The sequence below is a fragment of the Pseudopipra pipra genome, chromosome 2, assembly GCF_036250125.1.
Source record: "Pseudopipra pipra isolate bDixPip1 chromosome 2, bDixPip1.hap1, whole genome shotgun sequence".
Lineage (NCBI taxonomy): Eukaryota > Metazoa > Chordata > Aves > Passeriformes > Pipridae > Pseudopipra > Pseudopipra pipra.
This window is the reverse complement of record NC_087550.1, coordinates 101,802,908-101,947,086: the sequence shown is the minus strand read 5'-3', so window position 1 is coordinate 101,947,086 and position 144,179 is coordinate 101,802,908. Positions and strand designations below refer to the sequence as shown.

General features: G+C 40.6%; 4 protein-coding genes across 5 annotated transcripts; all 4 read left to right on the top strand.

Annotated features, from left to right (window-relative positions):
* Positions 1–26,769: 26,769 nt before the first annotated feature.
* VEGFD (vascular endothelial growth factor D) lies at positions 26,770–56,566 on the top strand. The gene is made up of 7 exons (XM_064646672.1): positions 26,770–27,419; positions 43,624–43,834; positions 47,836–48,026; positions 50,393–50,541; positions 51,800–51,897; positions 54,252–54,447; positions 55,898–56,566. The coding sequence occupies exons 1-7, from the start codon at positions 27,330–27,332 to the stop codon at positions 56,022–56,024; spliced, it is 1,062 nt and encodes a 353-aa protein (XP_064502742.1). The 5' UTR covers positions 26,770–27,329; the 3' UTR covers positions 56,025–56,566.
* A 10,921-nt stretch (positions 56,567–67,487) lies between these two features.
* Positions 67,488–76,305, top strand: PIGA (phosphatidylinositol glycan anchor biosynthesis class A). The gene is made up of 6 exons (XM_064646668.1): positions 67,488–68,081; positions 68,304–68,962; positions 69,499–69,631; positions 70,680–70,812; positions 72,038–72,244; positions 73,260–76,305. Exons 1-6 carry the CDS (start codon positions 68,041–68,043, stop codon positions 73,500–73,502), a joined length of 1,416 nt encoding a protein of 471 aa, XP_064502738.1. The 5' UTR covers positions 67,488–68,040; the 3' UTR covers positions 73,503–76,305.
* A 2,901-nt stretch (positions 76,306–79,206) lies between these two features.
* Positions 79,207–97,271, top strand: ASB11 (ankyrin repeat and SOCS box containing 11). 2 transcript variants are annotated; one of them, XM_064646669.1, is made up of 7 exons: positions 79,207–79,560; positions 82,239–82,318; positions 85,211–85,318; positions 87,396–87,546; positions 87,745–87,879; positions 88,857–89,048; positions 91,905–97,271. In XM_064646669.1, the coding sequence occupies exons 1-7, from the start codon at positions 79,311–79,313 to the stop codon at positions 92,027–92,029; spliced, it is 1,041 nt and encodes a 346-aa protein (XP_064502739.1). In that variant the 5' UTR covers positions 79,207–79,310; the 3' UTR covers positions 92,030–97,271. The 2 variants fall into 2 exon arrangements, with proteins under 2 accessions (XP_064502739.1, XP_064502741.1); XM_064646671.1 differs by lacking the exon at positions 79,207–79,560 and adding an exon at positions 80,511–80,907.
* A 12,510-nt stretch (positions 97,272–109,781) lies between these two features.
* ASB9 (ankyrin repeat and SOCS box containing 9) lies at positions 109,782–125,276 on the top strand. Its single transcript, XM_064646667.1, has 8 exons — positions 109,782–110,000; positions 115,571–115,650; positions 116,798–116,905; positions 117,800–117,950; positions 118,520–118,654; positions 119,593–119,784; positions 123,108–123,273; positions 124,435–125,276. The coding sequence occupies exons 1-7, from the start codon at positions 109,907–109,909 to the stop codon at positions 123,230–123,232; spliced, it is 885 nt and encodes a 294-aa protein (XP_064502737.1). The 5' UTR covers positions 109,782–109,906; the 3' UTR covers positions 123,233–123,273; positions 124,435–125,276.
* The last annotated feature ends 18,903 nt before the right edge of the window (positions 125,277–144,179 follow it).

Genomic DNA, 144,179 nt, shown 5'->3' with positions numbered 1-144,179 from the left:
CCTTATAAGTTGCAGGGGGAAAGCCTCATAGCACCAGCATCAAGTGAGCAATCAGCAATGTTTGATTTGCAGAAAAACTCATGAGTTCTTCACTAGCTTTCTCTTTTCAAGTTAATATTTAATATGCCCTTTGTGTAAAATGCCTTGCAAAAATACTATCTAAAGTTGACAAAGATACGATGAGACTGATCTTACTGTCTTTTTCAGAAAAGGATTGGCTGATGAATAAGCAGGAATATTTGTATTTGTTGTTAAAACTAGTAAAACTAATACAGCTCTAGGTATATTCACTGTTCTTTTGAAGACAGTTCTCCTTAATCCTACTGTCCTTTAGTCCTTTAGTCAGCTTGCACTAGTGACATTAACAGGTTATTTTTCCACAATTAATTTACTAATAACATCACAAATTGTTCCCTTTTCAGGTTATAGATGTTCATACATTTGTTCACATACATGTAAAAATCAGAAACAATATTTTCAAAGATGGATTAATCTAACTTTAACTTTGGAGATTTTATGATAAGTAAGTCTCAAGTCAATTGTGCATTCACCAGTTAGATTTACTGCACACTTCTGTCAATAGCTTAGAGTAGTTATGTGTATATACAGCACATGATTCTATGAACTATAGTTCTATAGGAAACTGCATATAAACCATAGTAAACTACACATAAACTGACAGAGCATATATAAACTATAGGATACTATAGTATATATAGTAAAGTGTATATAAGCTATAGCAAACTACAGTGTTTGGAGATCACTTGGAAGAAACGTGTGTGTGTGTGTGTGTGTACATCATAAAATGAAATGGTTGCACTTTCTACACTTGGAATTTTTGTCTTGGTCCTCTTAATACTGGTCAAGTAACCTAATCTCAACAGTCACATACTTTTTGGACATCTTAGCAGGGAAACTATTAGTTGATTTGGCATGGAGACTAACCTTTCACCCCTTGGGGTGGTCCCTTCAGGACATAAGAGAAGGCACATAAGTGGATTAGTGTGTGGAGGCTTACGCTGCTGACAGTGATTTCTACGAGCATCACATTCTTACTGTTCTATCAGCAGTACAGCCCTGCATAAGTTAAACTTCCATCTATTTCACTCCTATTTTTGTTCTGTCCTTTTGCCTATTAAAATTAAGGGTTTCTTCTGCCTTTATATCCTTAGTGAATAGTAACATCACGTGAATATAACTAATGAAGAGCAGTACCCTAATGGTGTTTTAAGCACTAATGGCCAATGACTTGACTATTTCCTGGCAGTTAATGGCCATCTGGAGGAGATCTGGTCATTAACTGCCAGGAAATTATTGACTTGGAGGTTGCTATTGCTCTTAAAAATGAAGTCAATTTTTTTCTTTCTCACTCTCCTTACCATCATGCTTGCATTCCTTAAATACTGTCTTCAATGAGGATTTTTTTCTTGATTGCAGAAGTTTTTTAAGCTGTCCAAAGTGTTTTCTGCACTTCAGAGAATCCCACAAATGTAATCCCTGCCTGAAACAGTCTATAATGTAAAGCTACTATTTTGCATTTGTATCTACATAGGAATAATCTTGAGCTGCTGTGAAATTATGTTTAGCTGAAGGGAGTTCTATGTGTTAAAAGAGGTTTTGATCTTCCAGATGCAACTGATAGATACCTGATAGACACCAAGATAGAACTGGGCAGAAAGAATATCTGTTGCAAGACAGAAACCAGAAAGCAACAGGAGAATGATAACAAAAAATACTCTTCTTAAGACAAGGAGCTATCTTAAGAAAAGTAAAAATTAACATCACTACAACTAAGAGTGGCCTTGGCCATTTTTGCCTTCACCCCACATTACTTTCCGTATTTGTTGTATGTTTGGATACAATCCAGTGCACCATTTAAAAATTTATGTTTGTTTATTATGGTAGTCTTTTAGTGAAATCTGCATTTCTGAATCTCTCCATAAGAACTAGCTTTTCCAGGTTGTCTACAGCAAGCCTGAGTTTGTGCTGAGCCCACTGCCTATCATCACCCTTATTGGTTCTCTTACTCCCCCATTTGTCTATGTTGACTTTTGTCCCAAAGATCATACTTAAGTTCTCTGGAACTTGAAGTCTTTTGTTTTGTATTTGTACAGGTCATGGCAGAGCGGCATGAGGATGATGCCCGAGGGACCTAGATGGTAAACCACTGCAAAGTGGTTTGAGTAAAGTTAGGTTTGAGTAAAGTTAGGCCTGAGACTCAAAGGATTTAGGGAGAGAGCAGAGAGGAATTAGAAAGAGAGTATGGTTACAGAATGGCACCTTGGGGTTATGGTTCATTGATGCTGAGGGAGGGAGAAGAGGAGAAAGGGAAAGACTGAATGGATAAGACATACAACAGAAAAACAAAGGTAGGTGAAGGAAGGTGTCAGGTAAAATAAAGTTGGTGCTGCAATATATGAATCAAAACAAAACAGATAATTATCAATGTATAGTTTACTAACAAACAGCAATTATTCTAGGAGGTGCATTGTATAGTTTACTAACAAACAGCAATTATTCTAGGAGGTGCATTGACTAAATCTGAGTGAGTCCTATAGAAGTAGATGTTTACAGAGTGGGTATGTCCAATATATGGCATTTTAAGAAGTAAAATTTGAGCAAATTCTGGCTGATCCCCATGCAAAGCACAGCTTATAGTGTTCCTGGAATTATGAATAACTGATTCTTCCAAACCAAACCATTATATGATTCTATGATTGTAATACAGATTCTGCATGCAAACTATTTGGTTTCTTTATTCTGTTAGAAAACTACTAGTAGAATAATAAAAAAAAAAATATCCAAGGAGGAAGACTAATTCATTTTTTATAATGTCTTAAGACATGGTGTTTCATACCTTTGTTGCAAATTATACTTGGGTCAGGAAATTAAACACAGTACACTGTAGAAAATTTAAAAATGGAGTAAGCTTGAAGAAAAACATTAAATAAAAATACCTTTAAAATATAATTGTAAAATAGTTACAGATACATTTGAAGCCACATGTTGAAAAACTTATGACTGCTCTGTTATGCAGACCCCACTCTGTTTCAGTCTCTCCTTTATTTCACTTTTTTATATTTTAGTTCAGTTTGGCAATAAAATGGACATATTAAAAAAGGTTCATAAATCATTTCTAATTTGCAAAAGGGGAATTTGGTGTGGACATACATACTCTTGCCTTTCATACTTGTGCTAGAAACTCCAGTGTCTCCCTGTTGGAGCAGCTGTGATTTCAATAAGCTGCGTAGCTTATGTGTGGCAATGTTTTTTTTTTCTTATAATTAAAAACACATTTACAAATAAAACCCAGGAAAGGAAGGAAAGAATGTTAGAGGTGATAAAATTAAACTTTTGAATGGAAACTCTTTGAAGGGCACACAATATAGGAAATTCTTCATTTCAGAAAGGGAATTTATAACTTTAGTTCAGTCCTGATTTGCATGTTTTCTGTACTCAGAGTGCATTTGGTTACAATGTGAGACTGCTTGCTAAGGGCCAGTTCTTCAAATGGTTAGGTCCTTAATTAAGGGACTATCTAGTGGTGGTGACAGAGATTGTGTTGGTAAAATTACAGGAAGGAAAAGAACATCAAAGAGCTTCAATTTTTAACATTATTTAACATTTGCTTAGGAGGTGGACAGCTCACCATCTGCCTGGACCCAGTGTGCTCTGTGGCCTCTTCTGTTCTTCAGCAGACTCTCCAGTTTTGAAGGGTACTCCAAGACCAAGACAGACTGGAGAATTTGTCAGCAATGGAAAGTCCATCTATCATCTCCATTCCAAAATAAATATTCTGAGAAGTCTGTATAAATTACAGGAGAAGGAAACAAACCTCTTCGTATGAAAGGGGACCTATAAGACTGCAGCCTAATCTGGTATTTTCACTCTTAAAAATATAAATCTGTCTTTTCTTGGTCTGTGCATAAAATTAAGTCTTAGGGTGTGTAATAAAATGTGGTAACTACAGGCCAGTCAATCTCACCTTAGTTCCTGGCAAGATCATATAGCAGATTCTCGTGGAAGCTGTGATAAGACACATGGAAAAGGAGGTGACTGGTGACAGCCAACATGGCTTCACTAACGGCAAATCATGCCTGACAAAGTTGGTGGCCTTCTATGCCAAGGCTACAGAAGTGGATACAGGGAAGAGCAACTGACATGATCTACCTGGAGCATTTGGATCTGCCCCACATGACATCCTTATCTCAAAACTGGAGACATGGATTTAATGGGTGGATCACTCAGTGGATAAGGAATTGGCTGGATGGCCGCATCCAACGAGAGCTGAGGTCAATGGCTTGATGTCCAAGTGAAAAGCGGTGATGATTGGGACTGGTACTATTCAACATCTGTGCTGGAGACATGGACAGTGGGATTGGCCATTGTATAAACTGGAACAGGTTACCCAGAGATGTGCTGGAGTCTCCATCCTTGGAGATACTCAAAACCTGGCTGGATGTGGCCTTGAGCACTGCTGTAGCTGCCCCTGTTTAGGCAGTCTTCAGAGATCCCTTCCAACCTCAAAGACTCTGTGTTCTATTCTGTCCTGTAAAGCAGATGTTCAATCTCATTCCTCTTCAGTTTTATTCATGGTTTCTTTGATGTTTTCCATTGTGAAACTTCCACTTAAATGTGTGTAGACTATGCTCAGATGTAAAATGCCCAGTAAAACTAAGATGGTATTTATGTGCCCAAATTTTAGAAGTCCATATCAGAGCATCTGTTGCAGAGTTGGTTTCCACAGATGCTCCTCACAATATGTTGAGAGCTTTTTAGGATTATTAGGTGTATTTTTGTTGTTTAAGAAAAGACAAATAAGCTTTGAAGTGTCTCTTTCTCTCCATCAGTTGGAAAGGCAGCCAAAGGTGACTATTTCAGATCATTCAAGCTATTGGAATACTTTGTATTGTTTCATTGAGTTTTTTTATCCAGAGCCTTTTTCCAAAGTTTCAACTATAATTTCTCCTTGTCATCAGCATCTGAACTTCACGGACTGAAAAAGCCAGGTGAGTGTAATATAATGTGCCATTTTGTTATTTCAGTGATGTACTAGCCCTGTATACTTTTTAGTAATATCTTTTGAGGCTTCGACACCCAGAACCTTTCTGAAATCTCTGGGTTTTGTGGGCACCTTTTTTTTTTTCCGTGGAAAAAGTAGACAGGCATTAAAGAGTTGTGTACATATTTTGAAATATAACAAACCCTACCTAAGAGCACTGGAATGCACTGCATACATTTATTGTATGACTGCAGTATTGGATTAAGTTTCACAGAGCATTACCACTGTTAATTTTAAACTCTATTTTCTTCACTTTCATTCAATGTATATTAATAAAGAGTGTGCTGCAGGCAAGGTCTACAAGCAGTTATCTACAATAAGTACGCTGTTATTTTGTTTTTGTGATTTCAGTAAAATTATCGCTCCAGTATTTTGATGAAATATTTGATGAAAAAGACAATTCAAAGCAACTGTGGGATGATCAATCACATAACTTAGCTCTGGAATTTCTCACTGCCTGGTTAAAACATCTAGGCTGTCCTGTCCAGGCAGAACACACATGCTGAAAGACGATTTTTTTAACATGTCCTGTAACTGCTGTGCAGCCTGGCACCCACAGAGCTCCAGTTGGTTTGCTTATGGACATAAGTAGCTGAAGTCAGCCAGCAGAGACCTGGAAAAGTCATGTCTATAACCATGACATATGTATTTGAATAGTCTCTGTGAGCACAGAGGAAGGCTGTACCCCTGCTTTACTGTTGTCCAGGCATTTCTGGTGAGTTCGAAATCTGTTTTTTATTGTTGCTGTGTATGGACAGAATACCATCTTGTGAAGCCTCCTGCAGTCTATGAGGAGTCCTATGAGGAAAATATATCGCAGAATAGCATGGGCATGAAATAACAATGCTTTGGGGGCTCCCTGAAAAGCTGCATGAGCTTTGAACAGTTTTTAGCCTTTTTCTATAACTCTTAAGAAGAAATTTGATTCTCTCTTAAGATAGTTCAACTTGTCTCAAGGATTTGTTCTTGCTTTTCCTTTGCATATTAGATTCACTAGGCCTTCAGAAAAGAACATGAGCTCAGCAGCAACCTTTCCAGGAAAAATCCCTAAATTGTTAACTTGGAAGAGAAGAAAGCTCTACCAGAATTAGAAAGTGATCAAATGCAGCAGCATCAGCATTCCACTGAGGAAAAGGTGATAGAGAAATGTCTGTCAGCACTTAAACCTAGGCAGTCTTCTGCTGACCTCCCAACCCTGTTTATTACAGCCAAGTGGCCAAATAATGGGACGGTCCCTCCCACTAACTACCTGGGCTTCTTTCATTCAGCTGCAGAGATGAAGGCAGCAGAGCCTTGGGGTTGTTATACAATACTGCAGGAAGTTCCAAAGAATTCTCATTGCTTTTCTTTTGGGGAGGGCTGATGTATACTTTGGAAAACATCAATGTCTAACTTAAACATGCTTACACTGTCTTTTTATTTGGTGGAGGGAAGGAAATAAAAGGCTTTTCTTATGTACATCTGGAATTGTCTCTTAACTAGAAGTATTTCCAAATAAGGGTAAGCCAAGTAAACACCCACTGGAAAAATTATTTTACTTTGTTGCTTTTCCTGGTGGATATTTTAATTGGTTTATTTATTCAAGTTCTAGTCATATCACTTGCATGGATGAGATTTCATAATTGGTATTGATTCCTATAAAGAATTTTTTTTTTGTTATAAAATTGTGTCATGCAACACTTTGAGCAGTATTTGCCAGTGAATATCAGTCCAAGGGTGGTGATTCTTCTTGTTTTCCAGTAATCTCTAAAGACAAGCCTACTATTTTCAGTGAAGTGTAATATTGGTTAAAATTTTAATTTTTCTAAGTTTTCCTTAATTTGCTTTGCTGTCTGAATGGTGATAGCAACAAGTCATTTCCTCATACACACTATTACTTTGTCTCTTGTTTCAAATTCTCTGTTTTCTTCTGCAGAGTTCATAGGTACATAAATACTTAGAGAATACAGAGAAAAATTTGTAGTGCGGGAGCTGTCAAACAGAAAGAAGATGCAACTTCTGCCCATGACTTCATTCCTTCACAATGGGCCTTAAATACTTCTTCTCAGTGTACCTGAGGAAGTGTATTGATTATTAACCTCAAACTGCTCTCCTCGGCCAGATTTCCCAGTTGTTTTGCTGTTTTTTCCTCTTTGCTACCTTGCCTTTCACAATTATTTTTTTCCCTGTTTCCAGATTATGTTTATACAGCTGCCATTATTACTTCAGCCAGAATGTTACAAATGTAGAAATGTTCCTCAACTACTACTCTATTTACCTAGGATATTCCCGCTAACTTCCAAAGAACAAAGGAAACTGGTTTAGAATAGTGGTCCTAGACATCTTACAAACTAGACCCTAGCTTCTAACTATGTAAACAACATTTTCCTTCCCTACTTGCTTCATCCTTAGCCACATGCTACCTGGGCTTCAAGCTGGACAAAGAAGTCAAGCACACACCACTTTCTTACAGGTAAAAAGATTACTAGTTTTGTGGGAGGAAGAAAGTGGTAGAAGAGGAATGTACTGAACTGGGTTTGATACATAACATGGTAAAGTATTTCACCTTTATACATTCTCAGTGTTTGGTAACATATTGAAAAAGGCATTTACTTGTTCCCAAATTCTGCATTCAGGACAGAGCAGCACGGTGTTTGATGGGATCTGGGCTTCTGTTTTATGGGATTAGAATATCTCTACTGACCTAAAACACTCAAGAGCAGTCCAAATTCCACTGATTTAAAATCAAAAGGAATTGGGAGACGTAATACCAACCTTGTAAGTGTGACTTTGAGGTGTTGGACTGGAGCATGGGAGGACACTTGTAATAATCTGTAGTGGTTTGAACCTTGTTTTCCCCAGAGGCTAAGAAAAGTGGTAACCCCCAAGGGGTGGTGACACTAGAGATTTGAACCAATCTGCGGTTCTGTGAAATATAAACATACCACAACCAGACCGGAAGAGACTAGTTGTAGTTTTGGTGTAGTAGAAGAAGTAGCCATGTTGTAAGACCACGAGGAAGGAGCTCGGAGCTCCTTGGGGCCTCTGGGGCCCCCCAACCCCAGTTGGGGGCTACAGAGACTTGGAACAGTGTTAAGCTGGACTAAGTGTCTGTAGCTGAACCTGGAGATGTTTCTCCACTGTGAGCAGCAGCAGCAGCAGCAGCGGCAGAACTGCACTGACCGGAGCGGTGGCAGAGAGCCAGAAAAGATAAGATGCGGCAGAGGCATTACAGCCAAGCAGGAGAGACACAGTGTTGTCCAAAGAAAGAGAGCTAGCAGCAGAAAGACAGAATTTGGGGTAAGAACTGAATAAAATCCCCAAACTCCTTCGAGACCCCTCCTAGAAAGGAGGGAGATGGACTCTTATTAAGGAGAGGAGTTTTGGAATGCTGCAGCACCAGAGAGAGAGGAGCTAAGAAGCTCAAAGACATCTCGGAGCTGGACTGGGATGGCCAGATGGAATGCAGAGGGGGGTGACCTTGCTTCCCCCCTTGCTGTTGCTGCCACGTTGGCAGTTGAGACAGAGCACAGGAACTCTGGTGGAACTCTTGAGGCAAAGACTTTCAACTGGAAGCTGCCCAAGATGTTCTGACTCAGGGGTGAATCCCTGCATTTCATGATATACCTGTGGTGAAGCGAGTTTAGTCCCTGCTACGCAGTCCACAGGTGAGGCCTTCGCTTGGGGTCGAAGGAGAGCCGAGGGGCTTGGAGACCCCCTTGTGTGTATTGAAAAGAGATCCAGCTACAACAATCCAGTTGCAACTGCTGCATGGAAGACAGAAGAGGAGTTGCTGCCCTAAATGTGGAAGGGATCTGTCCTTCCTCCCTCCTGGACTTTTATTTGGAGGGGAGAAGAGATCTGATCCATTGTAAATACTTATGTCATGGTAGAGATAGTTTGTGATGGTGTGTATAACGTATTATAATATTTATTTGTACAGTCATTGTAATATATTCCCTTTCCCCCATTTGGAGTCTGGTGTGTTTTGTCTGGAAAAAAAATCTCACATTGGATTGAGATGTGACAGGGGGCTAGGACTAGGGAATTTAGGTGACTTATTTGAAAAGAACTTGTTTCCTTGAAAGGGCAACCATGGATTAACTCTGGAGCTGACTTGAAAGGGCTTCATTGCTTTCTGCATAACAAAAGGTCAAAGCACACCAGCAAGAGGACTGAACTTCTTTCTCTCATTTATTAATGGACTGGATGAGAGAAGAAACTTTGTCTTCTTCATAGAAAATGTGCACTTTTATTTCTAGGAATAACATCTGGGTTCTCTAATGATTCAAAACACCTTCAAGTACGAGTGTGGTCTTTTGATGTCTTTGGTGAATGAAAAGTACTTTATTCATGCTGATTAATCAGTTTAGCAGTTCCATTTAGTGTGAATTAAAAAAAAAAAAAAAGAGTGAAGTTGTCAGTTATATAGACTGGTAAGTGAGGAGGCATTCCAAATGCCTTCATACATACCCATTGTAATAATGTGAGAACAGATGAGTGAATAGATATTTGGGAGAAAGAATTAAACACAGACAGTTCAAACAGTACCATTTTTCATGTGATATTTCAAGTGTGTTGTTTCACTGTTCCTTCATTATTTGGCTTCTGTAGATTTGTTAATTGTCAGACTGCAACTGGAAGATTAACTACAGATGCTAATGGTAATCAGATGTTTTCGTGTATAAAGCTGCTACAGACAGACTTTGAAAGGGAAAGAGAGTAGGACTGCAGTGTGTATTTACTTCATTCTGAATTATCTAATAATATATGCAAACAATATCTTGTCTACATTGCTTTCAGGTAGTAAGGGAATACTTTACTATGTAGAATGTATATTTGGTCTCAGTCAGTTCACAGAAGGACATTGGTCACAAATACGCAAGTGATAATCAAACCTTACTGCAAATGGGAGGGATGGAGGCTCCATCTGGAGCCCTCTACTGAGGAAGACAGCAGTATGGACTCCACTCTTATTGTCCTTGTGAGAGTGGGTGTTACAGGTGCCCTAGATCCAAAAGGAAAATGTCACTCAGAATCTGCACTTCATCAGCATCAGGGAATTACATGGAACTGAATGGAAACAATAAATAAAGGGCAATACGCATCCATTAGAGATGAGATTTCACGGAATTAGTTGTTTTTAAATTGCCTGGATGATTCCTTTAAACTGGCACATCTAAGAGTTAAATAGCTGGTCAGTGATTTTGTCTCATAAAAAACAGATGTTTCAGCACAGTGCTAGAGCAGCGGAAGGCAGTCTGGGTTTTGAAAGCAGTACATTCTGCATGGCTTGGAGAGAACCCAAGGCCACATCCTGCAGCCCGCACCCATCTGATAAGCCCTCCTCTTGGGAGCAGTTCCCCACACAGCCTGTTCTAGTCGCTGCAGTCAAGGGTTGCCCTCAGGATTTGCAGAATCTCAGCGTTTCATAATTCTTTCACATTTGTAATACATTTCTTCCTGCTGGCTGCATAAAAGGGAATTCATTACTATCTATGGCAGTGGGTTTGATTTGCATCAGAAATCAATCTCATTTGCAGTACAAAATATAGTTGTTAGCTGCTTTCACATAAAAAAGGGCAGATGAGGAATAAGATAATGCCAGCCTTTACAAGCATGTAACACCTCTAAAGAACTCATCTTTACCGGCATAGGTTACAAATTACTTACATATTAGAAGAACAATAAAGATGAGAAGCTGGGCCTAGTGAATCACCCCAAATTACAGATTAATGAATCATGCAGGTGTGTATGAATAGGCCTGCAGTTGAGTGGTCAGGACTGTATTCAATTGCTGTAATCAGCATGCTAGATCTTGGTTTTGAATAGCTAGAAGAATGGTCATGGCATGTGAAGTAATAGGAACATAGTGAGCAAATATTTTAAACTGGCAAAGAGTGAGAGTAACACAGTGATCCATGAATGACCTCACAGTCATGAATGAGTTAGAAGATGGTGGCTCTGATGTAGCAGACCACTTTAATCACAAATACACTTACTTATATCTTCTTGCATGATGACAGCTCCATGCACATTTGTAAATAGAGCTTGAGTTTCTAACCCAGCCCTCTGTGAATGCACGAATTCAGTAAGTGGAAGTAGCTGAGTAGTACTCCAGTTACCATAAAACAGGTCATTTTTAACCTGTTGTATTTGAGGTAAGTTCAATATCATGGGGATTTTGAATTTAATAACATTTAGATACACCTCATCTTTTAAAATAGTCACTCTGTGTTGCTTCCATCCCTGCACATTACCATATCTACAAGAGATAAATGCTTTAAAAATGCTGAGTAAAAGTTGGTGGAGAGTCTTATCTTAGCAAAACCTGAAACAGGTTGGATTTGGTTGACAATTTCTTTTGAGACTCTTTTGCATATTCTAGCTAAAACTATTGTCTGAAATGTCTTAAAAAGAATTGGCATCTCAATGTTCTTTAAATTGCAGCTTCACAGCAATGTGATTGCTTTTTGCTACCTTTGGTCTAATTTTTGTTAGTTTGATGGTGGACATGACGTATTGAAGGGAAGGATTTTGCATTCCATTTGCCATAAGCACTCTTTGGTGAACCATGTAATGTAAAATTCAGTTCCAGGACTTGAGTGACTTTAAAGATAATTTCTTTAAATATTTAAAAGCACTGAACATGCTCCCATAAATTTTAAAAATTATGGTGACTGGACTTACCTACCTCTTTGCAGCAAAAATACAATAGTTTGCAGATAACTTACAATGATTTAAAATTGCAGATAACAAAACCACAAATAGAAGCCAAACCAGATAGGGTTGATTTATTGTCATTGTTCAACGGGAGAGAAAAGCAAAATCATTAAGCAATACCATGCAAAACAAATAGGTCAAGTCCTTTCAGCTTTCACTATCAACAGTGCTCTTCATCTGATAGGGAAGCTGGAAGATATTTCTTTAACCTGAAGTACCTTTCTAAGAACAAATTCTCCGGGAGGATGTGGTACTGTTCTGTAGGGTAATACCCTGACTTCAGTCACTCTGGAGAATGGGATCAGCCAACTATATTGAGCCAAAACCAACAGTCTGCAGTTTGGCTTCAGGTGCAGATTGTGTGGCATGTAAAGTCAATTTGTAAGGTAAGCATGAAAGAAGTTAGACCTACCATAAATAGATGTCCACAAATGAGGGATTGGATGAGGGATTTAGAGTCTGTAGTGCCATTTAGGAATCAGGCTTTGATTTAGGAGTTAACTGCAGATGGAGATAAGTTATTTTGAAAGGTTAATTGAAAGGTTTCCCTATGTATTCCTAACCTTAAAAGTATGTGAGATGGGAAAAAGAAATCACTGAGATATATCCTTCATTTTTATTAATGATTAACTGCAGGCATAAAAAATGGATGAAGGGGGAAAAATAGGGATTTGGAAGGTATAGAATAAAAGAGATGACATTTTTGAGAATTTCAGAACTCAAGGACTACACCTCTCTCCCTACTGTCAGAGGTGATCACCAAGAACAAATGATTCCTTACACATAGCAAGAGAAAGGAATGTAGAAAATGTGGTCAAGTGTAATTTAACAGGATTTCCATCAGCTGATTTACTGTAGATATATTCCTGATACCAGCAGCTCCCAAAAGGCAGTAATTGTTGACTTGTTAAGTAGTTAACGAATGTGTGTGCATTATTAATATATGAGTGGTTATTACTATGTTATTCATTGAGAATTTGACACACCAAAAATCATTTTAGTGCAAAGTTATAATTTGATAGCAATATTAACTCACCTGCATTGAAGAGCGAAGAATAGAAAAATGTGCAAAGGGCACTCAACTTAAGAATTCGATTAACATTTGAAAAGAAGCTACTTCTAAAGCCTTCTAACATTAAAAAAAATAAGTTGTGGAGTATTGGAATATTCAGAATAACATCTCCAGTGAGACTACTATACATCTCAGATAGTAAACCATATCCTCTACTGAATGTAATTATTTCTCCCATCAGTAGTGCAGCATCGTTCAATATAGAATAAAAGCTGTTTCCTTACTTTTAAGGAATCCCCACTGCTGCCTGCATGGTTAAGATGTGTGACTGTGAAAAAAATGTGGTATTAATAATGGAAGGAAGCTTCCAAAAATGAAAGCAATATGTTATGCCAAAACAAAGAGATTGAATAAAATAGGGAGTAAACTGATGTAAAAGGAAATCCTTTGTTAGAGGTGAATGATAGAGGATAGCAACTAAGGCATAAAGGGGGTTATTAGAAGTTATTTAAAAAATTGACAGAATATCTAAAAGCATAAGGGACCTGCAGAAAATTTTGGAAGACCTTATTTCATCTTGAGGACAGAAAGACATGAATATTTCAATTTTCATGTAGCAACAACCCCAGATAGGATACTTGTTGAATTCCGCAAGTGGTAAGTTATTGGCTCCTGGCATAATAATTTAAAATGTTTCTAGGAAATTGACATTTTCCAGGCAGTATATGAGAAGCAGAGGAAAAATGCATCTGGAAAATGCTCTGATTCTATTACATGGCTGAATGACAACTGAAGGAGTTGCCTGCAACTGTGAAGACAGAATCCATCCACACCTGAGCTAGTCACCCTGGACTCACTGTAGGGTCAGTGGAGGCAAACAGGCTCACTAGAACACAGTCCTCATTTCAAAGCATGTGCATGCACTTGGTCTGATATACGTGTATACTTGTTTGCAAAAGTCTAAAGTTAGAGGAAATAAATCCAATCACAGGTATCCATCATTCCCTTAAATACTGAGTGATTTGGCTCAGTGCAAGGCATTTCAGTGGTTAAGTCAGGCTTCAGATTTTCAATGCACAAGACTGCTAGGCTCCCACAGCCAAAGCTGGAAAGACTGCACTGACATTTACCCTGATGTGATTGTTCAGAGCACATGTGAACATTTGTGCATGGTTATATATGCACAAAACCAAGAAGCAGCACATGACAGAGCTGCAGTTCTCTGGTAGGGCTGACACACACACACTGCTTTTGAAGGAGATGCTACGTTTTCCTATGGTAGTGAGTCATTGTCCAAAATTACCTCACTCACTCCAAGCCAGATGTAAAGCAACATTAAGAATACTCTGAGTCTGTCACGCTGCCTTGTTTGTGTCTGTGAGGTTGGAAGTGAGGAGAAAAGACACCCTTCTATATCTGTTCTTACTGTCTGTCTCTCAGATGGCAACAGTACCTAAAGCTTACAGACTTTAACCACAGACCCGTCTGTGCCTGAACAGCTCACTGAACGTTTGTGAAACCCCTCAGCCCAGCTCAGTGTGGTCCTTCCTAGTTTCGCAAAACTCTGTACATTAAACTTCAGGTTTGGGTCTCACTGTATTCCAGCTCTGATACCTTTATTCATACCCAGCCTGGCAGTGTGTATCTTGGTAAATCTGTATTCAACTCTCCTTGAAGCTTCTGTTCAGCTCTGCAAAAAAGGCACTCTGGTGCACTCCAAGATGACAAGATTTGCGGCGAACGGCAAGATGACAAGATTTGCAAGTATGTGAGATGCTGCACTTAATAAAAACAACAGAAGTCTGTGGCTGAGCAGAACAACGTGCTGCTGTTTTGACAGCTTACTGCTTTCATTTCCTCTTCAGTGTCTGAGTACTGTTGACACTGCTGTGCTTTAAAAAAAAAAATGCCCACAGAAGAGGTTTATATTACGAGATTATTATTTACATGCTCAATGTCATCTATCAGATCTGTTTTCCCACCTGCTGGAAATGATTTAGGACCCAATGCTCTCCACTCTTTTATCTCTGTGGGGCTGCATGCCAGCACACTGTTAGGGGAGCACAGGGGCCACCCATGGAGAGCAACCTGGGGGGAAAAGCTGTGACCCTGACAGTACATGTTCCAGCAGGGTGACCTAGATGTTGTATTGCAGCATCTGACTGCTTAGCCCTCCTATAATCTCTATATAGTAAATGGGTGAATAGGATGATCAGAACACAGGAACACAGTTTTCCCATATTCATATCTGCAGTCCTAATTCTCTTGCTAAGAAGTTTAGGGCAATCTTTAAGTTTGCTCAATACTTCCAACCAAAAGACAAATCAGTAATCAGAACTTCACTATTTGTGCTACAGTTTAATTGGTGTGGTCTGTATGTCTCAGGATGGTGAGAATTATTGCTTAATCCTTAGTACTAGAAGAAGGGAAGCAGACTCAATGGAGATTAAATGTGGTAGCCAATAAAAGTCATACCCTATGAAAATATTACAATTAGAAATGAAAGACAGTCTTTCCAGATAGCTTTTCTTGAGCTTTTACAAATGTTTAGACAGCCTAATCTAACGACATATTTAGAATAGCTATTTTCAGTGAGACCCTTGTGAACCGTGCTGTTAGTTAGCATTCTTGGCCCAGGTTAGCAATGGAAAACATTTCTTATCTGATTTGGCTGTATAAGTGAAAGACATGTAAAATGTATTTTGTCTTTTGAAACTTTTTTGATTTACAAAAAATAACAGTGTTCATAATGTATCAGAAAAATGGCCTGTGAACATTTACGTAATTGTCTTTGATGCTACTCTGCAACTCTTTTGTAAGCATTTTATGTATAAATAACAATGTATTTTACATATATAATCTAGGTTTATATAGCTATTTTTCTCCATTGTTATAAACAGACTTCAGTGATGTCTGGGACTATAGACAAAGCTCTGCCATTTAACCATGAAGCCAGAAACTGACAGTCCAGTAACAGATGATAGGAGATACATTTGTGTGTAATTTGCAATGATCTTTGATATCACAATATTGCTGTTTTCATCCATCCCTTTGAAAAGCGAGGAAAGGTAAAATGATCTCATATAAAGTCAGAAGTTCAATATTTTGGCAAACTGGTACTAGTGATGTGTAACGTAGAATTCTTAGAAAGGATATGAGAAAACACATTCTCCAGTGAGTATATATATCCTTTATTAAAAGGACACTGTCGATATATCCAAATTGCAGATTACTTCATAAAAAATTCTATATGTTGCTCGAAAAATGGTATTTAAGGCTTAAATGGAGACAGAGTGACAGAGAAGACCTTATGGGACAGTCGTGTGCAGACAATGAAATGTAAGTCAGAAGATTATTTGAATGACACTATCCACTTTCTGAAGAGGACTCCTCTCCTTTGTATCATCTTTTGAATTTAAAATATGTACGAGCCATTTCTTACACATAGTCCATGCAACAACAAAAGATTTTAGGTCATCCTTTATAAAAATCCTCTATATGTTTTGAGAAAAGTCTGGCTGCAGATATCTAGTTTGAAAGAAGAGGGAAAACCGCTTTCTTTTTTGGTAGAAACACTGAGAAAGTGTGACTCTCAATGTATTCAAGAAAAAAAATTCTTGTAGGGATTTTGAACTGATTTTAAGAGAAACATAAATATTTCTGAGCAAAAAAAAATTTTCAGAAGTGTTTAAAAAGAACATACAGCTCAGCTCCCATCATTTATTTTCTTATTTAAATGTCTGTTTTATTCAAAGATCCTGATGATGCCAAACAGAAACTTGAACTTCACCATAGTGTATTGACTGACAGTGACTGCTCAGTTTGAGAACAAGGTACCTCTGCCCTAAATGATTACAGTCTGAAAAACACCTACTGACAATATTTGAGATTTGTTGACATTGTTACCATAAGCCATAACTGTGGGTTCATCACCTTTATGACACCTCCTTGCAGCCTTCAAAGTATAAATTTACAAACATACTCTCAGAATTTTAGATCAGAAAGCTCCTATGTATTTCATAATGCTTGTGTTTTTTATTAATTGGTCAATTTTTTCTTGATTTTCGTGATACATACCAATCCTTCAACCTCTGCGTTAATCGTGAAGTTGGAGCTATAAAGGGGACCTTTCTGTTGACATCAGCAGGATCAGTTTCACCTGGACTGATCATTCCTTTTAAATTTCTTTTGCAATTTTAAAAATTCAACTAGACCAGAAAAAAGTTCTTTTTCCTAAAAATCGAACAAAAGGACAACAATAATAGGCCAGTAGAAACACTTAGCATGCTAACTATTCTCCAGGTGAGATTGCCTCATGTGTTGCCTACTTTTCCAGCCTTGGGGATCATCTGTGAGATTGAATTAAGGAGATAGTCTCTCTTTGGGGAAGCAGACATGCTCAGTCACTATGATTCTTCATGAATCTACATCCTGGTGGGATCTTCTCGTCCTCTGTCTCATCTGAGTTTTTGCTCTGTTCTGCTTCCTCTAACACTGAGTGCTCTTTATTGTAGCAACAATAATGGTGGGTGGGGCGTTATGCATGCCAGAGAAATTTTCTGCCTGTGAAGTCCAGCTTGGCAGAAAGATTCCTAAGTAATTATCTATTGAAATGTGTTTACTGTATTTGCTTTTGTCCCTCAATAGCAAAAGGCAATTAAAAGGCCCTAGAAGATTCAGAACATTCCTAATTCCATACATTTTCTAAGCCTGGGTAGTCCCTTGGACTATTCATATAGTGCTGGATAAGAGAAGAACAGGCCTTCTCCCTGAGGTCAAGATACTTTTGACCAGATTGCTTCTGTGAGCAGGTTGTGAATCTGGGCTATGTGGCATTTGGCCAGACATTTCCTCTAAGCTCCATGTGATGGTCCTGTGGCTTTAAGTTTTAATTATCCCTTTCTTATGAATTTTTAAACATTATTATCCTTAATTACTTAATTATTAGATCGTAATTATGTATGTACCATGCCTTAAGGCACGGCAGGAAGACACTTCTGCATGTTTGAAGATGCAAAGCTTGCTTGAAGACTATCGTAAAGCTCTGTGTGAGGGTAATCAGGGAATCCCCTTGCTACAGACTTCGAAAGAGATCTGTGGAATGATCTATTGCCAGGGCCATATTTGGGTGTTGCTTTGGAGTGAGATAACTAGAGTGGTCCAAAACAGGACCATGGAGCAAGGTAACTGTGAGAGAAGTAACTGCGGAGAAGCAGAGATCCAATACTTACAACTCTGTCACTGTCTCTTTTATATTTAACAATCTAGAGGTGTCCTTAGTTTCTGGTCAATTATGAAAAAAATGATTAAAATCTGCTTATTGGATTAAAATCTGATTTTCAGTGTCTTTTATGGAGCCTGAAAAGAATTTACATCTCCAGCTCTTTAAAATCTTGCACCTGTCAGACAAGGACTGATCTTTTTACTGAAGAATTCTGTCAAAGTGAAACATTAGAACAGCAAGAGTTGAAGATTTAGGCACAAAGCATGTTTCGCAGGTTTTTTTCAGTGTTTTAAAACTTGTTAAAATTTTTATATTAACTACTACTGTTTTCTAACTTGTTACAGCACTGCTCCACTCCCAGAGGGCTTTTAGCAAACTAAGGTTTAATTTCCTTTGGACTCAAGTATACTTGTTTTCTTTGTGGGTTGTTTGTTGTTTGTGGTTTTTTTGTTTGTTTTATCTTTGTTTTTTGTTGGTTTTTTTTTTAAATTTTTATTTCTTGCTTTAATAAGTAACTCCTATTTTGGTATCTAAATAGTATTCACTTCTTATATTGGATTTTTTTTCTATAAAATTTCTCCACTGCATTTAAAGAATAATGTATAATTGATATGAACTTAATAGTATCTCATTATTTTACTTGGTTGTTGTCTTTCTCCTTTTTTTAAACAGCACAGATTGGTTTGCTGCTCTCTCACTGCCCTCCTGAACCTAGAGGATTTTGTTATGAATACCCTGGTCAAAAGGTAGTGCTAGAGGCTTAAGTTCATGGTATATTCATCAAATACCAACAACACAGTAATTCCCAGATGGATAAGGAGGTCTCTCCAAGCTGTTGTGATGCTATAGAATAGTCTGGTTAAAACCTCATGGTTTATAAGGCCAAGCAAACTCTTCTACCCAACACCATCATGAGTGGTGGGTGATCCATCAGGTTTTCTGTGTTATCTGAACACAATTGTAGAATCTTACACTTGGGAGCAGATGTGGGGAACAGCAGGCAGTGGTCTCATCCATAAAAAAGTAAGTTTGCATTGGGTGTGAGACCAGTAGGCTCAGAGATGAATGACTACCAGGGCACTCTTTGAGCTGCTTCAGGATTCCTCCCATCCTTTGAGAAGCCTTGATGGCACCTGGTCTTGTGAACCCTGACATCAGTAATGGATGGGCATCAGAGATAAATAGATCATTTCATGTAGGTGACTGATCAGATGATGACGGATCTGAAGTGTTGCTTTGATCTTGCATGCAGGCAGTCAGAGCTGGAGCAGCAATAACAACTGGGGGATGAAATCTCTGTAGAAGAGTCAGTTAGCCAAGCCATCTTTTATTTTGTCTTCAGGAGGAAATAGATGGTGAGGTTGACAAACTCTGTTTATGCTTATACATTATTGATAGCAACAGGATGTAATAAAAATAGGAAATGGGGCTTTTCTTGTGAAAACACAGAAATGCTTTTGTGATTTGTGTCAAAAAATCATCCTATTAGAGCTAGAGATGAACTTTATGATATACATACTTTACAGTATACATTTACTTCTCTAAACATTTGAGAGAGATCATTAATTCTCCCCTCCCGATGTCAGGGACCTGATTTATCCTTTTATTGGCCTAGTGTTTGTGAACGTTAAAGCAGTGAAACCAAATGTAAATAATAAACATTTCATCTTCAAACTTTAATTTGCACCAGATGGATTTTATTTTTGTATTATTGAGCTGTTGTTACTCTAAAGTGACTCAAATAGGTATAAGTTCTGAAATTAACTTTCAAGGCTTTGCTGTGATTGTAAACTAGCGTGTGCACACTCTTGGGTTGTTCTTTGCAAGGATAATTATACCAAACCCTATATTTGTTCTCTGATCACCTGCTATATATGGATATATTGCTCCAAAGGATGTTGCTTCAGGGTGCTACAGAAGTAAGTAAGGAAATTACCTGTTGAAAATAAATGTATAAATCCTTCTATTATCATCCTCTTGCTGTCCTACCTCCTACAATGTGGTTTCAGCTTTTCTCACACTTGTAGCAAAATTTTCTCCCTCTGAACCTTTTAGCTTCTACTTCTCTGCCTGTTTTCTCTGATCTGTTAGTTGTCTTTATTTGTGAAAATGTCTATATGAGGAGTGGGAGTCTCAGTTTGGGAGAAATGCTGGGTGAAGGCAGTTGTTCCAAAGACTGCTGAAAGTTCCTCCAAAAAGCTGCTTTGTTTTCAGCGAAGACAGCAAGAGGCAGGGAGGGTGAAAACAGGTGTCTTTAAGCTATCTTGTGTTTCTGGCTTGGCCTTGGAGTTCCTTGCTGTCTTTGAGGGGCAAGATGTTTTCACAATATACTCTGGCCATACACACTGAGTCAAGAATCTGAGACTCAGGCACAGAAATTTTTTCCAGGCGGTTGTTTCTTTGTATTTCAAGGCCTCATCTCCCTGACAGGACAACAGAACTAGGAAGCAAGAAAGATCTGAGCCCTGGAACTTGGCCAGGCACTTGATCTTGAGGTATTCTGTATTGCTTTTAAGCAAGAACTTTTTAAAATCAGATTGGATATAGTAAAATGTCCAGAAAAAGGCCAAAAGCTAATTCACAATTTAGGTAAATACATTTGACTGTGAGACTAGGTATTCGTATTTCCTGTTCTGATAGACTAAGTTATGCCTACAGTTCCACTAGTTGCTTATGTTGGCAAATTCTAGCCTGGTGTCCAAAGTGCAAAGATGAAACTAATCTTGCATTTTCTACTTCTGTCATGAAGTCTGCCTACCTCAAAGAAGTGTCATGATGACTTGGGTGAAACTCTCCAGGAGCACTTGAAGGTGATGCTGTGGTAATGACTGCTTCAGAAAATATTTTTGCACAAATTCAGCTTTAACTCACCAGGCCTGTAATGTATATTGGTTTCTTGACCTTTGTGAGTGCAACAGTCACTAGAATAAATGAGTGTTTTCTCACGTAACAGATGCTATTTTCATCATTATAAGGCTGTGTCAGATCTCCCTGATGTCTTGTAGCTGCTCTTGTATCACCTTCCACCCTACAGTCACTTGGATTATGTTGCTGCAAGACTCTATTGGATGAGAAGAAAATAAATATTTGAAGTACAACAATAGTTGTACTATTGCTGTTCCACATGGAACTTGCTTGAGACATTACCAGACACTGCAAGGTTAAGGAGGCTGATGTTACCTGCAGTCACATCTTTCTCTTAAGAAATTCTGGGCTTGATGTGCATAATGCAACAAGTGTCTATTCAGTTACACAAGTTGGTGCAAGTTGCAGATACCCTTAAGTCCCAGGATAATTTAGCAACAGTGCCACGTGTGCTGGAGAAAATGAGAACGTATTATTATTTTCTTCTTTACAAGAATCCATGAGTTCATCTGTTTTGCTCTCAACACATTCAGGATTCAGCAGTCTGGATACTCATTATGCTTTGCAGTTATACTTTCCTTTCTTACTCTTCAGTAGTAAAGGATGAAGCCAGAGAATGAATGTAGCCATTGAATGTTCATGTTGAATTCATCCTCTTGGTAACTGCTTCTTTCCTTGGCTTTGTGAACTGTGTCAGACACCTGACTTGAACAGGTTGTGATCCTCAGACATAACTAAACACCAGCCAGTGTTCCACAGTCAGTCTGGAGGCAAGGGCCTGGCTACTGTCAATGAGATAGGTGTGAAGGATAGCACCTGGTCAGAGCTCCCCCTTGCCCTCCTCCCCTTTCTTCCTTTTCTCCTATCCCCTTCCTCTGTACTTTTTTCTTTCCCTTTCTTCTCCTTAACTGTGAGACCTGTTCAGCTTGCCTCACTTCTCTGTAGAAAGAAGTGAGAACTTATAAAAGTCACAAGTGAAATAAAGGCTTGTAAATGCTATTACATGCCTCTGTAATTAAATTTTGATTATTGTTTCAGTTGTGCCCTCATTAATAGTTTTGTAAACACAGATGGATGTGAAGACAAGCAGACACAGAGCTCCCATTATTGTAGATAAGTATGAATTACAGGAATCCAGAGGGAGGTCTTGCTCTCTGGATCAGAGGCCCTGTAGGTTAGACTTCTAAGAAGTTGGAGTTACACAAACAGACACAATGGAAGCACAGAAACAAAAGAAACACAAATTTCTTCGTACTTGGGCTAGCTAAAGCTGTTGCTCAGCACAGTAGCCATCCCTAGACTGATTTTCCATCTTTCCACGCATTAGACATTACAAATGTGAACTAGAGAAGGGTAACAAGGCAGCTGTGCTTTTCCTGAGGTTGGGGTAGAACCTATTCAAAAATAGAGCAATTCAAAGGTGTTTTCATCTCTCAGAAGTTCAACCAGCAATGTTTGTTTGTGATTTTTATCTGCCTTTTGCTGACAGCGCTCCTCCATTAACAGCAATGTCCCTCCTCCGAGCGTGGCCACAGCATGGGCTGGCACAGAACTGAGCCGCTGGACGGACGCTGTGGTTCGTATTAGCTAAAGCTAAGAGTATGCCGGCCCAAGGGTGTGCTTGCAGCTTGTGTAGACATTCCCTAGTGAACTTTCAGCCAGCTAGATGAAGGTATGGATAGCAGTTTAGCCACGGCAGCCTGGAGCGCAGTAGAGGCACAGCAACCAGCCGCATTTACCCGCTTCTCCGGCAGATTTTGCAGACTGCTCTGAGCTCTAGGTTTGCTGCAGCAAGTAGACAATTAAGTGATCTAATTTAAGGGTAGTTAAAGTGTAACCTGAGGAGATGAAGCAGCGTTCTGGCTGGCGTGAGGGCTGCCTCTGGAGCTGGCTGGGTGGAGCTGCCCACATTGTTCCTCCAGCCCAGCTACGGCAGTTTTCTTGTGCTCTGATCTGAGATTCTGTAGATGGGATTTTGCATATTTTTTTCCTAAATTTCATCAATCCAGTTTAGCTTTAGTGTGATATACAAGCATTTTGCTATTTGACAGAAATTTCTAATGCCAGTAGCCATTATATTAAACATTGCTTTATTTCAAAAAATGTTTAATAATTACTTGATAATTAACTTTAAAATGTGTACTGAGTGACTTCAAATTGCCATATAACTGAAAGGTCATGAGTGTCTTATTAAATCTAAGTTAGATTCTTTTTTGCAATATTGGATAAACTGTCCCAATTTTTTTTTTCTAGGTAGCTTTCAAGAACTACAAAAGTTCCTCTGTGTGTGGATTACTTAGAGGGAATGTACAGATCTGCTTATAGAATCATCTTACAAATACTTAATGGCTTTGTTGGGAATAATATTATTATCCTGAACATTGTGCCATGTTTAAACTTCTAATGGTGTGGAGTTTTCAAGTGTGATGAAAAATACTTATTTGAAGTAAAGCCAACGAACTGCCTTTATTGATCTCTAATTTTAACTTTGCGGTCTGAGACTGATCAATTTAACTGGAGTTTATTTAGGGCATATTGTCACAAACCTTCCGTGATCCGAGTAGTCCTATTGATTCACGGCTTAATCTTGTGTTAAAAGTATGAAACATCCTCCTTTCATGTTTTGTTACAGTTTTCCAGATGAAGATGACTTTTGTTGGAGGTGTTCCCTTTCAGTTTTGTCTGGCAAATGGTGACGCTAGTCTGGCCCTATCTGCAGGTGCAGTTTGTTTTCAGATTATGGAAGGCATTTACCTGAAAGAATTTCAGCTTGAAGAATATGAGTTTCAGCATTGTCAAGAAATTCTGTTCCTTGGGTGTGTACACATCCAAGAAATGCATGAGTTAAATATGGTGCTGTTGTTTGAGTTGTAATCATCTGTACCGGCCTTTTTTCTCTTTTTATGCTGTGAAGTCCAAGTATAGAACTTGAAATGCACCATGGTATGTAGTTCTGGTAAATAAGGTGCACTTGGTCTGCATATAATACTTTAAAAATTAGTGGAAAGTACGAAGAAATTCATACACCTACCAAGTTCTGGGTCACTTCTCTTCCATCACAAAAACAGAGTATGGAAATCAGTGATTCAGGGATTCGGTGCAATGTATGTGAGACTGTTACTTTGGAAGAAAGACTCATGCTTCAAATATTATTGAATGAATTATACATAATGTTTGCAGATAAGTAGACTTAAACATTTGAGAGATCAATGTTGATCAATATTTGAAACAGACTTATCTAAACTAAATTTTTAAGCTCTTTTTGCAAAGAACTGAGTCATTGCCACAGTGTTAATCTATTACCTGCTCACCCGAAGGTAACATAAACGTTTGAAATCTCAGTTCATTACGCAGTATTTAGCCTTGTTGACATCAATGGAAATGATTATTCCACTACAAAAGTAATGTAAATAGTCCTCCAAATTTTATTTAAGTACTCTTTTATACAGTGCTAGATTTTAAAAGAAATACAAACCCAAGCCCTGCACAGAACTGAGCAGGTGGTTCTATGACGGCTAACTGAGATAAAAGAAGAAACTAGAATGTGTGTATTGTTAACTTGTGTTCATATGTTAAATGAAAACAGAGATGTCTGGCCAGACAGTGAGTCTGTTCACTGCTGTTGCAGGCAGTCTGCAATATAATCTCAACATACTTCTGAGTTTCAAGCTCCAGTGCAAAAGTATTTAAATTCTTCTTAAGCAGTAGGCAGGAAAAATCATAAGAAAGCTGTGTGAAAGGCAGGGCTGAGGTGATGTTGAAGGGAGCACTGATTCATATTGTGAGGTGGAGGAGAGAGAAGAGCTATAGGGGATGGGATGGGCACGGTGGTACGGAGGGTGAAAATGCTGTTTCATTATCAGAGTTGCTCTGCTGTCCTAAAGCTTTACCTTTGCTTTCACTAACAACTTTGAGGCAGATTTAGAGTCCTCTGCAGTTAACAAAAGGTTTTTTTCCTTCTCTGCTAGTCTTTATGTCTGAGTCCTAAGGGAAAGACTAGCTATTTTTTGTTTTCTGCCTGCAGCATCTAACTTGCTCTTGTATAAATGAGTTTGATTCAATGCCTGAGGGTCAGTTCAGTCTTCCTGCCCAAAAGCCCACTGAAGCAAGAGGTGGAGTGACCTTTTCTGATGAATGGTTAGCTTTAAGAAAGATGCAGGTTTGGTCTTTCCAAATGTATTTGTAATTCAGAGCTGAATTTGGTAAGTGACAGTGATGAATTAAAACACATACAAAATATTACTGAGATATTTCCCTCCAAAATTTCCAAAACAAACAGCCTTGATTTTCTAGTACTAGGTTTCTCAGAGTCCTGTAGTTGTGGTTCCTTGGCATTTGGCACCAGCCCTGCCAGGGCAACAGAGCAGCTCATCCTTGAACTGTGCTGGAGACTGGCTGTGTAAGTGTCCCACTCACAGGCTTTTAAGGCATGAGGACACGTACTGCTTATTGACTTTTTTGTGAGTCGATTTCTGTGTTTCAAATGATCCCATAAATGAGAGGTAAGTATGGCCAGACACTTCCTCTAGTTAACTGCAGATCGATAGAAAGTTATTTCCATGCAATCCTAAGACCATAGTGGTTATTTTCCGTTTGGTCCCTTATCCTAAATCTGTGCATCTGAGGCTACGGCACATTAATTTCTTTTATCAGGCTTTCAGCTCCTGCAAGGAGATGGATATTAGTATTGCAAGGGAAACAGAGACATTAAATGAGGTCAAGGTGACTGTGCGTAAGTATTAGATAACACATTAATTTAAAATTATGAATTAAATAGTTAAAGTATTTCAATGGTAAACTACCGTACAGATACAGGATGACTCCTACAGCGTGGGGCCTGCAAAACCGTGTGAATATTGCTGGCAGCCTAGGTGCAGGAAAGGTCTGAGGGGGAGCAGCAGGTACACAGACAGAGCAGCTTTTCCACATCCATTTCAAAGAGGTGAAATTCCTGCTGTCTTTGTACAAACCAGTGTGGGATGAGTGGGGGAGAAAGCAAAAAAAAAAAGAGAAATGGCCTGCTTTCACAAAACAAGTGGCAAAAGACAAAGCTAAAAAGTAATACAGTTACACGTGTTTCTAAAACATAATGACAGTTAAATGACAACAGCTGGAAAGACTGGATTAAAACAATTTTTTCTCTAATGTCAATTTGTAATGAATATTTAACCTATCATTAAACTAATGATAGGTACAGAAGCGTGACTTGTATTTAAGAGAACACTTCTTGGACATCAGAAGGAGGAAACTAGGGCTCTGAAGTATTATGTACATGCCTGTTTTATGTTAACAGCTGTAGAGTCTGATTCTGCAAACACTAAGATATGTGAGACTGGAACTATTCTACTGAACACAATATATTATACAAATACAAAAATATAGATTTAACATGCATAATTATCAGAGCCTTTGTCTATGTTATAATTTTAAATATTAGATCTCAGTTTTTAAATCTCCCTTTTTGACTGTGGAAATATACAGAGAAAATGCATGCTCATCTTCAGGCAGAAATTATGATTTTATTTTACTGCAATAAGAATAAATTTTGTCCCTTTATATCTGTAGCATCATGAGCTTCCTTTTAAAAAATGCAAAATCTTGTTTGCTGTCAAAGGTTGTTCTTAAATTTCCTTTTTAAAAATCTATTCAGAAAACTCTCTGACACATAAGATAAAACACGTTAAAAAAAAGTCTTTCTCTTTTCCTTACCTCCCTCTGTTGTTTTTTTTTTTTTTAAGAAGTAACTTAAAATATGTGTGTGGTGTAAGAACGTGTGCTGAAGTTTCATGTTTCAGGTAATCTTCTTTAAAATAATGGGAGTCTAGATTGCATCAGTTAGTTTAAAAGCTGCTATGCTATTGGTAGGAACAAAATGGGATTAGAGCCAAAATTTGCCTGTGTTACTGCCAAAGTCTGTATCAGATTTAAGACACATGCTTCTGCAAGCTTCCCTGAAGGTTGTGAAAAAAGTTTTAATACAGAGTTGGATTACAGCTCTCGGCTCAAAACACTGGCCATTACACACCATCTTAAAAGCCTGCCGTAACACGGAGCACAGGATCAAGCAGATTTCTTACGTTTTCTGGACCACAGATGGATTTCGAATGCCTCTTTGTGTCTTAATGGAAGATATATTAACTTCATTAACTAGAATCCATACCTGATCCCTTGTGAGTGTGTATGTGTATACATACAGATATATATCTATTTAAAACTTCATCATGATTTTATTTCAAGTGTGTCTAAAATCTGCTCTAAGAAATGACATTTTCTAGATGGACTTAAAATTGTTTTGAGCAATAAAGAGACAGATATTTACTCTCGGATGTTGAAATCCTTTGTGAGTTTATAAGAGAAATTCTGGAGCCTTTTCTGTACTGGTGGTAGAGAAATGCATTTCGAAACAGACGCCTCTAGCTGTATGACAACGTCTGCGTAGTAACCTGTGGATTTGAAACATCAGAATGTACAAACCGTGGGCAATTGTGAATATTTTCATAGTTTCTTTTCTACATCTGCTGCAAGGATCTGACTACGAGAACGGATCTGTGAAGGTAGGTGATCTTTATTTACTGTGCTTCTTAGTAATCCAGTTGTCAGAATTACCTGCATTTAATGTGCAAGGTGATAGATTTTTTGCTCTTTTAATACCTGGTTGTTGAGTTTTTTTTGGTGATGGTTTAGTTGCAGAAATGTTTACCAGCCATAGAGGAAAATTAATCTATAAAGAAGTTAAATCCATATTCTCTGTTTAATATTTTGTTACTTTTTTACTAGCTATTAAATACCTGTTGTAAACTTCATTCTTAAGTTAAAATTTTGATGTCAGTCAGTTATGCAAAATAAAAGCAAAATCTGAAAAAAAAATAGTGAGTGAGAGCATTTAGAATACTTGCTAAATACACTTTTTTATTTTGGGTATTTATAATTTCAGGAATTGAATTTTTTTTGTATTGAAATTTTTCCTCTAAAGACACGTGTTCATCTGTTGTTCACTTGTTTCCCAGAAATCAGAGAAACATTTTTCTTTTGCTTAATTAGGAGATGTTATACAGGATTTTAAAATCAACAGCAACTAGAAATAATAGAGCACATTGTCTGGAAATTAACCTTTCTTCTGAATATAATACATGCAACAAAATTTCAGCTGAAGCCTCACCTTGAGAGTAGGATTATTCAGATCTGACTTTCTGAGACAACGTGAGAATATCCAGGACAATAATTTAGAAAAATCAGAACAAAAACTGGAACAAGTTCCTACATGTTCAGTCTGTCCAAAAATGATTAATTCAGTGTGTGGTCCAGAACAAATTATTTGTTTTTCACTAGCAGAGCAAAACAAGATAATATTTTTGTTTTCACTTCAGAAAACCTCCTGCTTGCAAGAGATGACCACACACTAGTCTGTGAAGTGCGCTGCATTCTGACCTGTGCTTTAGAAAAGAAATGCTAAGTTATGTGCCTAATTGCAGACTGCTGTTGCCAGCCCAGTAAGTCAGCAGTGGTGAGCTATGTGTGCCTCAGGATGACTGGTGACTAACCCCTTTGCCTGCTCACTGTTCACAAGCTTTTAATTTACAACCTCAGCAATGAGTTCTGTGAAGACATTAGGAGCAGAGTAATCAGTCTCGTACACATTACCTTTGAGAACTGCATGACAAATCACTGGTTTGTATATGTAGGAATCACTTCATTTAAACCAGAAACTGCTTTCTAATACAGAATACTAACCATTATATAATTGGCAGAGGTGATAATTCTGTCCTCATGTGGGACACAGGTTTATTCAGCATAATAGTAAACCCACTAGAAAGTCCTTTAATTAAATTTTGAAACCATATCCACTTTGCCTAGAGTAAATTCAGGAGCTATTCTTGGTCGTTTAAACTGTTTTATAGATTATTCACTGTGATAGGACTGTCCAACCAACATATGTACATATGTGATGATTTTCACTGAAATTCGGGTACTGCTCTCAAGCAGCCAGCTTAGCCACAGGGTACTGTACGTAATAACAATTCACTGATAGTTTTCAAGACTATCCTAAATACTCTCTTATCCCCCTTCCTCAAATATCCTGTTTAAAGATGTGAACGTTAAAAATCTTATGTACAAGCTGCCATGATTCAGCAAGTATCTCCATGGTGCTTGGCTTTTCCCAACCCTTCAGAAATGCCATCCTCTTCTGGGCACAGGAATTCTTTTTCCCCACCATGTGCATGAGTGTCTTGCCTGTTAGGCCCAGCTCCTCCTTCCTCTCTCCATTCCTGACCTGTTCTACTCCAGCTTTTGACTTGTGTTCCCTCATCTCCAGGACTCAGGGTCTCAGTTTCCCCATTGGTCTTTCGTTTGTGCTCTCCAAGTGCCGCCCCCCTTCCCACTTGCAGCCTCATGGGTGAGGATGTCCTGCTTCTTGGAGAGCATAAGGAGTCCTGTCCAAGTTCCTCATAGACAGGCCTAATGGACCCTTTTGCTTTCCAGTCACATTTGGCCATGGTCCCTGCATCCCTCCTCCATCCCTAGCTTCTCACTTTGTCTCTGTGGTTGTAACTTCCTCTGTTTCCTTTTCCTGACCCATTTCTAGCTTTGGTCTCCAAGGATACTCTCAGCCTCCTTGGCCAGGTCTTGCCCTCTTACATTAGTGTTCATCTCCTTTCCCTTCCATAGGCAAATCCAGCAGCTTCCTTTCCCTAGTTGCTGGATGCCTGTGGCCTGAGGGAGAGGAAGGGCAGTTCTGTGCTCTCAACCCCATGGGCTGGACCTCCAGCAGCCTGCAGCAATGTCCTGTTCTGCTGATGAATGGACTGGCGTCAGCACAGGACCCATATGCAGAAAAGCCCTGGCAGGCCTCTGCTGCTGCTCTTGGAGGCTTTTACATTTGGGTGAATTTTTTTCGGAGATAGCAGGAGACATATCTGGGCCAAGAAAGATGCCTCAAGTGTCAAAATTTCACACCTGTGACCCACAGCAGGGAAACACCAGACGTTTGCAAAGAGGAGACTGACAGAAAATGTTTTTGAGTAGATAAAAGAGGAGCTTCATCCTCAACTGTGGGCAAACTATTTTGACAGAGAAAGCAAAAAAAAATTATTAAAGTAATTTTGAGGCAGGCATCTGGCATGGAAAGTTTCAGCCTGAACATTGAATGATGTGAGGCACAACCGGAGAACAGGCTCATGATGGGGAATAGTGGGCAGCCTCAAGCAGGGGCAGCACATCCATGCAGGTGTCCAGCAGGGCTCAGCTCTGGAGCTGGGCTAAGGTAAAGGCTGGCAGTCATCACCCTCCCTTGCACGCAAGTGGCTTGGTTCAGTGTGCCAACCTGACATAAAAAGTCTTCATGGAACAGTTAGATTTCCACATGGGTTTTCTGAAGACTGAGCATTACTTTTTTAATCTATTTTTTTTTCCACCAGGAAATGCTTTAAAAATTCTTTGTTGAAGTTTTTTCCCGAAAGTCTCTTGCATTTTGGAATCCCTAGGCTAGAGAACCGCAAACTTCACTGTCTCTATTCCTGCTTCTCCACCACACATTTTTCTTCTCCTAGAGCAACGACAGACATAGGTGACTTTTTCCAGAATTTTAAAATTAGATGCAAAGAGCTATGTCCTATATTCATCAGAGCTGAGGCAAATTTTTTGCCAAGAAAAGCCAACGATCCCTCAGAGCTGCTTCTGCCTTCCAACACTAAAACCACCTCTCTAATGAGGCTTCAAGGTCTTGATCTCTGAGAATTTGAGTCTCGTTGCTCCTTGCCCTATTCTGCCCCTTTACATTATTAATGAAGTGTTGTGAGGCAGGCAAGAGCAAGGGACAACTGGCCATGCCCAAGTTAAACAGTCTCACAGTCTTTTCCTCTTTAGAGGTCTTCTCCCCGTGGTGAATCCTCCTTTGGTTTGTTAGAGAGAAACCTACAGTGGATAGGCCTGAGGAGTGTCACTGAACTATAAATCTGCTTTCTGATCAAAAGACCGAGGGTTAGACATGCTTAGCTGGGAGGTAAACATGGCTGCTCTCTGTTATGTGCACTGCTTTTTCACAGCTAAGTCTTTTTTACTTCTTCACTAAACATTGATAGAGCCTTGAGTGGTCGTTTTTGCTCAAACACATCTTCTTAGATTCAACAGTCTCATATTGTCACTGTAAGCTGGACAGAGGGGGAAGCCACTTTCCAAACACAGCTGGTACACAGTCCTTGTCCACTGATGAGAGTGAAGCAGCACTTCCCCATCATCCTGAGGCCCTGGACCACCTAAGTGGAGGATGCTTTGCCCTTGGGAAGGCATGGAAATACTGGAGAGCCATCACACCATGAGCGGAAGGAATCAGGAAGCTCTTTACATCTCCCTTCCTAGAGCCAGCTGCAGTCTGTCTGTCTGTACAATCAAAACAGCTCTGTGAAGAAACCTGAGCAGCAGAGCTTGCTGTAAGCTTTTGTCTCTGTAATTACCACTGACAATGTTTCTCAGATAGATCGACACACCTCTCTAATAACTGCTTACAAATGCTGCTCAGTTTCTAGAAAAGTTAGATTCTAACACATCTTCCATCTCATGGGATGTCTTCCATCAAGGCAGCTCCTGAAAGTACAGCAAACTGCTCAACTGCTAGAAAAAGCAACTGGAAATGTCATTGGAAACAGTTTCTCTGTTTAAACTAGGCTTTTCATCCTCAAACCCAGCTTCCTTTCAAAGTTAGGAAACTCTTTTAAACAAATATTATGAAATTGTGGTTTTCAGACGTGTTTTATTATCCCAGTTTTGTCACTGCTGCTTTTGATTCTCTGTGATTACCATCTCTGATAGGCATGATGAGCCAAAAATGTGTGAAAATGTACTTGCTGCATTCCTGCAGAAATGATTGTTTGTGCTTTTCCTTCAGAAATGGGAAGCTACCAGGGAGGTTGTGAGGGAAGTCACTCTGTTCTGACTTATCTGCTACTGCCTTGACAAGGTACACTGAAGGATAAGAGAACAATCCTGTATTGTTACCATGCCACACAACATCCCTCTTTGCTCTTATCAGTTTGGAAAGGGAACTACTAACACATTACTACTTTATCAAGAGTAGTTCTTGCTCATGAGAAATAGAAAAAAAATCCCTTCCAGCTGCTGATCCAGTCCAGTCGATCTCAGCTAGGACTGTAATGTCTGAGAATTGAGCAGAGCTTGGAAAAGTACATCAGGCTGTGTAGATTAATCAGATGCAGCATTTGAGATATGAATTATAATAGTCAGATGTTTGAAATTAAGACAGCAGTAATTAAAATTAGCCATCAGTTGTGGCTCTCATCTGAAAACCTTGTACAGTACTTTTTACAGTTATTGCTACAGTGGGATCTGTGTTTCTTTCTCTCAGGGCAAGTAAGTCCAGTTATAAAACTGGCCTTTGCTGTTTCTTGGGCTTGGCTTTGAGATGTAGTTCCAAAAAGACTGTATTGATCAGCTTTGCTGGGGGGAAAAAACAGCCCAAGATACTCTGCTGCAGGGAAGTAAATCTGATACAATAACTTTCCTACAGAAACCCTTATTCCTTAGAGATTTCTTATTCCTCTCACTATGTGCCATTCCCTTATCTATTTCTCTGCCTGCTTCTTACCTCCCCAGCATGTTTTGCAGATCATCATTCACATTGTTGGGATTTGAGGAATGGAAACAAAATGCTGAGTGCCCCTACTACGGCTGCTGAGATCTCATTTGCCCATGAGAAGAACAAGCAGAATTACTTTTTTTTTTAATGTCCCTGTGAAAAAGCAATATATGGGCTTCCATATCAATGAATAGCAGACCAATTGTGTAGGCTATTTTAGTTTGCTTACATTAGGAAAAATTCAGCTTCCTGAAGGACAGCTGCGTATTTTTTATATTTTCCTCCTAATGTGAGTTAACATGTGCAACCACTCAGCTGGTGGTAGGACGCCATCTAGGGTCCTTGCTGCTTCTGCAGAGTCCTACTGAGTACAACTGACATGCAGTTGGACACGTGGGATTTGGCAATCCAATGTGGGCACCATATGGATGGGCTTGGAAAGGTGTGACTGCCTTCCTTATTATCAGGATGTCAGGATGGGTTGGTCTGAGCCACGCTTTCAGATGGGAGGCACGCTGTGTTAGTTTTGGTTGCAGCATGATCACTATTTGAGTGCAGTTGGGGAGGGAATTCTATTTGAGTCATGTTGAATTGTGAGAAAGTTGCATCATGTTACTATATCACATGTCACTTTGCACGTAGAGAATGTGCCATACTAACAGGCAAAACTTTTCACTTTAATTAGCAGTGTGACTAAGAAACCATGTTAGGATACTTTCCTCAATTGCTAGGGAAATATTACTTAAGAAAAATTACAATTCCAGGAAAATGTGTGCATGTGATTAGGGTAACATAAGTTCATTCAGTATTGGCAATGGTTTTGCTTTGTGAAGTGACATTTTGAAACCCAGCTGTCCAATTGGCTAGTTACACTTCCAAAACTTTTACTGAAGTGTCTTGGGGCAAATCCAGAAACCAGTGAAAGAACTAACTGAAGGACCCTTCACCACATTAAAAAATATTTTCAAGTATTAAAAGAATACATAGTCATCTGATTTCATCCAGGTCTCTGTTACTGAGCCATTCCAAACTCACTGTCCAAACCACAGTGACTTCCAAAGAATGGACAAATATCAAAAGAAAGTGGCTACAGCCTGGACGTGCTTTTTGTAAACACATACAAGATGCTATTTTTGACATGTGTGCCCTGTCACAGTGTTAGACCAGCACTTAACCTCGTGTATAGTGAAGTGAGTGCTACATAATGTTTCTAGCTGTACTCTGTATTCAGCATCACAGCTGCCTCAACACATTGCTGCAATGCAAGACCATACAAACCAGGAAACAAGCAGAGGCTCAGAAAATGTACTGTAAGACTCCCAAGGCTGTCGGTAGCGTTTAGGATGTATCAGCAAGTTGCCACACTGGATATTTATGAAAAATCACCTGTGTTTTTTCACTTATCAAGCGAATCTGATTGGCGTGGTCACTTTAGGAGGGACCTAAAGGTGAACTCTCAATGCAGATGATTAGGCTTGAAGAGGAAGAAACTCCATACCTTAGCACGCCTACTCTTTTTTTCCATCTACCGGTCCAGCTTTTCCATTAATGCCAACAAAATCATGCACACTGAATGTTGTTACCTTCAAAGTCACATTCAGCTGCTGTGAGGATGTTTCCCATGAGAGCCAAAAGACCTGGCTGTGGGAAGAAGGATTTGTTTAATGAGATTTGTAGTTGATACTCGGAATGTTTTCTGGCTGGAAAAAAACCTCCTCATTTTGGTGTAAAGATACAGCTGGCTAAAAGTATATAGTTGTAAGAAGTATTTTGATAAAATATTACCAGTTTCTGATTGCTTTGGACATGAAAAATTATCTGAATTCCTTTGAGATTTATGCTTTCACAAAATAATGTATGATTTTTCAGTTACTTGTTTTAAATATTTTGATTTATTCAAGACAGAATACAGCAACCAAAATGTCTCATCTCTGAGGATTTTGATAATGTAAGTATGCTACTAAAGTACAAGAACTCTGATTTGTTTGCTGTAGCACCACAAAAGATCTATTCTAGTTCAAAAGGCCATTCAAAATATAAAACAGCTGTTCTCTTGAAGCCATGGAGTAGTTAATGTGATTTATTTATGAACACATATCATCTTCAGCTAAAGTAGAAGCTGTTTTATCACACCTCAACCACGAACTTTAGGAAATGAGTAATTAAGTCTCCAGCCTTCAGTGGAAGTAGAACTGGAGCCCAGCAAGACAGACTCTCAAGAAGGGGAGTCTGGAGGAAACTTTTTACTGCATTGAACATTAGAGATGGAGCAGTGCAGAGCTTGCTTCTCCAGTTTTGGGTCTCAGTCAGATGGTGTACTGACAAGGTTTTAGCAAAAGCGGCTCTCAACCATCACATCTGTATCAGTGAGAAATGTGACAGCCCCAGGTCAATGTCTCCCTGTCAGCCGCCTGTCACCTCATACAACACCTGATCAAACTATTAGTTTTATCATTTTATGTCCTTCCCAAACCCACAAGTAACATATCTCTCAGTCTCCCTGTAAACTGTAGTGATCAAATGAATATTTAGTCTGGACAAGGCAGTGCACTGAGAGAGCTGAAACTTTTTTAGAAGAGATTTGAGTATTCGTTTACAACAGTCAGCATTTGAAGGTGGAATGAAGTGTTTCATGCTCCTGAAATTTCATCCATGCTTCTGATGATGACAAAGACTGTAATAGCCACTTAAAAATCTCATGACAAGCCCATCTGTTTCAGAGAACAATATTAGTAGGAAGTCAAAATATCTAATTGTTTTTTCTCTCTGTGGTCATGTTCACTATAATTAAAAATAGCTTATTTGTGCACTAATATTACACAATGATGCTTCCAGAGGGGATGCAGCCAGGGATGAGACTTCATATATCAGAAATTCGTAGCTGACAGAGAATCAAAATTATGATTTTACTGTAGCTGTTGAAAAGTAAATGCTCTTTCTCTCCTCAGAAGTGAAATACAATGGTGATGATAAAGTTACTGGAAGCTAATATGTGTCAGACATGTGGCAGAGTTAGATGCCTCATGCTAGATGTTTATGGGGTGATGCAGTTGCTTGTTGATAAGGCAGTAAGTGACTCCTCCAAGCCTCATGTTTTCAAGCTGCAGAAGGTTTTCTCACTATTTTATTATCCATTATGCAACACCCCAAGGATATAAGATGCTGTATTAGAGACAAAATTTGTTATGATAAAATTTGGCAATGGTTGAGCCCCTGCTATCTCCAAATTGTGGTCCATCACTCTGACCAATATTTCCTGTGTTTTCTTGGGACTCCCTTTTGGGTGAATACCTTCCTCTGTTTTCTCTTGTCTTTTAGTTTGATTGTAGGCACCAGTTTAGGTATTATCTCTTTATTTTTTGTTTGTACCTGACTCGATACTCATAGGAGACACAATAATGCTAAAATACTACTAATAATGATAAAATACCTCAAAGGAGTTCCTCTTACTGGAGACTCCACGTAAGCTTGCCATTCTCACCAGGAAAATGTAGAATCTTTGTGTTGGCCTCACAATGGCAGGAGCTGCTTTATTTTCCTGCCAAGAGAGAACAAAACTTTTCCATGGGAACTCCCTTTCAGTTTCCTGGCCACATCAGCTCACAGTCTGTGTGCTGTGATCCACAGCATGGCTGGGCAACCACCCCGTAGCTTTGTGACAGGGAATGGAGTGCATTCCCCTGCCCAGCAGCTGCCAGCGCTGGCCTTCAGCCAGTCCCAGCTCCTTCAGACCCTGGTGCAGTTGCACTTCCTGGATGGTTATATTTGTGTACCTCATAAATTGCTTGTGCTTTGGATAAGGAGAGAGGATTTAATCTCATTTGACTGCTCTCAGTTGAGTGGGATTCAGGTCCCCTGGCTACAGCTAAGCTGGCGATCTGCTGGTTCATCTTTCAGCATCAATGGACAGGAAGAGGCAGTTTGGAGGCACAGTTTATTCAACAGGCTTTAGAGGGAGATGAATGTTCCCCCAGTGGATCTATTTTTCTCCATTAACTGTAAGATAACTAGTTCATATTCAGTCAGGTGAATAGAATCATAGAATCAGATTATTTTTTATTTTTGATAATTGTGGGATGTTAGGGAGATATAGGCACTCTATCTCTGGAAGATGAACCTGCAATTATAATCAGCTCATACACTGTTGTAAAAACACCTTGGGGAATGCATCATGGAAGAAAAGAAGGTTATTCTCAGGTGCAGCATACACAGAAGCAAAGTTCCTTGGTATTTTCATGTGGCAATGAATCATCTACCTAGTATTTAAACTGGTTTGAGTCTAGTTCTGAGATTAGCCTTCAGGCAGCTCTGGCACAAGGGGAATTCAGCTTTGGGTTGCATCAAGTCTGTCTTCCACACAATTTCTCTTGAACTGAATGCAGTTGCTACTGCTTCAAAAAGCACACAACACTGGCATGAAGGTTCAAAATGTCCTCGCATGCTGCCAGTACTCTGTGTTCAAGTGTCCTCACTTTGAGGTGAAACTTCCACCCCTCCAGATTAGTTAATTTTGAAAGATTTAGTCTGACCTTAGTTTAAGTCTTTGGCCAAGTTTGTGATACAATGGCACTAATAAAATCATCACTCTGTGTTATGCAGCTACAATCTGCTTTTACTGGCAAGATAAAACTGTTACCTTCTTTTTATTGCTAACCGCTGAGAGGATGGATCATAAAACAGTGCAAGGTTATTGAGAGGTTCCTTAATCATTTGTCCTGGCCCCGGACACAGTGAGAATGTTGAAAATTTCCACCGGTATTTATGCAGCACTTGCCACGATAGTATCTGTGACCTTAACTCAGAAAAACATTCCTTATCAGAAGAGCTCTTACACATGTTTAGCTTTAAGCAGAGGTTTATGTCCTACTGTGGAGAAAGACTGTGAGGCTGGGGCTTCAGGAAAGTAGTTGTCTGTGTAAAGCTTTCAGGATGTATGCTGGGTCTGTGAGTGTGCTTGAGTACAGAGTGAAATGCAAGCAGGACTTTCCTCAGATTGAGCAAAATACAGAGTTCAATCAAGCTTTATTTTTGCCTTCTCATGCCTACAAAATATTATTCACCATGCATCTGTTTTCTTAAATAAAAATACTGATAGCTTCTGATGGCCTTGAAAACAGAATCATAGAATCATAGAATTGTTAAAGTCGGAAAAGACCTCTAGGATCATCAAGTCCAACCATCAACCCAGCCACCACCATGTTCACCACTAAACCATATACCCAGGTGCCATATCCACATGCCTCTTGAACACTTCCAGGGATGCTCATTCCACCACTTACTTGGGCAGCCTCTTCCAATGCCTTATGAACCTTTCAGTGAAGAAATGTGTCCTAATATCCAGTCTAAACCTCTCTGGCATAACTTGAGGCCACTTCCTCTTGTCCTGTTGCTTGTTACTTGGGAGAAGAGACCAACCCTCACCTTGCTACAGCCTCACATGTATTTGTGCTATAGGTCCTGAAATAAATTTAGGACCTTAGCAGGCCATTTTTTTTACTATTATATTCTATATTTTTCACTATTTCTCAAAATACCTCCAGGAGATCCTGAAACATATCGTTAATGCAAAGATCATTTGTGTCAGGCTGAAAAGAACAGCACATGCGAAAAAAAAGGGTTCTGAAAAGGTGGGTTCTGCTGGCTGTCTTGGACATCAGTTTGAGAAGCGTATTTTTTTCCTAGGCAAGAAACCTAGGAGGTTGTCAAGGATGGAGAAAAGGTGCCAACTGCTGAGCTGCAGGCCCTGATAGGAGATGGTCAACACTAATACTCAAGAAGGAGCCCAGTTTGAACAATACAGGCTATGTGTGGGATTGTGAAACTGTATGACGTGATGCATAAGCCAAATATTTGAATAGCATAAATCAACGGGGTAATGAACTCAGTGCCTGATTTAAGTCAGTGTCCAAGGTGGGAAAGGCCACTGAATGTATCACCACTTTTTCTCTTGTTCCTCTCCAATGCTAACGACTTCTAGCATTTTTCTGGCATCCAGGATTGCTAGGAAGAAGAGAGATAGCCCCTTATGGTTTCTTTTGGAAGGACAAAAGTTGTAATTTTCCAAAAATCACAATGCTAACCCACGTTATCATTTCCTGATGATGTTGCTCATAGCACAAATAAAGGAAAACAGATATTCCTCTTTGAGTTGAAAAATAATTTTAGAACATATGAGAGGTCAGTGTTTAGAAAAACATACAACTTCATTTAATTATGAATATGATTTATCTCTGGGTATGGGATCCATTTTTAGGTAAGGTACTTACAAAAATTACATTAACAGTACCAGCACACTGAGGAGATAAGAATGAAGTACTTAAATCTACTACTTTGATATTTGTTATGAAAGAGTTCTACTCAAACATTTCTCACAGGCCATAGCCTTATGACTTTGGTGGACTACAAGGTGTACATTTACAGTACCAGAAGTTTAGGAAATTTGGAGTTTTCCAGTGATATGGCTGCAGAGGTAATTTGTTCATTTTGGGAGCATGAAAATGACATTGTCTTGGCCCTTTCCCAATGACTCCTTCTTTAGTTTCTTTTTCTCTCAAGACTTAATGTATATTTTAAATTTTCTGGGACCAGAGATCATAATTTTGCTACTTATGTGTAGCACACCAAATGCAGTGAAGTTCTGCTCCACATCTAGGTTGCAACCATTACAACCAACAACTCCCAGAATGGTGACAACTCACCCCAGCTGACTGTTAAATCTGTGTCAATGTAAAAGAAAGTTGAATGAGGGCATGGAAGGGAAAAAAAATGAATGTTCCTCTGCACCAGGAGGTTGAGTAGCACAGCCTGAGGTAGTTTTCATTAGACTCTCACCTAGCAGAATATGGGGAAAGAAGTTAAAATAAACAACATGAAAGCACAGTGGGAGCAAAGAAGTACAAGATGATGAGAGCAGAGTGGAGAATGGGAGGGGAACCTGTAAGGAAGGACTGTAGTTAGCAGAGAAAGACTAAAAAAGGGAGGTAGGGGGTATCTGAAAAGTGGGAAATGGCATGTGCAGATGGCTACAGTCAGGAGAAGCAGACAGTTGGCACTGTTCCTCTTGCTTTTTGTGAGGAGCTGGATCTTTCAGAAATGTCAGTGAAATGTCAGTTTGACATCTGTCTTTTTCCCTGCTCTGTAGCTGAGTGGGGAGCTCCCCTGCTGTTCAAATGCTAATTTTAACTGCTGTCCACTTGATATCACTGTGAGAAGGGATAAAGTCCTAGATCATCACATGACAGGTAAGTCTAGGACTCTGTTGAACCTAACACCTTCCTCCAATTTCACATTTTGAAACATTTATTTACATTTCTGTCCAAAGCTGCACTCTTCTAAGTGGGTCTTTTCAGTCACCCAGAGTATGTCTGTATCTAAACAGGGCTTGAGTTTAAACTGCACTATATAAAAGAAGTATCCACCTCTGCATGGTGCCAGCAGCCCTAAGACACTTCACCCATGGTATTATCTGAAACTGTAAGAGGTTCTGTGCTTTCCTTTGGTGCTGTCCTTTTCAGAACAGCATGACCAGAAATGGACACTCTGGAAAGATTTAATGACAACATGCTATTCGGTGCTGCTGTGCTGCAGCAAGAGAGTGCCCAGCTGAAGCAGTTCAGTCTGTAGGGCTGTGTCCTGCTGGTGGAGCAGGACACACCTTACACACTTTTCATTTTTTAAGCTATTAGTTTTGAATGCTTTTAAGTTGTGGACAACCACCTCTATGGTCAAAGTGTATCAGGATGAGGGATAACCTCCTGACTGCTGAACAGTCTACTGGGTTTAGAAGAGTTTAGAAGAACATTTAGGATAAGAGCATTGTAGTAGTCTCAAATGAATCAAAAGAAAAACATAAGGTGCTTTCCACTGTTCCTGTTTTGGCACTTAGCAAGATTGAAACAAAATGAAGTTCTTCTCTTCAGATGTTTCATACCCGAGATAGTTATGTTGAGATATGTTTGACCAAAGATCTACCATGCTGATCCATCTTGTGATCTGGTGAGTCTGGCCTTGCTGGGCAGCCACTAAAAGACTTTCAATGTGATTTTAAATGAATCATGCTCTAAAAGTGTCTATATTTCTCTGTCTTTGCTACAGAGGGAGCTGAGAGCAACTAGCTCACAGAAAAATAGATGTTCCCACTGTAAAAACCTACAACTACTTGAGATTCAGACCTCCCTTAAAAGCCTTCAGCAGTGCCTTCAGCTTGCCGTCTTGTCCAGTGTCAGCAATGCTCAGAGGCACAGACCATACTTTATCTTAGTGCTGTTGTTGTTGTGGGAAAGGGCATCAGGAAATTCTATACTGGATAGGGAATCCTGTGAAGAAGTTATAAAGTCATCTGTAAAATCTGTTCCCCTGAGGAAGACGTCAAATATAAGAAGAAGGAATACAATTATTCTAGTGGTGTCATGGTAGGAAACAGGCTATCCCATCAAACTGCAGAGCTTGAATAGGTGTTAGGAAACATGAAGAGAGTAGGGGCAACAGATTTACCTCAGGGTTGAATAGCCCAGGCAATGTTGAGGAGAGCTGGATCTGACAGAGAAATGATAACTTCCAGTTCTGAGGGCTCTGCGTGAGTTTTGGACAATCATGATTTAGTTTATTAGGATACATTTCTGATGACTGCAGAGGCAATTCTGTAATGAGCATTTCTCTTTTCATTTCCTTTGACCATACTCTCCAACTTCCAGCATATGAAAACCAGTAAGAGGAAGAACAACCTGAGTAGCTTTGTCAGTACCACTATGATGCATCAATATCAGAGATGGGTTTTTTTAATTGTCAGAATTCAAATCCTATTGGAGATGCATTTTTTTGGTATAATAATGACCTCTACTTTAATGACCTTTTTATACAATAGTATTTGTGAAGGCATAAAGTTAGTTAATTTCAGTGCATTCTGTCCATACTAAGGAATTTGTAGAGCTTTAAAAATATAAAACCCCCTAAAACAGTACAAATTCTTGCTTTAGACAAAACCAGATATCTTTGCTTATCATGAGGAGGCATGTCTATTTTTTCTGTACTCTTTCATCTTAGGTTTAAAACTTCTTTTGTTGATATAAGAATCAGGATAAGAATCAGGTTTAGTGGGGAAAATGGTAGTGGTGCTGGCCTGACAGTTGGACTTGATGATCTTAGAGGTCTTTTCCAACCTTAACAATACTATGATTCTATGATTAATAAAACCCCTTGATATGTAAGTAAAAGAAATGGAAAAGCTAATTGTTCCAAACTACTGACTCTTATAAGAAGTGCAGGGATATGTCTTCTAAGTTACAGAATACTTTCATCTCATTTTACAGGTTCTCTGCAAATTCAGTCTAGTAGAACATATTTTTTACCACAGAGAGAAAAAAAAGTCAATGGGTAATAGAGTTCAGTTTTGAAATCTTTGGTCCCATTACCATGCCAGCACTGGTCCTACACTTGCATGTTTTGCAAGATCAAGGAAACAGTTTGTGAATGGGAGTGAATATAAGCTGTGGTTCTTAGAAAAAATAAGTCTTGACACATTGACCTCGAGCTGAATTTCAGCTTTCCTGGATCAGCAAAATTCTGGGCATCTTGTTTGTAAAACTATCTTGAAATTCAGTTACTGTTGCTAAGTATTCACATTCCTTCTGAGCTATTAGTCCATAAGTACTGAGATGGGGTTTCCAGTTTTTACCACATATGAAATGCATGAGAAATCATTCACCTATGAAGCAGCCATCTCTATAATGAAACATGGCAGCTTGCTAGAGCACAGTATAATGTTCTGTATGGGCATAAAAGGAGAGCAAATAACTTATTCTGAGTTAACTACACAGGGAATTTTAGGTCAGTGGAAGGTAATTACCCAAAAACGAACTTGGCCCGTATGTACAGGCTAACATCTGTATCGTTGCAAAATAAATGCCACAGATGTTTTAATAACAAGTAACATGCACTCAGTGCCTGGGTTTCAGATCTCATCTAAAAATCTTCCTCTTATAGGTCACGCTTTCCCCACCCCTTCCCCAGTCCTATACAGAGCACTCGCTTGCTACCAGTTCAGACTTCTGTCTGCTGTACAGAAGTCTATACAGCCTCCTGTACTGCAGCTCTGCTTTTAAGAGCTGGTATTTTATTATGACAGCTGGCACTGCAGCCCTTTATTTTCATGTCAAAAAATACAGCTCACTGTATGACCAGGGAGTACAGCTGAGAGAGCACAAGTCCAGTGCAACACAGACATTTACAAAGATAACCTTTTACTTGGGTTGGAGGCAATGTTTTCAGCAGATCTGGTGAGTCAGTGGAAATAAATTCTCAATGCCTTGATAAAGACACAAACACAGATGTCAGAAAGCAGCAGCCAAAAGAAACCAGTATTGTTATGGGGTGCTGTGCTATATTAAGTGTTAAACAGGTATTTTTAAAGTGAATATCAACTTTAAACTGATGAGGTAGGTCTTTGTAAGAAGTCTTCTCCAGTAAGAGAAGATAGTGGTCATGGACATCATAAGGTGGAAAATGCAATGACCGTGCTAATGCTGCTGCACAGCCACAGCCTTGAGGCTGGACATGAGGCCGTGTTGGCTGACTTGGGCATGACCCAAACAGTAGTCAGAATGGGAGAAGGCAGATGCTTCCTGCACTTTGCAGCATGTTGAATGCTATGTTTGCCTGCCATGTGGATGAGCCCTTGTACTTAGTGCAGCTTCCAGATGTATCACCAGACTTGCAGTGGTGTCTCATGGCTGGAACCAGACTTCTGGCACCTTGAGGTGGCTTTTTGCAAAGGCACATGGATTGGGCTCACCAGCTGAACTCATTCGAGTTGCCTGTAGGGGTGACCTGTGATTCCCGCTGGCATGACTGGCCAGCTCAGGCACAGCAGTGATGTGATCACTGTCTGCCAGGTTACCTGTGGACCGGGACACAGTAAGGTCTGCATTTGTCAAATAGCTCTGAGGGCTGTGATGAAGTGGGTATCTCCCCTTCCCAATTTATACAGGCACAAATCCTACAGATCAGTCTGGTGCTGCACACTGTCAAAGCCCTGGACATCTCTATGTGCTGCTGTTTTCCCAGCTACTCTCAGATGTCCTCAGTAATGTGCTGTCGTTTGGTACAAGTGCTCCATGTACTGGGGACAGGCTGTAAAGTACCAGCTTTCTGACTTCGCCCTTTCCTTCCAGAGGACATCTCTGTCAGCGTTGGAGCGATCAGAACAGCAGATTAGGAGAGCATCCAGCCTGGAAGAGCTGCTTCACATTACTCACTCTGAGGACTGGAAGCTGTGGAAATGCAGGCTAAAACTCAAGAGTCTGGCCAATTTAGACTCACGCTCTGCATCACATCGCTCGACCAGATTTGCTGCTGCTTTCTATGACATCGACACACTGAAAGGTAGGTGCAGGTTTGTGGATGAGTCTGATCTCAGCTTCAAGTCCCCTGATTCTTGTGCAGCAAAGTGTTAAATACAAGGGGCTTCCTAGAATACACCCATACTGGAAACAACAGGGCATTAATGGAAAATGACTGTGTATGAAAAAACGTCAGACAACAGTCTGAGTACACCTCCCTGTACCATGCAGGGATCTGTCAGTCCAAAAAAGGAGAAGTCAGTGTGCAAAGACTGAGTCAGAATGATTGGCAAAGGGGCCAGCCAGCAGCATTGTGCTATATCTCAGAATTTGCTTGCAAGCAGAAATGAATGAACTTTACTGCAGGCATAGAAATCCCTTTTTTATTAGGTGTGCTCTGATACAAGGCACTGCATCAGCAGCAGCATCTGGGTGGGAATTGAGAGAAAGAAGGTACTGTCCTAACCTCAATCTATTTGAGGAAGTTTCCCCAGAGAAAAGCAGATCTTGAAGCAACCAAACAGCAACTGAAAGTTGAGAATCACAATCTACTCCCTCATCTGGAGCAAAAATGAATTTTATTCCTCGTAGCTGAAAGACTCAAAAGACATTACATGTTCATGGATATAAAATAAAGGATCAGTTACTATATTTTGGTCTAGCAATTGGATATTCTACAGCAAAGCTACACCATAGACTAATGAAGGACAGACAAAGCTAATCTTTTTGTTGTCTTTACCCTGAAGTGATATGATCATATTGCTTTCCTCGTGGAAAATCAGATATTGCTGATCTTGTTCCAGTACCACTTTTACAACAACTTCAGCCACATTCACACACCATTATTCAGCTAAATTATGTCTGAGCGAAGGCCTTAAACTGCTTCTCTGAGCCACAGCACAGAAATGCATATACAAGTGCCAGTCTGAAGAGGGCTTTCACATCACAGGCATGTTTTAAAACTTCTCATAGAAATTTTGTACAGAAAACAAGTTAAATAAAATACACACCTTTGGAACAATTAAGATGGCTTTAATTAATGATAAACATTTTGTTTATATACCTTTATAATTCTAGTCAGCAACATTAAAAATCCATAGAGTTATTTGAAGTGGTACCCAGTGTCAAATGCTGTAATTCTCTATTAAATTATAGAATTCTCTGTAACTCTCACTATTGATCATTTAGTGAGCACCAGCATTTCTGCAAAATTAAAATATTCCTTTTGTCAAAACAGCATGACAAAAGAGGATGTTATCAGGTGTTACTGAGGCAGGACATATTGAAATGGGCATTTTTCACTGGCAGAATAATATAATTTAGTATTTATGATGTAAATATGTATGTATTTATTTATAATGTAAATAATGTTGAGGTAATAGAGTCACAATGCCATTTAGTGTGCTGTGACTAATTTGAGATTGTCACAGAGCTGGAGCATCTCTCCTATGAAGACAGACTAAGAGACTTGGGGCTGCTAAGCCTGGAGAAGAGAAGGCTAAGTGGAGACATAATTGTAGCCTTCCATAAAGGGGACTACAAGAAAGATAGAGAGGAACTTTTTCCAAGGACATGTAGTGACAGGACAAGGGGGAATGGCTTTAAGCTGAAAGAGAATAGGTTTAGATTAGATATTAGGAAGAAATTCTTTACTGTGAAGGTGGTGAGGCACTGGAACAGGTTGCCCAGAGAAGTTAGGGTGCCCCATCTCTAGAAGTGCTCAAGGCCAGGCTGGATGGAGTTCGAAGCAATGTGGTCTAGTGGGATGTGTGCCCGCCCATGACAGTAGGGTTGGAGCCAGAGGATCTTTAAGGTCCCTTCCAATCCAAACTGTTCTGTGGTTCTATGACTATAGTCATATAGATACAATTTTCTACTTGAAATAGCTATTAGGTTGCTTCCTATTTTCCCTTTGAAAGTCTAACTCTAGACATAGAGATGTCAGCTTTCTCATTTAAAAGGCGAGTCACTGAAATTCAAGATTTTAAAAAAAGCCTATTGGGTCATCGTCTCCATTCTTCCATCCAAAGTGAAATTATCCCAGGGCAGAAATGACATTTGTTCTAATATCTTAGTACATTCAAGGTACTAAAGCTCCTTTTAAAAAAACCCAAGCCTACAAACATGTATTTCTTTCCCACACCCTTCCCAGTCATTAAATAGTGACCTTTATGCCAAGGCCATCTGTTTTGTTTTAAGAGTTTTGATGAGAAGGCTGGATCGAGACTCATCATTGTTTCACTAGACCATCTTCCACAGCACCCTAAACTCCAGAAGGGCAAATTCAGGACTTTCTTCCTCCTTTCTAGTGCTTTAACAATGAATTCACTGAAAGTTTGCATCACTTTGTCTAACCACAGCCTCCTCTGAGCAGCTCAGCTAACTAAGAACTGCAGCACTTTCAAGCTGGAGTCCTTATCAGAGCCAAATTTTTCAGCAACTGCCCTGTGCTTGCTCACAGGAAAGATCAGGGTGACCACGATGCTTCTGAACAAGACACTCAATTCCTATAACAGCCCTTCTGCTAAAGAAGTGGTTAATAAAGTGAGGATGTGTTCTGTTGGAAAGGTCATCACTGCTTACACTCATTGAAGTGACATCTGAAGTGATTACATGCACATACCATAATGACTTTGGCAAACACTTTATTTTCTATTTTAAGGCTAGGATTAGATTGCTATTTTGATAGACTAACATTACTCTAGAAAATTTTATTCAATTCAATGATTCTTCTCTTAATTTATGTTGTAAAATCAGAATTCGGACCCCAAGCTCTTATTTCCTGTACTCTTTTCATGACTAGGAAAGGGAGTGAATCAATCCCAGGGGAAGGACTGTAGGAATAAAAAAAATGATTTAAATATACACAGTCAGTTGAAGAAAAAGTTAAAAAAAAAAAAAGAAAAGGAAAGTCAGGTAGGAAAGGGAAAAAAATAAATGCTCATCTGAAGGGGAGGTATAATATGTAGGTTAAAATTATTTCAGATTTTTTTCCCAGAACTTCCCTGTAAACTTAGGCACTCTTTTCAAAATATTAGAAAGGTAGACTACAATGGAAGAGAGAGCATTTTTTTTGGTAGTGTAGAAGTTGTCTTTGATCTTTCATAAGCCTGACGGACAAGGGCAGACAGGAAAAATGTTTTTCATAATTTTAAGGAGAACTTAAAGCATAAGCATTGATGACTCTTGGGTAATTTCATAACTTGAATCAGGTAAGCAAAAGCCAAAAAAAGCAGGGCCACTTCTTGACAAGACTCAGGATTGTATTATGTAAATGTCACTGTTTTCTCTGTCTGGTTTAATCAGTTAATGCATTATTTCTTCTTACAGTCAGAATGTGACAGATCAGTCAACTCTAGTCTACTAGTCTACAACAATTCAGTATTTGAAAGATGTCACAGTGTTTTGAATAGACAGATTATGCTTGAATTCATATTCCTGTTATTTAAACTTGAACCCCCTGACGGTATTGAGGTGTGAGATTGTTTGTCTTGGATTTCCTTAGGCAGTTTGGAAACACTGCTCACTGGCTGACATCCAGCAGGAGTGTTAATACCCTCTGACCAGAATCTGCTGATCATTAAGGTGCTTTTGCACTCGGGCCCGTGTTCTACCGAGAGTCTGTGGTGGAGTACATGCAGAGTGAGGATAAAATGACAAAAAGAAAGGTGACCCTGGAGTGAAGGGAAACAGGGGGGGGAGCAGTTTTTTCAGACAATGTGAAGCTGGGGGACTCTCAGCTAGGGGAAATCGATGCAGCTGTACCTAACCCGCCAGAATTAATAGAGATTTTGGTCATCTGCATTGAAATCTAAAGGTGGATAAATGCAACAATCTCTGCCAGTAAGCTGGTGTAAGTTACTGGGATAATTTTGAAATCAGACTCTCTCTGATCCTTAGATCGATCCAAGTTAAGTGCAAATTGATCCAAGTAAGTGCAAAAGGCCTGCCAGCACTTCATTTTTATTTAAATAATGCTTCTGCTTCACTAATCAAGAGGTTTAACTTTGACATAATTACTCATAAAAATGGTGTTTTCTCCAGTAATAGATGAGGAATGGCAAAAGACTCAATGTGTGCCAAGGGAAACCTGTGTGGAAGTTGCCAAAGAGCTGGGTACAACAACCAACAAATTTTTCAAGCCCCCCTGTGTGAATGTGTTCAGATGTGGAGGCTGCTGCAATGAGGAGAGTCTGAGCTGCATGAATACAAGTACAACTTACGTGTCGAAAACGGTAAATGAGACTATTCATGTGTTTTCTTTTTACCCTGGCTCTCCAAAAAGGGAGGGGAAGAAGGATGTTTGGTTTCTGAGATCCTGTTATGAAAGATCTGTCTGCACTATCATAACAAACAGCAGAATTAATTTTTTATCCATGCAGAGTGAATGCAGCATGTGTAATAGCATTTTACATTCATGTTGCATTCTTAGACATGAATTATATACGTGTAGAAATGGAAAATCAGGCCTTGAGAAAGTGACTGCAGGCTCATGTGATGTTAAGAAGTTTAATCCTTCTTTAATGTATTGTTATTTGGACTGGGAAGACGTTGAAAGTATTGGCTCATGGGAATCCTCTGTATCAAAGGTTTAAGAGAGACCCCAAGAAATTTTGTTGTGTGGGGCCACTGCATTTCAACATTACTGTGCCAAGAAGGCTGGCTAATAATTTTGGATGTGCAATTTTGTGATCCAGAAAAGGACACATTTTCATCAAGAGAGACCAGATGCTCTTAATTAGAATGCCTCAGGATCTGAATGTCCCAAATAACAAGTCACTTAGGAAAAGAAAGGCATCAATTACTAATTAGTTACAACATGCAATAACCCAGTTTTAATGGCCAATGACAAAAAAAGTGAGCACAGAGTAGCCAGAAAGCTTCTTTCTGTAGGTTCCCACTAGAGGCTATGTACAGAGATATCTTGCTCCCGTGGGTGGCTGAGCAGAGCTCCAAGTTTAGTGCTCTCAGTCTGCTCTATGGATGAAACCATCTGTGTTGATCAGCAATCCGATCTAGTGGGTGGCATCTCTGCTCATGGAGGCCGGGGCGGGGGCGGGGGGAATTACATGATCTCTAAGGTCTCTTCCAACCCAAGCCTTTCTATGATTCTATGATTTATACCCACAGAAGAAGCACAGGAAACTTCATCTTGTGCATTCCTACTTGACTTGGCATAATAAATGAAGTTCTACTTACGAAAAAGCCTTTTCTTTAAATCAGAACAAAGATCAAGGGCAGTTGTTTTAAAAAGAAAATTGAAGCCTTCATGGGGAACAGATCCAATTCACTTCTGTATTTATTTCGTGTCTGTTGGAATGTAATTCCACTGTGTCTGGTTGTGCTGGAATATAGCTGGAGTAAAATAAATCAGGGCCTGTCCTTCTTGCGTCAATGCTCATTAATTGCTTTCATTCCACACCAGAAGGAGAAAGCTCTTATGAGCTGTTGGCCACACACAAAAAACATCCCATCAGCTCAGAGAGCTAGGTCAGGCTAAAAAGTATTTATTTATTTATGTGTTTTTTGAGCAGCAGTTCATAAGTTTGTTGAAAAACTGCAGTTCTGCAGAGTGTAACATTCCTTTAGCATCCTTCAAAATAAGCATTCCCTCAAAAGCCCCCAACTAAGTTCCACTTTTGGATACACCACCATCAGTCCAGATTTACTCACCTAATGGAATTATTCCCATATTCCCATAGCAGTAAGAGCATTTTTTCTTTCCTTGGTGTATAATATCCACTGAAGGACATTAATGCCACCTGAAGTTAGATATGAAAAATCCGAAGTTTAAATGTCTAAGCACTCCGGCGTAGGAATACTCAGTCCCTGCACGCGGATGCAGCATTAAGCCAAGACATGCTGGCACACCAAGATGTACCCAGTGTTTTAGTTTCCATGAGAAGGAAGCTGGTCTGGGAGGCAGAGGGGGTGTGGATCATTTCAACAGCTCCTACACATAGCTGCCCAAGGAATCAGAGCCTCCACGGGGCTACTCAAACATTGCCCTTAACAGTTTGGAGGCACTGAAGACAGGCTGCTTTGTTTCTTAAGCTCCTGCTATAGTCAACAGAGAGATGTTTCTGGGATGATTCCCTGCAGAAATCCAGTTGAAGCAGAATGAACTTTCCTCTATTTACACCTGTTTTCCCCTCTCTCAGGAGGCTGTGGGGGTTCAGTTAGGCCCCTAAAGATGCATACTGTGATTATACCTAAGGACAGTTAAATAGCTGTCTTCATAAGTGGTCGAGATTCAACTGATGATATAATAAAATTCCCAACACCTACCTCTTCCATTTGTCCCTAGCATCCAGAAGAGGTTTTTGAGTTTGTTTGCAAACAATTTTGAGTGGTCTTGGGTGTTTAATAGCTGTTAATACAGTACTAGGACCACCGTTTTGGCAAGTTCCTACTTTGGTGGGCATTGGTTACTCTTCAAAACTCTCAGTGCACTTCTGCTCATTTATACTTATGGTAACTATCTCTAGAAAAGAGCAAGGGTGGCAAAAATGATGTCAAAGAATAAGACATTTTTATTTAAAACTCAAAATATTAACTGCATAATGGAAACTGAAAAATAAATATTATTTCACCCACCTAGCTCTTTGAGATCTCGGTTCCCTTGACAAGTGTTCCTGAGCCTGTGCCCATCAAAATTGCCAATCACACAGGCTGTAAATGTACATCAAATACCCAGCACCACCAGTATACCATCATACGAAGATCTGTCCAGTACCCAGAAGAAGATGGGTAAGTTCCCTCATTTGCAAACTTCTACGTGTGTTCAAATTATTTTGTTATAATGGTCCATTCTCTTTCTGTTATCCTAACAGTTTTTCCGAATAACTTGATTATCACTCGGGGTTAGAAAGTTTTACTAAATCTGGTGAATTATAAGTGAATGGACACCAGAATCCAAAAAACTGCAGGCTAGTTCAGCAGCATCTGGAGTCACTAAGACATTTAGGTGCTTGAGCAGGGACTCAAGGTGCACATATTAGCACTATGCTCCACTGGAGCTTTTTGGGTATGTGTGCAGACTTTTTCAACTTGACACAGCAACTCTGTTCATGCATTATTTAGCCAGGGCACACTGAATTATATGCTCAAACTAAAGCCCTCTGCCATACCTTATGGCATGCCAGGTCACAATCAATGTGAATCATGGCTTTTCACTTTTTGGTCCAGTCCTGGTTTGCATCTGTCAGGCTCATGGGCTGGAGAAAACTGACCTCACATCTAACTCCAAAATAACTTCATACTTGTGCTCCCGGTGAGAATAGGCTACATCAATTTAACAAAGACTCTAGAAACACAAATAGCCTGAACGACTCATTGGAAGACAGCTTGGATGTCTCTGTCAAGCCCTGTGTATGGGCTTGTCCCATAACTGCCCTTCAGTTGGATATCTGGGCTGGGCAGAGGTGCCATTTCAGCAAAGTCACTCCAGCCCTCCCTCCTGTTGGCCACTCTAAATTCTCTTCCTAGACAAATACAGAAATACCTCAGCTTTCCTTCACTTTGTGAGTTGCTGTCCCAGAGAAAATGGCCTCAAAGTCAAACTGGCCTTCTCTGATGTTGAAATAGTCCATTAAGCATAGTCAAATTCAAAATGGAGCTGCACCTTCTGGCAGAATGGCAAAATTGAATATACAGTTACATGGCACAAATACTACAAGACAAAGACTACCCTGGGTGGGATAATGCTGTTTTATGGAAAAGTGGAGCTGCACAATTGTAGCCATTTCTTAAGGCTGTAATTTGAAATACGTGCTTTACTTGCTTCTTGTAGTTGCTGGGAGCCAGACAGCTCAACCCTACCAGCAGAACCACCCAGTCTCAAGTTTTTCTCTTTGCAGCAGCAACGCACACAGATGCCAAGCCTTCATGTAGTACAAGTGGCAGACCCAGCAAAGTAGCAGGTTCTTTTTGCCAAATGACTACACCAATGCACCTAATCATTTTTGGTTTTGGTTTAATTTTTATTTCAGTTTTGTTTTTCTCCTAGATGCCCCTTTACCAACAAATTTTGCCATAATGGATGGATCTGGGATAGTGACAAATGTGAATGTGTTATAGACACACAGCACTCCAACAGACGTGAAGGTAAAGACAAAATGACAGACACTTTTGCATACTATCTCCAAGCTGCTTGTGTCTCCTTTTGGGTTTTTTCTCACTTTGTTTTCCATAGAGAGACACAGTTTTTATTCCACATCCCCAAATATACTTGGATTACAGTGTGGAAACTCAGCTGAAAATAAACACTCATGTGTTTACCCCCATCTCATGCTTTTTGCTTGGATGTTTTGCTCTCTCTATATTAGCAACCTGACTAAGACATAGGAAAGTATTTAAAGAGTTTGTGAAGTAGGCACCCTGAATACATTTTTATTTTAAAGGGGCCCTAAATTGTAAGATGGGCATTAGTGAAAACTTTTTAACTGTAGAAAAAAAATGCCCTGGAATATATTGCATGGAGCAGGTGCTGAATATTTATTGTGGGAAATTCTTAAGAAGGGAATTAATAAGGAATAAGATAGGTAAAATCAGCTGTGCCTGTTAGCTATAGTCAGTGCCAAAAATTATATGAACTTTCAAAGTATTTGAGTATTTTTATGATAATATTAAGTTATTTAGGAGGCTTTGAAACTGAGGCTTTGAAACGTGTGTATACACCTCCAGGTCTGGGGAAGGAAATAGAACAGGGTAAAATTTGTAGAAGGGAAACTGCTGCCCTTCATCCTCTGCTTCTCCTGTAAATTTTAAATCTGTCAAAGAAATTTGCAGGAAATATTCTGGGTGGTAACTGCATAAATCTAAAGATACTGACTAGCAAAAAATATTAAGAGAAGCTAAATTTTCTCCAAGTCCTGTTTAAGGATTTTAGAAACTGTTTTTCTCAGGAAATTGTACTGGTCAAAATAACACAGTCATAGCACTAGAGCAGACAAACACAGAAGGAAACCCTGCCTTTGTGGTTTAACCTACATGCACCAAGCAAAAGAATCCAAGGCTTTGGATAAGAATAAGGCAAGTTGGCGAGCAATTTCTAGACTTGCAAACTAAAATAAAACTAAATAACCTCATAAACTGGTCTGCTGATTAAGAAATCCTAATGTTAATAAGCAAGAAATCAGTTGCATAGTGGTTTCTCTTGGATTTTTTCTTACTCTGGACCAGATTCTCTGACCATCAGGTTAGGCAGTTAAAATCAAGTCAGACTTTTCACTCAAGAAAGGATTAGTACTCTGTATTTCAGATTAAGTCCAAATGACTGTGAATAGCAAGAGTTCTTTTAACTTAGCCTTTTGTAAGGTCAGCTTGGAGCATTAAAATTTGTGGCTCATTGAATTATAGCTTTTGTTGAACTAGACTCAATACTTCCTGAGAAAAAATATGATTCTCTGAAGTACATTGTGTTTGGCAAGTGTCTGGGACAAAATAATTTAAAGTCTGTCTTTGAGGTTGAAACAAAGTGAGATCGAAATATTCTGCACCACTTCAAACAGGCTGAGCTTTATCACCTCAAGGAAAGAGTTTGTCTTCCAAGAATTTTAGGCAGATTCTTTCCTGCCTTCCAGTAGGCCTTGGGTTTTATTCTGTCTGGATATTGGTTTTCCAGCACTAAGTAAACAATAATGAAGGTTTCTTTCAAGTAGTGTGCCACTGAGATCAGGTGGCAGAGGTCACAGATGCAGGTTACATTCCACAGGTTACATCCAAAAGCTAATTGTAAAACTACAGGAAATTACCTTCCCAGTGACATGTTATATGCCATGACCTTTAACCGGGGATGTGCTGCTTGCATTTTAATAAAGCTTTCACAAAATGTGTTTCCTTTTTGCTAGGATTAGCTTCATATTGTACTCCAGATGTGTATTTTGAGGGAAGATAGATGAGGTATTCGACAGTGTGTTCCCTTGGCTGGGGTTTTGTTTCTCAAACAAAGTATTTTCTTTTATTTTTATCTGTCAAGTGTGCACGTGCTCCTTGCTGAAGGGCTAGGCCAGCTTACATCTTACTAGACATAGCATTACTCCTTAAAAATTTCTGCAGTGTATGTGTAGTGGTGTGTCTGTAGGGGGTCTGGTAGTTTGCATGGATGTGTCTTTTTGCCATGGGTATAGACTAAATCCTTTTAGAGATTTTCTTTTTAAAACTTGCTGTCAGTAAAGATTTATGCATTCCAAAACATAACACTAGGCTCTTGTAATATACATCCTCAAAAATTTTTGTGTTGGGTTCAACTTATGAGAAATAGCAGAGTAAAGTAATCATCTCAATTCTCTCAAGTCCTTTTCTGCACTGTACGTTACAACAGAAATTCTGAAGTCTAGAATCTATCAGAGAGTACATGTGTGAGTCCCAGTGATTAGAGAACAGAGAGAGTTAGTCTTTTCAAACTCAGGATTTAGTCATGTAAAGCTTACTGCTAAAAGATGTATGTGCTATTGCAGGACTCCCTTCTCTTGCTGAGCTGGCTATGTGTGGACAACATATGGAATTTGATGAAGAAAATTGTGAATGCATCTGTAGACATAAGTGTCCCACAGATTTCTTTCAAAGTAAAGAGAACTGCAGCTGCTATTTGTGTAGGGAGAGCCAGGAGAGCTGTGCTCTAAAACACAAGATATTTCATGCTGAAACCTGCAGGTAAGTGATCCTTGTCATTCAGTGTCTACACTGCAAGATCTGAGTTAGCTTGCCTAGATGTTAGAAGTGCAAGTGCTGAATTGGTAAGGAGGTCCAGCTGGGATAAAATACCTTGCTGAAGTTAGGGAGATAATAACAATGGCGATTATATTTATAATACTTACCTCAGGAATCTGAAGTTTATTTAATTGTGTTTTAAAGAAATCTGGACAAGGCTGATATTCAACTATCAATAGTTATTACTTTTCTTTCCCCTAATCTTAAGGGAATGATGATTAAAACTACATACCTGAAATCAGTTTTTGCAGTGAGATACTGAGTCTTGCATTTGTAGGTAGGCAGAGCCCATCCTGTATTCTCTGTGACAGCTGAATGCAATCTCATGGATGTTTAGGGACACAGGCTCCCTAAGTTGGCACACAGAGCACACAGCACATTCCTTATTCCTCAGACCAAGTGATTTGCTAGACCTAAAGCAATTTTGAGCACATACAAATCCACACAATCAGCTCTGACTCCACTGAGAAGCAGTTAAGTTTTTCTGGGGCTACTATACTTCATGCATTTCCCTAATTTTTTTGTATAATTAGTTTTGAGGTTTCCATGCCAAGACTCAGATAAAAAATACACTCTTAAAATATCTGTTTCCATGCATTAGTTTATTTTTAACATTTCTCAGGAAGCCTTGGTCCCATGTAGAGACCCACAAGCCTGCAGTATCTCAGTCTCAAAGTTTATGTAAGGAAAGTCCACATCCAGTGTCCCTGGGTACCTTGGCAGAGCTGCAGCTCCCTGAGTGGTCACCCATAGGGTCAACTCTCAGAGACCTCATAGGTTCATCCATGGAGAAGACTCTGTAGAAGAAGCAACCTTTGCATCTTCAGGTTCAGCTTTGAAAATAAGGACAAACAAAATAGTTGACGAGTACAAAAATAGCCAAAACAATCAGCAGAGCTGAAAGTGAGCATGAAAGACTTGGTCGTTTATGTGCTTCAGACAGGTGGAAGGGGAGCAATGTAATCATTTGTTTACATGAATTTGGCTTCTAGAAATTACTTTAATCTGGACACAGGACTTTAATGCCAGACATCTATGCCCAGTATTCCTGGAGGAGCAAAGCTGAAGCATCAGGTGGAGATAAGGTACTTTGCAGAGTTTGATGGCAGCACTGTCCAGTGCTGACACCTGGGACTTGACTGCTCTCAAGAAATGAAAGCATCACTTAGGTCATAACGTGGACAAATGGACAACTACAAGACGTTGCTGTAGACAATAATTGTCAGCCAGCAAATTCTTGTCTTCCTGCGTTGTAGGATGTCAACACTTTCCCAAATGGTGTCTAGGGAGCATTGCAGTGTTCAATGATGAAAAAGTTGAGGAATGTGACAGTGAAGAATTATCATATTACAATGCTTCTCTCTCTTTGCTTTCTTTCTCCTTTATCAAACAGTTGTGAAGACAGATGTCCATCCCAACCCAGAACATGCCCAACCGCCAAGCCAGTGTGTTCCAAGCATTGTCGTTGTCCGAAGGAGAAGAGAGGTTCTCATGGGTCCCAAAGCAGAGAAACTCCTTGACTGAGCTTCCCCTATTCTTCAAGAATTCACTGCTTTGCAAAGTAGCTGTCACTGACTTTCAAACCATAGTAAACATGAACATCTTCCACATTAATAGCAGAAGAATTAATCTAGTCTGCATTTATTTATTAGAGTAATCACTAACTGCAAGTGAATCCTCTGGGATATTGGCAATTGTTCTCTAAGAGGTAACAGCCAGTGAATTGCTGGCTGCATGGAAGAAAGATTGGAAAGTGCCAGTTCGATGTTACATTATGGAAGATGAAGCTGGTATATTGGAAATAGAGACACAGTCTCCAGCCAGTCTTTCAGAAATTGAGACTTGATAATCTTAGCCTCTGAATCCTTAGCCAATGCAGCTCCTGGGTAAAACTTTCTTCAGAAATTCAGTGTACAGATTTGGCTTCTAATAGGTCCAGCACTGAGTTATTTGATCTACTGTCCAGCTTTGATTATCATTTTGTGTCTATTGTACAACTACTGTCAGATGTGCCATATTTAAGTGTATATAAGAAAATAAATACATCAGTTATTCAAATGGATTTGATTTTTCTCTGTTATTTTAAAACTCTGCCCAACAAAAAGAAAATAAGCAAAACCCCAAAGCCATCTCAAGTATAGCCTTCTTACGTTTGTTCCACCGGGACTGGCTTCTGCCCAAATCCAGGTCGAAACAAGGTCACTTGATCCAATAGTTTCACTAAAAAAAAAAATCCTTTTCCCACGTCTCTCTGACAGCCATGTATGATTTATTTATTTGTTCCTGGTGTAGTGTGTTAATCTCCCTAAGGGGATAAGAGCCACACTAGTGCTAACTCTTCAGTGAATTTTGGAAAAGCACAGTTCACGAAAAGATGGTTTTCCTTCTAGCTTACAGTTCTATGAAAATATCTCCTTTGCACTGAAATTCCTCACACCAGTGTGAGGCCTGAGTAACAATGCTTTAACCAGGGCAGCATTACTTTCTGAGCCACTGAAGTCTGGTGTGAGCCTGTCCAGATAAAATATTATGAGCAATAATCCTGAACTGGAAGCGGTAATTTTGACGACTGAATAATTTTCTCCCTTTGCAGAATTCTCCAACTCTACACTGCACTGTGAACAAAGGGAACAGAGTAAATGAAACAACCTACAGGGATGGAATGCTTGACACAACACAGGGAGTAGGAAATGGCTTTTTGATGTGCAACTGAGATTTTTTTTTTTTTTATTTATATAGGAAAAATAGATTGCTTTAAAATAAAATTAGAGCCAAATCCTGTAAAATTGATTGGATTGTTGGAGAAAGCACCAAACAATTTAACATATTTTTTGTCTCACTAAGGAATTCAGGATTTGATTCTGAATGAGCGTTCTGAGTGCTTCCTAAGCCGTCTGGGATCTAGATCTGCACAAAAACATCTGCAGGCTGTTTTTGTTACCTGTTCTGTGAACTGGGATCCTCTGACCAAGCAACATAGTCTGACCTGTGAGCATCTGGGTGGGGGCCCTGCAGCAGGGTTACCTACTGGCCTGGCCTGGGCTCGCCTGCTTCTGAGTTTTCCTCCAGAGTGAAGGACACGTGCCCCCAGCGTGCACTCTGCATGGACAGGAGGGGCAATGTGACCCCAGTGCAATACCAGGTGAAGCAGCTTGGCAGCAGAAGCACACCCTTACATTTCTCCTGTTCCTCCAAGAGGATCTAAATTCAAACATATGTGCATGGTTGGTGAATTCCCTGAGCTACACAGGGGTCCATAGAAGGAATTAACTGCCCCATCACTTCTCTTCTGGCTCAGGGGGGGGCACCCTGACCAAATGGCTGGACTGCCAGTAGGCTACACCATTAGCACGTTCCTCAGAAAGCCAGGGAGCTGCAGAGGCAAACCTGACACTTAATGTGTAGCACCAGAGATATATAGACTAAAAATACATCCTTGTGCAAAACCATACAAAAGTATTTGTAAAGCAAAATTCTTTGGAAAGAAATTAAGCTTTTACATTTCCTAGCTTAAACTGAAGTTTAGCAGCTGGAACCCTGTATTAATTACTCCTCAGTCTTGTCAGTGTTGATCTGTAGAGGCTTCCTCAGTTTTCTATCCTGACCAGTGAATATATTAACTTCCTTTTTTAAAACTGAACTGCTCCTACCTGAGAGAAAATTAAGTCTGCTTCAACTCCAGAAGGCTGTTACATAAAGCAGTCACTGAGGGGCTGAAAACCAATATTCAAAAGCTTTTCTGACAGAGACAGAGAGGGATCTGGACACGAACCACCTAACCCAGGAGAGTGCAATAGCCATTAGGATACCTAGGCTGGAAAGATACCATCACTGGCCACCACTGTAAGCCCTGCTCTGAGGTTTTCACACATCCCCATTCCACTGAAAAACAGACCTGTGCCTGGAGGTCCAATGCAGGGCTGAAGATCGCAATGGGATGGAGTGAGATGAGATCTTGCCATGTCCACAGGCTTCTTTCAGTCTAAGCCTCTGGGTGAATTTAACCTTAAGCCTCAAAATTTTGCTGTTAAATCCTGTGGATTACTTCATTAAACACCTAGGCAAATATTTTTAGTAGTGTCGTGGTTTAAACCCAGCTGGTAACTAAGTACTATACAACCTCTCAGTCACCCCACCACCACCCTAGTGGGGAGATTTGGAAAGAAATGGTAAACCTCATGGGTTGAGGTAAGAACAGTTTAATAACTGAAACAAAATAAAACATAATAATAATACTGCTGCTGCTACTAATACTAGTAGTAATGGAAAGGAGAGAGAGGAATAAAACTCAAGAAACACAAGTAATGTACAATAACAATACAATATAAAACAAACCCACTGACCAATGCCCAGTCCATCCCCGAGCAGCAATGAGCACTCTGTCCCCGCTCCCAACTCCCCTAGTTTATATACTGGGCACGACATCCTATGGTATGGAATATCCCTTTGACCCATTCAGGTCAGCCACCCTGGCTATGCTTCCTCCCAGCTTCTCATGCTCACTGACAAAGCATGGGAAACTGAAAAGTCCTTGATTTAGAGTAAGCACTACTTAGCAACAGCCTAAACATCAGTGTGTTATCAGCATTATTCTCATATTAAATACAAAACACAGCACTGTACCAGCTACTAAGCAGAATATTAACTCTATCCCACCCAAAACCAGGACAGATAAAAACATGCTCAAACAAGAGAAAACGTGTGATTACCAAAAAAACACCTGAAGGTCAACATAAAATTCAGTGTTATTTTCACATATAACCCCCTACATTTTCTTCTACTTGTGAGGGATTTCCATTTTTCAGGAGTCATGTGCCAGAAAGCTTGTGGATTAAGAATAGGTTTTAGGCTTACTGTGAAGATGAAAAAGGAAACTGTGGTAGCAGTCACTAACAAGAGTGATCTAAGCAGCCAAAACACTTAGATTTTTACCAAGTTTATGACTTTCATGCTTCTTAGGGGTTCTTGGCCCCATGAATGTACTTCTTTATGTTCCAAATATGATTGTCAACTCTGGTATAACCTACAGGCATCTTACAGTGTATTTCCTTTACAATGAATTCCCACCCTAGCAGATCATCTGCTCCTAAGGCCCTGTGCCAGTCTTTGCTTTGTAGGGCACTGCTCTTTTCCACTCCTCTCCCGTATCATTAGAAAATTACCAAAGCTAGAGTATATTTGTAACTGCATATTTGTAACATTTACTGAAATACTACATGGAAAAGCTCAAGAGTTTAAGCACAATGTTGTGAATGCCAGTGTCATGTGATGGTCTTCACTGCCACAGCCCCAAGAAGATCTGGATGTCACTTAACACCATGGCATAGCCATAAATCCTTTATGTGGAAAACCAGGACTAAAAGGAGGCTCTGGGTGGAGATGGAAACACAAACAGACAATTTGATGAGGATTTATAAAAGCTCATAATGGTATTTTATTTATGAAATTCTGGATTCTTTGTTAAAAATACTCAACAAACTTTAAAATAGAAATGCTTTATGTTATCTTTCATATTGATACAACAGAATTTAATGAAGTATTTAATAAAACAATGCAGAAGACTTAGATGAGGTATACAAAATTCATAGCAGATCTGTTTTTTGATTGATGTCATTAGCTCCTATGACTAAATTACTTTCTCAGGGGGAAGGTTATTGAGCAGTGGAACGTTCACTTTGAAGCTGGAAAGGCCTTTTATTTACTGCATTAGCATGACTTGCTTTTTAAGCATAAGGACAGGATTTACAGATTTCACAACCAGAAGAATAATGCTAAAACTTCCTGTTTTGGTACGATTTAATTTCCATTTAGTGAGGGATGTCTTTAATATGATATTTCTATTATTTGTTTAATAGAAATGAGGGTACTTAAATAATAATTGTTAATTCTAAATAAACACACATGAAGTTTATAAAACCATCAGTTTTTATGAGTAGCTAGCTTTCACTTGCAAGAGCTTTTTGCAGGAAGGGGGCAAGGAAAAAACTGGATCAGAATATGCATATTACATTTGGAGGGGTCAGGAAATATTCATCTACTTGCAAAAATTGCACTTGACTTCCAGAAGGACAGCGGTATGTGTGATCTTACCAAATGCTGGTGACACTGATGAAATTCAAGCACATCTTGAAAGTACTGCTATCATTCACTTCAAAAGCCATCACAGGTCATGTACTGTGACATTGCTTATAGCAAGCATTATTCATAGGAAGGTTGACAGCACATATAAATCCTGTCATACCCATACACACTGCAAACACATAAATCTAAATGTATCCTTTAGGCATCAACTCCAGCTGACTTGCAAAGGCCCTTTCTCTATTCCAGCCAAAAAAAAAAGTGAATCTGCTTGGGTTTATTTTTGTTGTCTTGTACCACTGTAAGCCAGGATTTATGCTATTTAAAGCAAGAGTTATTTTGCTTTATAGTAGTGTAAAAAAAAGGAAAGGAAAATCTTGAAAACCCAAAACAAAATTGTGGTTTTGTTCAGCTGCCAGTTTCCTTTGTATTTTTTAAATAACTGGTAAATTCATTTCAACTTTAAAATATCAAATACGTTGTCACCTTCTAATTCTGGACTTGTGGAGTGAATTGGTCTTTCTGGAACTACAAGGTGGTTACCAGGTCTAGTGAATTTACGTTTCATTTATTACAGTCTATGTCAAAAAAACCCCAAAGTTTGTTTGTCAGAGGTTACAAGCGATGTACTGCCATTCATTTTATTTATCAAACTCCTACATCAGCAGTTACTTGAAAACCTCAATAAAAACTTTTAACTCAGGGGTAAAAAGTCTGTTTTAAATTAAGATAAAAGGAAACTGCTCCTTTAGCCAATAAAGCAAAATGAGTACACAAAATGATGTGGCAGGGCTTGATCTGCATTTTTACTTCTATGCCATTAACACCCTTCATTGTTTCCACTTTTATCATACTTTACAATACTACTCAATGTGAAAGGTCCTTCCAGGTTGAGAGCATTGAGGATTCATAACTTAGCGTGAACTGCTTCCTTTCTTAAACATCTAAAGCTACCTTTAAAATGTTTATGGCTGAATAGTCAATTATTTAATTCTAGTCTGCATTAGTATATGCTATTTATTTAAAATTACAACAGTAGTTATACAAAAAATATCCAGTTATTGAGTGTGATTACAAATTAAGCATCAAGAAAATAGGAAGCACTTCACCTAGTCTTTTGCTCCATGTTTTTATGCTAAGTGCTATTTTAATTGGTGAAGAATGTATCTCTAACGTGTGGCTTAGTATCACAGGTCCAGCTGAAACTGTGATGCAAGATACACAGACTAACCCATAAGTTTCTGTGAGGTGACTCACTGGCAAAGCATTTATCCAAAACTTTCCCTTGACCCCAGATCTGACTGTCTACACACAGTCATGTACTTTTGTTTCTTGGGAAAGCACTTCTTATTCCCTATGAACGGACTAACCATTCAGAATATATTTAAACACTCAAATACAGTTGCATAGTGATTACTTATCTTCAGTCCTCAGAATAAAATCATCAATACAGGTGATGAAACACAAGGGAAAAGTTAACACACCCACAAGAACTATGTAACACTTCTTAACGATATTGTCTCCACAATAAATGGCAGTATTGTCCTGTGGCTCAGTTACAAAGGCATTATAATGAAAATCACTTGAAAGTCATCTGGTCTCTCTATCTGCCATTTACCTGTCCATCCCATTTTAAAACTACACAGCTAAGAATACCCATGCCTTTCTACCTGTTCCCTGGAGTCCAATCACCTTATCACCTTGCCCTGCTCCACATTAATTAAATTAACCTCAGAGCAGTACTTTCCAACCTGCAAAAGGCTTGAAATCTGTGGCTTCCCTTTCAAATCTCAAAGGTTTGTGTTCTTGTAAGTCTCTCTGAGTCTTCTCAGTTCTAACAGTCAAATAAAAATTACTGCTTTCTCCACAGACCTCATTTTGTTTTTATCTGTAGATAGTCATGGCTACAATAATCCTATCAACTTAAAGAAATCTTTGTTTCATTTAATGGATTTTAAAGTATAATTAATTATTCTTGCTTTACAGATTGAATTTGGATACAAACTATCAAAATATTGGATAGTTCACGCTTAGTTTTCGTAAGAAACTTGGTTTTCTTTAAATTACAAACTATACAATGCAGGCAGGTACTACACTAATGCTCTGAGAATATTTTGCATTGCCACCAGGACAAACACATTTTAAGTTTCCAACAGCTCCATCTACTGTTGTCACTGCACCTTTTTTCCACCTCCACCAAGAAGTCATTATACTTGTGGAACTTTCAGTTAAACCCATTTTGTTAGCATTTTAGTGCTGAAACCCATCTGACAGTTCTGGAACTTCCATTTGTATTGACTCACAGAATGTAGAACTCTACAAAACAGATTCCCAGGAGTTTTTAAAAGAGTTTGTCAAGTACAGTCTTAGAGGTACAAAGAGATCTCTAGAACAGGCCTTCTCTTCTAATACAGCTGATGCCTGAGTGCTGAAGTACTTTGATGTGGTCTCAAGACTGCACAAACAGAAATTTAGATCTCCAGCTAAACAGACAGTAAAATCTAGTAAAGCTGAGGGGAAAAAAACAAGTAAAACCAAGTCTAGTGTGGTCAATAGGCTGTGGCTTCATAATTGACACCAGGTGTGTCTTACTATACCTGATTTGATACAAATCAGACACAAGCAGAATTTTTTTTCTGTTAAGTTAGTCAGATGGCTTGTTAGAGAGTTGATACTGGTTGTATGCTGGCTGCAGGACAGATATCCCCCAGGTCTGCCAGTACAAAAGCAACCAGTCCTCCCGATGGACTTAAAATGTCGGGGAGAGCACAGCCATCACTTTGCATTGTGTGCCCAGGAATCTTTTTCTGCCCCATTTGAGGAGTATTCAGGCTGGATCACCGCCTCATCTGAGAAGGCAGAAGACAGACACCATCCAGGCTTTGTTTGCAATGACTGCTCCAGCTAGGGACCAGGAAGGACTCTGGAACCAAGTGCTCAGGTACCCAAATGGCTCCTGCATGGAAGTGGTAAATGACTTACGCACAGCTGGTGTAAAAGAGGATTATTCTCAGCAACTGTCAGTGCACTGTGAGCAGCTGTCCTGTCCTGGTAAGGTCAGAGATGTAACCTGTTTGTAAGCCCAGAGGAGCGGAAGCTAATCCTTCTATGTACTCTTTAGCTGCTCCCAAGCCCTCATGCTCTTCCCTACCTTCACTGTCCTGATTTGAGAGGGAAGAGAATGCTCTGGGCTCTGGGAGGAGCATTTTAGTACACAGAGGATGACTGAGTGATTCAGACTTTGGGGCGTGTGTGAGAGGCACAGATTACATACAGATGTGAGATCTAACAGGGACAGCCTTGCCAATCAACTGCTCCCTTCTATTAGCAAATTCATCTGCTACAGATGAACTCCAACCTGCTTGGAAGGGAGATGTGTCTTTAAAATGGAAAAACAACCCTTTTTTCTGGCATTGAAGAGAGAAATTTGGCTTAAAGAAAAGAATCCCTTTTTCCAGTTTGTGTTTAATGGTAATTTCCTTCATGGACTACACTGCAGTTTGTTAAGCTTTCAACTTGAAACCTCTATTTTAGAAGTACATTAACATGTCATTTCAGCCAGCTTCTATGGAATTCCATGAACAGGGGAGAAAGTCTGTAAGAAAATCCAGGTACTCAAATGAGAAAATCATGATTTCTCTTGTCTGCTTTGTGAGTGGTATTGCAGCCAGGTAATAGGAGGGCCTGTACCCAGAGGAAACCAGGCAAAACCAACCTTCTTAAGGTACAAGAGAAACCTGTTAGATTCTGCTATTTCCTAGCACCAGAAAACAACCACTGAGGTAGACACTTGGGCCCTCACTCCTTCTAAGCAGGAATCTTAGGAGAAGTGACAGGCTCTCCAGCCTTACCCTATAAAAGTAAACCAAATGGAAGGACAGTTTGTCCTTTCTCTTCAGCAAAAAGATTTAAAATACTGCTTTCCTCCTTGTTTTAGAGCATATTTATTCCAGCAGGATCAAAACCTGCAAACACTGTGGTTTTTAAAACAAGGTGTTGGGTTGTCTCTGGCTCTCTCCTGTTTGCTATCACTAATCAGTCTATGCTGCATCTATAGGCCACAATTCTCAATTCAGCAGTACTATTTTTCACTGATCTTCATTTGGGGCTTCCAACAGTTTCTGCTTTCCTGAATCATGGAAAGAAAATGTCCAAGGAAAAAACACTGCTATCTGGTTGTGCACACCACTATTCCATGTCACAAGATTTCTTTTTCAGGAGCACTACAGCTCCCTTGCCATGGCATCAGGCTCTAGAACAGCACTGCTTCACAGCTCTGTTGTGAACTATGTTGTGAACAGCTGATGGCTTGTTTCTGTCAATTACTAATGTTTTGTATAATAAATATGCATGCTTTAGGCTTATTAAGGGTAAATAAATACACCAGCTTATAACACACAGCAAAGCCTCTTCACCAAATAGTGACAGGTTTAGCTCCATACAGACATGCAATAGGAGCAACATCATCCACCAGACTGGGGGTGAGAGCAGCAAATTCAGCCTGAGAGGAGGCTGAGCGGGAGGTGATAACACAGAGTACCAGCAAAAAGTTTCCATACAATTTCAAGAACAGTGAAGTGGTCTCCTTGAGGAACAATGGCATGTGCTACCAGAACAAAGCCACAGGAGTCTCTTTAAGTGTCCTCCATCTTCTCTCTCCATTAACTCAATTTATGAGGATGCTTTAGAGAGCATTCAAGGACCAGGCTTGGAAGCAGCAATTACTGTGCTGTCACTGGCTTAACATCTTTACTCTCTACTTTACATATTCCACAGCCTCACTCTGACCTTGTACGTGCTTTAAATGAGGGAGTGAATACATTGACTGCAAGCATTTAGAAAGTAAGAAAATTTGATTCTCTCTTCAGCTGTTGGTGCCTTCGATATCAGTTCCACCTCAGATCAGGGCAGGACAGACTCTGGATCTGTCCAGGATATGTGACAATTTTCTTACTAAGCAACACAACACCACAGACAGTGAAAAATCTGTTACCCCATATTTCTGAACCAACCATGGAGAGAAAATTTAGCAGCACCTTTGCCAACTTTGCAGTGGAAAAGATTCCTATCCATTAAGGTTTCTCCTAGGCTCCTTGGTAGACCATCTTTTCAAGGTCCCTTGAACATGATAACCAGAGAAGGCTGCTGATATAGGGAGACTGATTGGAGCACTGACAGGTATGACATTAGGCACAACTGGACATGTTTAATGAAGAATACAGGTGTCAGACCACCAGAGCCAACATGCCAGGCCAGGGGCATGAAGGCTTGGCCACAATACTTTACCTGATCTCCTTCAGAAAGACATGTGGAGCCTATGGCCAGCTGCTGGGAAAGTGCCAAGTTCCCTCCAAAGTTCAGACAAATATAGAGGGACGAAAAATTACAACTGCTGTGGCATAAAAAGAGGTTTATAAGATTAAGTGGACCTGTCCTATTGCAGGTTTTGTAGGTCAGTGCCAGCATTCTGGCTTTGCACAGTAGTGGGTCAGCATTAGCTTATGGAACACATCAAATCCCACTTCTTTCACTGAAGAAAGGGGCTGCTTTGTCATTTACCATTTATGATTTCTCTTTGGATTTTTAAGCTTGCATACCAAAAATTACATCTTCTTTAGAGAGTGCAGAAAAAGAACTAGTCTAAAAAACCCCAACATTTACCTAATAGTTAAAGCCATAAGCATTGTTTTTCTGACATCTAAAATTGGTGACTGGGACAGCTTGATTCTTCAGGCAGCCTGACAGCAAGGGAGGTCACCACCATCATTTACCAGGGCTTACATCGTGGTGTGCTGCAGCTGAGAACCTCCTTCTCCTGGCACTACTTGGATGATATTTTTGGGGTTTTCTTCATAGATGTAATTTAAGGCCACTGCTTTACACTCAGGATACAGTTTCTTCTAAGAACTAGGATCCCTAAGGCTCCTTGCTTCTCAGTCTCTTCTTCTTTCACACCCTGCTGCTGGTGGTGAGAAGCTTCCCCTCTTCTGGCCTCACACGCAGCTTCTCACCCCGAAATTCAGGTTCTTGCCACACCAGAGCAGCATCCGATGATGAAATCAGACTTGCTAATACTGGTCCCGCCTTTCTGAACACTTGAGAAAAATTCAAACAACAAGCAATGTTTTTCTTATTCAACACACTAGTGTCTTTCATGTCTTTCAGTCCCTAGAATGAACTGCCTGATTTCCTCCTCGGTTCTTTGTGGGATTGATTCAAAGAAACCTCTGCCAATCTGAAAAGCACTTTTATTACAGCTGGGGAATGCAAAGGGGCAGGTGTTCTCCCCAGTGCACTCCACTGAGCTAAGAAATACCATAGCTTTTTATATAGTTTGAAAGTAGCAAGTTTAAAATTATCTTTACACACACTCTTTTGCAGTCTGCCTTATCTAAATAGACGTTTAGTTTTACCTCCTATTCTTACCATTATAGAGTAGTTACATAAAGTTTTATCATGTCAAGCAGTTTCAGGTTCTCCACCCCTCTCTACATGCTAAAAAGCCTTCCCTATTCTCTAAGCTATTTTATCTCAATTGCCCACAGTTTGGGCAGAAACTTTTAAGCAGTTTTACATTTTGCAAAGTCACACTTACATCGCTAAATAGCTAAATTTTATTTCATTTTCTATTTCAGGATCAATGCTTCCAAACCACGTCTGTCCAAGCTTCAACCTAACCAGGAATCCAGCCAGCACACCAGCCTAGGTCAGCTTGTACTGTCACTCATGACACATATATTTGCACAGGAGTGATGACAGAATTGAATCTGACAAAATTTGTATCAGAAATCTTGGCAAGAGGAAGGACCTGCCAAACATAATTGTGGGACTACACAGGAGAGGCATGAGCAACCCCAGCCTGGTGAGATCACACCCTTCCTGGCAGTCAGAAGCAGTCAGGCTGGTGCTGGAGCTGCAAAAGGCTGATGGCAAAGCTCCTCCAGAAGACCAGGAATACACAGCCAGGCGATGCCAGCCTGGGCTGTCAGAGCACAAGTCACGCAACTCAGGTGCTTTCCCAGCGTTTAAGCTCCTGGGCCGCCTGTAAAAATCATATTTGTTTACTTAGAGACAGCAAGCGTCCAGCACCTGTGGCAGAAGAATCGAGAATGCTTCGGGGGATCCAGCTGCGATCGAGCCAAACAGAAGCACTCCAGGAGAGCTCCTCCACTGAGGGCAGGGCAAAGCCATTGGAATTGTGAGGCAATTCCTTCCCTTTACAGCACGCTCACCTCTTTCCATCCCTCCGGACTACACTTTTTTGACAACTGTCCAGGGTCGTGCCCGAGGGCGGGACCCCGGGATGCGGGACTGACGAGCGGCGCCCCCGCCCCCGGCACGTGCCCTCTCCCCGATTGGCGCTCCGTTTCCCGCGTGACGCAGCGCAGGGCGGTGATTGGCTGCGGCGCGGCTCGGTGCGGGCGCGCGCGGTTGCCGCGGTGACTGGGCAATGGCGAGATGGCGCCGGGCAGCGCGCAGGGAGCGCCCGCCGCCGGCAGGTACGTGCGCGGTCCCCCCGCCCTCACCGCCCCCGCGCTCCCCCGGGGCGGCCGCCGGGGTGACCGGACTCCTCAAGGGGCCGCGGCGCCGCCCCCTGGTGTGTGCGGCCTGCGCGGGCCTCGCGGCCGCGCCCGGCGGTGCCGCCGGCAGTTCGGGGGCCGGGGGTCGTCGGGGGCGGCCGCCGGCGAGTGATGGCGCCTTGTGGTTCCTTCCCCCGGCAGGAGCGGGCCCGGGACGGCGGGCAGAGGCCCCGCGGCGCACAGCGTGTGCATGGTGTCGGACTTCTTCTACCCCAACATGGGGGGCGTGGAGAGCCACGTGTACCAGCTGTCGCAGTGCCTCATCGAGCGCGGCCACAAGGTCCTGGTGGTCACCCACGCCTACGGCCACAGGAAGGGCATCCGCTATCTCACCAGCGGGCTCAAAGTCTACTACCTGCCCCTAAAGGTGATGTACAACCAGTCCACGGCCACCACCTTGTTCCACAGCCTGCCCTTGCTCAGGTACATCTTCGTGCGGGAGAGGGTGACCATCGTGCACGCCCACAGCTCCTTCTCCGCCATGGCCCACGACGCGCTGTTCCACGCCAAGACCATGGGGCTGCGCACCGTCTTCACGGACCACTCCCTCTTCGGGTTCGCTGATGTCAGCTCGGTGCTGACCAACAAGCTGCTGACGGTGTCCCTGTGCGACACCAACCACATCATCTGCGTGTCCTACACGAGTAAGGAGAACACGGTGCTGCGAGCGGCTCTGGACCCTCGGATAGTCTCTGTCATCCCCAACGCTGTCGATCCCACCGACTTTACTCCAGACCCGTCAAGGAGGGATGACAGTACAGTAACAATTGTTGTTGTCAGCAGACTTGTTTACAGAAAAGGTAATGGGGGTTAAAATGTGAGTTTATTTGGGTTCTTTTTTTTTAGGAAGGTTTTGATTAGGTACCACTTATACTGTGTCTGTGGCATGGATGGAATTTTCAATGGGAGTGGTGAGGTGGCCGTTCTGATCTTTTGTGTCTGTGCACTCAAGAAGAAGAAATGTACATTTTGGTTTGTGTGTGTTGGTTCAGAGTTTTGTTTCTTCTGTAATATTGAAGATACTGAAAATTGCAATTTATAAAATGGAAGGTTTGGCTTATGTTGGACATATGATTTAGGCCCTAATCTATTTTGTTAGAAGTGTTTTAATAGTTTTTTATTTAATGAAGTGACAGCAACTTAAGTGATTTTTCATATTTGTCTCTTAAGAGATCAAAAACTGTGGGTTTTCTTCATAATTTTATATACAACAGTGTAACTGTCTTCAAGAGACTTTTTTCCCCTACTCTTGAATAGAGTTATTGCAGTGGGATACATCATGAGAAGTTCTGAAATCAAGTACAATAACTGCTTGCCTTTAATTTTCTACTCTTAGGTATAGATTTGCTTAGTGGTATAATTCCTGAGCTCTGTCAGAAATATCCAGAGTTACACTTCTTAGTTGGAGGAGAAGGACCAAAACGAATCGTGCTGGAAGAAGTCCGGGAAAGATACCAGCTCCATGACAGGTTTGTTTTTTGTGAATGTCTATGACCTTTCAATGTACTTCAGGGGTGGGGAACTGCCTGCACCCTCTCCCCAAAAAAACTGAAAATTTGAGGCTGGCGAAGATGAAATTTATTGAAGGCAAAGAAAATAGACCAGACACTCGCTGAAGACTTTGAGAGTGGGACTGTGATCCTGCAAGATGATTAATAAAAATAGACTCTAAATGAACCTTCACTCAAGTCATAGAAAAGTTGACTTAGATATAAATTTGTCATATTCCTCTCTGCAACCATTATACTTGGATCACATATTACTGTGTGGCCAAAGGTGTTAGCTCATTTTTGTCACTGCTGCTGTGATGGTGACTACTAGTAATTTTTTTTATTTCACTATGAAACCCTTGGCATAGAGCTTATCTAATGCTCTTGGGGTATTACAAACATGTACCGTGTTATCAAAATGTTTCCATGATACATATGCATTTATGTATTTTTTTCATGATCAAAGCCAGTTTTATGTTCTTAATTTTTCATTTTCTTTTCTATTTTTTTTCTTGCCTGTTTTGTAGTTCCATCAATGATTCCCCTCATAAAATTATTTTTCAGTATCATTCTCCTCTTACTCTTTGCTGTTTTTTGGTATCTCTTAAAAATAATAGGTTCTGATCATAAATACTTTTCCCCCTCAGACTGATTGATCAGACCTCACAGTGAAAATTTAAACAATGCATTTGACAAATCTTAGTTATTAACTGAAGGAAACCATTTGCTCTTGCAGAACTGGAAAGCTCAGTAGCAATGTTTTGAAGGCAGTTGTCCTTATAACAGCAACTTCTCCCCTCAACTTTATTTTCAGAAGTTTCTTTCAGTTTGACAATAAAAAGCAGTCTTCTGTTTCTCCATTGCTGGAAAAATTTAGAGAAAATGGAACCAAGGTGCCTTTGTTCATCCTCTCACTGTACAAGTGTGAACCATTGGTACCTTTTTCAGAGTATATGTAACACTGTACAGCACTATTACAGTCCAAATTTAGTGTTTATCTCTATTATTTCTGTCCTCTTATATGCAGGGTACGTCTTCTTGGAGCCTTGGAACACCAGGATGTTAGAAATGTGCTAGTCCAGGGACACATTTTTCTCAACACTTCCCTCACTGAGGCCTTTTGTATGGCTATTGTGGAAGCCGCAAGCTGTGGTTTACAGGTAAAAAAAAAATCTCAGTGTCTAGAGAGCATTTATCCATTTTAAACAAAGGTCACAATCAAATAATATGTGGTTGTAACATTTGGTTTCATCTGAGACTGTCTTTAAAAACGTGGACAAATATTATCCCCATTTACAGATCACCTGGAAGCTGAGACAGAACGGTTAATTGAAACTGCTTAAGCTTTGAGAATAAATTTGTGCAGAATTGGAAATAAAACTTAGGTCTTCTCTCAGTTCCCCTAACTAGCCAGACTGCCTCTCCAAAATGCTATTTTGTATGTACTCCTTTACAGAGTTTTGGGGTGGTTGATGGTTACAAATGTTTGCTTTGACATTGCTTTGAGAGGAGCTGCAGAAAAATTGCCTGACTATGTAGGGATTCAAGAGAAGAGTTGGAGAGAGAGAGAACTGTAAAGTCCTTTCTGGCTAATTTACAACTCAGATTAACAACTTAAAAGAAGTCAAATCAATAGCCATAAAGAACTTAAATTTTCACATTAAAATATGAAGAAACTTTATTAAAAAGACAGACTGATATGAGTATCTGATTTACAGGAAGCATAGAAAATATGAGTGACTTTATTTTTTTTTTACTTCAGTATCTTTTGATGGCAGTTACAACCTAGTTGTGGTAGGTAGTTATTCCCTTGTCATCTGTTTTCCTCTTTAGAGGTGAGGAAGTTATGCAGTTTCTTTTTGTTGCCTGCTTTTAGAGATAATTGCACAATGTGAGTCTTAGTAATTTCTGATTTCCTTCTAAAAATAATAATTCAGATTAAAATTACTGAACTGATAAATAAATTCTTGTAAATGTTCAGTAGCCTAGAGGGCATAGACTGAAAGTGCATGTGGTAAAACTGTCCTCTCCAAATAGAGGTAACATATTTTATGAGGGACTTTGGAGGAAGAGTCCAAAACCTGGTTACACGGATTTAGTTTTGTACTGTTACAAACACCTTCAGGAAAGATGTCTCATAAGCACTCATTAGACCAAGTCTTCTGGTTTATCATGCCACCAAAGAATCACTCTGGACATTGTTAAAGATTATCTGCTATGCCAGGTCTTTTCTGGGGCCTACAGCTGGAGTTCACGTACCGATCAAATTCCCAAAGCGTGTTTTTTTTCTTCTCAAGTGCTGCATCTAAACACTGTATTAGCAGTGCCACCACACAATTTTATTGCTGTCCTGCATATGTACTGTTTCTTTTGTTTGTTTCCAAGGTGGTGAGTACAAGAGTTGGCGGGATTCCTGAAGTGCTTCCAGAAAATCTCATTATTTTATGTGAGCCCTCCGTGAAATCTTTGTGTGATGGATTAGAAAAAGCTATTGCCCAACTCAGATCAGGAACACTTCCATCTCCAGAAACTGTTCATAATAAAGTAAAGACATTTTATACATGGAGGAACGTTGCAGAGAGAACTGAGAAAGTATGTATAACCACTTCTTTTAAATTTTCATAAAATACACTTCTGAAACAGCTTCTGCTTTGAAATATTACAATGTACATTCTCTATGTAATCTTCCAGTGTAATTTTTAAACAGGTTTCTTGTCAAACATATACGGTTTTAAAAGGTTCAGAAGATGCTTTTTGTTTTCCCCAAATACTTCCCTAGATACGTGGGGTTTTTTCTATTTGTATTTTTTAATATGCCGTAACTGCTGACAAATATTGTGAAGAACAGCCTAGTTCTTCAGTTAGATTTCTACTCATGTATTTACTCGAGTCTTCACATGAAGTAACTTTTCTGGCATAACCGGACAATGTGCTGTATAAGATGTATGAAAATGTAAAGACAGGTCATGACTAAGTTTTGTGTGCCACGTGCTAACAAGGGGTTTAAAATTATGAGAGGTGGTTTAATGCCAGAAGGCTGAACTACAGCTGAATTTACATAAGCTGTCATTGTAATGAAAATTAATTTTCATAGTTTTGAAATGGTATTTCAGAATTAGAACCGCACTTCAGCATAAAACCTCTGCCGTTAGTGAAGAATGGTAACTGCAGTAATGTTACAAAAACCTGTGGAGATGTGTCACTTTTGACTTCAGCTCCTGTGTTTTAGGAAGGAGAGAACAGATGAACCACATGCTTCTTACTTACACTGTAGTGCACTTATATATATATCTCTTGTAAGCCACCTTGAAGTATCATGTACAACCAGTTTATCATTTTCAAGTACCATCAGTACAATTCATTTTATGATTTTGTAAGTTCAAGCAATATTTGAATTGCAAAGTTTTTATAGAAGTTAGCCTAGATTTCAGTTTCTTTTATGTAGCCCATTCTTCAAAAAACCCTTGTTAGGAAAGCTTTTGTTAGGAAAAATGTTCATATAATTGGCAGAAGTATGCATGGAACTCACATTGTACACAATACAGTTGTTAGCTCATTGTTAAGTTACCTGTTTTAAGACCTTATTTTATGTCTCCTCCCCATTTAGGTGTATGACAGGGTTGCAGATGAACTGGTTTTACCAATGGATGAACGACTTGACAGACTAATGTCTCACTGTGGCCCAGTGACTGGGTGTATTTTTGCTTTTTTTGCTGTTCTGAACTTCCTTCTCTTGGCATTTCTGAGGTGGATGACTCCAGATTCCATTATTGATGTTGCAATAGATGCCACAGGACCTGAAGGTGCATGGACTAAACAGTATTTTTCGAGAAAAAAAAAGAAGAGTTAAAGAAGAACTTCCAAGCTCCTAAAATGCTCGAGTGGTGAGGGAAGAATGCATCAGTCACTGAAGAGTTTAATTCTTGCTGACAGAGACCTTACTCGTGCAGTTCTTCAGTTTCTGGTGTTCTTGGAAAGAAACTTGGTTAAATGTGCTACCTCAATTTAGGATGATATTTTTAGTTTAGTTTCGAATTCATGCAAATTTACAGACGTCTCTTTGCACTTAAAGCTGGGAGGAGAACATGGGTTTTTATATGTGTTAAAAACCTTTGAAACAAAACCACAGGATTTTTCTGAATATTTCAGAAAGTGATTTAAACTTTAGTGGTATTTGGAAAAGCAAAACACAAACATTATTAGCTTACAGTAGTCCCTGCTAATCCGTGATATTTACTGTGATCTTTATTGTAAGACTTCTTTCAAAATAACTCCAAACCCAACAAAACACATTTTTTCTGTCCTCAAATGAAAATGACACTTGAAATTAGTTGTAAACTCCATTACCATGTAAATTTCAGAGACTTATTTCTAATAGTTGTGTCCCAGTGACAGTGTTTTGCTTGCACAGCATTATTATTCTGAAGTTCTTCCTTAGTCAGATTTGATCCTCCTGTTGCTAAATGAAAATTTCATAATGATTTTTTTGATATTTTCAGAGGTGCTAAACTTATTCAGTTCACTTACGTGTGTGAAAGTGGTGTAAAGCTTACAGCAGCTTTTTCAGTACATAGCTGAAGAAATAGTATTATTTAGAGATAATACAGCCTTCAGAAACATCTCAGGCCTGAAAACTCTTCCAGCAGACTGTGCCAAAGTGAAGTAACGTGTGTGAGAGAGAGTGAAATCTCTGAAGGGCTTAACAAGTACCATTGTGCTTGATCACTCTCTCTGCCCTCTCACCTCCTACTCACCATTTTTTTTTCCCCTTTTCTCTTTTTCCTTCCCCTTACTTAAGACCAAAGTGGCATTTCAGTCCATCTCTGGGAGAGACAGTGTTCAGAGTGTGAGATTTCACCTACACAACATCTGAGACACTGTCTGTCAGGTTCTGCAAGTGAAATCTTAGGAATCTTAGGAAGGTATCCCTTAAGTGGAAGGTATTCCTTAAGTGGATGCTTTTCACGGAGAGGTAAAAAAAAATGTGGCTCCTTGCAATTGTTATGATTCCTGAGCAATGTATACCTGGGACAAGAGGCAGCACAGCGTGCCAGTGTGTGAGAGGAGGCGTTCATCTCATTTCTGTTAACCACCTCTAAAATTCCCCCTTGTCTAATGCACTGGGTTCATTTATTTTCCAAGCATCACTGATGACTAAATTTTATGCCTCTTGAGTATTGTGTACTGTCAGACACTGTATTAATATTAACACTGTGCAATATGAAAATATTGTTTCCAAACCCTTGAAGGGTAGTATTTAAAACACAACTTTGTCTTGTTTGGTTAGAGATGTAATTCCACAAACATAATTTCATTGAACATGTTTTCACGGAACACAGAAAGGTAATGTAAAATAAACGCCATATACAAAGACTATTTTCTTTTACTAGAATTTTTAGCCTTCGATATGTAACATACAATGTGTTGTATTACATTCTGAATTTTTTGAGCTCTACATTAAAAGTGGAGGTCAACTCAAATGGTGCCATATGGATTAAGGATAAATGGGTGGAATTAAGATAATATTTTACTTTTGTAAGTCACTCTTTTTTTGGTGTTTGGTTTTTTTTTTCCCAAACATTCAAGTTTCTAGCAACTTTTTGAAAATACTAATTATCACTCCAGGGAAATGTTATATATATATTTGTAATAATATTTTACTGATTCTGGTTTATTTCTTTTTGGTTTCCTGCAACATCTACAAACACAAATCAAAGAGATTGTCAAAACCTATTCAAAATACCTTTTTCTTTTGTGGAACATTGTGTACTTATGAATAACATAATAAAACCTTGTTATACTCTTGTTTACAAGCCCAATGTAAAGTTTATGTAGAGGTTTATTAACCTTTCCATAAAGAATGGATACATTTCATTAATATGTGGGAACATACAATTAGGAAGTACAAGAATACACACCATGTTGCTGCTTCCCATCACTGGTGGTTGGAGTTCTTATAAAAAGATGATTATTAAAAAACATTCTGTACAAGCTGCCATAAAAACTTAATCCATAACTGGTTTGACCACAAATATGCTGTTTCTCAATTAACACCACTTGTATTACGCAGAACTCTCTGCAGGAATGATTCATTTTCTGGCCTTGTGCAGTGGGGTAAGGGTGATGTCTCTGAACCATTTTTACAGTTTTAAAAAAATCGGTGGGTGACATGGAAAAAGTTAAATAAAATAATCACAGCACTAAAAAAATGAACTGAGATAATGAGTGTAGTTAGAAATTTATAAAATAACAGAAAAAAAATCTAAAATGTTTAAATTGTGCTTGTAGGTAACGTGATCATTGTGAAATAACGAGGAGATGTTACCAAAGCGAGAGTGATACTCGGGTCTTGCACAGAGCAGAGCCTCTGGTGTGTAGGTGGAGGGAACACCCAAAGAACACCTTTATAGAGGGTCCTCCAAAATCTGCAATGAAATTCCATCCCCCAGGCACAAGGAGAAATGGTGTTTCCAATACGTTATATGCAGATGCTGTGAATTAAGATGTGTTGATAATTGAAAACTGTATGTTAAATGAGAACAAGCCTCTAGTTAAGTATGGATGTAAGATTAGTCTTTCAGATTGCATTTTAGTGGATGTGCACAGATCTGCATCTTTTTGAAATAAACAGATTTTTTCCCTTTTGATATTTACTTCTCTTCACTAGTCCCTTTTTTTCATATGTGTGTAGGCTTTTAAAAAATAATTGTAAAAGTTGATCTTTCTGATGCTTCCGTAAAATACAGAGTGTATATAAATAGATATAAGAATAATCAATCTCAAAATGATTTTATGGGTTTTTTGAATCAAAAAATATTTAGATATTTTTAATATTGATTTACTATCTTTAAACTACTCTCATGATATTTCCTGTGCATCATCACACCCATAGTATGTCGACTTCCATAATTTTTCCTAATTACTTGAGCACTGACATAGATAAAAGGTGGATATTTTTTAAGGGAACAAAACTAAACGGAGGATATGGTTATGCATCTGAATTTACCATTTTACTGAAATGATGCATTTTTCTTGTAAACCCAGCAGGTAGATTGGGTTATTTTTAGGTTCTGAATTGCTGCAACACTGTCGTAATTCTGGAGATGATATTTGTGAGGGATTCATCGAACTTTAACTGTGAATAAATGGTTGTCTAGAAAATGCTAGTTCTTTGAGCTCATTGTTTAAGCAGGACAGATTGATGCATTACTGGCCAGCACAGGTGTTGGAGGCAGATGGGGGAAATTAATTGCCTGCTGGAATTTGCTGTCTTGCTGCCCAAGCAGCAGCAGGATTTTCGATAACCAGACCTTACGTGCTGTGGTGGGCGGCAGATAGGTGAGATGAACCCCACATTGCCTTGAGAGCAACCAGTGAATCACTGTATACATCCCTTTTCAAAAGCAGGAGTGTTGTAAGTGTGCTGACTTAGGGATGCAAATGAGGCAAGGCTTATATGGGAAGTAGTGCCATTTATTAGACCAAACTGATAGAAAATAAATATCTCAGCTCTCTGTACAGATGTTTTTGTTCTGATCTCTTCTGTTCAAAACAGGGTGTTTCTGTCTCCTCTTTTTCCCCACTTGTCTTACTTTGAATATATTTAATGTTCAGACTCTTGATGATATAAGTTAGAAATACAATGCTGTAATTCAAAGATTGTCTAGCATAAGAATAGACCAATACCTTTTTTAATTTCTTTGAGATGAGGATCCCTCCAATTTTTATTTCCTTGCCAAATTCTTCAGGTCACATCTGACATTTCTCCCTGTTGGATAAAGTTATGGTCAACCAAAATGAAAATCAGTTGTCTTCTAAGATGGATTGCCTTATCTTTTGTTCTTATTCCTTGCACGTTTGTAAACTAAGGATATATAAACTTTGTCTTTCCAGTTCTTTAAAGGATCTAGCTAAACTACTTCTATTCATTCACTTTCTCATGACATTTCCTGGATATTTTGATTTAACAATTTATTAATCCTAGTTGTAACCAAGAGTGGTTCATGGAGTAGTTTGGGCATCTTGCAGAAGTTCTCAGTGAGGTGTGTTTTATCTATGGAGGGCTGACTTGTTCACTCAAGTCTCAATGGAGTTGTATAATCCACGTCATTCAGCTCACAAAGATGATTCTGCAAAGAGTGAGGGAGGAACCATGAGAATCCTGTTTCTGCACTGTCATTTCTGGTCTCTTGTGTTCTACCTGTTCTCATGCCTACATTATATTGCTCACCTCTCTTCAGTTTAAAAAATACCTGCCATTTCCCAGTGATCACTCCTGATCTTGCAATGGTTACCTGACTACCACCTTCACCAATATTGTTTCCGTGTTCTGTTCAGCCATCTTCCCACTGATGATTTTCTTTTTAATCCACCACAGTAATTTTCCTAGTGCTCTTGTACACTAAGAACAGATTAAGAGATTACACAAGCTTTTCTCAAATGACTCATTCCGTAATTTAACTAAAAATTTTTAGTTGTCTTGTTCTGAAGCCAGGAGGATAATTTTGCTGCTACACAAATAGAGTTTGTCCTTCTGGAAGAGTCATGTTCCTGTGACTGCTTCCAAGTGGTCAAACTTCCTCATGGTGTTTTAGAGCACCTGGTATTACTGGAATTTGGTATTACTGGAATTTCACTAAGGCGCTAAGCCAGCTATATTGCTACAAACCAAAAGAAGTTACCTCTAAAGTGTCCAGGGAAATAATTTACTGTAAAGTTTCCTTCTGCATATCCACTATCTCTTTGGGATCCCTAAGAGAGGAGAGTCATCCTGCTCTTTTCTTTGACAGGTGTATAAATTGAAGAGTAAGAGTACCTGGGCGAGGAGGAGATTCATCGAAAGAAAGAAATCTCCTGTGGTGCATGTAGGAAAGTAGGAATCAATCAAAGTTTAAAAGAAAAAGAGGTGGATATTCTACATAGATTGAATTAATTACACGCAGAAAAAATACTTTGTTCTCTGTGGAAGCCGTGTGCCTTCAGAAAGTAAAAAGGGCAGTTAAAGAAAGGGTACATCTTCTTCGGTTTCAAATATTATACCTTTGAATCAATGATGGATGAAGTAAAATATTTCTATTTTTTCAAAACAGTAAGATTCTGTTTGCAAGAGATACCAGTGGACAGCATTCTTTATCCCTGAGTGATGGAAAATACCAGTGTGTTATGTGTTTCTTATCACACAATTTCAATGTATTTTTCTCCTCCAAGAATAACTTTGACTTCTTAGCCCTGGCTTTGGAAATATGTGGGTTTATTTCGAATTATTTCATGATAATGCTTTTCTTTGACATGTTTTCTTTGTTCTGTATCTGAATACCAGCAAAGCCTGTTATCAAGATGGGAAACACAGAAAAGCATTCTTTTTGCTGAATCTCTGAATAATTTCTGCATCTTTACCTGTGCAGTCTTGTAAATGGAATTGCTACATCAAAGAATTAATCTAATGTGGATGTTCAGGCTTTCAGGTGGCATGGAGAGCATCTGAAAATTTATGCTAATTTATGTGGGTTTGGAAAAGTGTTTCTGGTTTTTTCTTGTATGCAGAGATGTTCACAGTATCTTATCCTTGGTTATTTAGTATCAAATAGCCTCTACCAAATAAAACCAGAATGTATTTTTGGTAAGTGAGGAACAGCAGGTCCTGAAGGGTTTAAAATAGATGACACATGATACCAAGAATAGCCCGGTGCCACTTAGCCAACCTGAGAAACTATTCAAAGAGCAAACCAAAATGGAGGGCAGTTCTATACTCCATGCTTTCACCAACATTTATTTTGCCATTTTTGCTTTGTTTTGCTTCAAGCTTTTAATTAAGATTTCCTTGGCTTTGCTGACCCATTTCTATATTGTTAAAGGCAACAGAAAAGAGGCTGCCAGGATAGCAGAAGAGATCTATGGAATAGTCCCAGGTAAAGTAAAAATATGGACTCTCTAACATTTAAATGTATATTTGCTACATTTTTGTAACTTGAGGATTTAAATCAGTGAGTTGCCATGAAATGAGGAATTTGTTGCTAAATGCATGCATGACTGTTTTAACCTGAAGTGCCTTCCATTTCTGGGGTCTTTGGAGTGTCAGTATGTGTTGGCATGATTTAGGTGTGCAAAATATGAGACTCCAGCTAGAATGAGAACAACATTTGCTCAAGGCACTACGGTAAATAAAAAGATTGTTCTTGGAAGCAAGGCATTCTTTAGCAGTGGTTACAGATGGTTTTACTAAATATCCAGCTTTACTGCAGAGAATATTTAGGGAAAAGTTTTAGCACACTGATTTTTTGAAAGGAGATGCTAGGAGGATATAACTAATGACTTCATGAATCCAAGCCAAGAATCCTTGTTTTTTTGTAAATCAGATGATAAAAATGAATGCAGCTAAAATTGTTCTGAAAAATATATGGCACATGAATATATTGTATTTTGTAGGTTATTTAGCAGGTCATGGTTTTGTTTTTTTCCAAGTTATTTTACTCCTTCACATCACTGCCATAATAATGAGCAGACGTGTGTTTGCATGCCTGTTAATTCCACTAATTAAAATGACACAGTATTTTAAATTTACTGCTAATGAGGACTTATTTTTCTAGTTGAAGATTCTTATCAGCCTTGTGACATCACACATTTTTATGTGACTCATTTGTTTGGCACTTGCTTCATGGTGGATTGTGCCATCATGAACAGGCACATGAAGAGGAGCAGAACATGAGTGGTGCGAGGTGGCCACCCAAAACAGAGAGATTAAGATCTGGCCAAGAGAAATACTGCAGCCAAGCATTTTTTACAAAGCCTTTATGAAGCCTGTATATATACAGGCATGTCTTGGCTGTTAATTTATTTTTTACTCTCCAGAATATAATTCCTATTATTTATTACTGTCATTTTTTATCAACCACCTTTATGCAATCATAGTCAGACTTGGCAAACAGCAGTTTTTCCTTCATGCAGGTTCTTATTGAGGTGCCTTCAAATTCAGCAGGCCATAACATATTTTTATTGCAAGTTACCATTTGCAAAAATCCACCAAGGATAATCTTACAAAATGCAAGATCATGTGATACTGTTGCTGGGGCTCTGTATTGTATTACAGTCAGAGCTTTGCAGCATTTCTCCTTGCAGTGAAGTAGCACAGCAGCAGCAGGACTGCTTGACTTATCCATAGACATTTAAAAGGAGAGTGCTTTCAGTCATGTCGCTCACAGCTGTGAAGGGAAGATGTGCCCCATATGGGAACTATATCTGCCACACGTTTCAGGGAGGTAGGTTGTGGTGGCTGGCATGGAACTGTGCAGCAGTTGTCATGGTGTGTTGTCATGGCGAGGGATGTGTGTGCATACACGTGTGTTGGAAATGCACTTGCATGTGTTACACTTCAGGCTTAAAAGGTTAAATAAGGCACTGTAGCTCTGTTGTCTGAGTTACTTCTGAATCTTCCTGCTGTATAAGGGCTCTGGGCTTTGTCACTTACAGTGTCTTGATTTTCTGAATTGAGCTTGCCTATTTCAGTCACCAGCATGATGAGGAGTATGGGGTATTTTGGATATTTTCAGGAAGATGTTTCTCTCTCAACCTGCTTGGTTCTTGTTTCCATCATTTTGACTGCTGAGTTCTACCTGGTGATTCAGAGCCTTGTCGTATATTATGCCAGCTGGTCTTTCCATTCCAGCTTCCTGCTGTACAACAGAGGATGAATGCAAACATTGGTGTTGCTTCTGTCCTGTGGCACTGCAAATGCAGCTGGCCTTTGGAGAAGTACTTACTACCCACTGTTGTGGCATGGTTATAAATTTTAATATGTAACAAGAAATTTTTCTCTCTACTTGAGTGGCAGGGATTTAACCTTGCGTGGCTGTATATGCCTGTAAGTAGTAGCTATGATAAAGAATTTTTTTTCTTAGCACATAAATAGATTAAGATAAGAAAAAGGGCAAGACTACATGAAGGAGTCCAAACAGTTCAACATCTCAACATTATTAAAGAAGAAAAGTAAAACCTCAGGCAGAATTTGTTTTTCCATGCATTTTCTAAAATCTTTCAGTGAAGAGGATGATGAAATATATTACCTAGTAGCCTGAGATGGAGGATGTTATTTATGAAATTGTCAGTTCATGAAAAAAAACTCACAGGGACATGTCAGAATTCATTTGATGGACAAGTCATCCCCATGTCTCTCTGCTATGCATCTCTTAACTAAGTGCCAGGGAAGCTGAGATGCAATTTGTGTCAAAAGCTCCCTGGGAAAGGAGGAGGCTGATATGGTTTTGAATAGGAGAATTGCAGGGTTCAAAAGTCTCCCTATTAGACCCAGCAGCACTATACTTGTGATTTTTGCTGAAGCATGTTTTTAGCTGTTCTATTAAAAGTTCTGCCAAGAAGCTTTTGTTTAGGTCCCTTAGTGAGCAGCCAGCTTTCCCAGGATTGCTGAGCCCTCAGCTGCTCTACTGAAATCAATTTATCAAACAGTTTCACCACTGACCCCACATTGATTTTAGTCCTGATCTGCATTTACACGAGGCTGTGTTTCCCCTGTCCTCCTGGGATCTGCCTCTGCTGCTCACATGAATTAGCTTCCATGCATTTGCTGTTTCAGGCAGCTGGGCAGACCGATCCCCTCTTCATGACGCTGCCTTCCAGGGACGCCTCCTCTCTTTGAAAACCTTGATTGCACAGGTAAAAGCCCACAGGTAAAGAAAAGATTGGGAAGCAGGGTGGTTTCGCATGATTTGCATCCATGAACTGGTAATAGACTGTATCAGGGCATAAGAAATATGGCTGTATGAATAATATATCAGCACAAATGCTTTTGGGCATGTATTAGTTTGCTTAGTTAAGATGCTGGGGACAAGCCCAGGACAAAGACTATTACAGCTTGTAGCTTGCTATATGATAAACAATGATCCTTGTGCTCTTTCTCAATGATACACCATCAAACTGGGCTCGAGAATAGGGACAATAAATATATATAAACTATAAAAAAAAAACAACAGTAGAAAGCTATAAAAGTGCATATTGCTTTATATAAAGGGAGAGCTGTCAGCCTGAAACCTTCTGCTCCAAATGGAACCAGAAGAAAGAGAGGAGGAAAGAATACACTAGAAAGGACAAGAAACTGGATATGAAAAGGGATAGGTTATGGTTCTTCATGCTTTGCCAAATGTCTTCCTTACCACTTTGATTAAACTCAATGTCCTCATCTGGCATGAATGGTCAACTGTCATCCCTCTTACCCCTTCCCCCACAAGGCAACTGCAGAGAAATTAATTCCCTGAGTGTAAAGCTCTATGACTTGGCCATCAGACCTTTTATAGTCAAGGTAAATAATTTTTACCAATGTGGCCACAGCTCGAATGGAGAACATCCTCAAGGAGTGGAGCTGCCAGAGTAAAAACCTCCACTCCAGACTTATATTGAACTGCAGCTAAAAGATGTTGCTGTTTAAGGACAGTATATTTTTATGGAAAAGGAAGTGGTGGAGGTTAGGGATAAAAAAAAAGAGGGTTTATTCACTGAGGGATTTGATGGTTTTTCTGACCCTCTTTATCTCCACTTATGCTGACCTTACACCATCTGATTAGTGGAGCACCCGGAGTTGTGGTTATTCACTAGATGCCCTGGTTATGTACTGGTCACGGTTATACACTGGAGAAGCACGCAGTGTTATGGTTATACATCATTTAGTTAATCCACCCTTTCTCCTTCTCTTGAAGACATTTAATTTTTGGAGTTAAGGATGAGGGTCCTTGCGGATAAAAAGAGATCAGGGCAGCAACATCCGTAGAGCCTGAATTGGAGCTGATTCACCACACCTTGATAAATGTAAGGACAAATCTGTTCATGGATCAGCACAATCATTGCTCATTGCTTCTAATATAGTTACACTACTAGCCTAAAATTAAATGTTGGACTATACTTGAGTATATGTGGGACACTCAGAAGTCTCTACAGAAAGACCATAGCTTTCAAGAAAGCAGTGAGGTGTTGGCTCCATAGGGAATGCCTGGACATAAGGAGATTATGTAGTGCTGGAGATTGAAAAGAGCTCAAGAACTCACCGATGCCTGTTTCAGCACCCAAACAAGAGTTTGATTTTTCATGTACATTGAAAACAAGGTTTAACATGAGCAATGTTTGGCAAACAGCCATAGTAAGATCTATAACTCATTCTCCATTTCCTAATGGAAGAGATTGCTGTTTTGCCCAAGATATCAGTACTTATTCTTTCACTTGCAATGACTGAGTTTTATTTGTTAAATATATACGTATATATATGTGAATAATGATTGAGAATAGGTCTCCTTAGAAATCTCTAGAAGACATTGATCTTGAAGGAATATGTTGATCATTAAGTATGAAACAATTATACAATTAGAAAATGGAATCATCTCAATATTTTTTCAAGGCTTTATCTATTCTCCTGGTACTATTGTAATGCATGGAAAATTTTAATGACAACTTTTACATTACTAATATTTTCACATGACCTAAACCCGATTGTTTTTCTATCATAGAATGCCTAGCCTAAAGTGATACAACGGTTGCTTTTAATACTCATGACGTCAGGACTGATGACTTTTTTACAGTGTTATGCTGCTCCCAGGTATTCATTTCTGCCCATCCCAATGAGTACTGCATATCAAAAAGTGCATTGCTGCCATCTTGTGAGCTGTCCTGTCTATAGCACATCAGGTGGAGACAAACTGCGTTTCAAAACATGCCATCAAGCGGAAAACAGAGCTGCTTCCAGGCCTGGTTGTAAAATCTTAATTATCAGGAGATTTAGTTGCATTCTGGGGAAAACACACATGACTGTCATTTTGTCCTTTGTGAATATGTCTGGTTTGTCTTTGTGCAGGAATAGGTGTGGCAACTGTCATTTAGGTAAATACTTGTACTAATGTGTTTGTAAATCACACTGTTCTTTCTTCCAGTGTAAAACATTTCCTGAGTGGTCTAATAAGAGGAACTGATCTGTGGGTGAGATTTGTCTCATCTATGTTATAGGTTTACCAAGTACTTACCAAATCTGAGGGAAACAAACTAGGTACTCCTTATAATCAATGAAAAAACTTTTAGGACATAATTCATCTGACCTACTAGAAACAGCTGCCTTAGCACGGGATGAATCATATCTTAGGGATATGTCCCTACTGAAGGAGCTGCCAGCTCCAGCTGAGCTGTTGATACTTGTGCCAGAGGCATCCTCATTCAGGGAGGTGAATCCTACCAGCTGTAGCTCCTGGTGGTGGACTTAATAGGGGGGGTAATGGCACCCTTAGAAGTTTAAGAAACATGATGTCTTTCCTATGATTGACCGCACATCATAAACACACTAGAAACAGAAGGCATAGCTTGTCCTTGCTTCTTTTTTCACCCCATCACCAGCTGTGGTATGTGGGGACAAGAACTGAAGCACTGAACAGCACTAATCCAAGCCAAGCACCTTCCCTGGACACGCACCCAGTGACATGATGCTCTCCAGCCATGGTCTGACTGCACCCATGCGAGCTCTGGGGGAGCTGTGTGGTTTGTGTTTTCCCCTCACACCCTGACCCTGTGTTGCAGGGTTTCAACGTGAACCTGGTGACGACGGACCGTGTGTCAGCTCTGCACGAGGCTTGCCTGGGCGGCCACATCGCCTGCGCAAAGGTGCTGCTGGAGAACGGGGCCCAGGTGAGTCCCGGGGAAGCCAGCTGGGACAAGGGCACCTGGAACTCAGGTGCTCCCTGCATCAGTGGGGATGTTGGACAGGCTGTCTGTGTGGCAGGGCCAAGATGCAGATGTACAGGAGCATCCCAGATAGAAACGTGGAAAAATAAAACAGTGCTTTGTTTCCATGGGCGATAGATTTGCCTTCCCCTTGTGTCACATCATTATATTCTCTTTTGTTTTCCTTCTGTGTGTGAAACACAGTTGTGATTGATGGAAAAGGAATGAAAGATGCTAGGTGAAAATAACCTTGAAAAAGTAACTTATCCCTTCCCTCCTCCCCCCCGCCGTAATGATCTCCGGGATTACCTCTGGTTTTCTGTGGGATGGTTTGGAAGTCTCATGTAATTAAAAATAGATGTTCTTGAAGCAATGAAACATTTTATCTGCTAATAAAATAATAATTCCCACAGTTGGACCCGAGGTAGAATACATGTTAACAATGGAGATAAAGGAATGGATGAAATATGTAAGAATATTTTTATTTTAGCTGCATTTCAAGTACAATTTATATGGCAAGAAACTGAGCAACACCAAAACAGGTAATCAAGCTATCCTCTGCAGAAGAAAACAAATTTGTTAACTTTCTAAACTCTATGCCAAATTTTAATCCCTTGGGGGGATAAAAGGAAAACCTCTTTCTAATCAGTTTTACTTGATTTTGGTATATTAATGGCATTGCTTTTTTATAACTCAGAGAATCATTTCTGAACTCTCTGTTGCTTTCCTAAGAAATCAGCGTATTCCTGGTGTAATACGTATCTCCAGTGTTTTTTGGTTTTAGCTTTCCCCCCCACTCTCTGTTCATAAATAAAGTCAACAGGCTGTTTTGTAACTTCTGAAAGAACATATGCCAATATGCTGCTCTCCTTTTTTTTTGCTGTGCTTTCCTTTATTTCCCTATGGTACCAAACCATTCACTCCACAATGGCTCTTACCATTCTCTCCTCTTTTACCAGTTAAACCAATGCCCAGTGAAGAGGGAAACCAAGGAAGTAATTTTTCTTCTTCACTTATCTCCTTGCTTACCCTTGGTTACCAGCTTGCCTGCACTGCTGTCCCTGTTGAGAAGTGATGCTGATAGACCTCCAGTGCCTCCAGCAGCTCCAGCCACATCTGCCTGATGAGACTGGGGGGAGGTGGGGGGCAGTGGAGATCCATACAAATTGGCACATGCTTGCATAATCCATTGCTCTTCTCTGGTGTGCCACAGAGTTAGAGACATGCAGATTTGCTGCATGAATTACTCTTGAGGGCTTGCTAAACACAAGCTGAGGGCTGTTAAACACAGCATGAACAGCCACGTGGTGGGATTCTTGGGGTGTCCAGCATAGGGCCAGGAGTTGGTCCCTTCCAAATCTACATATTCTCTGATTCTACAATTCTGTGATCTACAGCACGGAGCACAGCATAAGCCAGGGATGCTGCTGTCCCAGCAGAGAACAGTGACAATGGTTTTTGCCAGGTCATTACATTAGAGGTGGGGGAAGGAAATCGTTTCTCTCTTGCATAGACATGTGCATATGGACTCTTTCAAGCTCTTCTTCTGTTTGGGATTAAGACTATGTTTCTGTGAAAATTTCTTTTGCCGGAAACATGTTTTTAGGTGAAAGTATTAAATGTAAAGTAAATGTTTTCATTTAAAAAGCAAAGCCATTTTCATCTGACGCTGTTCTACCTTGAGGCCAGATCAAACTATACTGCAACCATTATGGGTGCATACGGTTATGAAGATATTCAACTTCTCCATATAAAAAAAAATAATGAAAAAAATTGCATTTTTAGCAGCTCCGGGAGGAGCATTAATAGCAGGCAATGTCACTGCCTTCTGGCACTAGTTATCTGGGAAAGAGTGCAAACATCAAAGGAGAATGTTATATATATGTCACAACATATAACTCAGAAAGTTGTAAATAAGATAATTTCTGAAATTACACATGACAAGAGTCTCATTCTGGTGCATTTCTGGTGTGTACATGAGACACGGTCCAAGTGCGTTCCTTTTAAATTGGATTATACTGAGTGTATCTTACCATTCCAGGTCAATGCAGTCACTATTGATGGGATCACCCCACTGTTCAATGCCTGCTGCAGTGGCAGTGCAGCGTGTGTCAACATGCTGCTTGAATTTGGAGCCAAGCCACAGCTGGGAAACCACCTTGCTTCGCCCATTCATGAAGCAGTCAAGAGAGGTAATGTTCAGGGTGTGAATGCAGCTAACAATACCTAAATGAGGAATGCATCTTTCACTGATGACAAAATATTTTAAATAAATAACTTCCATTCCAGTACAGATAAATAGGCTTAGCTTTTTCGCAGCTCTTGTTCCTCATAGGTTGTACCTGGGTGTGTTCTGCTCTGCAGCAATTCAACAACTCTTATCTCCGCAGGTCACAGGGAGTGCATGGAGATCCTTCTGGCTCATGAGGTTGACATTGACCAAGAAGACTTGCAGCATGGGACCCCTCTCTACGTGGCTTGCACATACCAGAGGACAGACTGTGTCAAGAAGCTTTTGCAGCTAGGTACACCTGAAAAGGGGGCCAGGGGAGAGCTATGGTGGTGTGAGCCAGTGCTTCTGGTCTCTCTGAGCTGCATCTCCACTGCAAACATCATGGGTTATTTCCATAAGTGGTGTTTGGGCAACCTAAGTCTGTGAGACTCTTTTGAGGATATTAAAAATTTCACCTGCATTGATGAAGAAATGATGATTTCATCAGTTAAAAAAAAAGGCTGTAATTACATACACCTCTCTGGAGCTGTCTGAATGTGAAAATAAAATTCTTTTACTTTTCTAGAATGATAACAGGAAGCACAGAAAATGCTGGCTAATATTACTGACCAAAATCAACTCTTGATTATGATAAACTGCCATGTTAAACATTAAATTCACCTATTTCTCAGGGGATGATGAAGGCAGCAGTAAAGCTGCTTGGAAGAATAATCACTGCAGGTCCAGGAACAGCCTCTGAGCTAGCATAAATTTTTTTATCAGTGTACATTACCTGACTTACACCTGCTTGAAGTGTGGCCCCGCTGTGCCCGGCCAGCCTAGGGCGAGCATTTTGCTTGCTGTGCTCCCAGAGTTATTACAATGAGATACCTAAAGGTTTTGGTTTTGTATTGTTTGTTTTGGTTTTGTTTTGTTTTGTTTTGTTTTGTTTTCCCGCTGGCAATTAAATTTACATAATCCATGTTAGATTTTATGCTATTAACAAATTTAAAGAGCGCATGGTAGACTTTGAACATCTGTTGGGTTGAAGGTCAAGCTGCTCAGTTCTGACTGTCGCAGACAGGGTTTGGTGGCCTAGAGGACTCTGACAGTGCAGGTATTTGACCTGATGAGTTTTGCACAGCTGCTATTGAGAGAAAGGAGTGAGTCCTGTGTGCTGTCTGTCTCCTTCATTTATTGAGGCTACTGGTGGAAACCAGCCTGTGTTATGTGGGTTCTGACAGTTCCTGCTGCCTCCCAGATCTAACCATGAACTCTTGTTCACTCAAGGAGCCAACGTTAACATGGGGAAGCGATTAGACACCCCCCTCCACGCAGCAGCAAGGAAATCCAGTGTGGAGATAGTTGTCTTGCTGACAGACTATGGCGCTAACCCAAAGTGCAGAAATGCTGAACTCAAATGTGCCCTGGACCTTGCCGCACCCAACAGCAAAGTGGAGCAGGCACTTCTGCTTAGGGAAGGTGATGATTTCCTTTCTTCTTTTACTTTATTTTTTTTTTTAGTAAAGCAGTATTTATTTTCTTTACCTAAGTAGATTTTCTTGACAGCTTTTATAAGTAATGCTCTATAAAAGTTTTCTTCTGCCTTACCTGCTCTGCTGCTTTCAAGCTTGCAGCCCATGACAGAAATGACTAAGAGAACTCTGTTTTGTTGCTAGATCTGCCATATAGTGCTAAGGTTTTAGTGGATAAATTGTTCAGTTTTTCTGTGTTTTCATTTCCTGTCTACTGAAGGAAAATCATACGTATTTACCTATCAGGACTCTAAGGGTTAAAACCTACTGTAAAAGTTTATTCAAAGATAATATTTTAGTTCCACCATCTAGTATTCAGCCCAGTACTGTGGGTCAATGTCCCACTTCCTGCAGAAAAAGTGATGTGAGTGTGTGTGTCCTTGGTTGCCAGGAAAAAGCAGAGCTATTTGCCAGGTGGCTATTCAGCTTCGCAGCACGCAGCAATTCCATGTGGTTCATGGGGCTGCAATCCCAGCGCAGAAAAACACTGCCTTTTGCAGCTTACCTTCAGCCTTCTTGCAATTAATTATCTTTCCAGTCTACTCAAAAAACTTCTGAGTAGAAATGAATGCAGATCCTCCTGTGCCTTTTTCACCTGCACCACATTTGGCCAGAACTTGATGCATCCAATAACAATAGCCCTGTGATATGGACTTGCTGAACTAATTTCCCCCCCTTCCTCTAACCTCCATGTTTCCCAGCTCACTGGTACCCTGTTAGTCAGTCTGTGCCCGCCCCGAGGCTTTGCTCATGCAGAAGATGAATGGTGCTCCCCCATGCAGTCAGCCTAAATCTTCCCAACCCACCAAGGACCAAAGCATGATGTGCACAGAGGGCCCACTTCCAAACAGCTCTTGGATGGTAAATTAATAATTGTCGGTGTTGCACACAGGTTTTACTCCAGCCCTTGAACACCGGTTGGCTTTATGGAGAAAATGCAATATTGGCTTAATATTCTTCTGTCCTAATCCCTTTCTCGATGACTTTTCATGCAGAGCTTTAATTTGCCATGTCGAAAACCTTCTGGGAGGACTTTTGCTTGAATGTTTCTTACCTCTTGGGACTGCTGTCCCTGTATCTGAGATGCTCAGACGTGTGAGCAAAAGCAGTGCTGGCAGTTGTCCTGCTCCAGCTCCCTGTGTGAACCAGAGACTGTGGAGATAAAGAAATAGCCCAATATTAATAATTTTCTCTTCCTGAACTTTTCTTTTGATTTTAGCTCTCAGCTTGTCACCCTCTCCTCCCTTACAGTCAGAGGGACTAGAGGGTCACTTTCACATACTTTGCTATGTCTAACATGCAACTTGCCTTTACCCCTACTTCTATGTTTTCTGAGGTCCTTCTGTTTGAAATAAGCATCCCAGTTGAAGAGTTTTCCTATCTCCAACTTCTCCACTGTGGTTACTTAGATGACTCCATTTAATTGCTCCCCTTACTAACTATTAAGTGATGTGAAATATAAACCATGTCTATTTTCCTAACTCCTCTGGGAGATGATAGCTTCTTTCTTCACTTCCAATCAGTAGAACAAGTGCTCTTTTCTACGTATCTCATATTTTTCTATTAATTACTTCTCAGAGGGGACATTATCAGCTGGTTTAGGCTACTTTCCTGCAGTAAAAGGACAGATTATGAAGCTTATCTGTAAGATATAAGGATGGGCCTTTAAGCACACATCTCTACCCATTACATGTAAAACCCTGCTGTGATTGCTACTGTTTGGGCAGAAACTGGAGTGGCAGGGCTAAGACAAGGTTCAAAAACTGAGCACCTCTGGGCAGGTGTAAAGGTTTCACTTGGAACAGCTCCAGCAAGAGGAAAGCAAAGGAGGAGCAGGGACACATCCATTAGCAACTTGCATTTGCATGTGCAAACATGTAGTTGCAGAAGCAGTGGAGCCTCACATCTGGTGGGTTTGTGCCTGGCATGCCCCTCACCTGACCCATGGTGGGTGCGGCTGGGGCAGCTCCTGGTCCCCCTGCGGGGAAGCCACGGGGGCAGCACTGCTGTGGGCAGTGCTGTGCCCAAGCTGACCTCACCATTGTCTGGATGAGTTATCTGGCAGTTTTCCTACCAGTTGACCCTCTGATGTTTAACAAGAGCTTTTCACATAAAGCAACCTTTACCCCGGGGCCTAGGGAAGGACAGAAAGGCCTCTCATCTTGGTAGTTTTTTGGATGTGGGTTTTTTTTTTCCTCTCGATGTCTTTTTGCACAAAACTTTTGAAACTTTTTATCTTTGATATGTTTTTCCTTCAGTCAGACTTAGTAAAAATTGCATTACATAGTAAGAAAATATTTTGAGGAGCACTGATAGACTGACTGACATACATGTTCAGAGACAGTGTAGTCATATAAAAAGGCTAAGTTGCAATTACTATTTGTGCAGCAGTTGGAAGAAGCACATTCTATATATGTGAACAACTAACTGTATTTATCCTGTATCTTTATCCTTGCAAAATTGCTGGGAGTTGTCTTATGTCCCGATCAAGGGCTATGTATCCCAGAGCTCTCTCTCTCCAATGCAGACAACTTTATGGTATTTTAAGTGTTTGCTCAAGAAAAGATGCAGAAAAGCCTAGCAGTGCATACAGAAGAAGGATTTTTATGCTCACAGTTTTCAAGTTGCTGAACCAACTTTGACGACATAAATTAAATATGAACAATAATCTATTTAGCCATCCCTGACTTCAGCAAGTCACTGTGTAGTGTTTGATCTGATTTGCAAATCTTGCTGGTGTTTGTTGCTTTGGCTTATACTGTTGATGGAGTTGGGGGTGCTTATTCTTTTCTTTTCCTCCCAGGTCCCGCCAGTCTTGCCCAGCTGTGCCGGTTGTGTATCAGAAAGCATCTAGGTCGGTCGTGCCTATATACAGTCCACAAACTGCACCTGCCTGAGCCGCTTGAGAACTTTCTCCTTTATCGATAAGTCTGTGACTGTCTTTATACTGGAAAAGAAAGAGGAACAAATGGTTGTTTACTATAAAATTATTATAACGAAGGAAAAAAATCAAAGGCATCATGTACTGTCTACTGCGGATACCAAACATGAGCTGCTACGTGAAAGTGCAAATTGAAAACACCTTTTCACAGACAGTGAATGATATCGTGGATACAGTTCCCTCATGGTCTGTTGCCACATCCACTTACATCAGCCTGAGAGTTGTAAAACATGAACAGCTCTTGACATGTGTTTGACATCTTTGTAGATGCACATGCACACCTTCACCTACTACCTTGCCCTGCCCCCTCTTCCCCTCCTTCCCCCCCCCTCCTGAATTTTCTCTGCATTTAGAGCTATATTTATTTGTGTAGTATCTGTGCAGCTTCTTTCCCTTGTCTATCCAATCTCAATGTCAAAATCAAGGTAATGGCTGTTATTCTTCCACCGCTGTGAGAATGAAAGCTTTCAGTGCTGAACTTCAGCTGTATGTAACATATTGCACATCTTTTGTCAGATTTGACTTCACATCCTTTCATCTCTTTCCTATAGTCTAGTGGAGTCCTAGCAACTACCAGCAGGCTCTGGCTGTCCAGACACTGTACATCCCTGAGCCCAGCTGACCCCAGCACTAACACATCTTATCCATGGAAGTGCAAGTGATGTTACCAAAGCAAGAGCACAGGTTTGGAGTAAAGCCACAAAAATGTGTGAAAAGTCTTAAAACAAAACACCCTTCATCTCTTCTGAAAAAAAATCCCTCCAAAGCTCCTATCACCTCAGATCTGGCTGTGTTCATTTCATGAACAATTTTTCTTAGCTTAATTCCAGGACAGAACAGTAAATGTTTTCATAGGCATAGTAGGTGAGATTTCAATGTCTGTCATTTGCAAGGTTTAAAGAAAAGCAAAGGAAGAAGTGTTGCATTTTTGGGCTTTGCATGCTCTGACATTCCTCAAGATAAATCCTTGGACTGTAGAGCAGGAGTGAAGCAGGGCCACTAAAGATGGCATCACCCAAATATTCTCTTTGTTGCATTTTCCTCACCAGGACAGGTTTGCAGGCTTGTCAGCTCCCTCACCCCCTGTTCTAGAGGCTTTCATTACTTTTCTGGGAGAAAGGATTTTTAGAGTGTTGTAACTTTGTCCATTGTGGTATTAATTTAAATAAATAACATCAGGGTTAGTAGTTTGGACATAGCAGAGCTGAAAACATGAACCTCTTTGAGCTGAGAAATGTGTGATCTAGTGACTGATGCAGTGCCGGTATTACTCTGTAAAGGTTTGTTTATTTTTCCTGTGGAGGTTGTTCTGAGGGGAGAAATGTTTTTTCAGAGCTAGGTTTTGGTAAACTTCCGCCATGACACAGGCAATGATGTTTCATTAGTTGTAGTAAAATGGGAAGCTGAGTTAAAAGAAGGGTCTTTCTCCACTTTGCTCAACTTCACAGGTCCAAGACGCTGCTGACAAGTTTTCAGGCTGTGAGATGTAGAGGTTTCATTATGAGTTAGGCATGCTGGGACTAAGTTTCACCGCCCATACAATCTTAAGTCAGGGGGCACTGACCTGCTGGACCCTGAATACAAGATTGACTTCCAATCTTTGAGCCTTTGAGCTCCTGTCCCTGCTCCAGCAGCAGCAGTCTCTCTGGTTTGATGCTCATCCCTTAATGTTACCATGACGGTTTCTCTGAGACAAAGGTCGAACATTTCCTGTACTTCCTTATGATTAATTCAGCACAAGTAAGATAAATTGAGCTCTCAGCAGTTCATGAGACTGGACCTTCAATGTTACAGTCCAAATGAATGCAGTTTTCAGCCTATGTTTGCACATATTGAATGCTATCTGATGGCAAGAGCTATTGCCCATAAAGTTGTCGGTGACATCAATGACCTTGTATAGTACAGTACATCATGAATCTCAGAGATTTGAACACTAAATTCTCAAGAGCCTTTGAAAATCAAATACTATTAAGAAAGAAATGTCTATATTAATTTGATGTCAGCAGACCTCTCACAGTTCTATCTTTACTGCCAACTGACCTGCTCTATTTATAAGGTGGCAGTCAGAATACCATCTGCTATCTAAATAGAGAGACAGAGCCTCAGCTCTGTAGATTGTCAGACTTGCATTGCAATCAAGGAACTAAGGCAATTTCTGGGATCTATTTCAGCCTGTGTAATGCTGAATTGATTTCCTGCTGCAATCATCAATGAAAGCAGTATTTCACTTGCATAGGATTTTAAATTGAAAAATGTGTCTCCATTAAGGAAATGCAAAGTCTGTTGAGCCTCTCAGGAAAGTTTATGTTAAGAAGCAGTGCAAGCTGCCCTATATTTATTCCTGATATTAGCTTCCTATCAAAAAATCACCTCACCTTTTCTTCCTCCTGGTGACATAATTCTTCCTGAAATTCTGTATGTCAGAGAGTCTGTAAGGAACAGAGCCTCAATAAATCAGAAGAGAAGCTCAGAAGTCCTGATGTTAAGTAATTTCCTTAAAAACTTTACCTAGACTTTGTTGCTCTTATCTCAAAAGATTAAGTTACCAATTTAATTCTCATTGACTATGCTTTGTGTTGTAGCAATGCATGGAAATAGCTGGAGGAAGTATTTAATTTTTTTGTGAACATGCTATATTATGTGAGGATAAGGAAAGACTGTGACAATTTTCTGTGAGACCTCTGAATCTTGCTGGTGATTTTTCAGAAAGGGTTTGGAAAACATCTGTCATGCGTGGATACAGCTGCTTTTCCCTGGGCAGGAGGAGGGCTAACTAATCTCACAGGGTCTCTTTCCTTCAAAACTGGTGGTGTCTTCTCTGTCCTTCCATGATTTGTGACTGAAACCAGTTATTTGGGTAAAATATGGTTTTCATGAGAAGATAGACATTTTTATGTGCTGCTATGTCCACTGCTATACAACATCCCTATGACTTTACCCCAAACAACTGCCAGTACTGTCTGCTGCAGTGGAAAGTGCTGCATATTTCAACAGGAATGACTGCAAAATATCCTGGCTACTGGGAAAGTTTTTCCACTCAACAGCTGGGATAGTTTTTCCACACAAACTCCCACTGATTCTGAGTACAGACACTGACTTGCAGTGTAAAGCACAAGCTTGGGCTATGGATACTCCCTACCTGTAAAGTCCTTGCTCCTGAGTGTGTTTTGCAGGAGTGGCTTAAATAGGTTACTGATGTGCAATAGAAACCCAAAAGACTTCCTTTATCATTCTCAATCTGTTGGCACACTTTTCAGTTTTGTTAATCATCTCTTATGAGAGATCTAGTGCAGCCTCAGAAAGGCCAGTGATGAGGACCTCACAGATCTCAGCCTAATCAGATTTTGACTTCAAGCCATCATTCATTACTCAGTGTATGTCTATGATTGCTCAAGATCCAAAGCAAACCAAAATTAAATGGGCCTTTTATCAGCCCTGTCTTTAAAATAAGCAAGCTTCTTGTCAGCATTCTTCCTACCACTAGATGTGTTGTTCTGTCTCCAAAGTTCTTTGAAATCCATTTCTCTTAATTGCTACTGTATTTTTTCTCACACCACTGAGCCCTTGTTCATAAGCATGTCTCTCCTGATCAACTTTCTCCTGAATTCACATATTTCTTCTCTGTCACTAAGAAAATGGTTTTTAGTTTCCTTAGACTGAGAAATCAGTCTTCAACAGAGGCATCTTAGTGAGGACCAGCCTTGTTGCATGCGTTATTTCCCTGGTTCACCAGGCTGCTGTGCTAGGGTTCCCCACCTCCAAACCTCACTATAGAGAAGGGTGTACTCCTGAGGCATGTGTAGTGCTCAGAGACTTCTCAGCTGGTGCATCCTTGTGGGAGCAGGACTGCACTTGTCACCATGTTTGTGCAGTGCTGGAGCAAGTAATTTTGCCATACTGGGTGCTGTCTGGTCCATCTTCAGGCACGGCACCTCCTCTTGCTGGCTGGCTGCACGTAACCAGTTTGCTCTTATGTCTGATCACAGCAAGAGATGAGCTGCTGTTGTTCATGGTTTGAAGTAATTTGTAAAGACAGTTGTGGCGATGCTCCTCTCGCTCCCCCCCTTATTGTTATTTCAGCCTCTTGCCCAGAATCTGACTCGACAGGTTTCCCTGTAGTTGAGAGCAATTTTTCTCAAAGTCTTACCTGTGAGCATTCTGGCTAATGGACCACCTCCTCAGGAACATACAGCAGTGAAAATAAATAGACCAACAGATTTTGGAAGTGTTTAATGAACAATTTTTTCTCGGGGTAGCTAGGAAAAGTTACATTCTAATTTGGCCTCTCAGTTCTCTGCTTTGATCTCCTGACCAGTTTCTTGGGTTCAAGGTGACCTCTGTCTCCTACAGTGCAACTCTGCTATTGGCATTTAAAAATACTTCAATCTCTCCAGGATTCAACTTTTCATAAGAGATGTGCCAGTCCCTGAATTTCTGTCTGTCCAGCTGAACCTGCCACTCACAGAATAAAATTTAAAAGGTATGGAAATGCTAGGCTGATGAAGCTTGCTGTCATACTATAAGAGCCAAAATTACCCACATCTGCCTTGAGGTGCCAACATCCCACCTTTCTAGGCAGATGCAGACTCTGAGGGACACTATCTGTCCATCCACTTGTGTGCTCTTTCTTCTTGTATTGGCACATGCCTGTGCCACTACAGGCAATGAGATGGGACGTTCATCTTCTCCCAGCTGTCTTCCCCCAGGGAATTTGAATCTGGTCAACATCCACCTCATGGCATTTAGATTTCTTCTCGCCACACATGCTAGAAAGAAATATTGTGCTGCCCCCATGCAAACCCTTGTGAAAGGGATCAGTGTCCCCTCTGTGCCACTCTCTGCCCTCCACTTGCTGTCTACTGTGCAGGGCAGGAGGGACAGCAGCTGCCTGACACCTTTATGTCCAAACCTGACCAGTCTCCTGCAGCACAACTCTGCTATTGGCATTTAACACCCCTCCAGTCCTACCGGATTGAAAATATAGGTGGTATGTCCCAGCACGGTGTTAGGGCAAGTCTGATCATAACAAAAACAAAACACATTCACTGACTCTTAGTTGAAAAATCTGGCCAACCTATATTCTGGAGTGACAGTTCATTATGCCTTTGTATATTTTTTTTTCAGAAATTAACATTTTCCACATGACAATTGCTCCTCACTGTGATTTTTTTAACCTTCAGTATGAGATGTATAATATATTATTGACAAATACAGATTATTCCATGCAAACCTTCTATGTAATTTCATTTTTATTTCTTGAAAATTTCTTGATCCTTAAATTTTGCACCATTTGTAGACACTCAGGATGCACATTGCAAGCAAATGGAAAATATGTCAGGTTTGGAATTAAAAGATCTTCAATAAAGTGTACCAGGAATTGCAGAAGAAAGTATAATTTGCATATTCAGTTGAGAATAGCATCTGGAAGGGGGGAGAGAGATGAATCAGCAGAACATGTCATTCAGGCATTTTGTTTAACAAGCTGGCCAAAGCAACACATTAGTCAGCAAATCATTGCAACTAATATATACACTTACTAGCAATGGGTTTCACGTGTGACAGATTTTGAACTTACTTTTCAGTGAATTAAACTTATATATTCAGAACTTTCATTCAGAGTAATCATAGAAGAGATAAAATAGAAAAAAAACTATTTTAAATGCCAAAAAAGAGCACATAGTCAATATAACAATTTTTGTTGTTGCTGTACTTACTCTGTGGTATTATCATCTGAAAGTCTGGCTTACTATCACAGTCACAATCACTAATTTGTCTCACTTTCATTCAAGTGTGAAAGTGAGGTCTGATAAATACAATTAAGTTCCAGCTAAGTGATTTTAGTATTTATGGTAATGACATATTTAATGCTTTTAGCTACAAGATGTACCAAACTCTGTGGTGTCTAGGAAGGGTAGAAAAAATAAAACTCCCAAACCAGTCTTTGTAGGGAAGGGAGAGTTTAAACCTGTGTTTTCTTGAAACAATCAAATGGAATAATACACAGAGCTTTCTAGTTTTGACCTTTCTCCCAGACGTACAGAATCAGTGTAAAAGTTCTCAAAATTGTGAGACAAGAAATAGCCTGCCCTTTAATAGTTTTCCCAGCCTGCAGGCTATGGCTGTTTTATCTGATCTTCTCCACAAGACAAGCCACAGGACCTCAACCAGTAATGGCCCTAACAGGGACCAGGCATGTTTTATAAACATGGAAGTCATGCAGGCTTCCCTGCCCAGATGGCCTCCCTGGGAGCTCCTCTGCCACTGTTGGCACCCCAGCCACTGGGAAGTGGTCATTTGAGGCTTTGTCTTCTCTTTCACATACATCTGCTGTTGACCAGAGCCAGGAGCTGCTGCCACTACCACTGCCACTGCCAGCAAGATTGTGCACTGTGCCAGTGGGTGGTGCCTGGCCAAAGCTTGTTGAGTTAGTGCCTGGGATTCTGGTAACCCAAACTTGTAGACAATAAGATGAAAATTAAGATCAGTAAGGACGAACATTGATATATTGACTATGTGCTGGGTTTTCTGGCATTTGGTAGGTGAATTCCTAGGCACTGGTGATACAGCCAAGAGCAGCCTGAGGAGTATTAGGAAGGATTACAGAGCCCTGGGAGAGGTGATGAGGGACTTAAGGGACTCTGGAGCACAAGAATCTTTTTCATCAGTCTTCCTGATCAAAGGGAAGGGGTTTGAAAGGGCCAGTCAAATCTGGTGAATGAACAAACGGTCACAGGACTGGTGCCACAACTGGGGGTTTGGCTACTTAGGACGTGGGACTTGCTTTAAGAAATCCAATCTACTGGGGGAAGTCTGTCAGGGAAGGGGAGGAGCATCTTCATTCACAGGCTTGCCAAGTTGAGGAAGAGGGCTTTAAATTACACTTGCAGGAGGAGAGGAACCTCAGTCCATAGCACTTGTACCAGTTTTATGTCAGGGCCAATAAGAGAAAACCAGAGTCTGGAGAGGAATCAAAGGTCAGCAGGAGAGCCCTTGAAGAGCAGACCAAAAGAATTTCCCCCGCTCCAGTCAGTCAGGCAGCTTTATCCAGGGCCCAGCTTAAATGCCTCTATGCAAACACACATAGAGGGAATAAACATGGGGAATAAACAAGATGAACTACAGATGTGCACACACCTGCACTGGCATCATGGAGATATAGTGGGATGGCTCCTGTGACCAGAATGTTGGAATGGAAGGATACAGGCTCTTTAGGAAGAGCAGGCAGGGGAGATGTGGAGGGGGTGTCTCCTCTATATCAGTGACCAGCTGGAGTGTATGGAGCTCTGCCAGGGTATGGCTGAGGAGCTGACTGGGTCAAGATTAAAGGGATAAAGGGGACACTATAGTGGGGCTCTGCTACAGGCCAGCTGACCAGGAAGACTGCATGAACGAGGCCCTCATAGACAGACGGGGCAGCTCACGTTCTCAAATCCTGGTCCTCATGGGAACTTCAACCAACCCAACAGCAGGGCTTAGGCAATATTAGGAACTTAGGAAGTTCTTGGAATGTGTTGGTGATAACTTCCTTCTACAAGTGATAGAGGTGCTATGTTCTCACCAATAAGGAGGGGCTCGTGGGGAATGTGAAGCTCAAGGGAAGTCTTGGTTGCAGTGACCATGGAATGGTGGAGTTCCTTAGGGCACCTGAAAATGTTCAAGGCCAGGCTGGATGGAGCTTTGAGCAACATGGCCTAGTGGAAGGTGTCCCTGCCTTTGGCAGAGCGTTTGGAAGTAGATGATCTTTAAGGCCTCTTGCAACAGAAACCATTCTATGATTCTCAGAATTTTTCAGCATACTGCCATATTTTTAGCTGTATGTTACCAGGGACTTGCTAGCAGTATATTATTGTGGTGAATGGTTCATTTTCTGTCAGGTCTAACTGCTGGCTATAAAAGTTAACATAGCCTAACAGTATAGAAATTAGACAGAATGGGAAGGGAGAGAGATGTAGAGATTTCCAGAGAAAACTTGTTTTAACTTTTAGTTTTTGTCCTAGGAATGTTTGTGAGCGAAATGTGGTTTTTTTCTCTCAGGAATTAAAGACTCCACAAGCCTTATGACTTAGTTGTTTTATGTTGCCCATGTCATTCTCCACTAACTTCATAAACATGATTCCAACTTTTTTTTTGTTTTTCGTTGGTGGTAATAGTGTTTTTTGTTTGTTTGTTTTGCTTTTGGTTTAGTTTGGGGTTTTTTTTGGTTTGTTCTTTTTTTCTTGTGTGGTGAGGAACATGCTTTATGGTTTATATGTGGAAAAGGAAGACGCGTGCCCTTACTGAATCCTGAAGAAAGTTAGAGCTAGGATATTAACAATTATTGTTTTCTGCCCTTTTCTTGCACTAGATGCTGACTAAATACCTATTTTTCTTCGGTCACAATGAACAAATTGTTCTGGGCAGTGACAATAACCCTGAATTTTATTGAAGGCTAGTGTACCACTCCCCATGAGGGTGATAGGTTTTACTAAACGTGGAAACAGGATATACTTTCTTCACATTTTATGCATTAACAGCAGGAAAAAAGTACACTCCTCAAATTCTGTGTAAACACTAGTGTTCCCTTTCCATTCTGTCTCCATCAGAATGTAAGTTGAAATATTTTTAAGGATATTGGCCCAGAGGCTTATCCTTTGCATACTATTTGTATCTCATTACTCTGCAGAGAGGTGCTTGCTCTTAACCATTTCAGAAGGAGAGTTCCTGCTGCCTGTAGCCTGATGCATGTAAAAATACTTTGACTTTGTCCCAAGAGCTTTGTGCCTTTCATTGATGAGTACCTGTCAAAGACCATTCATCCCCAAATATCCCAGAATGGCTCCTAATTAAGGAATGTGATAATTTTTCTTTGCTACTTGTGTTTCCAGGATCACTAGAGGTTTGTGGTAAGGCATATATATGAAAAATCCTGAATAATTACAGTGACTGAGGAACAGATTTTTTGGGTTGGGAATTTCCAAGACTTCAATGAAAACTTTTCTCTAAAACAATGCCAACAAGTAAAAGTAAAGCTAGCTTGTTCCCACAAGCAGGTTCCCACAGGCTGTTGGTATAGAAAGGGCAAGAAATTTCCCCTTGAGCTGACACTGCTTTTTTTCTTGAAATGCTTTCCAATTCTACCCCCAAAGGGCTCCACTCCCCCTCACCCACTGTGGCAAGCCTCAGTTGCAGGGCACCACAGATGCTCTGCTGGGTGTCCAGTGGGGTGGCACCTTGTTTGACATTTATTAACGTCTTTGAGCTGAAATAACTTATGAGTCTGCTACTGACCCATTGTAAATGAATGAAAAATACCTGGGCTTTTCATGCTTGTAGCAGCTTGGGAAGAAATATGGTTTTCCACTGACCATTAAATCACTTGTTAGGGATTTTTTTTTCTTTCCTGTTTTTTCTTTTGTTTTGTTTTTTGGGGGTTTTTTGGATGTGTCTCAAGCATGTGACTAAAAAGGTCCCTGCTTGGTACATTTTAACAGATAATTCTCTTTGCTGGTATAATTCTCTAGCAAAGTTTGTAATTAGAAGAAATGTTAAGGTGAGTGAGGGGCTTGCTCCAGATCTTCAGATGCCTGCCCCAAAGCTGTCACAAGAAGGGGTGATGAGAAAATAATACCCACCTTTTCAAGATGCAGAATGAATTAGAGAACTCATTTTGTGGTCTGCAGGTACAGACAGCTTCCAAATCTACTCTGAAGAGGGCAGACATGTGGAGAACTGGCCTCTCCAAGGAATTTGAGGGGATGTGAGGATGCAGGAGCATATGGGTCTGGCCCTCACTGCCTCCCTGAAGCCCTGCCAGGACAAGAGCTGGCTGCAGACCTTTCTCTCCCCACCACCAGCCAAAGGGCCGTCAGGGTCCTAGGGAGGTTCTGTCATTCCTGATTTGGGACATGGAGGATGATCCTGGGACCTGATGTGGAGTGGCCCACACACCAGGTTAGGTGCAGCCTTGGGAGAGGTTGGCTGGAGTCTGCCGTGCACCAGGGATGTCCCCACAGCAGGGGGGAGGGGAGGGTCAGGCAGCCCTGCCACACATTTTGATCTTTATGCTTCAAGTAAGTCCTGCACTCTACATCAGTTTCCAGAGGTGGTTTTCCTTCTGCAACAACTTCAGATATTCAGAAAAATGGCCAAGCTGTATGTGTGGTACTAAGACAAAAACTTGTATATCTGTCAGTGTGCTCAGCTCATAATCCTTTAGGAAAGGAAACTCATTATTACAATATCAGCATTGTGAATTAGCATCAGTTAGCTGTTTCAGAGGATTTTCAGCCTCATGCAAAGCAAAAGCCAAGCTGTGCTTGGGGACAGCAAAGGAAACTTCTACCAAGGCACACTGCTGCTGCAGATGGCTGCTTATTGCAGTCCCAGCTTTGCATTTTCAACACAGAAAATATGGATAGTTTCTGATAGAGCAGATAATCTGTCTAACATCAGGTGAGTGGATTTCTTAGAACTGAAGAAAATGTTGGGAACAGTTCAGATCCTATAGGCTTGAATATTCCATACACCCTCTTCTACATTGCACCTCATGCCATCTTCCAGGATCAGGGCAGGGAGACAAGTATGTGGTTCAGGGGAGGCTAGTAATTTCACCCACCTTAGTAATATGCTAACAATCTTTACCAAAAGAAAATGAGGGTACCTGCTATGCCTGTGGGATGCTGGAGGAAACAGAACCAGATATGAGGTTTGGGGATATTTTCTCTGTCTGCCATTATTGCCCAAGCAGTCGAACTGGCAGTGTCACTTTCTGCAGCACATTTTTGGAAGTCAACAGAGGCCCAGTTTTGGACAAGAGTTTAAGAGATCATGGGCTAACTTTTGTTAAAAGTTGTGTAAACCCACAAATTGCATTTTGTAAGGCAGTAGTGGCAAGGTGTTGGTAACTTTTCCCATGGGGAATTCATGGTAGTGAGAATAGCTGGAATGTGCTGGCTGTTCCCATCACAAGGATGAAAAGATGTGTCACATGAGGGAAATTTTTAAAGGTAAGCTCCACCAAGGTCTGGAAAGCAGCCTGTGAGTGTGGGTGGAAGAGCTTATTGCAATGCAATGTGCTTGATGAGTAGTGAACATCTAACCCCAGTGAAACTAGGTAGAGAAGCAGAGGAGAGGAGACCCTTAATTAGATATCTTCATTCCATGAGCCTTTTTTCACTCTTCCATCTGCCTTTCCAATAGTTTTAGCTGTTACTGCTCTTACCTCCTGGTACTGATAGGCAGTGGGAAGAGAGAACAACTAGGGGAAGACATGTTTTTTTTGGCAAGACCCACCAGGGGCCTTTGGGCTTGGGAAGATGACTCATTTGCTGGCAGTCTACATGCAGGGAATATGCTCTGAATGGGATCTGCCATCATGAGCACCGCTTAGCACGGCCAGCTCAGCTGACCTGGCTGAGAACTTGCTTGTTGTACATTTGGGTTTTCTCCACACTGTTCTCCCACACCGGGATTAATGAAAAACTATAATAACTTTTTTTTTTTAATGCAAATTGTTTTTCAGATCAAATTAATGTCTTTGCGGAAATAATTTTGCTTTCTGCAGAAATTGTTATTTTACATTGGAAAGTTTGGGAGCCAAAAAGATTTGCAGCAAACCAAAGAATTCCCACTGTTTTTCAAAACTAATAATGAGAAGTTAGAAAAGAGGAAGAAACAGAAATTAAAATCTGCTCTATGCCTGGATTTGGGTTTCACTTAAATTTAGTATTGGACAAGTCTACCTTACAGTTTGCCAAATGCTAGCAGATTGTGACAAAAAAAACCACCACAGCTCTCAAGTATTAGCTTGAGACTTTTGCTGTTGTTACACCTACTGACTGCTTGCTGGCATGTACTTGTCACATGAGATATTTCACCACACTATTTACCTGGCAGTGTGGACAAACCAGGATTGCAGCCCATGAGACAGGACAAAAAAATACCAAGAAAGACTTGAAATCACTTTGAATCTTCAAAATTATTTGAAAAAAACCCCAAAACAACAACAACAAAAAAACAACAAAAAACCCCCCAAAACCAAACAAAAAAAAACCCAAAACCAAAACCCAAGCAAACCACTAACTTTCAGGGTTTGGATTCTTTTTACCTGTACTGTAGTGTACGTTTTAAATGTAGTTCAGACAGCAACGTCAAGATATATTTTGTAATATATGAAGATGCTTATGTAGATGTTCACTGAGAGACAACTGGCATGAGATGATCAAAAATGGAGTGTTGCTGCTTTTCTCTCTGTGAGGAGAATGCCCCTAATCCTTTCTTTTCCACAAAGAAAATACAATAAACTTGTGTGCAAGCTCTCATGCAAAGTTTGTCCTTTCCATGGGAAAACTTGGTGCTTCTGCACATCTGCAAGGAGTTAAAGCACCGATCCAGGTGCTACTGACACCAAGGGGTGTTTGCTACTTTCTTCAGGGTTTATTTTGCTTTGATTTAGAGCCTCTCTTGTTAAGTAAAATGGCCATGCTGCAGAAGGGAATAATTACTTACAGCGGTCTGTCTGGTCCCCAGTCGGGCAGATGGAATATTTGCAAAGGGAAGTTTCTGTGAGGGTGAGAGGAAGGAAAATGAAAACATTTCATGTCAGAAAAACTGTAAGAGAAGGAAAGCCTCTGGAGGAAAGACTTGATTTGAGGAAAGGAAATAGGGGTAGAACTGGACAATATTATCAGTTTCTCCAAAGGGGAACCTCTTCACTCTGTGTCAGCTCAAAGATTTCACAGCAGCCTTCCAAAGGAAACCCAGGCACCTCCGGAAATGACACCAGTGATTTAATACTCTTGTGGGCAAGTTCTGTCAGATTTAACTGCTATGATTTAAAACATGGCTGTCCCAGATGTTTGCCTTGCTCCTTGGTTGGAAATTACTGCCTTAGAGGAGAATGTGGCATGTGCTAGTGTCTCAGGGCTCAAGTTTACAGGGTGGAGAACTCTTTTACAGGTTTTTGAACTTACATGAGGGACTATGTACTGAGACAGTTGTGGCATCAGTTTGTGGCCAGTGCTGCCATCCCTTGTTTACAACATATTGGGTAATCTCTGCTGAAAGCGAGGAGCCAGGCAGGGAGCGACAGCTTAGGCTGATGCAGCTAAATCTGTCTGAATTGTCTGTCAAAACCCTCCTCTCTGAGGTGTAGGCACTCCAAAGTCAAGGTCTGGTGGTTCAGGCATTGGACAATGCTGGCCTTCATCTGCACTGAAGACGTTTCACCCTGAGGCACCTGCAGGCTGTGCAGAACAAAGTGTATGACAGCACTGAGGGGTGATCAGAGCTGGGACATTTGGCTGTGAATTTAGCCATGTTTTTAAGGTGGGTTTCAGCTGATTATATGTACACACCTACATCTTTGGTCTTCATTTAGGGTTCCTTTATAATTAGTGAAGGCTTACTCTAAAGGCCCAACATCTAAAACAGGTAAGATGAATCATGGTCTGAAAATGGCTATATTTCTTCATTAGCTCTGAGGAAAAGCTAAGATTTCTGGCTCTAATTCTAAAGTTAAATTGAACAAATCCTAAGTTCTGTGTCCAATTTTCCAAACATATTCTCTAACTCTGTGGTTTTCATCCTCAGAAACCAATGCTGAATTTGCTTGCCAGGACAGATTTACCAGCAGTGCATTTTCACTTTTGCAGAATATTTACGCTATTAATAATAAAAATTGTTATACAATTGATGTGCACAATTAAAAAACTGATTAGCAAGTGGAAGAAAAAAATCAAGGTAATAGAACATTTCATTGAATTACTTACAAGAATTACATTTTTGAAGAAGAATGCAAAAAGGTGATTCCATTTATAAGATAAGCTGTAAACAGAAAAAGTAATATTAAGTGTCATAGGTTCCACTTTACTGTGCACTTTTATCCACTGAGGATGTTTGCATTTGAATAATAGGAAAGTGATTTCTCCAACCTGTCCTTGAACACTTCCAGGAATGAGATATCCACAATCTTCCTGGGCAACCTATTCCAGTGCTTCACCACAGTCTGAGTAAAGAATTTCTTCTTAACATCTAATCTAAACCTGCCCTCTTTAATTTTAAAACCTTTCCCCCTTTACCTGTCACTATCTGCCCATGCAAAACGTCCCTCTCCCTCTTTTTTATAAGCCCCCTTTAGGTACTGGAAGGCTGCTACAAGATCTCCCCAGAGCCTTCTCTTCATGCAGATCAACCCCAGCTCTCTCAGCTGCTATGTGTGTTATAATGAAGGGCTTAGGAGCCTCACATTCTGATTTCCTCACTGCCCATACTGTTGTGGGAAAAATCAACACAAATAGAAAGGAATGCAATGGTGAAATTCATAAAAAATAAGATATTTCTTTCTTTTTTGCTCTTTTCTCTGTGTGATTAATTACCTCTTGTGCCTCCACCACAAACTCAGTTAGCAGAATTTAAAACTAGACTCCTTACAACTGTAAAAAGTACCAACCTTGTTAATGTATGTGACACAGAAAATTGCTGAAAGATGAAATCTGGACAAACAGAAAATAATTCTTCAACGAGAAGGTGTGCATGTGCTAGAGAGAGGCTGTGGTGGGCTCCACACAGGACAAATGCAAAGGGTGGGGAAACACAGGAACCTGCATTTTCCCAAACTGTGAGAAAAAAAATTTATGGAGCTGTGATTTGAAAATAAGGTCTTATTCACCATGGGTGAGGACCACAAAAGCATTTGCAGATGTGGCAAAACCTGGGAACTGAGCTGGCAATACTATTCGAAAAGAGAGAGCAGGAGCCATTGTTTCCTTCAGTTCTTTGGGATCAGCTTGAAACCAAGTAGACCATCTTGTTCCCTAATAAGTGCAGATAAAACTGCATTTTTCTGGGTGTTGGCAAAGGTGTTCACTTCTAATAGAGCCCTTTGCAGGTACTTTTCCTGTCCTTCTACCACGTGATGTGAGAAACTTGGTTTTAAGTGAAACGGGTAGGAGATGTAATTTGTTACATATATATATATATATATACATACATATAGTATGAAACAAATCCCTGATGTGGGCAGAGCTCCCTGCCCCACCTAAATCCTAATGGTCAAAGGGACCTGTGCTGGCATCCCCCTGCACTGTCCTAACCCCGCAAAGATATCTGTGCAAGAGTAGAAATGTAAAGGGGTCAGGCAAAGCATGTGGGAGATTGAACAGTGCTGTCCTGGGGACTGCAGTATTTCTTTCAAAAGTAGGCTCTGCTCCACTCTATGCATAGAGATAATAATCTCATCTCATCACTTATCAATTCTCTGAATGTCCTACCTAACAGCTTAACACAGTCTATGTCTGTAGGGCCTTTAGGATGCAAAGATAGGACAAAGTGTATTTTGAAATGGCTACATGCCAGGTAAGGGTCCCTTTACTCCAGTTTGTCAGTCCAGGCTGGACAAAGATGGGAGAATCATGACAGAAACTGAAGATGCTGTGACTAAGCAAAGGCTTCAGGACCAGCCAGGGGACAGGTGTCCAGTTATTCGGGAACATACCATGACCCAAAGGAGGAATCATGTCCAAAGAGTGAAATTACAGAGTGTGGTCCTGTATCCCTGAAAGGAGCTGCAATTCTAAGGGAATGGATGTGGCAATTGGATCTTGTGGTTTTTGTAGCTTTGTCCTGGTCTCTTCCTCTCTAGTACTGGCAGAGGACAAGTGTGATCAAACAAGAAATTACTTTTTTGAACCCTATGTCTATTTACTCTATGAAATACAAGCACATGTCCTGGATCAGGACATCAACAGCTCAGGATAAAGCATGCCTGTGGGTTATCAGCCTGTTGTGGGGATCTCAGAGGCCTCCCTTTCAGAAAGGGTGATGAAGGGTACGGACATCTGCTTCCATGGGAAGGGATGCAGGCTCATTGGCCCTGTTAGGTGCTCTGTGCAACCTTACCAGCCTCCAGGAAGAACAGGGAACAGCTCATCTGACAAAGCACAGGTTTGTGTAACAGTGTGACCAAAATATATGAAACCAATAACAAATTATGAAAGTGATTACTCTATCAGTCAGCAGGTCTCTTGGTCAAAGCAGGAAGTCTCCCTGTCCACGGGTGACTAGGCAGTAAGGGATTTCTGTCTTGTAGAATCCTCCTTACTATTGTTGAATTTAAAGCTCTTAACTAATACATCTTCACTTATAACCCTATCATTGCACATTTGGATGCACATGCTGACTCCTTTTAGTGGTGGAATTGCTGACATTTTTGGTAACATTGCTAAAGACGTGATTATACATAACATGTGGCAACCAAACCACTAAATTCAAGTAACATCAAAGGTGAAAATTAGTTTTTCCACTCCTTTTACATTTTAATCAACAAAACTCATACTTACACCACTTTCTCCATTTACACATTTTTCCCACAACAGTTCTAATGTGGAAATTTCAATGGCTAGGACACAAATGTAATTGCCAATCAGATTGAAGCATCAGCTTGCATCTAGCATGTGGGGCCAAACCCAGGAGGCAAGAGATTTTCAGCAGGGAGAGCCATGGAAAGGGCTGGCCCTATCCTCATCCATATCTCATCAGCAGTTGTGCACCAGCTTGTGCCCACCTTGCTTTCAAAGATTTCCCACTGGTAGGTTTTGGGGATGATGTTCAGCTGCTGCTTGCACCTTTTAACATAGCTGATAATTTTTAAAGATGTGGATAAAGAAATCCTAAATATAATTCCAGATCTCTTGCATGTGTTACAGATAGGAATAAAAATGAAACCAAATTTCTTAGACTCAGAATCCGACTAGCTTTAACAAGTTTGAATCCCCACATACACAAACACAGATTTTGCTTTAGTAGCCAGACAGAACAAAAACGGAAATGTTTACATGGTTTAGACATGTGCATGGAAGTTCTGCCTAATTGCGCTTGCACACAAACGGGCAAATATTCAGTGACAGAAACAGGATTTTGTGCTTGTTTTTGGGAAAAGAAAAAATTTAGGAAAGAAAAAAGTGCAAATAGAGATGATCTGTGAGAACAGAACTTCAACAAACAGACCCAGAGAAATGAGGTGAAGGTCCTCCTGAACAAATATTGCGATTTTTTTGCTAGTAGAGTCATGATGTTTTGTTTAGACTGAGAAATTGCTTAAAAATAAAAGGGCACTGCTTAGATACAAAACTCCTGGTATGACTGTAACTCAGTAAAATCAGTTGAAGAGGGGAAATAGACACAAGTCCACATAGGGCTGCAATTTCCACTCCACACAGAGAGCACAGGGCCTCCAGTGGGAAGTGCAGCTCCCCAGACATGTGGTTTCAATATCTGTAGAATATGCAGTGATCACTGCTGTGCAGCAGGCGATCAGCTCTCCCTTTCTTTCACCCTGTTAGGGCTTGGCAGACAAGATGGGTGGTTTTGTACAGCGTGCTGTGTCCAGGGAGGTGCACAGCAAAGTTTCCTGCACACAACTTTCTGGGGAGCGGTGCAGATCTGCGCACTCGTGTCTCTGCGGGTTTTCTTTGCAAATCCCCTGCAGGCAGAGTTTGCTCAACTAGTTGAACTAGCTCTTTCTGTCTTGTTTTTTTGGCAAACTAAGAATTTCCTTCCTGATAAAAACTGACTGCGGGCGCCCCGATTGGGTGTCGTGTTGGAGAGGATGTGACATCAGGCACATCTCTCGCTTTGCTGGATCGCTGGCTGCTGACCAGGGCAGTCAGGGAGCTGCTTCGTTAAATCCCAACCCAGGTACTCGAGTTTCTGCACGGAGTGCTGCCGGCACCATGTCCCGGGCTGCTGCAAAGTCTGTTTGACTCATGCGTGCTGAGTCTGCTTCATAGATCACTCTGACCGCTGGGGGCTCACCGGGGACGATGGAATTTGAACTCTGGAGACCAACCACAAAGTGAAAAAACAGAAATTGGACAGACAGAGCTGAGATGGATGATGAGAGAACAAATCAAAATGCCATCAAATTGCAAGCAGTTGGAGGCCAGGCGTCTGCAATGTCTCCATCAAACCCGCTGATGAGGGGTAAGTAACGCTCCTACCCCACCACAAGCCTTCAACTCTGCCGGAGGCGGCAAAGGACAGGGGCAGGCTGCAGTCATGTGCTGCTCCCTATGTCCAGCTTCAACAGGTCCACAATCAGTCCCACAAAATGCTGTCATGCCTTTGCACTTTGGAAAGGATTTTTAAAAAGCTATTTCTACTCCATACTGAAATTTTTGTTGGTTTTTTTGTGTATCATAGAAAAGGGTATTTAACTCTACTGCAGTTTGTACAAGCAGAAACAAATGCAGCATTTGAACCACAGCACACTGAAAAACAAGTGGCAATGTGGCATATTTGACTTAAATTAGTGCCAGCTGGAAGCTCTCAGCACTGGCTCAGTTCTTCTTTTCTTTTTCTTTATTTTTAATTTTAAATTTTTTTTCTTTTATTTTGTTATCTTTCTTCTTCTTTTTCCTTTTTTTCCTTTATTGCATCATTTCTCCTTTTCTTTCAGATGAGCAAACCTAAGTGTTTTTGTCCAGGCTGAGCCACCAACCCTGGTGGGTTCTTCTGCAATGGCACTGTGATCAGTTGTGACCAATGCTGTTGTGGTCATATAACAGCAAACAGTTATTCAGACAAATGGTCTCACTCTAATCACTGCTCTGTGTCTGGACCAGAGCCACTGAAAATATGGCATGGTGAAAAAAAGACAAGTAATTTATAACTTCACATAACAGTTTAGCTGGTCCTGTTCCACATAGCTGTTTCTATGAAGTTACTCCTTCATCTATTGGTGACTGTAGAGGGAAAGAGGAAAATTAAGAAAATGTGACTTCACACTGTCCTCACTCCTTTCCTGGGCTGTTCAGGTTGCTTCCACTCATACCAAATTGAAAGTTAAGACCATAAAACCACAATGCACAGTTGATCAGTCTATCTGCTGTGTAGTCTGCCTTTCCTCATGTGTGTCACATGAGTGCATCCTGAGGCTGGAGTGGGAGAGAAGGGACAGTGATGTTATTAACAGTATGAATTGAACCAGGACCACACTGGAGATGAGCTCCAGCAAAATGGAGGCTGGAAGGAGGGGATCCCCTATGGTGCACTGCTGGACACAGATAATTTGGTCCTTTGAATATCAGGGTTCAGTCCATTCCTCTTGTGTTCATCTGTCAATAAGCTCTGCTGGTAACTTCCAGCCAGAATGTATTTGGCTCAGGCAACATATATCACAAACTTTAAGGGATGGTCTTTGCATATGAAAAATACCATTTTTAGTGCTGTTCTATGTAGTGCCTTTGTGTCTGCAAATATGTATGCAAGAGCATACCTTCACTGAAAGGACTTCAAAGTCCCTCTCAAGCTGCACCATGCGTGACAAGCGTGGAAGGAAACCAGCCAGGGACAGGCACAGAGGGTGCCTGTGATTCTGTGACTGGGGTCTGACTCAGCTTGCCTGTGGACTAAGGTGGGTAAATTTCAAATTTGGATGAAAAACCTTGTCTCTCTGTGAAAGAGCAGTTGTACATAATTTTGGCAATCAGAAATCCTTGTTCCAGCGGCAGTACATACAGTGAACACGATGTGTCACCCATGTTCACTGGTCCTGCTGCTTCACAGGGAGCTTTAGAGGGCAGAAGGTTTTGAACACTTTCCCAAAAGTCACTAGTTCAGAATTTTGAAAGACCATGGCCAGCTGGAACTGGCATTTCCTTAGGCCTTAATCAAATATAAATACTGATCATTTATATTACTGACAGTGTGCCTCCTGTGCTGTGTAGAAGAGGGATGTGAGATATGAAAATCCACTGCAGCCTCCCTCCTCTTCCAGGCAAGAAACACACATTCCGGCCAGGAGCAGGCAGAAAACAGAAATTTTGTTGTTTGCCAAAAGATGATGCCTTTGGTGCAGAAGCTGGGGGAGTTTGCCTTCCCTTCTGGAGGGCTTGCCTCCCTGGTATTGCTTCAGGGTGGAGGTGTTTGCTGCAGATGGAGATAGGGCAGGAGAGACATCAGCTTGGGGCCATGCAGTTCATGGCTGCAGATCTGGAAGTATGCCATGGCAATTAGTCATCAGTCATCAGACCTCTCTTTGCAAGGTATCCGAGGCTCGTGTGGAGGATTCCATAGCACTCCACTTCCATCTAGAATAAAACTCTTGGTTCCTCTCAGTATAGAACTCCCAGCTGGATTATGATGTGTTAGCACATACCTCTTTATTTTCCAATAACATTTATTTTTGATGCTTATATGGTCAATCTTTCAGTTCATTGTTACAGCTTGGCAAAATTACATACTAATGGTCAGTCCACAAATGATCTGGCTCTTTTTAGTATCAGTAGAAACCTGTATTTTCTCAAATAAGGGCTGAATGGATAAAATCTGCACATAGATATATCCCTCTTTGTAACCAGATGCTGACATGATGATATAACAAGTCGGTAGATTGCACAAACCCCTGTCTATATTTGTGTGGCCAAAAAAAGATCAAGTTGCAGCTCAGAAAACTTGTTCTTCAAATCTAGATTTTTAGAATTTCTATAAACATACTTCCCTTACAACTCATGCAAATTGGGCAATGGCATTAGTTTCTAAATGGAACAAAGCTTTTTACAGACCTTGGAAACACAAACAACAGTAATACAGGCAGGATAAGCAAGAACAACAGCGCAGCCAGATAAGCATCAATTTGACACACATCACTTTAGAGCAAAGTTATTTTAGTCAGTTAATTCTATGCTTTAATAATTGTAGCAGTTTGGCTACCCTTATGAGACCAGAACTGCAGCTTCTGGAATAGGCTGTCCATCTGCTAAAGCAAAAGGATGTTTCTGAACTTATTGAAACTATGTGTCTGTTGTGGGACATGGCCCATGGAACATAGAAGGAGGCAGGCAGAGCTCAAATGAAGCTAATAATAAAAATTACACATTTTTTTAGAAGCTAATTCATGGAGTCATAGTATAGTTTTGGTTTGAAGACACCTTTAATGTCCCTGCAATGAGCAGGAACACCTTCCACCAGAGCAAGATGCTCAGAGCCTTGTCCAACATGATCCCGAATGTTTCCTCTCTGGGCAACCTGTTCCAGTATTTCACCGCCCTCAATGTAAGAATTTTCTTTCTTATATCTAGTCAAAATCTAACCTTTTCATTTAAAACCTTTACCCCTTGTCCCCTTGTCACAACAGGCCCTGCTAAAAAGTTTCTCCTCATCTTTCTTATATGCCCGTTTAAGTACTGAAAGGCTGCAGTGAGGTCTCCCCAGAGCCTTCCCTTCTCCAGGCTGAACAATCCTGAATCTCACAGCTTTTCCTTAGAGCAGAGGTGCTCCATCCCTCTGATCATTTTTGAAGCTCTCCTGTGGGCCTACTCCCACAGGTCCATGTCTTTCCCATGCTGAGAACCCCAGTGCTGTATGCAGTATTCCAGGTGGGATCTCATGAGAGCATAGGGGCAGAATCACCTGCTGGTGATGCTGTTTTTGATGTAGACCAGGATATGGTTGACATACTCCAGCCTGTATGGATACCAGGTGTTGCCCCAGCTGAGATGCAGAAGCTTGCACGCACTTGACCTTGTGGGACCTCATGAGGTTTTTATGGGCCTACTTCTTGAGCTTGTCTGGATCCCTCTGGATGGCATCCCATCCCTCAGGAGTGTCAACTGCACCACTCAGCTAGATGTCATCTGCAAACTTGTTAAGGGTGCACTCAGTCCCTCTCTCTATGGCTTGATGAAGACATTGAATAATGCTGGTCCCAGTGCAGATCCCTGAGGAACACCACTTGTCACTGTTCATTGGGACATTGAGCCATTGGTCACTACCCACTGAATGAGACCATCCAATCAACTCCTCATCCACCAAACAGTTCACCCATCAAATTCATCTCTCTCAAATTTAGAGAGAAGGGTGTCATGGAGAATCACGTCAAAGGTCTTACAAAAGTCCAGATAAATGACATCTGTAGCCCTTCCCTTGTCCACTGATGTAGTCACTCCATTGCAGAAGGCCACTAAGTTGGTCAGGGAACTGATATACATCACCCAGATTTCCTGAGTTCATTCCTCTGTTCATTTCAAGTACTTGTAATCATTGGGGTGGACATGAAGTGGCTCAAAATGTTGTATTGTCATAGCAGAAATATCCTTTTGCCTATATGAACAACTACACAAATGTATTGCACAGTTTTAAAAGAGTCTTGCAAGAATAACTATAAATCTACAGCAGACTTTTTGCAGCCACAATGCCAGCAAAAGTCACCCCCCCTACCTAACATAGTTATGCAGGCAAAGATTTCTGTGTATGATGAACAACATATTTCAGATACCACCATCTTCATGTCACCATTTACATAGGTGCAGAACTTTTCAATTACAGACGCATTTTAAGCCTTAATATACTAGATCTCATCTTGTTTAAATTTGTGCTCCTTTGCTGACCACCCTTGAAGGTGAGAGAGCAATAGCCCTACAGGCTGGGAGATGGTTGACACAGTTGGTCATCGCCTCTTTACAGCACACCATGGCATAGTCACAAGGGGCAAGACACTGGTCGTGAGAGGTTCAGGTCTCCCATGCATGGTCATACCTGAGATGAGATCTGTGAATCTTGTATGAGCACTGACATCATCACCTTATCTGTAAAAGTTATTTTAAAGAATTATGGTGGCTTATTAGGATTTTTTTGCTGAAGGTGGACTTCTCGCTGATAAGCATTCCATTCCATATATGTAGTCTAGTATAATCCTGAAAACCTCAGCAACTCATCCAGCAAATCAGTCGTTGGGGTTTTCTCTGTAGTTAGTGGAAGAAGAGTGGGACATCTTCAGAGAGCAGCAAAATGTGTTTCCAAAAGAGGTTAGGTAAAGTACCCTCTGGAAATGCTTCCCTTCCTTCCCGGGGGGAACCTGGGCTATTGACATAGACCAGGCACTGGGTTCTGAGTTGTTGAATGCTGAAGGAGGTAAATATCTCCCAGAGGGATTATTGCTGTCAGCTGGCTCTGAGTGATAAAATCTGTAATACTGAAGATCTTCTATTAATATTTACATGGTATATATGTTTTGTACCTCACTTTGTGGTTTCAATAACACAGAAAACATAGCTATTACTTATAATGCACCACTCACACCAAACACTGAACACTGAAAGGCAAAATTAATATGTAACACAATTTACCTCTTTGTACTTTGGTACCTTCTCTTGCTAAGTACTGACCCTAGCCCAGCTCTGAGCAGGGGTAAATGTCTGGGCAGCCATACTCTCTTCAAAAGTTCTTTTGAGTTAATTGGTAAAATGTAATGAGTTCATGAAAGCAAAGGCACTGGAAATAATTGAAAGAGAGGGACAAGTTCAGCCAGAGTCAGGTGATGTTCTGCAAATCCCTCTCCAGTCTTCTGAAAGGGAGTACAGCTGCTCAGTGCAAACACAGGATGAGTTAAAAACACACTCAGAGAGAAGTCATTCTTATCTGTCTCCCTCCCAGCAGCTGCTCCAAGGAAAGCCTGGCAGGTCAAATAAATAAAATAGAAGAGAGGTCACAGAGTTGAAGTAAAGTATGCTGATGGAGTTCCTAGCCTTCTTCTTGTCTTTCTTTTTATACAGACTTTGTTTCAGACTGGTCTCCTCTACATGAAGCCTCTATCTGTGGGCGTCTGCTTACTGTGAAGAAACTCATTGAACAGGTACTCCTCCACCAGGCTGATGTGGTCTCTGCTGGGTTTGTTCAGTGGTTGGATGCGATCTGTGCTTTACTGTGAAACTTCCAGGGTGAGAAAATCATGCTGACCAGACTGCAGTGAAATTTCTGTGTAGCAGGTTTTTTTCCCAGTTCCTTGCCCAGCACAAGCTCTGTGCACTAAGCTGATGATGCATTGACCTATCCAGGGTGATACTTTAGTTCTGGTGCAAGTAATGGGAGCCTTGTTGCCAGGATCTCTGGATGGCTGAGGGATTCCCTCTGCAGCTCCTGTGTCTGTGAGCAGCTTTTGGTGCCCCATTTGGGGAACAGCTCTGGACTCAACTTGTGTTGAGGTTTCAATTCATCCACTCACACATTTGTTTCTGAAGTGCCCGAGGGTATCCTGGGGTCCTGCTGCTGCTGCAGAAGGATAGGACTAGGGAGAAGTGATTTCTGAATGTCACCACTTCATTTCTTTGAAATCCTTGAATTTAGCTAGTGGAGGAGTTGATGGAAAGGGAAAGGATATTGGACTCTTCCAGCTTAACCTTCTGAAGCCCTTGCTAGAAACAAAAGATCTTGCAGAATGAAACCAATGGTTTCTAATACAGGGACTGGCTTTCCTTCAGTGGGTGCCTTGCTGCAAAGGCCAGAAAACACTTCAAGAGCGTTTCTGGATTGGACCCAGACAAACAACCGCAGACTCAGTGGGCAGGAGGTCAGAAGGCTTAAGCAGTGATATAAAAAGGCAGCAGTCACAACCCTGCCAAGAGCTTTAGTAGCAATTTTTTCTATTTTTTATTATTATTATTTATTTCATATTTTGCTATTCATGGTGTACTAGAAAAAAAATCATGCTGAGTTCATAACAGGATGTCTGTATTGTGCCATTGGACAGTCCATTACAGCTTTCTGTGCTGATTAGCAGTGTGTAGAAGAAAAGACCTCTTGTATGCTGTGCCAGTATCCACTCCAGCCAAAGCATCACAAGTATCTGCTTACTTTTTGAGATAAGAAGCTACAGGCAGTTGAGGAAGTCTGATTACATACAACTTTAAATCCAGAAAGGGGTTGTTGTTGCTGTTGTTATTGTTGTTTTGTATGGGCCTTTTGGTAACTGGTTGTAATGATTTTTTCTGTTATCTTATCAGGGGAGTGATGTTAACCTTGTTACAGCGGACCAGGTGTCTCCTCTCCATGAAGCCTGCCTAGGGGGTCATGCTGCTTGTGCCAGTGTCCTATTAAAACACGGTGCTCAGGTGAGTACATGATGGACAGGCCGCTGTCTCTAGTGTTAGTATGTTGTATTACCACATTTTAATGCTAAGTGATGCCATGGCAGCATATCACTGTGATTTACTCTCTGTACTTACCTCTGCTTAAGGTACTTATGTAAAATGCACTTCTTTACATAGCAAGCCAGAAAGCACAGACATAACCAACAGGTATTAAAGTTCTTTAGATGAAGATGCAATGTTCTCATAATTTACAAGAACAAGGGGAAGTTCATCTTGCAAAGGGTTTATAATCTCTCAGCAGTTAAGGGTGTATTTTATTTTCTGCACACATTAATCTCATTGGTATGAACATACAGGGTCTCAAGTAGAGGTGTAGGACTGCTGGGATCAACTGATAAAATGGAAAGAAAATAAAAACAACATGCAAGTAAAATAGTGAAATGGTGTCTCATGGTCACTACTTTTGAAGCTAATGTCAAAGTTGACTCACACATATACTACCTTTTAGTTTAAAATTAAAAAAAAAATATGTAAAAAAAGTAAAAGAAGGGGAGTGCTGCACACTTTCAGCCAGAAATGCACAATTTCAGGAGAGAGCTTTGGGCAGGTGTGTTTCAGCTGAGATGACTGAGAAATGGGCACACATTTAACTTGATAACTCCCAAGAGACCCTGGAGTGGCACTGAGTAAATATATTTTTTGCAGGAGAGGTTTAGGTGCAATTTAAAAAAGTATATTTTTTAATGATCATGTTAATAAAAAGTCATAATCTTCAGAAGTACCAGGGAGTTTTGGCACGGAATTAAATAAAAAGTATTGAGAATCCTATTGCCTTATGAGAAACTAGATAATTGTCATCAATTTTGAAATAACAAGAAGACAAATAAAATGCCTGATTGAGTTATTTTCCCCCAGGTGAATGGAGTGACTGTTGACTGGCACACTCCTTTGTTCAGTGCTTGTGTCAGTGGCAGTGTGGCTTGCTTGAATTTATTGCTGAAGCATGGAGCCAGCCTACACCCACCCTGTGATTTGGCATCCCCCATCCATGAAGCTGCTAAGAGAGGTAACCTCACAGGCATCAGCCCTCTTTTCCAAGTTGCTAGCAATGTGTTGAGGTAGAAGAGAGAGATAAAGATAATTTTCTCAGTTTGGGTCATGTAAAATGCCTTGCTGGTTGGTCTCATCATGAGGGGTGCAGTTCTTCCCACCCCTACAGCTCATCAAGGGCAGGTCAGCTCAGTGTCAGATTCTCTGAGTTCACATGGTGACACTTGGAAGGGGATGCATTATCCAAGTCAGCCACCTAAAATGTGGACATTTGAAGGAGAAGTCTGACTATCTTCAAAAGCAGTGGAGAGAAACACAAAGGGATTAATCTCATCTTCAGTAGACATCTGAAATGAATCAGATAAAATCAGATAAAATATGAGGCCTTTAGCCTGTTTTGCTGAGTGTGGCTGTGCAGCTCCTGTTCTCCAGGCTGGATACACTGGAATGGATGAAAGTATTACACTATCACCTCTTGACAAAACATTGAATCTTTGCCAAACTTCACCATTGCAACAGAGAATTTGCTGGGGAAAAAAAAAAGTCTGATCTCTCTGAGTTGACTCTTCCTTTATCCCTTTTAAGGTCATGTGCAATGTGTTGAACTCCTTGTGTTCCATGGGCTAAATATAGATCACAACATCAAGCATCTGGGTACTCCACTTTATGTAGCTTGTGATAACCAGCAAGTGAACTGTGCCAAGAAGCTGCTCGAGTCAGGTAAAAATAAAAATAAAGAACGGTGTACCTTTGTTTCCTGCAACAGCTATCTTTGGATTATCTTTGCCTCAAAGACTTAGAGACCCTCCTGCCTTGGGACCTGGAGAGGTTTCACTCCTAATGGCAGTCCTGGGTTGAATGTGGTAGTAGGGTGATCAAGATCTTCTTGACCCAGGAACTAAGCTTTACAGCTTCCAACAAAATGATAGTTGATTCTGTATTTCACATGACTGATGGTGTCTGGACCTCTTTTCTCAAGAAGTCAAATATAACTTAATCTAAATATTAAATGTTTGCTACTGTTTTCTTTTTTTCTGATAGTTTATTTTTTGCTGCCTCCTATATATAGGAATGTGTACTATAAAAACATTATAAATGGTTTTGAATGAGCTCTGCAGCTCACCCTTCTTAAGGTGTTTTAGGAACCATTATTCCAGAGTAACAAATGGGGGAATTCTCATCAGGGATGCTTATACCCTCTTCTACCAAGGGCCTCTAGAACTTTTCCATCTTTACATTTTTTACCCAATAGATACTTTGGCATTTGGGGATTCCACCAGCTTAAGCCTCCAGTACAGAGCACATTGAAACCTTGCATGTATATTGAGGGATGGGGAGTAAAGGTGGGACGTAGGTGGAACTATACCTTTGTCCTGCTTCAAGATATCCACGAGCTGGGCTGTGGATGAAGGACTTCCTCATGTACCATTCCTCTGGGATCATTTTCTTAGTCACAACCCCACTGCTCCTCAACCACTGTGAGTTGTGCATGTGCAAGTTGTAGTACCAAGCCCAAGCATAAAGCAGTCCACCTCTACCTGGGTGCTACATCATTTATGTGTTATTCGGAGCAGTAGCAGCTAGTACAGTAAATGGAAATAAGCTACTGTATAGTCATTATTCTTTGACATTATTCTTTGTCATCTGTTGGTGTTCAGGAGCAAATGTGAACATTGGCAAAGGCCTGGACTCCCCTCTGCACGTGGCTGCCAGGAATTGCAATGTGGAGCTGGTGATGCTGCTGATGGACTTTGGAGCAGACAGTTGGGTGAAGAACGCTGATAACAAGAGGCCGATGGAGCTGGTCCCACCTGGCAGTCCTGTGGGCCAACTATTCCTGCAGAGAGAAGGTGCCCCTTAGTTCTTGTTTTATTTAGGGAAAAACTATGCAGACTTTTGCAAAAGGCTATGCTATCCCAGGCTACTAACACCAAAAAACCTTGAATAACTAAGCTTGCCTCTGTTCCCTGGCATAGGGACACTATGTTTTCTAGTGCCAGAATATAGTGGCTCTCTAACAGTGGTTATGGTAAGAATAATAACCCATCTTGAACCTTTGGATTGTGAATCTACTGCATTGGGGAGCAATCTTACAGAGCTTGCAATATAATGAGTAATAGTGTTTAGGGTGAAAAAAACAAGCAAAACACTCCTTAAAAATTAATGGTAGCTTTTTCTCATTACATAAACCAGTGAAGTTAGGGAGGATCTCCCAGTTCCTTTGTGTCTGAGATGGGAGTAGAGCCAGGAGTGTTCTCTGGAGCAAATGCAGGCAGCAAACCACCTCTGATGGGAGTTGAAGATAACCAGTGAGTGCAAGGACTGGCATCTTTGGTTATACAGTCAGTTTTGTGCTGGATATTGGTCTCAGCACAAACGTATAAATGCAAATTTACAACCAGAAAAATTTTAATTCATGTGATAATAAAAAAAGTATATCGAAGAACTTATTTTTTAGTTCTTTGTGCTAAACTTTGATTCTTGGGCCAAGTTCTTACACAGATGCAGAAGTATCTTTAAAATGAAAGACTATATTATTTTACTTTTTTTGGGTGGGCATTAAGGAAAACTGCGCAGGAATGATATAATGAATATATATATTTATATACATTTAAACACTAGGCTTTTTTTAAAGGCCAACACTACATGCTGAATAATCCAGCAGTATAATCAAACTTTAGGAAGTATCTATTTTGTATATGTAAATTAAATAGTTCCAGGTAATTTTATTTTATTGATTATGAACTCTTTAATTAATTATGGAGAGAAATGTTACTTGCCATTCTTGAGGGAAATTAGACTAAGGTCTCTAGTGTCTGCTTATTTTTGTATACTTGTCTTCTTTAGATTTTCTCTCAATCATCAAGCTATACACATTACTAAATAATCTGGATTTTCAATGTTTTAAACAAGTTGATGATGGTGTGGTCCATGACTTTATTATACTAGTTACATGTTGATGTGATTGTTGCCATGGAGAAATTTACACCAAGGTAGAACTGGAATAACAAAATGATGAATCAGGCCCTGCTTGAAATAGTAACAGGAAAATAATAGCATGGAAGCAACTGCGCTGTCCATGTTATGCATGAGCAATGGATATTTGGTTTCCCAGACTAATCTATGGTGCACAGAGCAGTGATCTTTCTGAGTTCCAACCCCTGCTCTGCTTGACTCCTGACTCCCATGGCACTGTGTGTGTCCTGTTTATTTGAGATAGAAAAACAGGCACACCCTGTGGAGCTGGCCCAAGAAACTCTGCTGACAGCTCAGGCAGTAAGGAACTTTTTTAAGTGAAACTCAGCAATCAAAATCAGAAATAATAAATGCCTGAATTGATTTTTTCTGTGGAATAGTGTTTTGCTGATGTTCTCCAACATGCCCTTCTCTGAGTAGGGTCATGCCTGAAGGACAGCTGATATCTGACTTCTTTGGCCGGCTGAATGCAATCTGGAGAGTGGTGCAAATACTACCCATCTTGCTTCACACAGAGGTTTGGAAATGTGCTGTGGGGATCATTCACCCCACCAGCCTCATGACCCCTCAGCACCAGCTGATTCTCCCCTGCCCTGCCCCCAAGCATGGCTCCTCTCCCCCCACACCCCAGATGCTGGGGAACAGGAGCCCCCCAGCCCATGGCTGGACAGGCTGCAGGAGGTATGTTTTGCCAAGAGAGACAAGCTGGTGAGTGTGCTGACCCAGTTGCCTTCCCAGAGCAGATGTGGTACATGTTGTGGTTTCCCTTCCCACACCTTCACCATGCTTCTGGACCACCTCACACTCTCCTTGCATTGTAGGGAGGGTCCTGCGTGTGGGTGGGAGCTAATGATCCAGAAAATGTGCTGTGTTTTTGAAGAGTATGCTTATGCTTGCTAAATATTTTCCAGTGTAGTGTCATGGCTTGTGTTATGATAAGTCTTCATGTTTTGGGTTTGGTTGCTTTTTCTTTTAATGGAAGCTTTTTTTTTTTTTTTAAATGTGAGGTTTATAGTCACATTTATCTTTGGGATCAGAATGGTGAAGTACAAGTGCACTGTTACAGTGCAATAGTCAGTTTAACTTGCCCCATATTGCCTTGCCTTGTTTTGTACCCAAGAACAGGGTAACTAAGTCACATGCTTACTCCTAGCAGAAGGGTGCAGCCCTTTGCACAGTCTTTTGGTAGCACAGCAGTTTTCAGCCTTGGAGAGCTGTTCAAAATGTGGTGTCCTGCATAAGGGAAGTCTCAAAAGGTGATCAAAGCTGCGACCTCACTGCATTTTTGCTCTAGCCTCCCTTCCTTCCCACTGCACGGCACTCCTCTACCAGCACCAGCACTTCAGCTCTCAGAGCATGGCTATCTCAGCTGCCAGGCAGGCAGGCATGGGCAAGTGGCACCTAAACTGTCCCCTCCCAGCTCACTTACCTCCGTCTTACTTTCTGCAGTGTCTCTTCTTATCTCCTCCCCGCTCCCAGCATCCAGCCCCCACATCCATGCCTGTCCTTCTTACATGCCCTCCCACAGTCCTCTGCCACCCTCCACACTGTGGCCCCTGTGTGAATGATGCCCTGGGGAGATAAACACTGACAGGTACAATAGTTAAAACTTCACCTAGGATCTACCTCTTCCTGAAAAAGATAAGTGACCCAAACAAGTGTATTATGGGTGTACAATAAGTGTATTATACTTAGATTTTTAAAAAAGTGACAAAGATTCTTCAGCAGGGCTTGCATTTATCAACATGGGACCAGTTAATCTGGAAGTTTAAATAAAGACTTATATAGTGTTTCTTTTGCTATGTGTTTGTCACTGTTATGAATTACATCTCAAGAAAGTAGTGGACTGAAAATTTGGATCTTACAGGAAAAGTGAGGGAAGGAAGGACTTTTAAGGTAGTATCAATCATAGACAACAAACTGCTTCACACTCAATCAGCTTAAAAGGAAAGGCTGATGCTGTTGGTGCTAATGGCAGCTGTATAATGACAGAATGGATTAGTCATGGACTGGACTGCTGGTTGGCTGATGTCCTTTGGTGGGTGAAGGTTTGGCTTTTCACTGCTGAATGTAAAAACCTGGTGAAAGGTGGGTTGCAAGAGGTGGAGAGAGCAGTGATGCACAGCTACTGTTTCAGTTTTATAATTTTGACACTGTAAAGCCATGTATGTAACTTTTTCCCTGCCTCTTTCTACAGGGCCACTGTCCTTGATGCAGTTGTGCCGCCTGTGCATCAGGAGGTGCTTTGGATACAAGCAACATCAAAAAATAACTGGACTTCTCCTCCCAGATGAGCTGAAACATTTCCTTCTCCACATTTGAGCCTTTAATATTCAAAATGGTGCCTTTAACAACACAGCAAGGTTTGTTGACTCTTTTTTCATCACTAGTGTTGCTAGTGTCTGCAATGTTAAATTATGGCAATTTCTGGTCTCTAGTAAAGCCTGGATCCAAGAAGCACAGGACTGACTGACTTGCTCAGTCCTCACTGCCGCCACTCCCACCAAATCCATAATTTGGAAAGAAACAATCCTGCATGGTTGCATGGTGAATCTTGGAAATGTAACTTGAGAACCCCCTTGAAAGCATAGAAAATTAACATTTTAAAACAGATCTGATTCTCTGGCACAGTTTCAGAGGTCTTGTGGTTGACAACCCCCAGTCCAGCACTAACAGCACTTCACTCGTATGTTAAGCACACTAAAGAGTAAGCAGAGCTCATGAGCCTATCATCTGTGAGGGCTGAACCCACACCACTGTACAGGTAAGGAAAGAGAACCGAACTGAACGTACTTGCCAAACAAGACAGGCCCTCTGGCAGAAGTTATTTATTTTCTAAGGATATCACACTGCAAACAGATAAGCACCAACCAACAATCATCTGCATTTAGGCCAGCATCTGAAATAGGCATTTCTGCCATGGCAGCAAGTAGGTCAGTGCTGATGACAGCTTCCTACAGTACAATAATAGTGAGGGCAGAGTTTTTAATCATCCATTAAAATCGCTTATTCCTGATACTTTGAGACATAAAAGAGCTACACTTCAGAACTACACATTTTGTCCTTGTAGCATATTATTTTTCAAGGACACAGGCTAACAGGCTATCAGTTGCATGCATCGAGTGCCTCCCTTTTTTGCCCTGAAAATTAGGTGATATTTCCTAAGCATTTTTCAGCATGCATCAGAAAAACAACAGCTTCTATCCCCTTTCCCCACCAAAGAAAAGAGATCATCTTAAGAGTGAGATAATCTTTTTTTCTTGGAGAGTTGCTACCTCATAGAATTTTCCATGGGAGTGGTAATAATAACACCTCCAATGTGTGGTCATAAAACAAACAATGAAAATACCGAAATTAAAATCCATTCCAAAATAAAAAAATAGTGGACAATTTCTGCCCCCTGTTCAGTTGCTGAGCAGCTGACTCAGTGTATGATATATGTGGTTCTTATTCCACTGAGGTCATAAGAACACATATTCCCTCCAGCTAAACTTTAACACTGAGCATTTTTCTTTCCCTTTCAGAAACAGGTCCTGCTGCCACAAACCAAAGAGAAGTTATGACCACTCTATGCTCTCTTGGGTGCTCCCCTGGAAATATCAGCTGCCTGATACTTGTGGGAGCAAGGATGAGGAGACTCCAACTCTTCTTCCCTCTTGAGCTTGCCCTGTTCCTTCTTGAGCTGTGAACCATGGTGCATCTGCATCGCCTGAGAGCAACAGTGTACCCACTGCCTCCCATGATGGGTTGCCACCACATATTCCCTGTGTTGGAGGGGCAGGCCATGCACTTTGGTGCTTCTGGAGATCCTTTTCTTTTTCATTTCACTGTGGAGCACTGTAAGAGTGGGCTGGGTGTGCAAAAAGTGTGATGACATTGTTAACACTGGCAGTGACATATGCAGAGTCCTCATCTCATAAGTGGAGAGACTGGCAGCCTTCAGACACACCAAAGCTTATTTTGATGTTTACCACTGTGCCAGTGTGTGTGGTGCCAGCCTTCCTTTCACATATGGGAAGTTAAAGAGGAGGGATCAAATGCTACCTTGCATGCTGGTATTTGATGTAAGTTACAATTCAAATCCTCGTCTGGACAACATGACTGCTGGCTGTAGGTATCCAGTATGATATTTGATTCCTTTGTGCTGATCAAACATAGCACAGTTCTGTTGGTTTTGCGGGACACTAAATCATACCCTAATGGGACAAAATGACAAAACCAGTTATGTCTGTAACTACCCTGGTGATAGAGACACCTGGAAATGTTCATTTATCTGACCCAATTCATCACACATATTTGAGCCATGTAAAAATTAACTGGCTGGTTTAAGATGGCCTTCTAAATTATTTCCCTCCTGCTGGGGAAGTAGACATCTGTCTTTGCAGAGGTTGAATAGAATAAATCTATTCATGATGAAGGCTGAATAAACCTATTCATGAAAATAAAGGCATCTTGAATGGGAAAGGTGGATCATTCTAAAATCAGTATCTTAAGCCAAATCCCCTGTTTAAGCTGAACAGGCTGGGAACGGACAATGAACCAGTGCTTAAATATTGAAGATTAAAGTGTGAAGAATCCTTGCTTTGGTGACACATTGGAAAGCTGAAGATTCATCTTATTATATTTGAGATGATGGAGAAACATTCTTTTTACATACCAATTTTATCTTTTACCTTTAGACATCTTATTTTGTAACTTCAGCCAATGGGTTTATAGGAGTAATGCTAATATCAGAAGAAAACTGCTCTGAGACTGTGATGAGAGTGTTGCTTCCAATTTGATTTTCTTCTGGAAATTTCATGATATGACACTGTTTACTTGAATTTTCTCTGACCAAGTGTAATTAGGATGAATTCTGTATGCTCAGCTTGTATCATCTTGGCATATTTGCTTATTTATTTTCATATAAACTGTGATCAACACTGGTGAATTATAGCTTTATGCATCAACACTTATTCAGTTATAAACTGTAAAAGTTATACAAGATGCAAACTGAATAAGCTCATTATAGGTGAGGTTTGAATTTTTTTTCTATATTTGAAACCATTCAAAATGTAATGCAGAACTTGAATGATTGTCAGGAATATATTCTATCAGATTCTTTCCTGTTGTTCTAATAGCAGTTTAACAGTAATTAAGTTTCAATTTTGTAGGCTATTTTCTCAAAAATAAATGGTTTATACTCTTTTGTTTGTTTTTCACTTGTTTTTTAAATGATGGGCCTAATTTTGTGGATTGTCTGATACTGTGGAATTTTGGACTGAATTCTAACTGTTTGCAATCCTGCATACAAGTGGTAGTGTACAGAATAGTTCCTTTAAATAGAACAATAACAAAGATAAGACTAAAATGCAAATACTCTGCAAATATTGCATTTTGCTGATGTTTTAAGGTGGAGCTGGACTCTGGCAATTTCTTTTCTGCTCACTTGGGGGTTAGTGAAAAGGAGACAGAGATTACATAGAGTAGGAAAAGATGTGAATTAAGATGGTCCCTGTCTAAACTAAAGTTTGTTTTGATTTGGTTGTTTGTTTGTTTTTTTAAAACTGATTTTCATCAATTAGTTTCCTCTGCTGCCTCGGCAAAAGGCACACGTAATGTTCTGGGTGCCATTGTGTGTGTCTACACTACAGGAACCCTTTACTGGATGTGAGGGTGTGGAGATCCCTGTATGGTCATAAGTCCAACAGGTGTCTGTCAGTTGGGTACACTGTGGGGCTGAAGAGATGTGGAAGGGCAGTAATTCCCTCTCCATCAGATGCATCTCTGGGAGTCCCTGCCCACAGAGTCTGGCTGACAGAGAGAGGGCAGTGCCAACAAATCACTTTACATGATATTGCTTCTGCTGGATACAGAGCTCCTTCTGAAAACTGAAACTAAACAACCAACACTTCAACAGAATAAAACAACAGAAAATGATCTTTTTTTTAATTGAAATATATCTGATGCAACAAATCATTGCAAAGTTGTTTTGGCCCTACAGCAGTTGCTAGGTGGGATCAGACACGGACTAGGACTCAGTTCTTCATTTTGCATTTGTGCAAGGGTCCACAACTGCCCTGCCCATTTCTTGTAATTTCATATTTTCTCTTACCTGGAAACCACAGACATCCTAATCCAATAAGTGTAACATATAGCTTTTCAGAGTATGCAGAAAATGTCCTCTTGCTGTCCACTGACATGAATTTGTTTTGAGGTGACTGAGAAGGAAATAAATTTTACTTTACTAGCTTAGCAAAATGAGAAAAACTGGATGCAAAATAGCAAGTTAGTAGTGCCAAGGAGAGGGCTTCCACACCTAAATCAGGATATGCTCAATTCTCCTCTGACCCATGTTCTCGAGAGCCACGGGTCTGAGTCTTGATGCTTCCAAAGCCACTTTTTCTTGCTTAACACACGCACTGCATTTGTCAAAATGGAAAATACCTTGCCCTGCAGTTCCAGCCTGAACCCTTCTGGCTTTGGATAAAAATTCCTGAGAGTTATTTCTATGCATATCAAGCAATTATTTGTCATTCCTTGACACATAGCTCAGCTCACTGCTCCAAGGGATATTCTTTTTCATTCACAGAGGCAACATTTGATGCAAAAGTGCTCTCTAGGATGCCTAGGGGAGTCCACTTTTCCTTAAAATGACAGCAGGGAAGAGAAATGTTTCAAATTCTTATATCCTGATTTAACACTGTAACCCTTACCCCAGCCCTACCTGAGTGCTGGAGAATACCTGGTTCATGTCACTGTGCAACAAGGTCTTGTCTCTTTTCTATGTCAGGTGAAGCCTTTCCTTTCTGAACTACTTTCCTTTGCATTTTTGATGGGGTTGAAACTCATTAATCATCACTGATTCAAGAGACACAGCACTAGACTCATGGCTTTAGTGCCTGTGAAGTAAAAATTGAGTTTTTAATCTGTCAGCTGTCTCACTTCACAAATTAAACTGTGGAGTCTCTGCCGAGTCTGGGGCTTTTGAAATCCTTAGAGCTTTTCTTTTTGTGGTCTATAAAATGCAGTGGTAGCAGTTAAAGCAGCTCTTTGTCTCATGAAAGCATGCTGACTCTGAATCATGAAGGTTCACACAGACCCTGGAAAGATCTTATGGATATGACAAGTATAGGGTTGTCTCATTGTCATTGAAACTGCCCTTTTTATTAACTTATTTTGCAGAAAGCGTATTGTGTTGGTTTTGTCTCTGATTAAATAATTGTACCAAAACAGGAACAGTTGGTGTTAGGAATTTCTGCATGGGGCAAAGCTCCCAGCAGCTGCTTTGCTCTCTTCGGTCCTCACTGAAGGAGTGTCACCCCTGTGCATGACTTCCCTTTTTCACTCTCCTGCCAAGCATGGGGACTGAGACTGACAAACTCTTTGTCCTTTCCAACTGTTTATATATAATTTTTCCTCTAAGTTGGTAGGCAGAACCTCTGCCTTTCCAAGTCTCCTCAATGAGAACTACAGACATCCCTTTCTGAAATAACTCCATCAGTTCAGAATAGGTGCCAAATGTATTTCTGCTCCTCAGCTAATTAGACGTGGTGAGCACAGGGTTTGACCACATCCCATCGTCAGTGGAGTTACATCTATTTTTTTGTCCCATAGTAAAGGCAGAGCACTGCTCAGGCTCTGGAAGTACCAACTCAGTCTCTTTTTTCAGTTATCTCTAGAAGGGAGTGGCTTTGCTCACAGATCCATAATTTTTTTCAGTCATCCAAATGCCCTACACAAATTCTTTTCCTCATAGAGCAAAGGTTAAGAAGCTTTTCTTGTCTTTCAAGCTATAATTACTTTTATTATTTCTCAACCAAGAAAGCAAACAAAACCAACCCCAAATAGTTCCATCCAAACCAAACAAATTGCTCATTTTTCTTGCAGGAACAGAAAAAAACACATGAAAAATTCTTTCTACCAGTTGGTCTATTGGGACATATTCTTTAAAGGTGATGGAAGCAAGGTCCTAGAACTAAATAGATTCATTCTCTATCTTTGCTATCCCTGGTTCTTTTGAGTTATATCTTCCTTGGTTTTGGTGAATCCAAGCCTTCCTCTCACCCAGTTTATCCAGCAGGCCTATATGACTTGAATTCACTAACAGTTTCTCACTGATAGTGCCTCAGTACATAAGAGCATAAGACCAGATGTTTGGATTAGGGCATCCCTGGGGCAGGGACTGGCAGCCACAGGGGGCTGATATGGGATCATGGGTCCTGGGACAGGGTCAGGGGGAGCCCCAGGCAGTTGCCATGGGACTGTAAGTGCTGGTGGTGCCCTCAGGGCTTGGACATCTGGGTAGCCATGCAAATTCTCAGCATCCATGGCATTCATGAGCAGGGCAAGAGGAGATCTATAGCTCCACCATGTGTTTTTTGTATGGCTAATCCCCCCATTTGTTCTGCAAATGTTTTCAGTTAATTTTATCCAAGAAAATCAACAATTGTTTCTTACTCTCTCATTGTTACTCCCTTGATAGTCCTCTATCTCATCCCTCCCTAATCCCTCCCTAATAGCCTCTCTTTTTCCCAGACCAGGCTCCCAGCTTCTTTCACCCCTCCTTGGACAGAGGCCTGGGTGAAAAAGAAAAAGAAAAAGAAAAAAGAAAAAGAAAAGAAAAAGTGGCCATAGCTATTTAATGCATCTCCACTACCTTCCCTGACTGTCCCCTGTGGTTTCTCAGAGAATTCCCTGTTCCTGGCTCATGTAACCTGACAACTTATTCCTAAAGAAATATATGGTGAAAACACCTTCAGCTCAGTCCCTGAAGGGGTTTTGCATAAGCTGACTACTTTCAGTCATCTCATTCCATACCAATTATCTGAATTGTTTTGAATGCTTATCCTGGATTAAAGGGGGACTGCTACTGCAAAGCTCCAGCAAAGGGCACATCACAGAGAGCTCTTCTTTTCCTGAGATATGGAAACAGGGTTGTTCCTGATCCCTGTGCACAATCCGGACTTTTTGTTTGTTTTTCTATGTGCCTGGGCAGCTGAGTGGAGAGGTGGCCAGGTAAAGCATTTCTCTCCCATTAAGTGTGATAATTAAAAGCCCCCAAACCCTATGAACCAGGAGTAAAAGCCAGAACATTGAGACAGGTGGGATAGGAGCGACTGAACACATCTCTGGCTCGAAAGACTTAAGATCAGGATCTGCTTGTCTTACTCCTGCCACAGCAGCTCCTCCCCCAGCGCTGGCTGCTGCTGCCCCTGGCACAGGAGCCATCCTGGGGGAGGAAGATGAGGGGCAGAAAAGTGGCTGCCGTGGGGGCTGTCAGACCCGCCACCTTTGCCCACTCCCCCGGACAGTGCTGGGTTTAGCCAGCAGATGGTATTGCTGGCACACGTCTCTGCAGAAAAGTTTTAGGAGAGGAATAATCAGAGTCGAGGTAGAAAAGACGTGGTGCTGGGAGTGAACGCAACCTCAGGCTCTCATGGATTAAGGAGTCGGCCATCATTGCCACTTCTATCTGAAAGTGGTGCAACTTTTGTTTATTAGTGTCCTATTATTGCACAGCCTTTCTACATCTATTGTCTGAAAGTGGAATTTGACAGGATGCATACAATGCTCAGGGTTTGTCTTAACTGTAAGACTAACTGTGCTTAATGCTTGTCTTCCTTTCATTATGAAGTCTAATGTTTTTACCACTTATAAATACTGTGAAGAAAGCACTGGAGAACTCTGAAAAAAAATGAATGCAAACACTCTCACCTGGTCACTGGTTGTCAAGGACCTGGTAATTAGAGGTATCCTGCAGCACTCCTGGTCTTTGAAAGGTCTGCTCATTGACTTAGTTTTTTACATAGCAGTTTGCTTAATATATTTTCTATATTAATATTGCTTAATATATTTTCTATATATTTCTCACCTCCATTAGCACTCGACAGAAAAAAGACCAGTTCCAGAAAATGGAACATCCATGCCTACTGCAATTACATATAATTAACCAATTAGAAACAGAAATCTGTCTCAGTGTTCAGAATGAGCACTTAATGGAGTATAATACCTTTCAAAACCCCTTTTCTCCTCTTAGGAAATAATTACTCTTGCTGGCTTCCTTATTTCACAGGCTGGCTGTTACCACTTTTCAGACAGCAGCTCTAAGCAAGAGTCCTTCCCATAATTTATTTTGTGTGAGAGTGCTCCTTGGAGCCTTCTTTAAAACACATGTAGCACAGAACTTTACAAAACCATTTGGTGTCACAGACAGGACTTGTCACATCTGTGCTCCATGCTGTGCAGTGACTCTGATTTCAGGGAAATGTCTTATTTCCATGTCCTCTCTAAAATGTTTTGTTTAGCTCACTTCCCACAATTTACAGCAGGAGACCTATGCATAGCATATGACAGTCTAATTCAGCTTCATGTCATAGAAATAAATGTCTTCACATATGACTGCATGTAGGCTAGGCCTTTTAAATGTAATATATGCTGTGAATTATGGCAGATTCTCATGCACCCTCCTATGTAAGGTAATTTGGTAAGACACCCAAGTGACTGCCTGGAGATGTGCTTTTGCCTTTGTGCAAATGAAGGCACTTACTCCGACCTTGCTCTCATTTCTTTGAATCTTCTATGGGAGCTGCCTAGAACATTACAAGTATCAGTGTGTAAAACATAAGGGGGTAGGAACAGCATCACAAACTTAATATGTTTGTGCTACTTCTGTTTAGCAAATTGTAGCTAGTGAATGTATATAGGGTGCACAGCTCCTTCACCAGTCTCTTCTGGCTCCACAAAAGCCATGAAGGAAAGGAGACTGGAGCTCTGCTTTGCTCTCTATCACCTCCATGCCTCTGGGCTCCCTCTGTGAGAGGGGGAGGCTATAACCAGCTAGGTGGAAGACAAGCACCACAGAGATCTAAGCACTAAAGAGCTACTAGTTCATTTAATTTGGGCCCCATCTTAAAGTGATGAATATTTTAATGCTGAACTCCAGCCATGGTCATCTTGAGGCTGCTGTTTCCTCAGCAGCACTGATTTTGTGTGCTGGTTGGTAATACGGTGCATCTGGGGTGGAAACCTCGCTTCATATCACACATCACCCTTTGAAGCTACTTTGGCTGTCAGTAAAAGCATAGTGGCTTAACTACCATTTTGGCCTCTTTAGACTTCCACTGAAGTGCAGATATTCTAATATAATCAGAGGAAGAAAAAGATATTTTGTTGGAATTTTGTACAAATTACTTCTGTTCTCCTCACTGATAATTTTAAGCAATTTTCTCTCCAAGATCCCATTCTTCCTTTCACTAATGCACTTATTGACTCATATCTATGGAAGCACCTTGCCCCCTGGCTCCTTTTGCTGGGTCATTACTTGTATTTATTGCTGCATTTCTCTGAAGCACTTTCATTAAATTCTGCTTTATGGTTATCACAGAAATCTGCTGTTAGTATACAGTGCCCTTTCATCCTCATAGCAAGTGCAAGTTTATTCTGTCTCTTAAATTTCATTAATCTCTTTCAATCATTTAAAAATTAAAAAAAAAAAAAAGCCAAACCCAGTTAAGTTACTGCAGGATTTTTCTTCTTTCCATTAACAGCAAAATAAAACTAATTTCCTGCAGCTTTCTGCTTTATAGCCTAAAGCTTTGGTGAGGATTTCTTTTTTTGAGAGCTATTATGATTGCCCACAGGCAGAACAAATTCAGTAAAATATCAGCTGCTGAATCTCCAAAGAAACATTCATTGGGGAAAAACTTGGAGCTCTTTGTTTACAGCATTTTGTAGTTACTTAAGAGGCATTTATGTTACCTTCACCTCATGAAGGGTGACTGTTAGCATTGGTATTTTTGAAGTGGCACAGTTATGAGGTATGAATGTGAACATTGTGAGGTAATTTGAAAGCACTTTTGAAAAAGTCCAAAAGGCAGATAAGAAGATCCAAAAACCAAAAAAAACCCCAATGAAACAACTAACCCAAACCCCCAAAGCTGAGAATTATACATTGTCTCAAAGGTACTTTTACATTCATATCCAGGACAAAAAAACCCACAAAAATAGACACCTGTAGTGGTTGGTTACTATTGTTGGTGCTCCAAATGCCGCTGTCACACAACTTCCCTTGACAACTAGATCCTCAAAGCTATTTAGATGCCACAGTACACAAATTTTTCTTGGGCCAGAGTGTGAGTAAGAGGCCCTATGGTCTCATGGGTGGCCAGACCTTAATCTAGGGGCATGTTCACTACCTTATGCAATCCTATTGCATTTTCAAACACATCTCATAAATTAGTTTCAAAGAAATCCCCAAATTCCTCTTACTCCACAGTGCAAATTGGACAAGTGTACCCTCCATCTCCCTGGTAGGTCCTGGATGCTTTATAGCCAGCTTCTGTGACTACAGGGGAACTCCCTCTGACATGTAGATGACCTGAGGAGTTAGGTTCATGTATCTGCACGTGCATGGCAGCATTTCATCCACATGCAAGTGCAGTGCATGATGAAACTGGAATTAAGGATTGCCCTCAGGTGTCTCATAATTGCTAAGAATAAGCCCATCGTTGATTTGGCTACACTGAGGCTGAACAGCCTCTGGGTGCTACAGAACAACCTGGTTTCTGCTCCTCCCATTGCCAATACCTCGGACCAGACTTGGTAATGCTTTTGCTTCTTTCAGACCGTTGTGACTGAGTGTCTTTTCCATAAGGAGGAAGTGGGTTACAAAGTGGAGATAGTATTTAACTGAATTTCACCCAACAAAGAGGCAGAATGATGATTCCGCACATCTGAAACAGCACTATGGCCTGCACTAACTCCCAAACCAGCCCCTTTGAGGAAAACTGCTTTTCTAACAGTGTAACAGTATGGGAATAGATTTGAGTTTGTGTTTCTGGGAAGTTCTCTCTGTAATATACTGGTAAAGACATAGATACAGAATTTCTCTCCTTTGCCTGGCTAGCTGTTTTCATGATCTGTTAAACACAGTGATTCAAAATTTAATGGGGTAGAGGGATGGCATGTAGATGCCACATGATATCATCTATTTCAGAAGTCATGCACTGCATGGAGTGTGCACATCCTTGGGATATCTCATGTGCCAAAACAACAGAGAAGATGAGAGATGAGCGGAGGAGAAAGAAAGGGAGGGACTGTGAGTCATTAAACAGGTGTGTTGAGGCTCTTCTCTATGAGGACCTGTGGCAAGCACTTGGATTAACCCACACAGCCAGGCAGGCACTGGGACTCAGGACAGGCCTTCCTCAGGAGAGGACCAAATTCTAGAAGACATAGCTGAATGAAAGCTTTGGATGCCAGTGGTGGGAAGTTTGTTGGACTTAATCTGAATACTACTGTGAAAGGTAACACCAATTTTTCATGACCTTTATTCTTTTCTTAAAGTCTATATTTTTTTAAAAAAAACACACATGAAGCAAAATAATTTGAAATTATTTCTCCTATTTATTCCTTGCTATCTTGCTATCTATGCTGTTCTTACTAACCCATACCAACTAATTACAATCACAACAAATAAGGCATCATGGTGAATCCCTAAAAAGCTGGGCAGTGCTAGGACTAATGCTGTCCCTTTCAGCCTCAGTTCAGTTTCTTTAGACCTGTGAATCTTGCTCTTTAACTTTAGGATGGCTGTCCTTCCTCTAGATCCTGCATTGCCACTGCAGATACATATGGAGTAATGGGGTTCCTTCTTATTGCTCAGTGTGTTGGCACTCTGCCTCTTTCATCATGGGCTATTTAAACCATGCCCTGATGATAAGGTTATCAGTTTCGTCCAGTGCTTTTCTTTGGGGCTGATCACTGCTGTGACAGTCTCCTACACAAGCATTAGTCAATGCATTGTTATAGTTCCTCAGCAAGGAGTCCCTGCGGTATGATCAGGGAGCAGAGTCACAGCAAGATTCCTAACTTTGGATGCCCATTTGAGGTTTATGGGCATAATTTTTTCCCCCAGCTATTTAGTGTTACATAACACGGTAGATACTTAATATGGCAGCTGGTTTGCATTCCAGTTACAACTGTCTCTGGTAATGGGAGATGGTGAGGTCTGCTACTAGCCCTGCATCCACTTCTGTCACCTCTCTACTCCCTTTCTTCCTTCCTTCTCTTTTGTTGCTCCTTCCTTCACTTCTCTTTCCCCCAGCAATTGGTAATGACTGGAGAAAACCAGCTGTGAAATGCAAACCAATAATCCTGTAAGACTTTATTAATCTGGCCTCTGTTTCGTGCCACACCACATTTTCACTGTTGAAATAACTCAAGGGTTCCTCCCTAGAAACCTGTCTTTCTTTGACCCAATCCCGAAACTCATTCCTAGTTCTTCCTCTTTTCCTTAATAATCTTCTACCTGTCCACGCACACCTTTCCTATGTTGATCCAGAATATTTTCCTCCCATGGTTTTCCGTCTTGCTCTGCTCCATCCTCCCCTCCCCACCCCCCACCATGCTCTCAGGTCCAGCCATGATTTCCTTTCAAGCATTCTCTGATTTAGCTTTCCACACCTAGTCTCTTTCTGAAGTCATTCACACTCTCATACCTTGCAAGTACGAGTTACTCATTTAAAAGAAGCATGTTTCTGTTGTACCATACTTGGGAGCCAGTAGAGAGAGCACAAAGGAATGGTGCTTGCTGCTTTCTTCTCCAATGGCCAGCGTGGCATGGACACTGGTGTTTAGGAAAAGCAACTGAAAGGAAATTCTTCTTCACTTGAAAGTGGGAATGATGTCAAGAAAGGTTTCATTTCTTGCCTTTGATTTCCAGCTGCTATCAGGTCTCGGCAGATCAGCACGTGAAGGATAAAGAGATGAAATGAAGTAGTCAATATGGATTTATGAAGGTAAAGTCTTACTTTACCAAACTGATAGTCTTTTATAACAAAATTATTGGCTTAGTGGGTGAGAGGAGAGCAGTAGGTATTGCTTACATCAGCTTTAGAAAGGCTTTTGAGACTGTCTGCTGTGAAATCCTTATAGATTTGCTGTTGAATGAGCAAATAAATTAGCAGCGAGGTGGACTGAAAACTGGCTGAACTGCCAGGCTTGGAGGGCTGTGGTCAGCATCATGAAGCTGACCTTGAAACTCATCACTTATGGTGATCAATACCAGGAATTGATACCAAGGCCAAAGACCTGGATGACAGGGCAAAGTGTGCTGTCAGTGAGTTTGCAAGTGACAAAAAACTCCTGATGGAAAAGGCTTAGGGGGTTCTTTAACACCAAATTAATCATCAGACAGCAGTGTGTCCTCACATCAAGGAAGGCCAACAACCTCCTGGGTGTATGAGGCAGAGTATGGACGGTGGGTCAAGGAAGGTGATTGTTCTCCTCTTCTCAGCTCTGGTGAGACCACACCTGGAGTGCTGGGTCCAGCTCTGGGCTCCACAGCACTACTAAAATGAGTCCAGCCAGGCCCACAAAGATGATTAGGGAACTAAAATACCTCTCATAAAAGGAGAAACTGAGAGAGCTGGTGCTGCTTAACCTAGAGAAAAAGCAGTACAGGGGGATCTGGATGAGATCTAACTGCTGTCTAACTACCTAATGGGGATCAAGGAAAGAGGACAGAACTGGGCTCTTCTCAATGGTGCCCAGTAACAGGATAAGAAGGAGTGGGCACAAACCAAAACACAGAAGGTTCCATTTAAACATAAAGAAAAGAAAATTACTGTGAAGATGACTGCGCACTGGCACGTGTTTCCCAGAGAAGCTGTGGAGTCTCCATTCCTGGAAATATTCAAAACCTGACTGGATGTAGTCCTGAGCAACCTGCTCTCGTTGACCCTGCTCTGAGCATGGGGTTGGGCTGGATGATCTCCATGGGTGCTCTCTGGCCTCAATTATTCTGTGATTCTGTGATGTATTCTGCTAGCGGAGGGAGCTTCCAGAAGGAAAGAAGCTTAGTTCACACTGCCTACATTTCTCCATACAATCAGAACAGCAACATTCAATTATCTGCATGTCACCTTCAATTTCACACCTGGACTAATTAGAAGCAGATTTATGTGTGTAAACCTGACCTTTGTTTCTGATCCTGGAAGGCACTTTCACAGAAATTGAAGAGAATGCTGCTGGTTTGGGGTTTTTTTGTTTGATTGGTTGGATTTTTTTGTATAAATTTGCAAACTCTTCCCAGCACAGGCAACATCACTCAACTTCTCCCCATATTTTTTTTCTTTAGAATTAAAACAAATACAGAATAATGTTTTGCAGGACGGGGAAGTGAAGATTTGGTGTGCAAGGCAATGGATTTTAATGAAATTTTTCTATCTCCCTGAAAAAGATTTACAGTAATAAGCAGAGCTCATATAGCAACAGCAGAGGCAAACTGTTTATCACTGAGGTTTTCATTTGAAAAATATTCTTATATGTATTTTAATATTTTTTTAAGTATAATATGGTGTTACCACTGCCAGTAATAGGCCACGAGCTTTCTGCAAAGTTTACAAGGTCTCTGGACTGATGCTTGTCAGGCTTGTTCTGTATGAATATTTTGTGACTTTTCCTGTAGCTTTTTGTATGGATCCTGGGATGAGGAAGAGAAACCATCAATGTGAACACCATGTTCTTCACAGCAAAAGCCTTCAAATGCTGACATCTTGCTGTAAGCACCCCCCAGTATTGCCAGCATACAACCACTTACACTGGGGCCCAGAGGAGCAGGGAGAGGATCAGCATAACTCCTGAAAAGAAGTGGAGAATAAGAAATGTTTGTGTATCAGTTCTGAATGTATTGTTGTTCTTTCTTCAGTTGTAATAACTAAATTTTGACTAATAATGATGATACTGTTAAGATTTCAATTATACCAACAACAAATTCTTTAAACAGAATTTTGACCATAACAATTCCTAGCTTTTAAAATCCAGATTGTAGTATCTTGTAATATCTTGATAACCACCAACAAATCCACAGTCTGTGATCAATCTTAAAACCCTCATGATTTCCATGACTGCAACCAACTATAAACCAAGATGTGATAGTTCTGCAAAGTCCTCCAGCAACGCGGTTTCCATAACTCTACCAGACATGTAAGACCATAAGACAGTATTCTTGATTCAAACTGAGTCCAATTTAGCTTTCACATGCTATCTCATTTAAGTTAACATTTAATTAATTCACGATAATGTGATGATTGTTGCAAAGGCTAACTAATTTGCTCAGTCTTTAAAAGCATTACTTGGGTTTCTGTACTGTTCTCTCACTTTTCTGACCTGTCAGGAAGGAGTGAGAGATGGTCTGTAAACCCAGTAAGGCTGTTGTATGTTGTGACTTCCCATGCAGATAAGCTTTGAAGGAGTTTAATGCAAAACCCTGCAAATTTTTTCATAGCTTTCCTTTTATTTTTCCCCTTGGAGGACAAGGAAAAAAATTTGTGCTAAGGTGACCTCAGTACTCAGAGACATTAATGTCCTCATATCTAGGGGGCAGATCACCTCTACCTTAATAGACTGGAAAGCTCACTGTAAGAAGTTGCAAGATTTCTATCAAGGATAGAAGTCATTTAACTGGAGAATTACTGACACTGCATCTATCTTCAAAAAGCAGAAAAGTGCAATCTGGACAACAAAAGAATTGATATGTCCTTCTCCCTCCAAAAAACTGCCCTTGATTTTACCTGAAATTGCATGGGAAGATGCTTTAGTGGTTGAGGAGGTAGAACATAAAAATATATTGATTGTCTTAGTAGCTCTCTGTCCACATTCTTCTTCTACCTTTGCTTCTTGTCCCTGACAATAAGGTGACATCGTCACTGTTGGGAAGTTTCGGCTCTATAAGCAGTTTGAAATCTGAGTCATTCTGTGGGATCAAGAGCTTGCTGATTAATATCTTGTTTTAAAGGCATCCTTTGTAAGAAAAGGACTGTGATTATGTAAGTAAGTTGTCCATTCATGTAAGAGACTCTTGAAGAAAGCATCCCAAAAGACAAATTGTGAGTCATATTGGTTCCTCGGCTAATATAGGACACTTTGGAGATATGATCTGTTGTTTAGGCAAATGTGATGCACAGGGTTGTTCAAAAAGGTGAGATGACTTTTTTCTCTCTCTTCCCATGGGATATGCATTAGATAATGCCAACTAAGGCAAAGGCAGAAGGGAATTTCCAAAATTTACACTTCTATTAGTCCTCAAAGTTTTCCTTTGCAATTTGTCAGAAAACATAAAGTACTTGTGGTATAGGACACTCTGAAGTGCCTGCACACAGTGTTCTTTATGAATTCTCTGCTTTTGGGAAAACAGACAATTATATGTTGATCCATAATTCACTCTGCAACAATGGCAATATGGAGGTATATTACTAAAAAAAAAAAAAAAAGAAAAAGGCAAAAATTGTACATTGAGACTTCAAGGTCAAGAACTATCAACATAGCTTCTTTCTGTCACATTCTGCAAGACACGGTTCTTTCTGCGTTGCCTTTTCTCCTTGAGAGTGATCCTGCGTGTGTTCTCAAAGGAGACAGCAGAGTTATAGATGGTGTGTCTCCAGGCCTCCCAATTTGAGGCCAGAGTAGACCAGTTATGGTGATCAATATGGCCAAGGCTGAGACGTTGTTTCAGGGAGTCCTTGTATCTTTTTTTCGGGGCTCCTCTCATGCGGCAGCCAGTGGCAAGTTCACCATAAAGCAAGAATAACTGATAGTAAACAAGCCATTAACAAACAGTTTTACAGTCAGCTTCTCTTATCTATTATAGCAAGTGGCACATGCTGTGAGAGTAGGTAGTATCTTGGGCAACCACACTTTCTTAGGGCTGTACACAGTTATTCTTACCTTAAAACATAAGTAATTAGCGAGGACGAGTGTAGCACTAAATCTGATGAGAAACTTGTTTAAACATGTCTTAAAATGGCTTTTGGTGGTCTCTTTGTAAACATGTGTTTCTTCTTCCCAACACCCCCCACAGCAACTGTTATCTCCCATGCAGGAATGTCCTGGGAAGATGTCCTAAGGTGTTTCATTGGACCTTGTTAACCCCTTCCTGTGATTGGGTGTTCCTGTAAGCCCCTTGAGACTTCTAATTGATTAACCTGTGATTCTCCCTAACCCTATAAATGTAACATCCCCAGCAATAAATGCTCTCTTGCCTCCTCTCCACGCAGGTGTGCTGTCTCTGTGCCTGCCATGGAACCACGTGGGTGCTGGGGGGAGGGGAGGGCACCTCTTCCCTCCAGGCTCGGGACCTGAGAAACCCCCTAGAGCTGGAGTTCCCTTTCCCCATCCCTCAAGACGTCGGAATGGTTCTTCAGATGGAGATGGAACTAGAACTGGGCCTCCCCACGTTGTGGATGGGGAAAGGGATCCAGAGACGAGTGGTCTTCACTGCTGAAAATCAGTAGCATCCTGCATTAGCTGAAGTTCGGTCCATCCTCACCAAATTTTCTTCTTCTAACCTCTACAGTATATGCAAAATTCAAACAGAGGTGCCCACTAAAAGGGAGAATAAAAGTTATTACTCTGCAGGGGACACCTACTGGGCATACTCTCCTCTAAATGATTCTTCAGCTGTGAGGAATGTTTTTACATATAGGATATGGTGAAGCAGGAATAAAGGATCTTTATATCTCAAAATGCCACCCAAGGGTTGTCATTCAGCTCTATTTGGATGGGAGAATAGCACACATTTGGAAAAACAGAGGATACCACTCCAACTAGGGTTTGAAGATGGTCACCATTATTTTAGTCACTGTTTGGAAGAGAGAACACGAATTGTAGCAGGTGAATACAAGGAATCCTTCTTAATAAGATACACATTAATATTTTGAATTCTGGAGCATATGCCATATCCTGCTAGGCATTTTTATGAAAGGACAATAAAATTTCTACTTAGAGAAGTGCACCAATACAACTCCCAAGGGAAAGAACAATTAATGGAGAAAGAAACTAAAGAGCTGGCCTCACAGCCACACCAAGGAGGTCAGTGTCTTCTGAAGTGGCAGCAAAATAGGGACTGCATTCACAAGCAGTCCCACCGTGTTGAAAGGTTTTATTTGAAGAGCTGCAAGTTAATTAGAGGAAAGTAGAAGGGCTGTCAGATAATGCTAAGCTTCATTAAATACTGGCTTCCTGGCAAAAACCTAAGAGAGAGACAGGATGGATACATTTGTTTTAATTGCTCTATGCTTTTACTACATCTTGGCCACTGTAAATATCAACTTCTTATATAGATATAAATGACCAGGCATAACAGAAAGGATAGTAGGGATGCATCACTGTCTTGGCAGGGTTTATATTAAGCCAAAAAAAGTAATTAGTGAATGTATTTTTGTTTCCATCAGACTGGCAGACAATGTAACAACAAAGTACCCTCAGTACATACTAGATCTGTCAAAGACCTAGGAAATGAGACATATGAAATGTGACAAGCAGAGTCAAGCAGAAAGAATTTTTCCTCCAACTTGAATAAAATCACCTGATTTTACTTTCTGTAGGCTTATTGGAATATTTTTTTTTTCACTTTCAAAATGTTCTCTGCTATATGAATAAAACTTTGGGATTTCAGAGAATCCAACAGGACTTGGATAAAATCTGAAGTATCTGGGCAATTATGGATACCTGCTGAAGACTAAAGAGAGTAGCAGAAGAGTGATAGGGCATGAACTCAGAACGGTCATGGGATCAGAAAAAAGTCATTCAGTGTAGTGGTTTTGAGGACTCTCAGATCCATAAATCCATTCCCGTGGCTATTTCTACAGCATACAGATATGGTAATTAGGAAGAGCAAACTGTTTCTAAGCAATCTGCAGTACCCTACTGAGGCTTATTGGAAAGTATTTAGGGGTCTGCAGATTGAAAAAGGCTGCAAACCACATTTTTAGTCCAGGCTAACAAGCAAAGCAAGAGTTCATGAGTGTCTGGAGTCCTTTACACATTTGTGGCTGTAATTCTGAGCTGCCTGACCATTTACATGCATTGTACTCACCCCTGATGCTCCTCTGATTTGCAGAGTAAATCTTTGTGGGATATCATGCACTGTTTTTAGAAAAATAATATTCTCTAAGTCTACAAAATCTATAGTCATTTAACAGTACAAACCATATTGAGCGTTTAGTCAACAATTCCTGCATGAAAAATCTTTACTTGATTTCACTTGATTGTCCCTTCCAGACAGATTTGAAATACAGGTGAAAAATTTTCAAATTACAGAGAATTTCCACATCTCTATCTGAGTGGTTGCAATGCCTCACTGATGATTAATTACACTTCAAGTTGAATTTATCTAGCTTCTTCTTTCAGAAGAGTGTGCTTTCCCAAGACCTTTTTCCCCCATAATTTCCAGAAAATGTCGATTACTTATCTTAGGAAACAATGCAAAATACTTATTCAAAATGATGGGATTTGGAGTGGATGAGGAGCAATCAATACTATGTGCTTTGGGAGGAAACTGATCTCTGACCTCAGGAACGGTGCAGCAAATTGCAGCCTCAACTCTGAAACCTTCTGAAGAAAACTATACAATAGCAAAGTTGTTAATTGCAGCTTTGAATTCCTTTTCCTATTTACAGCTCTGTGCAGCCTTGCCCTTATCAATGAGCATCATTAAGGACTGTGCAAATCCTGTCATTCAGTCAGATTGAGAGAACCTTCTTTGACAGATATTTAGATACTGGAGAGCAAGGAAAACAATGCCTCCCTTTCTGAGGTTCACTGTGGAGTTTGTCTAAAGCATACTAAATTTTCTTACAAACCTCTAGTCATTGCAGCCTGATTTTCCTGTCAGGTATGGCCCTGTTACTCTTTCTGGTTTTGCTTGCAGGGACATGGAGAGAGGCCACACAGCCCAGAACATCCCAAGTGGGGCTTGCTGTGTGCACCAGTGTCACCCAGCATTGCAGGGCCAGCCTGAGACACTTCTGGTCTCTCCAGGCTGTGCAGTGATCCCAGAGTTGTGTCTCCTCTGGAGCACTGCTAGGAGGCAGTATGAACAAAGCCCTGGAATTTTATTTATAAAATGGCTATGTTTTGGTCTCTGTTGGCAAAGACCACTGCCTGCATGACCTTAGGGTGATAGGGTTACTCAGACTTCTCTCATTCTCCCAGGGAAACAGCAAGAGGAGAGGGAGGACATGGTCTCCTGGGTGTCTGATTCATTCATCCTCCAAGCTAAACAGTGGGAAAGTAGGCGAGTTTCTAGAAAGAGATTATCCCAAGGAGGATTGAATCATATGTACAAAGTTAGGTTGACAAAATTACACTGGTTCTTTTTATCTGAGTAATACATTTTGTAATTCACTGCTTATTCAATGGCTAGTGTTCCTCCATATGACAGTGTTTTATCAGGATTACATTATCATGTGGAACTGGGGGGTCAGGTAAAAACAAGAATTTATTTTCTGAGGAAAACCAAGGATCTCTTCATATCGCTAGTCAAAGCACGAAAGGATCCTTGCATCCAGAATAGCAGGGCTATGGCAGCTCATACGTTTCGGTGTATGCAGGGACATAAAATCTTCCTTCATCCTGTTTGTGGGGAGACTCTGCCCATGGACATCTTCCCCACTGGTAATGGGATGGGTGGCTTAATCCCATGGCTGATAGTGGTGTGGAAACACTGTGCTCAGAGAGTACTTGGGATTGGTGTCACTGCCGGAAGCTTTTTATGCCAGCATTAAAAACACAAAAGTGTACTCTGGACAACAAGCCTGACCAGCTCTGCCATGCAGCTCCCGGTGGGCTCCCCTGGTTTATAAATTACACCAAGGACTGACCTGCAGCCCAACTAAAAAAGTTACTCCTAGTTCTTGATCTGGAGATGGCATTTTTCACTCTGACTGACTGAGACCATCTCACTTGCCTTGTTACATTGGGTCATTATCAACAACTATCTGCCCTCCTGTAATCTCCAGTGAAAGTGCATGTATAGCTGCTTTTCTTGTTAAGTAGATGAATCCATGTGTGAATTAATTCAGCTGCATATAAGTCAGAAAAGCTTGTCAGAGAATACCATACTTGGAGTTACCTGAATTTCTTTTGTGGTTTTTTGGTCTGCACTTCCCAAGTTTTGTTGGGACCACATCCCAAAGGAAGTGTTCTGCATTTTTAAGCATAGATCTCTTGTTGCCATGTGCTTCCAGCATACTGATTGTCCACAATAGACATATGGGACATCATCTAACATAGACACGTGGAGCTTCATACATGAGCCATCTGGAGAAGAACACCACAACTAGAAAAGAAATGGCTGCAGCCACAGGAAAACATGATCTCCTCTAAGAGAGCCTGTACACAGAACAGAATGTCTTTGTTCTGGTGCAGCTTGTTTGGCTTCAGCTGTGTTGCACAATTCAAAAGGAAAAAAAGGAGAGATGAAGCCCAACATTTATTCAAATTAATC

Coding starts and splice junctions, on each gene's coding strand:
- VEGFD (XM_064646672.1), top strand. CDS start 27,330: ATGTACAAACCGTGGGCAATTGTGAATATTTTCATAGTTTCTTTTCTA. Junction 48,027..50,392: donor CAACTTACGTGTCGAAAACG/GTAAATGAGACT, acceptor TCACCCACCTAG/CTCTTTGAGATCTCGGTTCC. Junction 54,448..55,897: donor TTTCATGCTGAAACCTGCAG/GTAAGTGATCCT, acceptor TTTATCAAACAG/TTGTGAAGACAGATGTCCAT.
- PIGA (XM_064646668.1), top strand. CDS start 68,041: ATGGCGCCGGGCAGCGCGCAGGGAGCGCCCGCCGCCGGCAG. Junction 68,082..68,303: donor GGAGCGCCCGCCGCCGGCAG/GTACGTGCGCGG, acceptor TTCCCCCGGCAG/GAGCGGGCCCGGGACGGCGG. Junction 70,813..72,037: donor CCGCAAGCTGTGGTTTACAG/GTAAAAAAAAAA, acceptor TTTGTTTCCAAG/GTGGTGAGTACAAGAGTTGG.
- ASB11 (XM_064646669.1), top strand. CDS start 79,311: ATGACACATGATACCAAGAATAGCCCGGTGCCACTTAGCCAACCTGAG. Junction 79,561..82,238: donor GATCTATGGAATAGTCCCAG/GTAAAGTAAAAA, acceptor TTGCTGTTTCAG/GCAGCTGGGCAGACCGATCC. Junction 82,319..85,210: donor TGAAAACCTTGATTGCACAG/GTAAAAGCCCAC, acceptor CCTGTGTTGCAG/GGTTTCAACGTGAACCTGGT.
- ASB9 (XM_064646667.1), top strand. CDS start 109,907: ATGGATGATGAGAGAACAAATCAAAATGCCATCAAATTGCAAGCAGTT. Junction 115,651..116,797: donor TGAAGAAACTCATTGAACAG/GTACTCCTCCAC, acceptor TTATCTTATCAG/GGGAGTGATGTTAACCTTGT. Junction 117,951..118,519: donor CCATGAAGCTGCTAAGAGAG/GTAACCTCACAG, acceptor ATCCCTTTTAAG/GTCATGTGCAATGTGTTGAA.